The 140,396-nt window shown below is 47.4% G+C and overlaps 6 protein-coding genes and 1 long non-coding RNA gene across 8 annotated transcripts; 4 read left to right on the top strand and 3 right to left on the bottom strand.

Moving 5' to 3' along the window:
• Positions 1-6,175: 6,175 nt before the first annotated feature.
• Acsf2 (acyl-CoA synthetase family member 2) lies at positions 6,176-47,106 on the bottom strand. The gene is made up of 16 exons (XM_034506472.2): positions 46,847-47,106; positions 20,328-20,523; positions 19,907-20,035; positions 19,619-19,672; positions 19,160-19,278; positions 18,871-19,036; positions 18,082-18,177; positions 17,781-17,938; positions 17,424-17,515; positions 16,700-16,776; positions 10,407-10,514; positions 9,058-9,209; positions 7,475-7,616; positions 6,879-6,989; positions 6,664-6,732; positions 6,176-6,451 (listed from the first exon to the last, which is right to left on the bottom strand). The coding sequence occupies exons 1-16, from the start codon at positions 46,972-46,974 to the stop codon at positions 6,401-6,403; spliced, it is 1,848 nt and encodes a 615-aa protein (XP_034362363.1). The 5' UTR covers positions 46,975-47,106; the 3' UTR covers positions 6,176-6,400.
• On the top strand, positions 12,562-16,119 carry Chad (chondroadherin). Its single transcript, XM_034506474.2, has 4 exons — positions 12,562-13,465; positions 15,192-15,355; positions 15,609-15,754; positions 15,977-16,119. The coding sequence occupies exons 1-3, from the start codon at positions 12,695-12,697 to the stop codon at positions 15,748-15,750; spliced, it is 1,077 nt and encodes a 358-aa protein (XP_034362365.1). The 5' UTR covers positions 12,562-12,694; the 3' UTR covers positions 15,751-15,754; positions 15,977-16,119.
• A 24,619-nt stretch (positions 47,107-71,725) lies between the features above and the next one.
• On the top strand, positions 71,726-87,575 carry Lrrc59 (leucine rich repeat containing 59). The gene is made up of 7 exons (XM_034507186.2): positions 71,726-72,083; positions 74,178-74,237; positions 76,629-76,787; positions 77,002-77,106; positions 80,741-80,813; positions 83,827-84,000; positions 85,634-87,575. Exons 1-7 carry the CDS (start codon positions 71,979-71,981, stop codon positions 85,879-85,881), a joined length of 924 nt encoding a protein of 307 aa, XP_034363077.1. The 5' UTR covers positions 71,726-71,978; the 3' UTR covers positions 85,882-87,575.
• On the bottom strand, positions 87,418-98,411 carry Eme1 (essential meiotic structure-specific endonuclease 1). The gene is made up of 9 exons (XM_034507185.2): positions 98,307-98,411; positions 92,823-93,612; positions 92,613-92,740; positions 90,458-90,544; positions 90,259-90,377; positions 89,941-90,058; positions 89,601-89,716; positions 88,192-88,381; positions 87,418-87,972 (listed from the first exon to the last, which is right to left on the bottom strand). The coding sequence occupies exons 2-9, from the start codon at positions 93,589-93,591 to the stop codon at positions 87,796-87,798; spliced, it is 1,704 nt and encodes a 567-aa protein (XP_034363076.1). The 5' UTR covers positions 93,592-93,612; positions 98,307-98,411; the 3' UTR covers positions 87,418-87,795.
• Positions 98,359-104,093, top strand: Mrpl27 (mitochondrial ribosomal protein L27). The gene is made up of 4 exons (XM_034507184.2): positions 98,359-98,449; positions 101,051-101,182; positions 101,566-101,633; positions 103,767-104,093. Exons 1-4 carry the CDS (start codon positions 98,413-98,415, stop codon positions 103,971-103,973), a joined length of 444 nt encoding a protein of 147 aa, XP_034363075.1. The 5' UTR covers positions 98,359-98,412; the 3' UTR covers positions 103,974-104,093.
• Positions 104,094-107,488: 3,395 nt separating this feature from the next.
• Xylt2 (xylosyltransferase 2) lies at positions 107,489-121,542 on the bottom strand. 2 transcript variants are annotated; one of them, XM_034507183.2, is made up of 11 exons: positions 121,327-121,540; positions 114,051-114,543; positions 113,652-113,827; positions 113,118-113,320; positions 112,400-112,480; positions 111,989-112,205; positions 111,725-111,901; positions 111,248-111,510; positions 110,784-110,979; positions 109,880-110,213; positions 107,489-108,549 (listed from the first exon to the last, which is right to left on the bottom strand). In XM_034507183.2, the coding sequence occupies exons 1-11, from the start codon at positions 121,459-121,461 to the stop codon at positions 108,227-108,229; spliced, it is 2,598 nt and encodes an 865-aa protein (XP_034363074.1). In that variant the 5' UTR covers positions 121,462-121,540; the 3' UTR covers positions 107,489-108,226. The 2 variants fall into 2 exon arrangements, with proteins under 2 accessions (XP_034363074.1, XP_076792063.1); XM_076935948.1 differs by lacking the exon at positions 107,489-108,549 and having other exon boundaries at positions 109,893-110,213; positions 110,698-110,979; positions 121,327-121,542.
• On the top strand, positions 115,543-117,317 carry LOC143442695 (uncharacterized). The gene is made up of 2 exons (XR_013111091.1): positions 115,543-115,677; positions 117,102-117,317. It is a non-coding gene; the product is annotated as an uncharacterized LOC143442695 (long non-coding RNA).
• Positions 121,543-140,396: the final 18,854 nt, after the last annotated feature.

Below are 140,396 nucleotides of genomic sequence, written 5' to 3'. Positions count from 1 at the left end.
TCTGCGGCGCCACCTGCTGGACACTGTTGTACTCACAACCTATTCGTTCCCAAGGACACAGCCTGTCTGTCCTTGGCCAAGGACGTGGGGTGGCCGGCCAGCCTCTTGGCTACCTGAGCCAGAGCGACTTTCTTGACCCATTCAAGAATTCTTAGGGTTGGTTTTTTTTTTTTTTTTCAGTCACTTGCTTAGATTGTTGTGTACCTGGCTCAGATCTGAAAGCCAGGCCGACATAGGTGCCTAAAATCAGGTCACAGTCTAACTGGGAGGGGAGACACTAACCAAGTCAAGAGTTACCTCGGTACTGGGTAACTGACTGTGAGGTGGTGGGCCTACAGAAGCGTGCGAGTCAGCGGGAAGGAAGCTCATGGGCTGAGTATTAGAGGAGCAGAAAATTGTTGGAAGCCAGGGGCGGTGGCTCACACCTGTAATACTAGAACTCCGGAAGCTAGACAGGAGGATTGTGGGAGTTCCAAGCCAGCCCGGGCTAAAGTGTGAGAGCCCATCTCAAAGAAACAAAAGCGGGGGAAGACATAATGGCTCAGCAAGTAACGGACAGTTGCCCTGCAAAGCTGAATGGTCACTGGATGCCAAATACGTAGTGGGAGAGAACCTTGCTCCACCTAGTGGTCCTTTTGCCTCCATGGGTGTCTTCTAGCAAATTCATGTATGCACATAATACACACAGACACAATAATAAAACAAACAATTATGACATAAATGTACACAGACATAAAAGCAAGCCAAAATACCCAACTACATTTAAACAAACAAGTGAAAAAAAGTAAATAAAAGAGATGGCCTGGCAGTTTAAGAGCACGGACTGCTCATTCAGAGGTCCCGAGTTCAATTCCCAGAAACTATATGGTGGCTCACAATCAACTATAAAGTGATCTAATGCCCTCTTCTGGTATGCAGGCGTACATACAGACAGAACAACACATGCATTAAAAAAAAATTAAAATGTAAATATAAATCAAACTGTTTTAACAAAGAAAAAAAGGGCGTGTGTGTGGTCGTACTGCCCTATAATCCAGGCCTGACTACATGAGACAATGTTTCAAAAAAGAGGAAGAGGGGCTGGAGAGATGGCTCAGCAGTTAAGATCACTGTCTGCTCTTGCAGAGGACCCAGCACCCACACACACTGTGGCTAACAACCATCTGTAAGTCTGAAGCACCAGACTTCCTCCAGCAGGCACGCGGTGCACAGACATATGCAGGCAAAACACATAAAATAAAATAAATACTTTTTTAAAAGGAAGGGAAGGAGGGAGGGAAAGGAAAGAGAAAAAGAAAAGAATTCCACCTCCACAGGGAATCAGCTGGGCAGGGAGAGTGGGCTGTGGTCTCTGAGTCAGGCCAGTCTCTGGCATTGGATGGAAGAGGTGGGTAGAGAAGAGATGGTGTGTGCGGGAGAGGCAGGACACATGTAAGAGGCTTGGAGGGACTGTCCCCCAGGACGGGAAGATCATAGGCTTTGGAGTCACGCACGAGTCGTCGACTGTAAAGCAGTTCTTACTCGATCTTCCTCAAAAAAAGTGATATATTGGGAGTACAGCATCCAGGAGGAGCCAGTCAGAACAGCCTGTGCTCTCTGTTCTAGTCCCCTCTAGAAACAGATTGTCTTTCAGTGTGTTAGCCCAACAGTATGTGGCCCTAGAGCATGCAATAGAGTTTCCTTGTCCCTTAGCTGCAGTTGGAGTGGGAACCACAGATAAGACTCCATCCACACTAGGCAGCTTGCCTAAGCCTAGGACATCAGCCTCAGGGCATCCTGGCCTTCTTCTCTCCCTTGCTGTAATACACATGCTTCTTGTAACATAACTGAATGCTCTGTCCATGGGGCCCAAGCAAGTTGATGATCAGCACAAATTAAACCTGCTTCAGGCAGCTGGGTCTAAGAGAGTTACATCTCCCGCCAGTGATCTAATGACTCAGGAGACAGTGTTGGGAGAAGAAAACTGGCTTGAGAAATGACTGGTCAAAATACCTTAGCTACCATCTTGCTATTACCGCTACTTGTGGGTTTTTTGCATTTTTTTTTCATTTGTTTATTTGTGTGTGCACGTGTGTAAACGTGTATGGGCACCCGCACTACAGTGCTTATGTGAAGATCAGCAGACAAACCAAGGGGATTCGGTTCCTTGCCTCTACATTGAGGGTCCCAAAGATCAAACTCAGGGCATCAGGCTTGACGACAAGTGTCTTCTCCACTGATCCCTCTCACCGGTCTCCTTTTATGCATCTTTTAAGGCAGAAAGGGGTGCAAACCACAGAGGGGTAGACACTAAGTGTGATGGTTTGTATGTGCTCAGCCCAGGGGGTGGCATTATTAGGTGTGTCCTTGTTGGTGTAGGTGTGTCACTATGGGTGTGGACTATAAGACCCTCGTCCTAGCTGCATGGAAGTCAGTCTCCTCATAGAAGCCTTCAGATGAAGATGTAGAATTCAGCTCCTCCCAAACCATGCCTGCCTGGACGCTGCCATGCTCCCTCTTTGGTAATAATGGACTGAACCTCTGAACCTGTAAGCCAGCCCCAATTAAATGTTGTCCTTATAAGAGTTGCCTTGGTCATGGTGTCTGTTCACGGCAGTAATACCCTAAGACACTAAGATTATCAATCTTACTTTAGCAAAAGTTAGTGCTCACACCACTTTCGTGAGTCTAAAACAAAACTTACACATGATCGCATTCTGCTTGTCTCGTCCCAGGATTGATTTTTGCTATTGTTGTTTTCTAAAACAGGGTCTCACTGTATAGCCCTGGCTGGTCCAGAACTCACTATGTAGACCAAGCTGGCCACAAACTCATAGAGATCTCTAGATAGTGGTGTTAGTTCAACAACAGAAGAAAGACCACAAAACTTGTCAGGAATAGGGACTCACAAGAGTATTGTCAGCATTTGGGGGGTTGGTTGAGGATTACCAAATATTTGAGGTCAGCCTAAGGGTTTCTGTCTTACTAAAAAAGAGGGAGAGGGGAAGAAGTGATAAATGAAATGCAAGTCTGGAAGAATTGAGGCTGTACTGGGGGGATTTTCTTTAACCCATCAGGTAGCTTCAGGTCCTTGGGATAGAAAATAGATCTTCTTGTGTTTCAAGGTCACCTCTGTGAAGTAGATGGATTGATGCTTACTTAATGGGGCTTCTGGGAAGCTTTCCAGAGATGTGTGTGAAGGCATCCAGAATGGTACCTTCTTCTTTGAGGAACACTTTACCTCTTCTCCAGTAAGGAGGTGCTGATGCTGGGGCAGCTCAGGGCTGCAGAGCTCAGGGGCTGCAGAGCTCAGGGGCTGCAGAGCGGACAGCCGGGACAGCCCTGTGTGTTGATGTTGTTTTTGGACTTTTGGTCATTGTTTTGTTTTTCGAGACAAAGTCGTTTTTTTAGGGGTTTACTTCTGTAAACAGACCCTACAATCAAGGCAACTCTTATAAAGAACAATATTTAACTGGGGCTGGCTTACAGGTTCAGAGGTTCAATCCATTATCATCAAGGTGGGAGCATGGCAGCATCCAGGCAGACATGGTGCAGGAGGAGCTGAGAGTTCAACATCTTCATCCAAATACAGACAGGAGAAGATTGGCTCCCATGTGGTTAGGAGGAGGGTCTCATTGCCCACTCCCACAGTGACACACCTATTCCAAGACCACACCTACTCTAACAAGGCCACAATTCCTAATAGTGTCATTCCCTGGTCCAACCATATTCAAGCCACCAGTCATTATGTAGCCTAAGCTAGCCGTGAACCTGCAGCAATCACTTTGCTTCTGTTTTCTTTATTATTGGATATTTTAGTTATTTACATTTCAGATGTTATCCTCTTTCCCCATTCCACCCTCATAACCCCCCTATCCCATCCCTACTCCTCCTTTTTGCTTTTATATCATTTTAATTTCATGCAAGTGTTAAGGTCAGTTCTAGGTTGAGGAACTAGCAATATAATAGATGCAAATAGGCAAGGAACAAGCAAGACAATAAACACAAATAGTCAAAGAACAAGCAAGGCAATAAAGTCTTGTGATCACTCCCATGATCACTGTTTCTAAGGGCTTATCAGGATGACCAAAATATCTGAGCCAACTTCCCTGTCCTAGCCCAAAGTCATTTTCAAGCCTACTTCCTTATTCTAGAGTAAAATTTAGATTCCTGCCTGAAATTACTTCTTTGTTCTAGCCTAAAGTCAGATTCCTGTTGCTTCTGTTTTCAAAGTAGTAAAATTACAAGCCTTTTGCCACCATACCCAGCAAGTCCACAGAGTTGGATTTCTGTTGTTGTTGTTGTTTTGTGGGTTTTTTGTTTAGTTTTTGTTTTATTTGGTTTTTGAAACAGGTTTTCTCTGTGTAGCCCTGGCTGTCCTGGAACTTGCTGTGTAGACAAGGCTGGCCTCAAATTCTGAGATCCACCTGCCTCTGCCTCTCAAGTGCTAGGATTGGAGGTGTGAGTACTGGTTAAGAGTACTTATTGCTCTTGCAAGAGGACTTGAATGCAGTTTCCAGCACCTACATTGTGGTTCCTAACCGTTCCAGGAGAGCTAACATCTTCTTTTAACCTCTGAGGGTTCCTGTCATGCATGAGGTACATGAACATATGTGATTTATCTTATGCCCATGCACATAAGATAAATCAATCTTTTAAAAAATGTTTAATGAAGCTAGGTGATGATGATGCACACCTTGAATCCCAGCGATCAGGAGGCAGAGGCAGGAGGATTTCTGAGTTCGAGGCCTGGTCTGCAGAGTGAGTTCCAGGACAGCCAGTGCTACATAGAGAAACCCTGTCTCAGAAAAACAAAACATTAGAATAGTCTAATGTATACAAGTGTTTTACCTCTGTGTGTGTGTGTGTGTGTGTGTGTGTGTGTGTGTGTGCGCGCGCGCGCGCGCGTGTATTGTGCACACTCCAGGTGGCCCACAGAGGCCAGAAGAGGGTGCAGGATCTCCTGGAACTGGAATTATGGATGGTTGTGAAACACCATGTGGGCTCTGGGAGGCAAGCCCAGGTTTTCTACAAGAGCAGGCTCTTAACACTGATCCATCTCTCCAGCCCCTTCAGCGCCTCTTTAGGAGGTGACAGCAAATTTGGCTGGCTTTTGTTGTTGGTGGTTTTCAAGAAAGGGTTTCTCTGTGTAGCCCTGGCTGTCCTGGAACTCACTCTGTAGACCAGGCTGGTCTCAAACTCAGGGATCCTCCCGTCTCTGCCTCCTGAGTGCTGGAGATTAAGGGCGTGCACCACCACCACCTGGCTGTGACATCAATGACGACCATGATCAAAGTTGGCTTTGGTACTTGTTATACATCTATGCAAATTAAGATGCTGGAGGAAACGTGCTTTAAAATGGGTGCTCTGGAAAGGATGTGAGTTACAGTCCAAAAAGGCTATTATTTTACTGATTTATTTTTATTTATTTGCATATATCTATGTAAGCATATACCACACGTTTGAGAGGAGGGGGCTCGGAGGCCAGAAGAGATCATCAATCCTCTGGAGGTACTCTTAAAGGTAGTGTGAGCTGCCAAATGTGGGTGCTGAGAATCTAACTTGGATCCTCTGGAAGAGCAGCCGGTCCTCTTAACCACCGAGCCCCCTCTCCAGCACTCAAAACTGTTATTTCAAAAATAAAATCAATAATGATTGAGCTGGGAGTGTAAGCCAGTGGAAAGGTCCTTATGTATTCATGAGAGCCTTTAAGATTCCCAGCCTTGGAAAACAAACAAGTAAAATCAAACACTTACTTCAGGACTGATCTGTGGCCACAAATTGAAAAATTATTAAATGAGTAAAACATACAAAAACCAGACATGGTAGGTAGCACAAAAGACTGATCCCAGCACTCCAGAGGCAGAGGCAATGGGAGTTCTGTGAGTTCAAGACCAGCCTGATCTACCCTGTACAGCCGGGGGTACAGAGGGAGATCCAGTCTCAAGGGAAAACAACAAAAGACAAGCAAAACCAAAACAAAAAGGAAGGAAGGAAGGAAGGAAGGAAGGAAGGAAGGAAGGAAGGAAGGAAGGAAGGAGTGGCTTGAAATTTCAAGAGGACAGAGTGGGGCTTAGACTAAGTATCTAATGCATAGCAAAGTGCTGGGCGATTAGGTCTGAAGGCACTGGCTGCCTTCCTGTCTCTTCCCTTCTCCATCCCACAGGGGCTACAGAGAGAGAACACAGCAGCCAGACACTGGCCAAACAGGAAAATCTTTATACCAAGTCACAAAGATGACAAGGGGCATGAGGAGGATTCAGGACTGTCCTCTGCGTGGGAGGACTGAGGGGCCCTGGGAGGGCTGGGAGGACCCTCCTCTGTGTGGGAGGACTGAGGGGCCCTGGGAGGGCTGGGAGGACCCTCCTCTGTGTGGGAGGACTGAGGGGTTCTGGGAGGGCTGGGAGGACCCTCCTTTGCTTCACAGTTTTAGATGCTGTTCCATCTGCTCTCGGAGTTTGAATTTCTGGATCTAGAAGAAAAAAAAAAGAGTGAGAGAGAGAGTCTGCACTGGGGTGCTATGGTAACCAACCATCCTTAGTTTGCCTGGGAAGGAGAGTGGGGAAGGGAGGCAAGTGCTAAAGCCCAGGGCAAATCAGGATGAAGTGACTTCTGGGTCCTCCTATTGCCAGGCTTCACACGACCCCACACTGCCCTGCCCCCTCCAGTCTCCACGTCACACACCTTTCCTGAGATGGTGAGAGGATAGCCTTCAACAAACACGATGTATCGGGGAATCTTAAAGTGGGAAATCTGCAGACCAGAGAGAGAAAGCATGAGGCTAGGCAAGGTCAGAGTGCTCCCCCAGCTGGGGAGTTGGATCCAACAGGGCAGCACAACCCCACCACCACCCAAGATGCAGGAACAGGTGAGTGAGCGGAAGTGCCTGGGGCTCCTACCTTCCCTTTGCAGAAAGCTTTGATCTCCTCCTCTGTGGTGGTCTCTCCGCTCTTCAGCCGAATGCAAGCACAGATTTCCTCCCCCATCCGCTCGTCCTTCACCCCAACCACCTATCCAAGGTCAGAGACAAATACCACATATCAAACCTGGCTAGTTTTTAATGTCAACTCAACACAGGCTAAAGTCATTTGAGACAGAGAGAACCTCAACTGAAAATATACCCCCACCAGGCTGGCCTTTGGGCAAGCCTATGCTACATTTTCTTGATCGATGGTTGCTCTGGGAAGAGACAGCTGTGGGCGGTGCCATCCCTGGGCTAGTGGTCCTGGGTGTTATTTTAAAAAGCAGGCTGAGCAAACTATGGAGAGCAAAGCAGTAAACAGCGCTTCTTCAGGTCCCGCCTCCAGGTTCCTGCCCTAAATTCCAGCCCCAACTTCCTTTTGATGATAGATTCTGATGTGGAAGAATAAGGTGAAACAAACCCTTTCCTCTCCAAGTTGCTTTTCGTCATGGTGTTTTATCAAAACAACAGAGACCTAAGGTGAATCCCTTCTTCAGCTAACCTGGGAGTGTCACTGGATTCCCAGGGCCTCACCTGCGCTTCCTGCACCTGTGGGTGCTTGTGGAAGAAGTCCTCCAGCTCCGCAGGGTAGATATTTTCACCACCCCGGATGATCATGTCCTTCGACCGGCCGACGATCTTACAGAAGCCCTGTTCATCCATCGAAGCAATGTCTCTGTAACAAGAAACCCAGGAGTGGCCTCTCACCTCTGCTTTATTGGGCTAGCCCACTAGTTCGTTCCCTTGTTCACTCAGTCACAGGATCGTTTATTGAGCATCTACTCTGTGTCTCCCCCCCCCCCCCCCCCCACTGCTCTAGACTCTAGGAGTCCCAACAGGAACAAAACCACCTCCAAGCCAGGCTGGGAGAATGAAAAAAAAAAAAAAAAAAATCAGTGTAGCAGCCATCACATCCTCTGTCTTCCATTTATATAGAGATCTCCTTTATGGACGTCTTTTTCTTTGAATCATTTAGGTCTCAGCTCAAACGTTTCCAGAGGCCTTCTCTGACCCTGTCTCTCCACCACAGCCACTTCCCCTCCTGCGACCCCATTTGATTTTTTTTTTTTTTTTTTTTTTTTGATGTCTGAAATTCTCTGTCTCCTTCCGCCAGACACATGTGGGAAGGAGAAGCAAGCCCCCTCTCATCTTATTTCCTACTGGCTCGTCCAGTGGAAAACCTGCAACGGCACACAGCAGGTGTATACGGAGAATGCGCCGGATCTAATAAAGGACACAGGTATGGGTCGGGGTTTGGCTCAGCAGTAGAGCACTTGTCTAGCAGGCACAAGGCCTTGGGTTCAGTCCTCAGCTCTGGGCTGAAAAGGGGAAAAGGAAAAAGGAAAAGAAAAGAAATCTCGGGACCAGAGAACTGACTCAGGGGGTAAGAGCTCTGGGCGCTCTTGTCCTGGTGCGCTCATTAACACACCGAAAACTGGCTGGGATTCTGGAGATGCAAATGTTGTGTGCTACCCTGGTGTCTCATCTCTGAGAGAAGCAGGTTCACCCTAAGACACACATTTTGACTTGGGGAAATTTTGTTGTTGTTGCTTGTTTTGAGACAGAGTCTCAGGAAAGTGACCTTGAATGTCGAAATGATCCTGTGATTACAAACACATGCCCCGCAGACAATGAGGCCCTATAGGGGATAGAACCCAGGGTTGCCTGCATACTAGGCTAGGCAAGCAGCACTCTTCCACACAGCTGCATCTTCAATCTATTTTTTTTCCCATTATTGGACACATGGTCCTACAATTCCTCTCTACATGTTGGGGTTACAGGCACGTTCACCATGCCAGTTTATGTGGTCCTGAAGACTGAATCCAGTACCCCATGCCTAGTAGACAAGGAGACTAGAAACTAAGATACATCACCTTGGAGGTGCCCCCACCCCGCCCCAACACTGGGGATTGAATCTGAGGTTTCCCATATAGCATCCAAGAACTAGATCCATTACTAAGCTACACCCCCAGGCAAATTTTGGAAACCAAGACTCTAGGTCAAGGGGGATTCTGTTAATCCCCATGTCCTCTGTGTGCTAGTTCAGTTTTCCTAGCTCAGCTTTAGCCCCCCAGCCCCATTTGGTAGCCAATGTCCACATCATCTCAATATCTCACCCTGTCCGATACCACTTGTCTTGTCCAACCGTTTCAAAGGTCTTCTGTGGCTCGCCCCAGTAGCCCTGCATGACGCAGTACCCTCGGATGTACAGCTCCCCAGGCATGTTCAGCTTGGTCAGCTCCCCTGTTTCCATGTTCACGATCTGAGCCTGGGACAGGTGAGTTTTCAGCTTGAGCCTCCCGCTCTCTTGCTTTGGGGATAGGCTCCTTGGAGATAGGGGTGAGGAGTGGGGACGGGGGGGGGTTCTTTCTCCCCCTCCCTCTCTCAGAAATGAAGCTGCTGGCTCTACTCATTCCAGTCCAGGGAAAGGAAAGAGAGGATAGAATAGATCCATTGCCATGAAGAGACCCACAGCAGGCCTGAACCATGGGGAGGGTATATGTGTATGGAGGGGTGCCACATGCCTTTTAAATTCCTACCCTGGCTGTACTTTTACATGGGATACTGAGGACAGGGCTAGGTAGTAAGCAGTCTTAATGGAGGCTTGTAGAATGCCATGCCAGATGCTGAATTATAAACCACGTAGAGGGGAAGGCCACTGTCTTCCCTCTTTTCCCTCAAGGCAACAAAGAAGCTGAAGATGAGGGCAAGGCAGTGCCACGTGATCAGGAAAGAGAGAACCCATAATCCCAGCCATAGCCAATGTGCCAAGGGAAGGCGGCTCCGGGTGCTTCCATGTCTGACTTTGAGGGATGGGGAGAAGACTGTCTCCCTGACAAACCTCAGGGTACATCCCAAAGAGGGTGGCAGAGGAGGAGCTCTGGAGAACCAGTGTGTGGGCATCCTCCAGGTTACCCCAGAGAGGCGTGGAAACTCAGTCCTATCTGAATAAAACTACCCGGTTGGAGCCAGAGCAGAGTCACAGCTAGGAGTCTGAGACTGAGGAGGATTCTGGGGCCTTTGAAATGTAAGGGACCTTCAAGGGACACACACCTTGGGCAAAGAAGAGGTCAAGCTCAGACAAGAGAAGAGTGAGAGGCAGGGGCCTGGGGGTGGGGGGGAGGCGGGGAGAAAGCTACATAAGGGAAAAAAATTCCCTGTGTTCTGGCTCCTTTCGGAGACTGGCCTAGCTGCCCAAGACAGACAGTGGGCTTGGCAAAAACACACCTCAGACAGGAAGGGTGGCTAAGGAGAGGTTCGGCTGGCGGCTGCTCAGGGCTGCTGTCCCAGCTCTCCCCTCCAGCTCTTCCCACCTCAGCCCACAGAGCCGGGCCAGGTCCAGCAAGCCCCCACCGATGGGGCCCTCTATATTTGAGTGAGTTGTTTGGGTGTCTGATGGTAAGCTCTAACTAACTGACCTCAAGTGGTAGGAGGTGGGCTCTGAGGGCACCCACCAGGGGCTCACCTCCGTGTGAGGCATAATTCTACCCACGCTTCCAGCCTTCTGCTCCAGGGTGTCCTCGGGAAAGTTCATGAAGGTCACGGGACTGTTCTCTGTGGTTCCATAAACAACCTAGAGAGGCCAAAAAGATGACAGCTTAGAGGGAAGTGAGGGACAGAGGAGGGCTGGGATGACCTACCCTAGGTAGCTGAATGGTGAGAACTGAGGTAATCAAGGGGACTAGAGCCAGAGGTCAGAAGCCAGAAGTGCAGCTCTCTATGTGGGGGCCCCTGGTCTGAAACCAAATTGAGACTAGAAGCCAATCTCTCATGGCCGGGGTTCCGACACTCCCCTATGACGCCTGTGGCTTCTGGCATCGCTCACATCCTTAGCTCTTCTCTCCGTCTCCAGGCTGCCTTGCTCCTACCTTCTGGATTTCAGGCCCCAACAGCCTCTGTCCCTCTCTTCCTAGCCAAAGGCCCCATAAACTTGATGAGAAAGGCAGCCTGGCTTGTGATTGAGCTGGGAGTGGTACAGACACACAGACACCACTCCCCCTTCAACCTGGGACAAGTGCCTGGCCTTAGGGTGGGTGCCCCACAAGCACTGGAGGCTTTCCTGTGCGTTTATTTTCATCAAAACAAAAATATAGCCAGAACATGAATTTTAAAGGCCTGTGGCATGCACGCTCGCACGCGCGCACGCACACACACACACACACACACCACTGCAACCTCCAGTGGTTAGAACATCCTGTGCAATAGAAAAACTAGCAGCCAGACTAAATATCATCAGAGAATATTCTAGGCCAAGAATGATCCCCCCCCCACACACACACCCCTTTCTAGAGGCATGGAGTAAGCAGGAATTAGGGAAGGGCAGGCTTAGAGACCAAACCCCACACCTATGTATTGGGTGTTATGAGAAGGTCTAGATACCTTGTCTTCTACCAGGTCTCTGTTGGTGGCCTCCATTCCTGCACACCATCAGGTGGTGTAGTTCTGGCATAGTTGAGGTATGGTTCCTCTACCACCTCCCAAAAACAGATGGCATCTCTGGCCAAGCAACCCAGAGCTTACCCTGGGCCAAAGCTGTAACCTGCCTGCTCACCCTCCCTTCTCCACAGGACTCCAGACACTGTGGCTGGCAAGTGAACAGAAGCCTGGTCCACTAGGGCGTGGCTGCCCACAACCTAGCATCTGGCTAGCCAGGGTTGGTCGCCTGTAGCCAGCACCCCACCTCTCACTAGCTCACATTGCCCAGCTTTGGTCTCTGCCAAGTACACATTGGCGCCACTAGGCCGCCACTCGGAGACCCCCCCCCCCCCACTTAGGGGTGGGTCCTAACCACCGGTGACGGGATCCGGAGATGAGGATATTTGGGGGGAGATTAAGAAGGAGACTGTGCAACCGTGCTTGTTCAGCGGCCTGTGGTCTCCAGGTGTGTTGCCAACCCCGTGGTTCACTCCCGCCACACACCAGTTCCCGCAGTTCTGTGTAGCCTTCAGCCCTAGAAAAGGGGTTGAGGGTGCAAAGAACGGAATAGGAAGCCCAGAACTAAGAGAGGGGTCGTGGATAAGCCCACAACCCGGAGCTCTTACAGGCCTGGAGCCACGGGCTCCGAGAAAGGGCAGAGGCAAACGCACCACTGTCAGCTAGCATCATCAACCAGTTCCCCCACCTCCTTGGGATGAACTGAGGAAGGTTTACCCCAAAGCGGGAGCCCAACCCACAGCGGCTCTCACGCTCTGCCTGCGCGGCACAACAGCCCCATTAAAGCACCGCCGGCTGGCCGACCGCGGTGAGACGCATCCGGCTGTCGGGCCCCACTTCCTCCCTCCTGGAGTCCAGGGTGACCTGTCTGCCAAGGGTGTATGGGGGAGGGGAACGTAGAGACTCAAACTTGAGCAAATAAATAAGTTCTGGGAACACATCCCTCTGCCCAGTGGAAATTCAGAGGCCCCTCGACACACCTATCTCTGTCTCCCCCACCTCGGGGTGTTGGTCCGGATAGAGGAGGGTAGGTAAAGGTGCAGCATAAGGTTTGCAAACAGGAATGAAGGGGTTGGGGTTCAGGGGAAGGGTCCTCAACCCTACACATGGTCTCCTCCTGTGAAAACAGCCCCTAGCCATCAAGGATAGGGGAGCATCTCTGGGCGGGAGGGGGTTAAATCAGTGGCTTCGATGCTCCACGTAGTTGCTGGCTCCGCTGCCAACTGCGGTCAAGGCTGCCCTATAAATGGGCCCGGAGACCCGAGAGTCGAGGACTTGTCGCTGCCTTAGCCCCCATCCCCGGCTCAAGGCGTCTCGACCATGGCCCGCGTGCTCTTATTCAGTCTCGTCTTTCTGGCCATCCTCCTGCCTGCGCTGGCCGCCTGCCCCCAAAACTGCCACTGCCATGGAGATCTGCAGCATGTCATCTGCGACAAGGTGGGGCTGCAGAAGATCCCCAAGGTATCGGAGACGACCAAACTGCTCAACCTCCAGCGCAACAACTTCCCGGTGCTGGCTGCCAACTCGTTTCGGACCATGCCGAACCTGGTCTCCCTGCACCTGCAGCACTGCAACATCCGCGAGGTGGCGGCTGGTGCCTTCCGAGGCCTGAAGCAGCTCATCTACCTGTACCTGTCCCACAATGACATTAGGGTGTTGCGAGCTGGAGCCTTCGATGACCTGACTGAACTCACGTACCTCTATCTAGACCACAACAAAGTGTCGGAACTGCCCCGGGGGCTGCTCTCCCCTCTGGTCAATCTCTTCATCCTGCAGCTCAACAACAACAAAATCAGAGAGCTGCGTGCTGGAGCCTTCCAGGGTGCCAAGGACCTGCGCTGGCTCTACCTGTCAGAAAATGCTCTCAGTTCCCTGCAGCCTGGTTCCCTGGATGATGTGGAGAACCTAGCCAAGTTCCACCTGGACAAGAACCAGCTGTCTAGTTACCCCTCAGCTGCCCTGAGCAAACTTCGGGTGGTGGAGGAGCTGAAACTGTCCCACAACCCTCTGAAGAGCATCCCAGACAATGCCTTCCAGTCCTTCGGCAGATACCTGGAGACCCTCTGGCTGGACAACACCAACCTGGAGAAGGTGAGTGCCCTGGCTTCTGGGCACATCGGGACAACATTCCCTCCTCCTGGACTACCTTGTCCCTTGGAGTATCCTCCAAAGCAAGGGGCTTTGCCACCTCTCTCTGCTTTGACACACCCCCTCTCCATCCCTCTCACCCTCACCTGGTCACGCTGCTGCTTCTCAGCAGTGCTCTTGGGACTCCTTATAAGAGATGGAACTGTTCTGGTCCCACAAATGGCCTCTGGGGAGGCATCTGCCGCAAACCCCATGGTGAACAGCAGACACTCTTCCTGTTGGGCTTTCCACCCCTCCAGTCTCCAGCAAGCCTACCATCCCACAAAGGAGGGTTTGTCTATTGAGGCACCTTCCAAAAGCTAAGAGAACACAAAGAAACCCTGTTCCCAGTGGGCACTGACCTGTGGTGCTGAGGTAAAGTGAGGAGCTGGAGGATGGGTTGGGGGGCAAGTACCTTAAGGAGAATTCCTCCACACCCTCAGAGACCCTGGTGGCTGTCCCGTTCCCTCCGTGGGTCCAAACATGCTCAATTTTATTGCAACCTCAGGTCCATTTCAAGTAAGTAGGGAAACCAAGACATGGAGAATTGTCTTGGCTTCACCAAGTTCTCTGGCTTGGTGCTCATGCAGCCCGTGAATGAACACATGCAATCCTTGGCACAAGCCCCCAAGTGTCTCTCCAGAGCACAGACTGACTGTCTCACAGTCCCCTAGACAGTTTGTTGACTTTTGCTTTCCCCAGTCACCAGATCCCTGACTCCTCAGTCTTTCCTCCCCAGGGATACTCAGTCTAGCCTGGTGGGGGCTGTATAGGAGAGCAGAATCCTTTTCTGGGAACTAGAAAATCACCCTGGTACACAGTTTCAGCCAGAAGGTTTGGGCAGAAACCAGAGCAAGGTAGAGGCTAGTTTTGTCTGTAGAGAATGTCACATCCCGGTCTGGTCTGTGAGAGGTTACAGATATGGAGCTGAGGGCAGAAGCTAACCTGGGCAGAGGCTAACCTTTGTCTGGGTAAATGGAGCCTTCTGGGTGGATCTTCTTTAGTCTGGCCTCACTCCAGCTGAAAGTAGACCACCCTGGTGCCAAAACTGTGGGCAGTAGAGCAGCATATGAAGGCTGATTTAGAATGAGGAGGCCAGAGAGAAACTGGCACCAGGGCTCAGGTGAGGGCACCAATACATTTCCTCTGGAACCATCCATCCTGGCCAAAGTCCCCACCGAGAAGGCTCCACAAATAGCATCTTGCAGAGGGCAGAAGAGCAATGAGGACACTACTGGGGGGAATCCTGGGACTCTGGGGATGTGGGGAGCCTGGGCCCACTGCCCATCCCATCAAAGACTGACCAGGTTCAGTGTGTGCCTGCCTGGGCACTCAGAGGCAAGCCCTGGCTGCTCCCCAGACCCAGTGTTTGTGCAGGGAGGGTGCTGCCTGGGAGGTGGGGGACAGGGTGTGGTCCTGCAGCTACTGTTTACTAGCTAGGTGACCCTGGCCAAAGGACTGAACTTTTTTCCATTTACACATTGGAAAGGATTCCTTCCCGCTCAAAAAAAAAAAAAAAAAAAAAAAAAAAAAGGTGTTGTGGATTACATCATTCAGACAACTCGGTCATTCTCAACAGGCCAGTGCTTGTTTTCCAGGGAAAGACCCTGGTCCTCTGAGAAGAGAGCCAGGAGAGCCTGGAGACTGGGGTTGAGGGGCTCACTCTGCTTCCACTTCCCTTTCCTCACAGTTCTCAGATGCTGCCTTCACGGGTGTGACCACACTGAAACACGTCCATCTGGAGAACAATCGTCTGAACCAATTGCCCTCCGCCTTCCCCTTTGACAACCTAGAGACCCTCACTCTCACCAACAACCCATGGAAATGCACATGCCAGCTCCGTGGCCTTCGGCGGTGAGAATATTCCTCCATATACCCGCCTCCCCCAGTCTGTCCTCCACATGATGGTCTTGCAGTACAACAGCCTGGCCACACATCCTAGTCAGCTACCTAGCAGGTCAGGCACTGAGTGGCTCTGTCCTCTCATTTGTCAAGTGAAGATGACAACTCCAGCTTTTTCTAGGGCCATAGTCCATCCTGGTCACTATCCCTTTCCCAGGCCTTCCCACCCAGCTTCTCCATGCCCAGCAACTCTTTGTCTCTGTAGGTGGTTGGAAGCCAAGACCTCTCGACCGGATGCTACCTGCTCCTCACCAGCCAAGTTCAAGGGTCAGCGTATTCGTGACACAGATGCCCTCCGCAGCTGCAAATCCCCCACCAAGAGGTCCAAGAAAGCCGGCCGCCATTAAACAGGTGGGGACCGGGTAGGGAGGCCACCACGGTCTACCTTTGGAGATTCCAGATGGGGTGCTGGTATATCCCATGACACCACCCCTGAAGGAGCAATCCTCTGTCTTACAAGAAAAGGAGGAGAGGATTGGGTGTCCTCTCCAAGGGCTTGGCTTAGGACGTTTCTGGTTCCCTTTGATGCCTCTGGGTGACTGGAACCCTGATACCCATCTTCCCTCACTGCAGGTCCTGATCCAGCCAGTCCTGGTGACTGCCTTCCGCTGGAGAGACTACTGATGTCCCTGACCACCATCATCCACACCTTCTCCCACAGCCTCTGTGGATGCACAGAGCTACCCCACACCTAGGTACATCCTGGCAGGGCGCACTGGGCTCTCTATCACCACCCCAGCTCCACCCAGCAGGGTCCTAGGGAGGACACAGACCCCCCTCCCCAGCCACTGTGCCTGGGCTCTGCTATGGCTCCTCTCAGAGAAGATATTGTAGAACCTCCTACCCTCTGTCCATCAGAACTAAAGTCCAGTGGTCACTGGGATGACCACATCATTACCACCTTCCTGAGCTCCCTCCTTCCCTGCCATTTGGAAACAAACAGCAGGCCCTTGAACGACCCAGATTGTCAGAAAGAATTTCAGGCCCATGCCCCAACTCTGCCAGCCCTTGTCTGTCAGGACGTCCTAACAGGATACCAGTAGCGCTTGGCTGCACATCCTTCGATGCCGCGTTTCCGCCTGGATTTCTATAAACATAAATGTATGTGTGTACAACACTCACTTCCTCTCACCTATACCTCAGCATGTAATAGTTAATAACTCACACCGTCTTGCTTTACCTCTGCTTCCTAAGCAGAGAATAAGCTGGGAGTTCAACTTTGGTCCGGCTTGTCAGTCCCTACTCACTGCGGGCCTGGCCAGTCCCCGACATACGGTGGCTCTAATAACCACTCACCACCAACTCCTTCATGTTCATCTTGTTGATGATGGCTCGAATCAGTTCTGGGGGTGCTGGGGACCCAGCAATCACACCTGGATCAGGAAGAAGAGCTGATGGGATCGACGGTAGAAACCTGTAATGCCAACTACTTGGGAGGCTGAGACAGGAGGATTGCAGATTTAAAGTCTGACTAGGATAGAGTGAGTTCTAGGCCAGCTTGGGTAGCTTAGAGAGAGCCTGTCTCAAAAACAGGAAGGCTGGAGACTGTTCTGTCATAGAACACTTGCCTAACATTCAGGAGGCCCTGGGTTCAATCCTCAGTATGAGAGAGAGAGATGGGGCAGCAGAGACAGACAGAGACCAAGAGAAAGAGAGACAAAGAGACAGAGGGATAGAGACAGAGAGACAGAGACAGAGAGGTATAGAAAGAGGGGGCACAGAGGGACAGAGAGAGAGAGAGAGAGAGAGAGAGAGAGAGAGAGAGAGAGAGAGAGAAGCTAACACATTTTCTCCATTTTTAAGGGTTGCTAGACCCCTTTCACTTACTCATGTAAAGGGGAGAGACCCCATGTATGTGTTAAAACACATAAAAGCTGAGGTTGGCTCAGCATTCGGGGACACTTGGGAATTCTCCCCTCCCATCTGTATTTCTACAGTGTCTTCCCTACCTCCTCTATAAAAACCTGGCTTTACTGGGGCCATGGAGAACGACCTTCCCCAAACCTTGACGGCACCTCACCTCCACGAATGGTTGTGAAATCATAACTGGAGAAGTCTGGCTGATTCAGAATATCCACAAACATGGTGGGTGTGCCGTACAGGATGGTGCCTCTGCACAAAGGAAGGACAGAAAATTAGGTTTAGAAGAGAGAGGAACCCCTTTCTCCCCCACCCCTCATGAACTCTCAGTGAGGGCCAAATTTGTGGGGAACAGAAGCTCAAGAGGAGGGGAACCTGGTCCTCTAGCCCCCACTCCCACCCATCCAGGGTCCCCTGGCTGGAGGGAGGAAGCATCTTAGAGAAGGAGGGTGGGTCCAGGAGTGAGGATTTGGAGGGGTCCTATCAGCCCACAGGTGGCTTGTCCACCAATGCCCACTTCTCTCTGCTGATGGCTTCCAGTGCCTTCTTGCCATTGAAGCTTGGAGAAGACAGGAGGAGGGTGGCACCGTGCACCATAGACACCATTGTGCCCCCCACGGAGCCCAGGCAGTGGTACAGGGGACTGGGCAGGACCAAGCGCAACTCCTCTGCAGTCTAGAGATGGAGACAGGGGGCTGGGTCTATCACGGAGCCAGTTCTCCCGGCCAGCAGGGGGAGCCGGCAAGCTGTCTCACTCCTTGCCCAGCTGTTCCCCCAACAGCCTGTATAAACCTCACCAGGGCCCATCCCAGCCTTACCTTTGTAGGCATCTTCAGACGCTGGCCTATCAGGATGGAGTTGTTTACGATGTTGTGGTGGGAAAGAGTGGCCCCCTTGGGGTTTCCAGTTGTCCCCTAAGAAGATAAGCAAGTGACAGCTTGTCCTTTTTCTCCGTTTCCTTCCCATCCTTGGCCACACAGCTCAAGGGGGGCTGGGAGCAGAGTCAGAAGAGTAGGATATGGTTGTCCTGAGTCCACTTCCTCCTTTTGTTCATGCACAATGAGCTGTGCAGGGCCAGATGTTAGCATCCAGAATGCAAAAGAGAACACAATGCCTCCTTCAGCCTGTTTACACGCCATGTAATGTGGTACAGAGGACTCTACCACAGACTGGGTTTAGGATCGATCTCTCTCTCTCTCTCTCTCTCTCTCTCTCTCTCTCTCCCTCTCCCTCTCCCTCTCCCTCTCCCTCTCCCTCTCCCTCTCCCTCTCCCTCTCCCTCTCCCTCTCCCTCTCCCTCTCCCTCTCCCTCTCCCTCTCCCTCTCTCTCTCTGAGCCTGATTCTCCTTAATGAACTCTCTGAGCTCTGTAATTGTGTGAACCTGCTCTGTACTGGAAGCAACAGGACCCAGAAGGGAGATGTGACCACACCAAACAAAACCAAACTAAAAATCCCCAAAACACCAGCTGCTAATTTTTCTGAGGCGAAAGGAAGGCTGGAGGCCAGAGTGAGGAGAGAGGGCTGCACTCATCTTTCAGCCGTCTCCCTTATTTCAGGAAGGGGCCTCCTGGCAGGGCACAAATTGAAACTGGAGACTGTTGTCCTACCGAAGTAAACTGGATGTTGATGGGGTCGTGACAGGACAAGAACCGCTGGTTGTACCGCATCTGGGCTAGGTTCTGCTCCTTGCCACCAGCTGCCACCACGTCATCCAGGAGCAGGGTCCCCGGCAAAGGGGCATCCACTGAGATGACTGTAGTCAGGTCTGGGAGCCTAGGAGACAGAGAAGATAGTGACAAATGGCTAATAGACAGCCCAGGAAGACATCAGCTCCTTGGGTAGGAGGTAAGATTCTGAGATGTCACATGATATTCCCCCAATGCAGGACATACCCACCTCTCACTCTTCAGGGCCCCTGGCTGGGACTTTTCCAGCTCAGGACAGATCTGCTTCAGGATGTTGTAGTATTGCTGGGTCTTGAATTGTTTAGGGAACACAATACCTTTGCAGCCTACCTGTGAGAGAAGAAGTCCCCTACCTGTGGTCAGCAGGAAGCCCCAGACTTAGGAGTCCTCAGTAATCAGTAGTTTTCTTTCTTATATATATGAATAGCTATCCTGACACACCCATGTAGCAACACACACACACACACACTACCCTGATATACATACTCCACCCACGACACCCATATCAGTCAATGACTGACCCTCTCTGTGGGGCTAAGACCTTCCAACCTCGAAGCCTGAGGAAAAACACTTCATCCAATGCTATCCACTGAGCATGCCCTTTCTCATCCAATTAGCCTCTACAAAACAGCATCAGAAATGCTCCCTCTCCTCCAGGAGCAAGTGGTACCTTTCTGAGGACATATTCCAGTTCTGAGGACTGGTAGGCTGGGTTCACAGACACCTGGTGGAACAGAGAGAATATGCTAGCATCTTGTAAAGATGCTCCATGCTCTTACCGCTCCCCTCAGAAGGAGCAAGGCGGCACACCACTCAGCCAGGGCTCTTTGGTGATCCTGGAACAAAAGCACCACCAAGCCTGAAGCCAGACAGAACTTGTTTAGTTCTGTATCTAAGAGGTTCCCCTTGAACGACATCCCTCCACATACCCAGTTGTGCCAGGTAAACCCCTTCTTACCAGGATGATGCCCGCCTGGGCAGTGGCCAGCTGAATAAGCACCCATGCATAGGAGTTGGGTCCCCACATGCCCAGCCGGTCACCCTTGCGGAGGCCAACGCTCAGAAGACCAGAAGCAGCTTTGTCCACCTGGTACAAGCAGAAAGGGACAACGGATAAGTTGAAGACAAGCAGGAGGGACCCCTGATTCCTACTCTCTATCTTAGCCCGAGATTCATCAGGAACAAAGATCGCCAGGCCTTGGTGAACTCAGTGCGGTAAAGGTGGGAACACAGTAAACAAATATTCCAGGAAGAACAGTGGGGTCCTCGGGCATCCCTGTCACACTGCCCCATGGCCACCCGCCCACTCTCCAGCTCTACTCAACTACAGCATCTAGGGACCAGCAGCTGCTCTTTGAAGGTTCTAGGTCAGTACCTACCTCCTCCTTGAGCTGTGCAAAGCTCAGCCTGATGTTTTCATGGAGGACCACCAAGGCCTCTCTGTTGGGGAACCTCTGCGCTGTGGTATCAAGGCATTCACCCACAGTTGTGTTCACAAGATGGGAGTCGGTGTGGCCCTGAATGTAGCTGAGGCCACCAATGGGCAAGGGGTTGGTGCAGTTCACCATTCCAGAGCTGTGGAGAGAGAGGAACCATGGACTGGCCAGCCTAACACCAACACTCTGGCCCACTTAGCTAATTAGGAGTCTAGCTGATTACAATATGTTGGTATGTTGAGGACTGACAGGTTTTCTCTAGAGTGTGTGTGTGTGTGTGTGTGTGTGTGTGTGTGTGTGTGTGTTAGAGAGAGAGAGAGACAGAGACAGAGACAGAGAGACAGAGAGAGAGTCTACTGTATCCCAGGCTGGCCTCAAATTCACTATGATTTAGCAGAGGATGTTCCTGACCCTCTAGGACAACAAGCATGCACCACTACCACATCCAGTTTCATTCTCTGCTGGAGCTCAAACTACATCCTCAGTCCCTCCCCAGATCTTATAAACTTAGACTATCCTCTCTTACACTCCTTTCCTAATCACAAGCTTAACCTCCAAGCAGCAGGTTGGGGACCAGGCTAACCTAAGCTGGGGCCAAAGGGCCTCCTGTACCTTCCTGGAAATGATGAGGTACCCAGGGGTGACTGGAGAAGCTCATGCAGAGACACTGGCCCTGTGCCCCAGCCCCTGCCTCCTGGAGGCTGACAGTTGCTATGGTTCTTCCTAGAGAACCAGTGAAGTCCATGGTTGGACCCAGAGCTGGGGTCCAGGGCTTTGGGTTTCTCGGATCCTCAGTGGGCCAGTTTATCTCTTTTGGGTCAGAAGTCCAAAGACAGAATAGGCAAGAGGTTTAGGGATGGGATGGTGGCACTAGGAGGGACTGATGAAAGGTTGAGTAAGAACTGGGAAAGAAGAGAGTCCACATTTTCCTGGCAGTGCCCTCAGGCTCCCACTTTAAGATGCTGTGGCAAAGCAGAGGCTATTGCATCCAGAAAAGGACCACAGTACTTAGACGGTATGGTGACCTCAAGCACCACAGGACTACAGAAGAGCCACTGGTGCCCAGTAAGGATGTCATATGTCATACACTAGCCAACTCAGACTGTCCCTGCAAAAGAAACTCCACCTCCTTTCCATCACCCTCAGGGAACAGGTTTTTTTTTTTTTTTTTTTTTTTTTTTTTTTTTTTTTTCCACGCACCTGGAACCTCAGCAGCTGGAAAGCTGATGAGAGAAGGCCAGCCTGAGCTACATGTGAGTACCAGGCCAGCTCCAGTTACTATGAAACAAGATCATGCAAAGCAGGTGAGAATTAGGCTCACGGATTCTCAAAGGGAGAAGGCTGATTAGCAAAGATGCCAAGAGTCAGAAACGATAGGGAACACCTAAGTAGGAAATGGAAGCCAGAGCAACTGCCGCATGTTACTGTCAGGCCGGCTCTGCCTGGCCGTCTTCTTTGTATTCATCCGAAAATACCTAACTTCCTTGTCATTTTCTCCGTACTTCTACCAAGTAACACAGGAGGGTAGGGTAGTGTTAAGGAGAGAGCAGTTTCTCCAGAGTTAATAATTCTAGAAACTCAGGGCTGGAGAGATGGCTCAGCACTTAAAAGCATGTGACTGTCCTTTCTGAAGTTCAATTTGCAACTCCCACAAGGCAGCTCATAAGAAATTGTTATTTCCGGTTCCAGGAGGAAGTCAAATGCCCTCTTCTGGCCGCCACAAGAATTGCATGCATATGGTACAAAGATGTATGCACAGACCAAATGATGATGATGATGATGATGATGATGATGATAAAAACCGGCTCATACAAAACATAAAAAACAAAACCATAAAATAATAAATAAATAAAACGTTTTTTAAAAAGAGTTCTAGAAACTCATACCAGTATAATTTGCTCATAAAGAGAGGATCCACCCCAGTCATTTAGGCAAGTCGAAGGCCTGAGCAATTTTCCTTCTCTGCACACACCCTGAACACCTGACCCCAAAGCATAGCTGCTTTTTTCTTTTTATGTTCTTTAAAAGAACTGGGGAAGGGGGGACTTTTAATAGAAATGTGTGTTTCTTCATGAGGATGGGAGACACTGATAGAGCCAGGAGAGCCTGTCACTCTCTCTCTAATAATCAAAGAAAAGTAACGACGCAGCTTCCATTGGGAATTGCAAAACCCAAGGCCTTCTGCGGCCAGGTGGGACTGGAGCCAAGTAGGTGCTGTGAAGGATCAAGAGAAAAAGCACAGCCTCAACTTAGAGAGTCGGGGTGTGGGAAATTCAAGCCCAGAACTGTTTTCCTAAGAGAACAAGGAAGTTAAAGAAAAAACAACATTCTCTTACTCCTCCATGTTAGCAACTCATGTAGTCACACTTCATGTGCAGACTGAGTGTCTGGAACGTAGCGAATACCCCAGCAAACAACTAGCTGCCCACGGACAGACAACGGGGCTTAGGGCGGAGGCTTAGAGGAAACCATTTGCCTGATGTATGTGAAGACCCAGGTTCAGTTCTCATCACTGTAGGGGGGGGGGGGCGGGTGAGGGGTGAGGAGAGGCAAAGCAAAGGATCTGAAGACACATCGAAAGGATCTAAACACACAACAGGCATATAACACACAAATTAAAACTACTATTCTCTCTGAGGGTCTAGGAAGATGGCTGGGTCAGGAACTGGTCACCAAACAAGCATGAAGACTCCAGTCTGAGCCTTAGAACCTATGTAAAAAGTTGGTGCGTACCTTTAATCCAGCACTCAGGAGACAGACGCAGGTGGCTGGCTGACTGTGAGTTCAAGGCCAGCCTGATCTTTAGAGTGAGTTCTAGTACAGCCAAAGATAGACAGAAGAACCCATCTCAAAAACACCAACGCCAACAACAACAGAACAAAACAAAACCAGAAAAAAACCAAACCAAACCAAAACAAAACATAGTCTCCTAGCCGTGGGGAGGTAGAGACAGGGCAACTCCAGGCTCACTGCTAGAGAATAGCAGACCAATGAAAGGTTCTGTCTTAAAAGCCAGAGTAGCTAGAGTTGGAAGGAATGATACTTGAGGTCATCTGGCCTCTACGTGTATGCACATATATGTTCAAGCACACACCTACAGCACAACGTGTATATCTGAGTGTGCATGTACACACACGCACACAATTACGAGGCACTAGCCCATTTGTATTGAACGGGTAGAAGGTAAAACACAGAATCCGAGTAAGCGACCCCGAGTGTCATGAGGCTGTACAGAAACCGGGGTCCTCCTCCACTGCTGGCAAGAGCATAAAGACTTTTGTTCCACCACTGTGGAAAATTGGGCGCGGTTCTTCCAAAGGTGACACATATAGAATCGACATGTGACCTAACAACTCTACTTGTAAAAATATAACCCCCCCACCCCACCCCGCCAAAACCTTCAAAGCGAGTGTTCAAATTGCTCAGTGAAAATATCAGGAGGTTGGGATTTTGGAGACCACTGTCAATAAGGTCCCTACCGTTCAGCCATGAGGACCTGGATTTGGATCCTTGGCGCCCATGGAAAAAGCTGGCACCGTGTGTGTGTGTGTGTGTGTGTGTGTGTGTGTGTGTGTGTGTGTAGCTAATGCCTGCAGCTCTGGGAGAAAGGAGTGAGCCAAGCTAGCCAAGCCCACAAACTTCATATTCCCTGGGAGATCTGTGTCAGAAAGAGGAGTTGGCTCAGGATGTAGAGGTTCTTGCTGCCAAGCCCTGTGACCTGAGTTGGAAGAAGAGATGACTCCCACAAACTTTGTTCTGACACACACACACACACACACAGGTGTAAAGCAATTTAAGACACTTAGGTTGACCTCTGCCCTCCCGCCACAAGCACATACACCAACATTACTCACATCCGCCCTACCCCACCCCCATGAGAAATTACAGGAGATCCTGTCTGAAGCTTTCAATTATCAAATAAAAAGCAACTGTTTACCCGAAAGATTAAAAAGCCAGAAAAATGAGATAATAGCCTTATTTCCTAAACAAGTCTGTTTCAGTCTGAATGATAATGACGCCCCCCTCTGTCTTAATCCTTACACACACACACACACACACACACACACACACACACACACACACATGTGGGCAGTGTAGGAAGCACCGTCGTAGAGTTTGCATGTATAAGGCTTTGAGATTGATTCCTAAGGGTGGGGGTGGAGAGTCACCTCCTGTAACCCAGTGTTAACTAATCAGTGCTCTTTCCATAGTTCCCTTCCGTCCAGCTTTACAAGGAAAGCCACTTTGAAGTGTTCAATGTGCTTTTGTTCTCTGTTCTCCCTTGGTTAGCCCCTCTCTGTTTACACAACCAGCCTCCTCTACACAGCCTGCCACTCAGTTGAGGGAATGTGGCATCCTAGGAATGAAAACAGGTTGCTGAGAAGTTTAATCCATGGGGCTAAGGATGTGGCTCTCTGGGTGGAGTACTTGCTCAACAGGCATGAAGTACTGGATTTGATCACCAGAAGTCACAGGAACAGGACCTGGTGGCTTGACTATAATCCCAGCACTGAGGAGATAGAGGCAGAAAGGTTCAGAAGTCAAGGTTTTCCTGCCTCATTCACTTGAAAGAAAAAGATATTAAAACACATTGCTAGAATGGTTTTGGGTTTTTTTAACTTGTTTAAAAAAAAAAAAAAAGTACATGAGTGTTGCAGGATATCTGATCACACTGTGTTATTTCCTGGAAAAAAAAAATCTGTTTTTAGTTGTAGTGTGGCTTAACCTCAGCACTCGCCTTTAATCCAAGAGCTTTCTGCTTGAATTTTGCAAACAGGATTAAATAAAGTCAACCGTAGGTCAGGAGGAGGAACAAGCAACCAGCTGATAGGAAATGAACATAAGATTATTAAGAAAAAAAAAAAACATAGAGGGTAAGAGGGAGTCAGGAGTATGGATAGAGAGACACACAGGAAGTAGAAGGGAGGAACATTCAGTTTGAAGGAGGTTTATTTTTGTGACAGTGAGAGAGGAGCACTGCTTCTGGGATGTCAGCTGGATGCTTTCTCTAACTCTCTGAGCTAGCAGGCTTACACCCCAGATTCTGCCTCCCAGGTCTTCAGGAGTAAAATTGAACAACTGCTGTGTTCATGTACACCACATGTATGCTCAGTACCCAAGGAGGCCAGAAGAGGATGTCAGATCTCCTGAAACTGGAGTTACCCTGACATGTGGATGCTGGGAGTTGAACCCAGGTCTTCTGCCAGAACCGTACATGATCTAAACCTGTTGGGCCTTCCTTGGTTCTTGGACAAAACAAAAACTTGGCCATGAACAATTTGTGACGGCATTCTCACAAGAGCCAGATAGAATGTTTCTACCAGTTATCCAGCAACAGAGGAACAGCCGAGCAAAACGCGGTGCTCCGTCTATACTCCTGAATGCTATTTGTCCACAAAAGTAAAGAACTACAGGGCTGGGGCTGTAGCTCAGTTGGGAAAGTACTTGCTCAGCACACACAAAACCCTGAGTTCAGTCTCCAGCACCTTATAATCCAGGCACAGTGACACGAACCCAGGAGGTGGAAGCCGAAGAGTCCTCAGCTACTTAGTGAGTTTGAAGCCAGTATTAGCTACATGAGCCCTATTAGGGGGAGGAGGGAAGAGGAGGAAGGAGAGAAGGATGGCTCAGCAGTTAAGAGCACAGGCTGCTCTTCCAGAGGACCTGGTGTGATGTAGGCTGGGGAGGTCTTCCTGGCAAGAAGGAAGGGTGGCGAGAGGCATGGAACGGTAGTTCATTGGCAGAGCGTTTGCCTAGCATGTGCAAGGCCCTAGGTTCAAACCCAAGTACATGAGGGACCGAGGGAGGGAGAGAAGAGAAGGAGCCAAGAGCTTGGAGGAATTTCTCTGCTCCGCGGTGCTGGAGAAATGATCTTGGAGCTTGATCCATACAGAACTGCCACGTCCGGGCAAGATGTGGGTCAACCTGAGTGAGGTGTGAACACAGGACGTGTGTGGCCAGACTACATGATGTGGTGCACGCCTTCAGGGAAGCTCCAGCCAGCTCTTTGTGTCCTTGGCCTCCTCACTGAAGAATCAATCAGCTCAGGTAGAAAACCTTTGAGAAGGCTGGGAATGATGGTGCGTGCCTGGAAGCTGAGGCAGGAGGATTACTGTGAATTCAATGCCAGCCTGGGCTAAAGAGTGAGACACTATCTCAAACAAAAAACTGATTCCTCAAAAAAACATTTAAAGTCTGGTGGTGGTGGTTCCACTCCTATAATTCCAGCAAAGACAGATGGATCTCAAAAAAAAAAAAAAAAAGTATTTGAAAAAAATTCCAGAAACTTCTTTAAAAAGCAAAAACAAGGGGCTGTAGAAATAGCTTAGTGACTAAGTGCACAGACTGCCCTTCCAGAGTCCTAAGGTTCAATTCCCAGCCCCAACAAAGTGGCTGACAACTGTCTGTCTGTAACTCCAGTCCAAAGCATCTGATGCCCTCTTCTGGTACCTGATGGTGCACACATATTTGTGCAGGTAAGATATCTAAACATATAAAGTAAAATTAAATAAAATCTCAAAAAACAGAAAAAGAGAGAAAAACACTGATACATTATTCTAATAATTACAAAAGGGGTGTGGCTTACTGTAGAGTATTTGCCTGACCGTCATGAAGACCAGGGTTAGCTCACTACAACCAGAGAGAAAGGTGAATGCTTACTATGTGATTAATTTGCTATTATTTGCTATGTAGGTGACAGATTTTGGCTGCAGTTAAGAACATGGTCTGTGGCTGGGCAGTGGTGGCGCACGCCTTTAATCCCAGCACTTGGGAGGCAGAGGCAGGCGGATTTCTGAGTTCGAGGCCAGCCTGGTCTACAAGCATGAGTTCCAGGACAGCCTAGAGTTCGAGGTCAGCCTGGTCTACAAGAGTGAGTTCCAGGACAGCCTAGGGCTACACAGAGAAACCCTGTCTCAAAAAAACAAAACAAAAAATGCCCCTCCCCCCCAAAAAAACAAGAACATAGTCTGTACTTCCTTCCCCTCTGGATGCTATGTTTCCTTCAAGTCTTCCTTAGTGACTCATTGGACTTAGTGACTCACTGGCATCAAAATACACCCAAACCTGAGCTGATAGACACCTTGACATTGGAAGTGAGGGCCAAGCTACTAGGCTCTGTCAACCCCTGCACTGAAGATTGATAGCTTAAGTTGAGAGAGGGCCACACAAATTGGCAAGCTAATTTCTGAAGCTGGGTTGGGATATTTGTGCCACCTCTAGCATGCAACTGTCCAAATGCCCATTTCTATAGTAACTTATTGCTGCTGGTAAGTTCACATAGGAAGAACATCGAAGGACTTAATGACCAAACCAGATAATTTGAATAAATGAATCTTATAAAAATAATGATAAATAAAATACATCAGAATCAGGTATGGCGCTGGCGGTGGTGGCCCAAGCCTTTAATCCCAGCACTTGGGAGGCAGAGGCAGGCAGATTTCTGAGTTCCTGAGTTCCAGGATAGCCTGGTCTACAGAGTGAGTTCCAGGACAGCCAGGGCTACAAAGAGAAACCCTGTCTCGAAAAAACAAAACCAAAACCAAAACCAACCAACCAACCAAACAAACAAAAACAGAATCAGGTATGGCGGTGTGCCTTAGTCCCAGAACTCAGGAGGTGGGAAGAGAGGCAGGCTAGGAAGACTGGGAAAGGACGACGGGAAGAAAAAGGAACACGGCATCCAGGAGTGTGGCTGAAATCTTTCCCTTGCTGGAAGATAAAATTTTAAGCACAATTAACAAAACATTACAATCTGGACTACAGAGTCAGTTCCAGGACACCCAGGACTACTGTTGTGCGTGTGTGTGTGTGGGGGGGGGGATATAGTATAGAATGCTCATGTAAAGAAAATATTCATTTTTTGTAGAGATATTTGAAGGAAGAATGGTAAAGCAGCAAAATCCATGCATGAAAGGAAGGGATGTATGACCACTGAATTTAACATTATCTCTTCCCTGGCTGCTGTAGATTGCTCTCAAAGGCTCTCACAAATAAGGATATTGCCTTGTTAACAGTAAAAATGTGTCCATCTCTCTTGTGATCTTGTATAGCAAGAATTCCGTAGACTTTGTGACCTATAGAGCTGCCCTCTGACCACATTTATTGGAAAGGTTTAAGGGAAAAAATTCCTTAGAAACCCTTTGAACAATGGAATGTGGAAGTCACCAAAATCTAGCTGGGTGTGGTGGTGCCTGCACAGGTGGCCTGCCCGTGCAGCCCCAAGGAAGTAGAAGCCAGGGGTTCAAGGTCCTCCTCAGCCACATATCAAATTTGATACAAGAGACTCTGTCACAAAATATCTTTAACAAACATCGCTTACTGCCAAACTAGAGCTTTCGGCCAGCCTGGGTTACATAGTGAATTCAGGGACAGCCTGGGGTTCATAGTCCACCCTGTACTCAAGAAACAAAAACAAGGACTGGCTCTTTAACTCAGTGGTAAAGCACTGGCTTGGTATGTGTGCAAAGCCCTAGGTTTGATCCCCTCATAGATAGATAGATAGATAGATAGATAGATAGATAGATAGATAGATAGATAGATAGATAGATGATGCATGGATGGATGGATAGATAGATAGATAGATAGATAGATAGATAGATAGATAGGATGGATGTTCACTCAGGCATGGTGAGACCGTAATTCCAGTACACTGAAGGCATCAAGAGTTTGAGGCTACCCTGGGCTACACAGCAAGATCCCATCTCAACACAAACAAAATTAAAAATAAAAGCAAGTAAAATTAAATACAAAGCAATGTCTAGCAAGATGTCTCAGGGGTTAAGAGTGTTTCATGTTCCTGCAAAAGACTGGGGTTTAAAAAAAGAGAAGGTTAGTAAAGAAGGAAGGGAGGGGGAGGAGGGAGACAGGGATGGGGACAGCATGGACACCTATAGTCTGGTAAGAGGTATTTAGAAGTTTCTTTTTGCTAAACTCCATTGACTGCAGCCCACAAGAAAGCCGGGCACCTCTGCCTTCCCTTTGCACGTGTCCCCTTCACTTTTCGACACCTGCTCACCTCTGCACCTACTGACTCGATTATCTAAAAAGCAGAGACAAGTATCTCATTTCCCTTTAAGGCTGAAGGCACAAAGGTGCTCACCCTTCTAAATTTGCAGTCACCTAGCAGGACCTGAAGCAGGACAAACCACAGACAAGACACTCATGTCAGTACCCCAAAGATGGCCACATTGACTAGATTTCCTGTGTAGAGTTTTGGGTTGGGTGGGTGAACATAGCCTGTTGGAGTGGCTAGTGTTTTTGTCCTAAAAGTTCTGATTATTTGGGAGCCTGAGGCAGGAGGACTGAAGTTCAAGACCTGCTTCTACATCCCTCCGTCCCTCCCTCTTCCCTCTGTCTCTCCCTCTCTATCCCCCTTCTTCTTTTCTTCCATCTCTCCCTCCCTCCCTTTCTTAGCCTTTCAACATAACTCAGGATGGCCTGAAACTCCTGTGTAGTCCAGATAGATACACCAGAAGTAGGAGGATCAGGGGTTCAAGGCCATCTTCGGCTGCCCAGTGAGTTTGAGGCCAGCCTTGACTGTATGATATCCTGTCTCAAAACAATAACAACAAAATAAAATGGAAGAACAACGTAAGAAAGAAATGACAGTACAGCACTTGCCTAGAGGTGCAAGGCCCAGCTTGGTCTCCAATAAGCACTTAAAATAAACACACTCTGGGCCTACCAAGACAGCTCGGTGGGTAAGACACTCACCCAAAAGCCTGACATCTTGAATTCAATACCCAAAATCCACTTAAAGGTAGGAGAGAACCAGTACCACAAAATTGTCTTCTGACTACTACACATGTCACCTGACACTCAGGTGACCCCCCCTCCACACAGAGAAAAGAATAAATGAATAAAAATGTAAAAGCACACTTTTCTATACGTCAATATAAAGTTCAAAAAAAAGACAAAAAGACAAAAACTCGTAGAAGCCAAGTGGTAGAGGCCCACGAGGTCTTTAATCTCAACATTCAGGAAGCAGAGGCAGGTAGATCTCTGAGTTTGAGGCCAGCCTGGTCTACAGAGAGAGATAGTTCTAGGACAGCCAAGGCTACACAGAGAAACCCTGTCTTGAAAACCTAAACAAACAAACAAAAAAAACTTGTAAGGATTAAGCTTCCGCTGATACAGTCATAACCAAGAAACTAAACAGCGCATTGCTGGATCGATTTGCTATTTTTTTAAGCAGCATGCACTATTTCCGTGTAAAATATGTACACACATCATCAAATAATGCCAAGCAGGCCAAGGAAGTGGCATCTGTTGGAGAGTTTTAGATTAGAAAATCCAAGCCAAAAGGCTGGTATCCCACTCCTTTAGTCCCAGCATTTGGCAGGCAGAGGCAGGCAGAGGCAGGCAGAGGCAGGCAGAGGCAGGCAGAGGCAGGCAGAGGCAGGCAGAGGCAGGCAGAGGCAGGCAGAGGCAGGCAGAGGCAGGCAGAGGCAGGCAGATCTCTACAAATTGGAGGCCAGCTTGGTCTACAAAGGGAGTTCCAAGTCAGCCAGGGTTACACAGAAACCCTGTCTTGAAAAAAATTAGAAATTCCTCTATAAAAGAAGTCCTTTTCTTTTTTCTTTTTTTCAATTATTTTATGTTCTGAGTGCAGCCCCCTTCCCAGTCCCACCCCAACAATCTCTCCCCTCCCTATACCGCTCCCCTTTTCTTCAGAGGCAGGGAAGCCTCTCCTTTGGTACCAACCAACCTTGGGACATTTAGTTCCAGGAGAACTAAGTACATCCTCTCCCACCGAGGCCCAACCAGGCAGTCCAGGTAGGGGAAGGTGATCCAAAGGCAGGCAACAGAGTCAGAGACAGCCTTTGCTTCAATTGTTAAGGAATCCATATGAAGACCAAGCTGCACATCTGCTACAAGTGTGTGTTGGGGGTCTAGCCCATGCATGCTCTTTGGTTGCTGGGCCCATAACTCGGTTTTTAAAGAAACCAAAATTCCCACTGTACCCGTGCCGTGGGCCCACATCACAGGCCTCTCACCGTATGCTCCTCAGTCTTCCTGACGCTGTCCGAGGATTTCCTTCTGCCCTATCTTTCAGTTCACTAATCGTCTCTTCCACTGGATCTAATCTGCGTTCACGCTCATCCAGTGGGTTTGAATTTCATTAACTCCTGTTTTTGGAGTTTTGGTTGGATTCTGAAACATGTCCTACTTCTCTGTGCAAAGTTTCTTGTATTCAAACCCACTTCCTGGGCATATTAAGTCACAGCTACTTTCCAATCTATCTGGTTAAGTCCACACTCACTCCTGTGGGCTTATTTCTCCTGGATATGTTTCCTGGACTCTGGGTCATGTGGTTCTCTTTGTAAACATTAGTTCTGGACACTGTGAAAGAGAACACATTAACATCTTCACACAGTCTCTTTGCCTAGATCTCTCTGCTTTGGGTTGCTGGTGGGAAGCAGGACAGACGAGCTTTGCTCACACTGTAACTGGACAGGATGGTGCTGGGACTGGGAGGGCTGAGCATACAGCTACCCAGCCTCTTTCCTAGTTTCATGCTGCTGTGGCAAAATACCCGGATGAAACCAATTTAGGGAAGGAACGGGTTCTGTTCTCAGTTCCAGGTCCATCCTTGTGGGGAAGCCAAGCATTCTTCCTTTCTTGACTTTTCTTCTCTCAGAGAAAGTCTCCTTGTTGGTTAGCTACTTGGAATCTGCATGGCTCTTCATCCTCCTACATCTCTGCTCTCCCTAGCTCCTCCAAGAAGTCCTTTTCTAAACATATTAGTCTTCTGCTTTCAGAGGCTTCCAATAAGAGATAGAAGTTTGTGTGCTCTCTGCAGAGTTCATTGTGCACTGTGACTCCTGCAGTCTCGAACACAGATATGCATTCTGCAGGAAGAGGGCTGCTCTAACACACTGCTTATTGTTAAGATAAGGTTTCCCAGATACCGAGCTTTGGTCCAGAGGGTAAGTCAAGAACAACACTCCAGAGAGAAGTGAGAATGCACCCAGATGACCAGTTTCATGATGTAATTCTAAGAAAGTCAATAGACTTTACGGCAAATCAAGGAATAAATAATTCTCCTTTATGAAAAGTGATAGGCAGGAGGCTGGGGCTGGAGCTCTGATGGTAGAGCCCTTGCTGCCCTTGCAAAGGATGGGAGTTTGGTTCCCAGCATCCACATCAGGCAGCTCTCAACTCTGCCCTAGGGGTTCTGACACCCTCTTCTGGCCTCTACAGGCAACCATACATATGCATATATGCACACACATACAAGTAAATCCAAAATAAAATACAATAAAATCTTTTGGTAAAATCTTCTTGTGAGGGCTGGAGAGATAGCTCAGTGGTTAAGAGCACTGGTTGCTCTTCCAGAGGACACAGGTTCAATTCCCAACACCCAGATGGCAACTCACAACTGTCTATAACTCCAGTTCCAGGGGATCTGATACCTTCAAGCAGATATAGGTGCAGGCAAAATACCAATGCACATAAAAATAAAAATAAAAAAATCACTTTTAAAAAGCACTTTTCTTGCAGGTTACCTAGGTTCAGTTCCCAGCACCCACATGTTAGTTCACAACCATCCATAATTCCAGTTCCAGGGAATGTGATGTCCTCGTCTGACCTCAGGCACCAGTATTCATATGGTGCACACATACACACGTGGGATCAAAATGCTCATACATGTAGAATAAAATGTCTTTAAAAGCAAAAAAAAAAAGCATTCTTTGTAAAAGAGAGTTCCTCAGCAGTTCGGGCAGCAGCATAAGCAGATGACAGCTTGTTCTGGGACCTAAATCAGTGCATTCCTACTGACCAAGCACAGCCAGTGAGATGTGTGTACATCCTAACATATTAGAGACTGACTACTGTGAATCTTCGTTCAGCCTGTCTGCTCTCCCGGGAGGTCAAACACAAGGACCTTGGCTGTGCTTATCCCACAACACCAGGAGGGTACTGGGCTTCAGGAAGTGCCAAGACACTGCTTTGGGGGTTGTGAAAACATAGTCTAAGATGGGAGAAAGCTGAAGCTGGTATTCCCTGGGTTTCAGACCCTACCCTCCCCTCCCCCCCACCACCACCCCCCCACCCCACCCCCCGTCACTGCTGGAGAATCTCACAGAGAAGTTGAGAATGAAGTGTCAGGGGTCCACAGGCCCTCGAGGAGTGTTGGGGGAGGGGAAGCTGTAGCTTAGCTCATCGATGAAGGTCCTTAGCTTGGCTGTGGGCGGGGCTGGGAGCGCAGAGAGGCCTTCTATGGAGAATTAAGCAGTGGCTCTGTAGGCGAAGGCCTGCTCCTTGCTCCCGATGGCGGTTATCGATGAAAGAGACAGTCCTTGGTTCCAAACTGTTTATTGGTAAATCATCATGGAAAATGGGTACATAGCATACCAGCTTCTCAGGGTGGACCCAGGATTAAATACCTTTTGCAGGAAGGAATGCCTGGGAAGGGAAGCTTATTGGCTAAACCCTCAGGGCCTCCAAGTACCTCATTAGCATGGAGAACTCTATTCTGAGCCAACACGTCCACAGGTGACAGTTCCTTATGTGGGAAGTGTAGCACATGTTCCAGACCAGGAATTTGGCAGAGAGCAGGAAGGCGCCGACCGTCTCAGGTGTGTACCCCGAGTTTCCAGGGTCTCAACCCACTCTACCCACCAAGCTTCCTGGCATGGTTCACCACCCCACGGATTACAGTCAAAATTGCCTTAGAGAGGCTGGGGATATAGCTCAGTTGGTGGTGTGCTTGCCCAGCATGCATGAAGGCCTGTGTTTGACTCCCGAACATTTCCAAACCCAGCACTTGGAAGGTAGAAGCATCAGAAGTTCAAGGTCATCCTTGACTACATATTGAGTTCAAAGCCAACTGGGGGGTTCTGGGACCTTGTTTCAAAAAAAAAAAAAAAAAAAAAAAAAAGACAAACTCCTTTAATCCTAGACCTTGGGAGGCAGAGGATGGTGGATCTCTGAGTTCAAAGCCAGGCTGGTCTATAGAGTGAGTTCCAGAAGGGACGGTTCAGCCGTTAATGGCATTTACTGCTCTAGCACAGAGGACCCAGGTTCAGTTCTCAGCACCCACATTGGCAGCTGACAACCATCTGTAAATCCAGTTTCTGGTGACTTGATTCCCCTTTCTAGCTTCCTCAGGCATGTGAGTGTGTGCTCACATACATACATGTAAGCAAAACACTCACCAAATAAAAATAAAACAGAACAGGAAGCAACAGTAAAAACAGAAGCCTTAGGATAGAGGTCAGAGGTCAGAGGTCAGTGGTGGAGCTCCTGCTTAGCATGTCTAAGGCCTAAGGCCTTGGGTTTGACTCTTAGCACTGTACTAGAGACAAGGGGTGGGGTGTTGTTGTTGTTGTTTTTGCCTAAACAAAGCTCCCCCACTAGAAGATTAATAAAGTTAATTAATAAAAACAACAGTAATGGGGCTGGAGGGACGGCTCAGTTAAGAGCACTGCCTGTTCTTCTCTAGTACCTGGGTTCAATTCCCAGCACCCGCATGGCAGTCACAACTGTCTGTAACTCCTGTTCCAGGGGATCCACCACTCTCACAGATATACACAAGGTCAAAGCAGCAATGCACATAAAATAAGAGTAAATGCATTATGAAAACACAACCAAGAACGCCACAGGTGCAGAGCAGCCGCTAGGTCTCAGATGGAGCAGAGTGCAGGAACCACGCTGACTGGGAAACACCCTTTCAGCACCCCTCACTGAGATACTCTCCTCACCCAGAGCTCCTGGGAATTAGAGAAAGGAAGTGAACTGCTGATCAAGAAGCACTGTTGCAGACCAGTAATTCCAGCATCCAGAAGGCAGAGGCAGGAGGACGAGGGAGTTTGAGGACATGCCTGGGCTACATAAAAGAACACTGTTCACCCCAATACTCTGGGGTGTGTCTTGCTTTTCTTCTGAGCTCCTCTTTCTCTTAACTCTTGTGCTTAAAGTTTGTATTAAATATCCGGGGGGAGGGAGGGGGGAGGCTAGTGAGATGGTTCAGTGGTTAAGAACACTGGCTGCTCTTCCAGAGGTCCTGAGTTCATTTCTCAGCAACCACCTGGTGGCTTACAACCATCTACATCCATCTTATGCCCTCTTCTGGCATGTGAGTGTACATGCAGCAGAGTGCTCATACATTACATAAATAAATAAATTAATTAATTAATTAATTAATACATCATGGGGTTGGGGAGTTGGAAAGACAGCTTTGCATGGCTTGCAACCATATGTAACTCCAGTCACTGGTGATCTGATGCTTTCTTCTGGCCTCCTTGGCACCAGGATATAGACATACATGTACACACACACATGTACGTGTATGTATTCTACTTTATATCTTCCATATATTATATTAGGGGAAAGTGAGATGGCTCAGCAAGGTGTGTGGTGCTTGCTGCTCAGCCTGAGGACCTGTATCAGATCTCGAGGACCCACACAGTAGAAGGAAAGAACTGATTTTCACAAGACGTCCTCTGACCTTCAGACAGGTGCCATGGAACCCATGTGTGAATTTGTAGATAAATGTAATAACAAAATGATATTTAAAACCTCCTTAATGGAAACCCCATTTTAAAAAGCAAAAATAGTAAGAGGTTTGTTTCTGCAAGATTGCTCTCTCTGCTGCAGCTCATCCATCTGCCTGGTGTGTCAGCTTACTCTCCTGCCCTCAGGGTGCCAGCTCACCTTTCTCCTCTCCCAGCACCAATCCTTAATATCTATGGAGTCTGTCTTCATAGCTCCCTGGTAAGGCAAACCCAGAGGGTCTCACACTCCCTGCCTGGACCAGCGTCACAAAACCTGGACAGAAAACAGCTGGCTGATTCCTGGAACTTCAGGTCTGTTGCATGTCATCACATTTTGGAGAGGGCAGCTAAAGGTATGGCTAGCAGCCATCCCCCTCAACACAGAAAATTCCTTGTTTTTTGTTTTTGTTTGTTTTTTAATAAAACCTCTGTAAGAACATAGGCACAGCAGCCATTTTGGGGAGACTTTTTGTTTTATTTTTTTATTACATGTAGATATGTGGATATGTGCATATCAGAGACCAGAGGTGTCAGATATCCTGTGATCTGCTTGGAGATGGGTACTGGGAATTGAACCAGGGTTCTTAGGAAGAGCAGTCAGTGCTTTCTCCCCCTCCCCTGCAGGATTACTCTATTTTATCTAGGTCAGACACAACCACATCACAGCTGGGCTCCAAGGAACCATGAGGGCAGGGATGCTGATAATGCCTGCGCAAACAGGCCCATGAGGAGAAGCCTCTTGTTTCGCTTCCTGAAAACATATCTATTGGCTATGGCTCTTGGAAGTTGAACCAGAGGTCAGTAGATGGACCCTGTTGGGAAGCTTGAAATGCCCCAGACCCCAGGGAAGGCCTCTTAATCTTTCCAGACACCACTAGAGAGGAAAGATGGGCAGAGCTGATGCCAGGTGCCCAAAACCAAAGAGTCGTAGAAGCATCTCCCTAAAAAGTATCGTGCCAGACACCAGCAAAGCTTTTAAAATGAAATTGAAAGCAATTGCCAATTAGACCGAAGTCATGAACTAACACTGACCTTTGTTCTTTCTCTTTGCTGGTATCTGCTGCTAGGCCAGTGAACTAGCTAGCTAACGCCAGAGACCTGAGATGGATCCCTGAACACAGATAAAACCAACTCCCACATGTTGTCTCTGACCTCCACATTCATGACATGGCACATACATCATAAATGTAAGTAACTTTTTTTTTAGTTACTAATTTAATCAATCTTAAAAAAAAAAAAAAAAAAAAAAAAGCAGGGTCACGATACATAGCCCTAGCTACTTTGAATTCTCTATGTATACCAGGCTGGCCTCGAACTCAGAGATCTGCCTGCTTCCGCCTCCCAAGTGCTGGAACTAAAAGGTGCAGACCACCACAACCAGCATAAATATGACCAGGGGGGGCTTTGACAGGGTTTCTCTGTGTAGCCCTGGCTGTCCTGGAACTCGCTCTGTAGACCAGGCTGGCCTCAAACTCAAATTGCTTTCAACTGCATTTTTAAATCTTTGTTGTGAGGCTGGCATGATGTTTTTCAATATTTGACTTAAATTTGGGAGATGTTTCTGCGATTTTTCAGTTTGGGGCATCTGCTTCTGCCTCCCAAGTGCTTGGATTAAAAGGTAAATGTCACCACCGATCACCTGATTTTTGTTGTTGTTGTTGTTGTTTCTTTCTCAAATAAGAAAAACACGGGGCTGTCAGTTCCTAAAATTGCATTAGAGTCCTTACGGAAGACGCTGAGGGTCCCTGCCCCTAATTGCTTCTGATTGGTAAATAAAGCTGCTGGTTGCCAAAGGCTGGGCAGGAAGACAGAGGTGGGACTTTAGGATTCGAGGGCAAGGAGACTGAGGCAGGAGAACCACCATGACTGACTGGAAAGGAGAAGGACCAGGCCTGAGAAGTGCAGGACAGAGAGAAAGCCAACATGTAAGAGTCGGGAATCGTGGCCCAGGAGCGTTGCAGGTCTGGGTTCTAGGTGGCCAGGGTGGAATATAGGTTTTAGTAAGTAATACTTCAAAAATATCAGAGAGGAGCGTGTGCAAGCCACTTGTAGGTTTGGGAGTGGCCCCACCATTGAGCTGCTTAGGGCATATTAAAATAGAAGGCTGAGTATGTGTGTCTTTCATTTGGGCACTCAGAACACTGGGGCAGGGAGCAAGAAAACACATACTTGATTGAGGGGGCAATTTGAGCGGCCTAAGGCAACAACAGGGCTGTGGGAGATGGCTCACTGGTTAAGAGCAAATATGGCTCTAACTGAATTTGGTTCTCAGCACCCAAACAGGCAGCTCATAACTGCCTATAATTGCAGCTCCATCAAATCCAACATCCTCTTCCGGCTGCACACACAAACCTTCCCCCTACTCCTAATTAAAAGTAATTAAGAGCACTGGTTGCGCTGGGCGGTGGTGGCACACACCTTTAATCCCAGCACTTGGGAGGCAGAGGCAGGTGGATTTCTGAGTTAGAGGCCAGCCTGGTCTACAGAGTGAGTTCCAGGATAGCCAGGGCTACACAGAGAAACTCTGTCTCAAAAAAAAACAAAACAAAAAAGTAAAATATCAAAAAGAAGAAGAAGAAGAAGAAGAAGAAGAAGAAGAAGAAGAAGAAGAAGAAGAAGAAGAAGAAGAAGAAGAAGAAGGGAAGGAAGGAAGGAAGGAAGGAAGGAAGGAAGGAAGGAAGGAAGGAAGAAAGGAAGAAAGGAAGAAAGGAAGGAAGAAAGAGGAAAATGTAAACCAGCAATAAAAATAAGGCAAGCGAGTGGGCCAGGCTTGGTGGAAACTCAGCATTTGGGGAGGCAGGAGAGTCAGGTGTTCAAGGTCATCCTTGACTAAAGAGTGAATTTGAGGCCACCTCAGGCTATAGTAGAGCCTGTCTCAATGAAACAAAACCCAAGTCATTACGTGCCTTCTGAATAACCACAGAACGGGGCAGCTATGTCGACAGCTTTGGTCACAGAAGCCTCTTCCTGCCGTGGTCGGCAGAGTGCGGAGATTTATAACTGGTCAGAGCAGGGAAAGTAAGTGACAGCTGATCGTCTGTCCATAGATGGAACACCCACTCAAGGTTCAGGAAACATCTCAGATGAAGAGGTGCAGAGTGTGAGAGTTGGGGAAGATGGAGGAGACACGAAACGCTCAGCTCCCAGAGCTAGCTCGCGGCAGCTGTGATTTCCAGCACACCACCTGGCAAGACTGAAACTGTCAACATCCTGTCGTGGGCAGAGGAGGGGCTCATGAGCACTCCCTCCATCTCCAGAGACTTACACAAAGATAACAGTTAGTGGGGGAAGCATTTGCTTCAGTGGTAAGGTGTCTATGCTCCTGTGATGGTCATGTCTCTGTTCCTACAAACAACCCTAATGTAATTCATCCAAACACATACCCCATGCACCCCATGATAGTAGACGGGGGACCTCTTGGGAGTGGGAGGAGGATAAGAGATACTATGAGACATATATGATTGACATACACATATATGATTGACATACACACTATGCTCTTGTACAGAAACCCCATAATGAAACCTAGAATTATGTATAATTAACATGTGCTATGAAAACATTAAACGTTAAAATGACAACTTGATGCTCTACACTTTAACAAAATAAAAATATTGCAGGGAGAAAACAAAACGAAGCAAAGCTAAGCAAATGGATCTGAATATGTTGCCTTAATACCATGTGCATGTACCACGTGTGCCTGGTGTCCACGAAGGCCACGTGAAGGCATTGGATCCTCCTGCAACTGATTATGGGCTTATGATTGTGCGCTGCCATGTAGGTGCTAGGAACTAAACCTGGGTCCTCTGTAAAAGCAGCAGGTGCTATCAGCTACTGAGTATCCAGTAACTAGCCAGCTTCTTTTTTAAAAAAAAAAAAAAGTATTTATTTTAATCTTAAGTGTGTGTGTAGCCGGGTAGTGGTGGCGCACACCTTTAATCCCAGCACTTGGGAGTCAGAGGCAGGCGGATTTCTGAGTTCGAGGCCAGCCTGGTCTACAGAGTGAGTTCCAGGACAGCCAGGGCTACACAAAGAAACCCTGTCTCGAAAAAAAACAAAAAAACAAACAAATAAACAAAAGTGTGTGTGTGTGTGTGTGTGTGTGTGTGTGTGTGTGTGTGTGTGTAGTGTGATTTATCTTGTGTGCCTGGCCCTTTAAGAATTCTTAGTGGTTAGAACTGCTTGACCTTATGAACTGGGCTTGCAGAGAGAGAGCAAAGGGTGGGATATAATAAACAAAGAAAGAAAGAAACAAAGAAATTAAAAAAAAAAAAAAGTTCTATAGCAAAGTATGGTTGCTCCTGACTGTGATTCCTGCCCTCAGCAGGCTGAGGGAGGAAGATCACTATGAGTTTGAGGCTAACCTGGCCTACATATTAAGTTCTGGGTCTCCTGGGCTAGCCAGACCCTGCCTCAAAAAACAAAACAAAAAGTAATCAAAAGATGTGGAGACTTGTTGACACAGTCAAAGCATTCAAGGTCAGCCTCTTTCCTCCTGTCTCCCCTGCCCCCCTTTTAAAAAAAAGATTTATTTACTTTATGCATGTGAGCACACTGTCGCTTGTCTTCACACACACACCAGAAAAGGGCATTGGATCCCACTACAGATGGTTGTGAGCCATGTGGTTGCTGGGACCTCAGTTGTGGTTAGTCAGTGCTCTTAACTGCAGAGCCACCTCTCCAGCCCCCTCCTATCTCCCTTGCAAACCACCCGAGATTTATTGTCCCTCAGCCTGTCTGCCACCAGTCATCTGCATCCTCAGGGGGCTTGTTGCTCTAAGTTTTAGACACTAGTGATGAACTATATAGTAGCGTTGGTCGGCAGGAAGGAATAACCCTGGACACTGGGTTTGAACCTGCAAACCCAGTGTTACATAAACTCCCTGCCTCCATATTCCAAGTGTTGAAACTGCAGCATGTTCCTCCACGTCCGGCTTTTCTCATACTACTTTGGGAGTGTATGCTTAAGACTGCCTTATCCCAAAGTAAAGTTGCAATCTTAGTTGTGTAATTATGTGTTGGGGACAGAACCCGGGGCCTCAATGCGTTCTTGATGTGTAATTATGTGTTGGGGACAGAACCCGGGGCCTCAATACGTTCTTGATGAGCACTAACCATTGAGCTACACCCCCAACTATAAAGCTCTGGTGTTTTCTACTGCACATGTGGCAATTCACTTGTGCCAGCTACGACCTGCAATTACTATCGCAGAAAGCCAATATGTGACAAACAAAATCTAAAGCAAGAGTATTAATAAGTGGTTATTTTCTTAACCCACAGCCATTTAAACAGTGGTCATTAAGAGCACAAAAATAACATGGTATTTTCATTTTGTTTTGTTTTGTTGGTTGTTTTGTTTTGTTTTGTTTTGTTTTGTTTTGAGACAGGGTTCCTCTGTATAGTCCTGGCTGTCCTGGAACTCACTCTGTAGACCAGGCTAGCCTCGAACTCAGAAATCTGCCTGCCTCTGCCTCCCAAGTGCTGGGATTAAAGGCGTGCGCCTCCACTGCCACAACCACCAGACTAACGTGATGTTTTTAAAATGACCTCAGAGAGCAAGTGTGGTGTACATGTAAAATCCTACTATACTTAATATGTAGCCGAGGTTAGCCTCAAACTCACAGTGAGGCAGTATGAGTGGCATAAGTGTTAGGATAACCTGGTCTTCAGAGTTCCTGACCACCCTTGCTACAGAGTGAGACCTTGACTACCCCTTCACCCCTGTCACCCCCTTCCCTCTCAAAAATTACAGATGTGATAATTCGTATTAAATTCAACATTTGGGAGGCTGAGGCAGGAGAGGTGTTGTAAGTTTGAAGCTATCCTGAACTACAGAAAGAGACCCTGTCTCAGTAAAACTCAAACAAACAAGTCCAACCCCTTCTCCCTAAAGCTAGCCCTCAGTGAGATGACTCAGCAGCTTAAGGTCCTTTTGGCCAAGACTGAGGAGGACCAGAGTTCAATCCCTGGGACCCACATGGTGGAAGGAGATTGCCAGAAGTTGCATGGACAAATGCACACAAGTAAATATTTCTAAAAATGATTAAAGGGAAAAAAAAAAAAAAACCCAACTTAGACCTGAGGGTGTTGAAACCAACTCAATGGCTGAACACTTGTGTGGCATGTGCAAGGCCATGTCTGAAACTCATGCCCATGACACACATACATTCTCTCTCTCTCTCTCTCTCTCTCTCTCTCTCTCTCTCTCTCTCTCTCTCACACACACACACACTCACACTCACACACACTCACACACACACTATCTCTCTCACATACAGACACACACACACCACACACACTGTGGTGGTTAATCATGGTACCCTTTACTGGATTTGGAATCGCAAAGACTTGAGTGTCTCTTTGAGGGTGTTTTCAAAGAGGTTTCACAGAGGGAAGAAAAGCGACCCGCATGTGAGTGACACCACAGGCTGGGGTTCCAGACTGCACAGAAAGGAGAAAACACTGATATTCATCTTTCTCCATATCCTGACTGGGAGCACAATATGACAACTCGTCACATTACACCACTTTACATATGATGCCTTACACCCGGCCATCGAAGCCAGTCATCTTTGCCACCAGGCCTTCCCGGTGGTGACGGACTTTAACCTCAAACCACGAGCCAACATCAATCTGCCTTAAACTGTTCTTGTCAAGCATTTAAGTAAAGAAAAGGAACCCATATAAACAAGAAGGAAGAAATTAAAAGTAAAGCTGGGCGTGGCAGCTCACGCTCATGACGGACGCCAGCATTGGGGGATTGAGACTGGAGGATTGCTGTGTCTGAGGCCTCTCTGGGAAACATAATGAGATCCCATCTCAAAAACTAAAACAGCAAGGAGCCAAAGAGATGATTTAACAATTAAAAGCACTGACTGCTCTTCCAGAAGACTCTGGTTCGGGTTCAGTTTCCAGCACCTGCACGGTGGCTCGAAACCATCTTGAATTCTAATTCCAGAGGATCTGATGCCCTCTTCTAGCCTCTGAGGACACCAGGCAAGCCTGCAGTGAACACACATACATACAGGAAAGACATCCCTGTGCATAAAAATAAGTTTTTAAAAAATTATTCAATAAAAATCAATAAAACCACAAAGGAAGGAAGGAAAAGAAAATGAAGAGAAGGGAGGAAGAAAAAGAGTCTTGAAAAAAAAAAGGGGACTTTGGAAACCAAATAATGAGTGTGAGCATAACATGGTTTAAATGATTCTCGGAATTCATATATATTAATGATTCTTCGAATGCAGCCTTTGGATCACAAGGCCTCTTGCACTTGGCAATGGAGTAATCCGTCCATTTGTGGAGTAATAGGTTATAGAGTGATAGCTTTACTTTGAAATGGCTCTCCCTGGCATGTGTTCTGGATTTTACCACGTGATGCTCTGGGCCATGTCATGACCCAGCAGGATGGCTCTCATCAGTGCCAAGCACATGCTGGCACTGTGCCCTTGGACTCCTATCCCTCAGAACTTTGAGTTAAATGAACTCTGAAGGGAAGCTTACAAATTGCTCTGTTCTCTGGCATTCAGTTATAGCAATCGAAAACAAGCCATTAAAACTCACTAAGCCATACATTTAAGATCTGTGCAATTTCCATATGTAATTATACCATAAAGTCCTATGATCACTCAATATAACCTCCCTGAAGGAACCCACAGCCTATGGAGGAAGCAAACTACAAAGAACTACTTAGGGGCAATAAAGAGCTTGAGCCCAGGACTCCTTGGTGGAGTGCTTGCTCACTTTTGGCATCCAAAGGGAATAGCTGATAGATGCACCTTTGTGAGCACAGAGAGAAAGTGCACACGGGAGGTTTTATTTGCCTTTAACAAACTCTTCCTATAAAACAAGCTAGTAGAGAGTTGCATTTGCATAACAAGATCCTGAGTTTGACTCCTGATATGCTAGAGAGACAGAGGGAGAGAGAGGGGGAGAGAGGGAGAGGAGAGAGAGAAAGAGAGAGAGAGAGAGAAAGAGGGAGAGAGAGAATGAAAGAAAGAAAAGAAAGAGGGAGAGAAGGAAGATAATGAGAAGTTGGTGGGAGACCTTTCTTTTTTTGTTTTTTTGTTATTATGTGGTGGTGATGGTGGGTTTTATTATTTTTTGAGATAGGCTTTCAATGTGTTAACAGCACTGGCTGGCTGTCCTGGAACTTGCTCTGTAGACTAGGCTAGCCTTGAACTCAGAGATCCATCTGCCTCTGCCTCCTGAGTGCTAGACTTAAAGGCACATGCCTCCCCCACCACCCAACTGATGGGAGACATTTCTAAAGTCCGAAATACTTAGGGCTCAGGTACCCATGCTACAGGCTTCTCCACTGAAGCCATTGTTCAGAGACCCAGTTGTCAGTACTTGGGGTTGGAGTCAGGGATAGGGGCTGGTTCAATACACCTGCCCTTTGATGGGGTTGCTAAGGTCCAGATCAAGTCTAAATGTTAGTTAACTAGGGTCAGCCCCACCTCAAAGGAAAGGCTGAAAGCAATAGCTACTAGTTTCTGCCTCACTACCCACAGAAAGCTACCAGGTAAGAATACATTAACAACAAACTAACCATACTCAGAGATTAGGTAACATGCCCCTTGGTCATTAACTCTGTGTAGATTGGCCAGGGTTGTATCTCAAGACACGCTAGCTTTAAATTCTTGTTCTTTCCTGTTCAGCAAAACCAGCAACTTATGCCCGGCATGGTGATACATGCCTGTAATTTCAGGGCTTCAGAGGCTGAGACAGGAAGATTAATAGCTGCAGGTTGCAGGGCAGCCTGAGTTACACACTAAGACCCTGCCTCAAAAACACAAAGAAAACTCAAAAGTGGACGTGGTGTGCTGGGGCAGTGGCAAAGCCTGCTTGTAACCTAATCAGAGAGAGTGGAGGACAACAGCTTCCCACACCACCATGCCTAGAACATCAGACTCCCCCTGATTCCCTTCATCCTCCCACCAGTTCTGGTCTGAGTCCTATGGACCTAGGTGCTTGACCTCTGAAGGCTAGGTCAATGCCCTCAGAAATGTGTGCTGAATATTTGAGATGCCTAAGAAAGAGACCTCTGCAGAGGACAGTAGGGGACGGACCAGATACTTGGTTTGGAAGGATGAATGCAAGGAAGCATGCAAACAGAGGAACGAGAAGAAGTCGGGCCAGATACTCAGAAAATTTATTTTTCTCTTGATAAATGGGTCTCTTCTGGACATAGTTTCTCCGAGGCCTGACACTGAAACCCTCAGAGGTCACAGGCCTGAGGCAAGTAAGTGACCTGCTTTGTTTACACAAGAAAATGTCAAAGATTAGGAATGTTGGGGCAAGGGAAATGGCTCCATCAGTAAAGCAACTGCTGTACAGTCAGAAGGAACTGAGTTCGGATCCCCAGGATTCACACAAAAGCTGGGCACAGTGGCTCAGCCACCCGCACCTTCTCAGTGCTAGGGGCTGGGGGACAGAGAAGAAAGATCTCTAGAACTCACTGGTTAGCCATCCTAGCAGACTCAGTGGGCCCCAGGCTCAGTCAAAGACCCTACCTCAAAATAGTAAGGTAAAGATAGATGAAGGAAAACACACTTACTAGTTGCCTTTACCTGCACTTAGAACACAAAATTCATGGACACCCATCTGTGAGCCCCTAGGTCTCCTAAGAAACACTTCACAGGGGCTGAGCACCTCTCTCTCTCTCTCTCTCTCTCTCTCACACACACACACACACACACACACACACACACACACACCCCAGCTTGTTTCCTAGTTTTCAGAAGGCTGTAATCCGAGAGTTCCAGCCAAAAAGACATCTTCCAACTTGTCTGTCCAACTTCTTCTCAGGGGTGTTTTTTTATTGGCTGCACAGGGTTTCTCTGGGTAGTGCCCCCCCCCCTCCCCCGCAGTCCTGGAATTTATTCCATAAGCCAGGCTGGTCTTGAACTCAAGAGACCCTACCTTAAAGGTACACACAACCACTGTTGGCCTTAGTAATGTCTTTTAAACCTGGTTTTCAGAAATATATTCCTCTTTCTGCTGTGCCTCCATTGTTTCTTTTCCACGCCCACAGCCTGCATAATATGGACAACAGGCTTAGCTTGCCAGACTGTGCAGAAGAGCAGACTATACGCGATGTGCATCCCCACTGGCATCCCCACTGGATGCGGACGATGGATATCACCATTCACCTTGTTGCGCAGCCAGCTCTCCCAGCCTGGGCTTTCCACAGCAAACTCCTGCAGTTTTCTCAGTGTCTGGCCATGTTAGTTTTATTTAGCCAACTCTCTCCTGCCAAGCCCCTCCCCAGATCTTGCACTGAAGACAGATGAAAATGGGCCCAGAAGTGGCAACGACTGAAAACAGAGGGAAGCCGAACAGCGGTAGTGCCGGCCTTAGTCTCAGCACTCAGAAGGCAGAGGCAGGCAGATCTCTGTGATTTCAAGGCCAGCCTGGTGTATAGAGCGAGTTTCAAAACAACCACGGATACACAGAGAGAACCCTGTCTCAAAAAATAGAAGGGGAAGGGGGGAGGAGGAGGAGGGGGAGGAGGAGAAGCAGGAGCATCAGGAGGAGGGGGAAGAAGGAAGGAAACGAAAAGAAAACAAAGGGAGATAAGACCTGCTATACTCAGTGCCCTGAGGACACCCCAAACAGTCCCCAAGTTTTTCACGGAAGTGAATACAGCTGACAGAGTGTCCAGCCGTATTCAACTCTATTCCTTGGGTACTGTTAAAAGCCTCCATTCCTGGCCCTGTGTACCACATGGGACGCATACAGAATTCTGAACTACAATTAGAACTCAGCCTGGGACTCCTGTAGCTACCAGCAGCAGCCCCAGACCCCAGGCAGGCAGCTTTTCCCTTCGCCTAGGTGGTAGGTAGTATGCATGAGGGCCACCCAGAGTGGGGTCAGCCCCTGCCAAGCTGGGCAGAACTCCCAAGTTCCCTTCTCGGGACTGCCCAGCCCCCTCTCTTTTCGGAGAGCTGCTCGGGGTACCTGAGAGTGCGGACACCCTGAAACTTCGAGTTCGGCCGAGGTCGAGAGAGCAGCGTCCGGGGCCCCTGCCCCCTCAGGCTCGCAATACACAGCCTTCCGAGGCGCAGCATCCCGAGGTAGATAGCCATGGTTCGCTTCCGCCGACGGTCCCGGGCCGGGAGTAAACTTTGAAAGTGAACGAGGGGGGGTGAAGAAGAAGCGGGCAGGGAGGCGGGAGGGTCGCTCTGCCTATGGGGTGAGGAGGACTGGGTCCCCGCGGGGCGGGGCGGGGAGGGGCGGGGCGAGGAGAGGCCGGGAAGTGGCGACTCGGTCCTGGCCACCTTTGCGTGGGAACTGCAGCCCTTCCAGCCCGCCCTCGAAGTGCCGCCCCTGTCCCCCTCCCCCTACTGGGGCTCCCAAGACTCGCTCTGCAGCACAATACAGGGCCTTCCTGCAATCATCAAGTTTGGAGGGCCTAGGAGTTTCATAAACAGGAGACCAATCAACAGGCTACATAGAGCCAGATGACAATGCCAGGACTGGTTGGTCCCACGTGCCCAGTAGCGCTTGGGTCACGTGGGAACTTCCCCGGTGGGGAGCTACAGGCCAAAGGAACCGGCCCTGAGCGCCCCTGAGGCCTGCCAGCTGGAGCAGACGGCCTCTGGGGAGAGGCTGTCCGGACCTACAGGTCTGATGGGTGAGCCCCTCTGTGCTCGGGGACCACCGGGGACCACCGGGGACCGAGGTGCTAGTCCGGCCAGAGGCTAAAAGTCAGCTTTAGTTCGACCTTCCATCCTCCCCAAGACCAGATCTCTGGTCACTCCGAGAAGAGTACCAGGCAGACAAGATTAGGTGGTATCAGGGGCGAGTCGGTTGTATCCTACCATCCTTCTTTCTGCCCTACCTTGGGACCTTAAACACAATTTCCTCAGCTGTTCCCCTAGGCTCCAGAGGGCCCAGACTGTGTGACTCGACCCTCTAGCTGTGCCCTTGGGAATGTAGTCTAACATGTAACCCAAGGAGGATGGGAGACAAGATCTAGGCGACAACTGCTCATTTCTGGGTCTGGGCACTGGTAACTATGATTGGCACACTTGTCCTACACCTTCTAGCTCCACGTTGTCCTGAACGATCTGGGAAAGAAGAGAAGAAGCCCCTGGCAGGGTGGCTTCCCTTCTCCTGACTTGGAATGACGAAAGCCAGGCAGGGAGGAACAGTTGCCCGAGGGTGGAGGTTGGCCTACTGAACCTTTGCCTTTATCTGGTTCAGCCCAGGTCATGAGTAATGCAGCTGCTCCCTCTTTGATCCCCAGAGTGACCAGAGACCTCTCTGACAGCTTTTGGAGAAGAATCTGTGTTCCACTGGAGAACAAGTCAAGCTGGGTGGGCTTGCAACAGCATGACACCCTCCAAATCAAGTGTATACAGTGTTTTCAGAAGGCCAGGCCCAGGGAATGAGGGATGCTCACTGGTATCCCAAGTTGAGGATCCAAGCCCTGCCTGGAAGGCTTGGTGGATGACCCTGGACAAATCGTTGATCCCTTCTGGATAAATAATTGCCCTGGCAAAGTGAAGGGTACATTCTGGCCCCTAGGACCCTTTCTCTTCCTGTCTAGTCTCTGACTGAGTCTTGGGGGAAGGGGAAGATGAGTCATTCTGCCTGTACTCTGGGCTAGCCTGGAGAAGCCATTATCCCCTTCCCCTTGTTTCTCTGATTCAGAAATGGACTCATAGACAGGCATGGTGTCAACCACCTGTGATCCCAGGCAGGAGAATCAGGAACTCAAAGTCATCTTCAGCTACACAATGAGTCAGTCTGTGGCCAGCCTGGGGAGAAAAAGAGACAGACAGACAGACAGACAGACAGACAGACAAAGGGGCTCTTAATGGCAACATAAAGTAGCATTTTTTTTTTTTGAGATGGGGTCTCATATAGCTCAGGCTGACCTCATTCTGTATAAATCCTAGGATGACCTTGAACTTTGACCCTCCTGCCTCCTTTTGTCTCTTCTGGAATTACAGACTTGCACCACTGCAGCCAATTTTAAGTGATGTGTACATGCACACAATGGGGATCAGAAGACAACTTGTTGAAGTTGGTCTCTCCTTCCACTATGTGGGTCCCGGGATGAAGCTCAGGTCACCAAGCTTGGCAGGAAGCATCTTCACCCACTGAGCCATCTCTTGGGCTCCTACTGTTGCTATTTTTTTTTTTTTTTTTTTTTTTTTTGAGACAAGGTATCATGAAGCCCAGCCTGGTTTCAAACTTAACTAAGTAACTAATGTTGGTCTTGAATGCCTGATCCTCCTGCCTCCGGCTTCAAAGTGCTGAGATTATAAGTAGGCCAGTATACTCTCCTGTGTCCAAAAATCCTAATCACAGTGAAACCAGTATAATGCTACTAGCCTTGGGAATTGTCTTCGCTGAAATGACAAAGGGGCTGGTGGAGGAGAAGGAAGAAGGTGGAGGCCAATATTCTTACATTATAAACTGTGGGTTGCAGGCCTGGTGGTATAGAGACGTTATAGCAGCTACTCTAGAGACATTGAAGCAGAAAGATTAAAAGGTCAAGGCCTGTTTGGGCAACTTAGAAAGATGCTGTCTCAAAATAAAAAAGTAAGCTGGGCATGGTAGCACATACCTTTAGTTGACAGGCAGATCTCTGAGTTCAAGGCCAACCTGGCCTACATAGAGAAACCCTATTTTGAAAAACAAACAAACAAAAGTGAAAATGATGGAGGACTTGTCTAGCATGTTGAAAGCCCTGTGTTCAATGCCCAGCACCACACACACACACACAAAACAACAACAATAAACAGCAAAAAATACAATAAGTAAATATAACAATAAGTAAAATATAATAATTTAAGATGTCAGGTGCACCTACAGGCAGAATCCCTTGCCAGTTCCAGGCCAACCTGGAGTACATACTGAGACTTGGTTTCAGTAAATAAATAAGGCTGGGGGTGGTGTCGCTACCTTTCATCTTACCACTAGAAACAGAGGCAGGCAGATCTCTGTGTTTCAGGCCAACATGGTCTACATAGTGAGTCTCAGGCCAGCAAGGGCTACACAATGAGACCCAGTCTCTAAATGAAAAACAAACAAACAACAAACAAACAAACAGAGATAGCCTATCTGCAGGCAATAGTGCATAAAGAAAAGGAATATGGTTTTAGATTTTGTTTTTTTTGTTTTTTTTTTTTTTGACACAGGGTTTCTCTGGGTAGCCCTAGCTATCCTGGAACTCAATTTATAAACCAGGCTGGCCTCGAACTCACAGAGATCCTCCTGCCTCTGCCTGCCAGGTGTTGGGATTAAAGGCAAGTGCCACCACCACCCAACTGGAATGTTAAAAAACAAAAAACCCACAACCCCAGTGAAGCTATTGTTAGAGGGTGTTTCAGGGCACAGCCTGCTGAGTAAAGAGCCATCATCTTCATCAGATCAGCTGCTGACGTGAGACTGGTGACTCTGAAGTTTCCCAAAGAGAAGGGATGGGTGGAGAGAGTCATAAGATCCTCATTCAGATTCCAGCCACTCCTCCACTTATACCGAATTTTGCCCAATTGCAGGCACGTGCCTGAGATACTAGACTGTGTAGGTTTGGGGAAGGTTAACTGGTGGGAACTCTGTGCAAGACAAGCAGAGGCTTTCCAGTCAGGTACTTTGAGTGGGGCTGCCACTCACGCTTCTGTGTCCATGCCTGTAAGACAGTTCCATTGGTCCTCCAAGGCAGTCTTTGAAGGAATCCAATCCAGGAAGGGTTGAAACCTTGAAACAAGAGAATAGACATTTATACTTCTCTAGGGATAAACCTATTTATAACAAAAGACCCACTAAGAAATAGAATTTAAAAAATTAAACACAAGTAAAGACAGAAGATAAAATGGAGGTAGTTGAAATAGTTCAAATGGACAGATCATGGAGACTCATGCCTTTAATCTCAGCACTAGAAAGGCAAAGGTGAATCTCTGTGAGTTCGAGGTCAGCCTGGTCTACAAAGAGTCCAGGACAGCCAGGGCTGGTTACACTGAGAAACCCTGTCTCAGAAAAAGAAAATCCAGAAAGGCAGAGGCAGGCAGATCTCTATGAGTTTGAGGCCAGGTTGGTCTACAGAGCAAGTTTTGAGAAAGGGTTCTCTGTGTATGACTTAGCCAGCCTGAAACTTCCCATATTGCAAATAAAATGTCTGATGAGGTCAGCAAGATAACTCTGAACATAAAAACACTTCCTAGGCAAAGCCTGATGTTAGACCAGGGAACATCCAGGAAACCACAGGAAAAAGTAAGATGCAGATCAGGCAGGTGGTGGCGCACGCCTTTAATCCTAGCACTGGGGAGGCAGAGGCAGGCAGATCTCCGAGTTTGAGGCAAGCCTAGTATACTGAGTGAGTTCCAGGACAACCAGGGCTACACAGAGAAACCCTGACTTCAAAAATCAAAGGGGGGGGTTTGGGGGAGAGAGTAAGGTGTAGTGACATGTATCAGTGACCACAGCACTCCTAAGGCAAGAGAGGAGGTGAAGACAGGAGACTTTTCCAGAAGCACAACCAGCTAGTGCTGAGTAAGAATCTCAGTGCCAGAACAAGAGTTCCGACCAGTTAACCTTCCCCAGAGCTATACAGTCTAGAACCTCAGGCACATGCCTGCAATTAGGACAATTAGGAACTGAACAAAGTGGAAGGTAAGAACCAACCAACTCCTGGGAATGGTCCTCTGACTACCATATGAGTGCAAATGGCTGTACTCATATATAAATCAAATTGCACACACAATAAAGAGAAATTAAAAAAAAAAAATCAAGTAGTTCAAATGAAGCCAAGAATAGTGGCTCAGACCTATAATCCTAACACTAAGGTTCCTCACAGAATTATTCGTAATAGTAAAGGCAGGAGCCTACAAAATGTGAAATAATCACATGCTATTTTATTAGTCACATGCAATATTATTCAGCCTTAAAAAGAAAGGACAGGCTGGGTGTGGTGTTGCACACCTTTAATTCCAGCACTCAGAAGACAGAGGCAGGTGATCTGTGAGTTCCAGGCCAGCCTGGTCTACATAGTTCCAGGGCAACCTGGGCTTTGTAGAGAGACCTTGTCTCAAATAACTAAGTAAATAAATACATAAATAATAAAAAAAAAAAAAAAAAAAAAAAAGGAAAGGAAAGGAAAGGAAAAAAGGAAGGAAAGGGCATTCTAACACATTCTCAAGTGCAGGAAAATCTTGAAAAAAATGCTAGCTGAAATAAAGCAGACATAAAAGAAGAAATACTGTATGAAAAGTTGGGGACTAGGGACGGGCCCCCATCACCATTTGAGGTTCCCTGGTTAAAAACACAAAGATCGGGAGCTGGAGAAATGACTCAGCTTTTAAGAGCACTGACTGTTCTTCCAGAGGTCCTAAGTTCAATTCCCAGCAACCACATGGTGGCTCACAACCATTTGTAATGGGATCTGATGCCCTCTTCTGGTGTGTCTGACGATAGTGACAGTGTACTCATATACATATAATAAATAAATAAATCTTAAAAAAAAAAAAAAGAACACAAAGAACAAATTTCTGGAGGAGATCTACCTGTTCTTCCTGCTTATCAAGGACTCTGAGGTTATGGACTTTTTCCAGGTTTTGTCCCTTGAGAATGATCTTCTAGGGGCTGGAGAGATGGCTCAGTGGTGAAGAGCACTGACTGTTCTTCCAGAGGTCCTGAGTTCAATTCCCAGCAACCACATGGTGGCTCACAACCATCTGTAATGGGATCTGATCTCCTCTTCTGGTGTGTCTGAAGACAGCTACAGCGTACTCATATACATAAAATAAATGAATAAAAAAAAAAAAAAAAGGCCAGGCAGTGGTGGCGCACGCCTTTAATCCCAGCACTTGGGAGGCAGAGGCAGGTGGATTTCTGAGTTCGAGGCCAGCCTTGGTCTACAGAGTGAGTTCCAGGACCGTCAGGACTACACAGTGAAACCCTGTCTCAAAAAACCAAAAGAAGAAGAAGGAGAAGGAGAAGAAAAAAGAGTTTCTAAAGATCAATCACATCACTGTAGAAAAAGACTTTGACCATTGGACCAGATTCAAGGCTTTTGTCACCATTGTGGACCACCAAAGTCTTACTGTTCCGGGTATTGAGTGCTCCAAGGAGCTACCCACTGCCCTCCTATGGCCTATTATATTGCCAGCCTTTCCATTGTAGAAAGGCAACATAGGGAACAAGATTGGCAAACGCCATGCTGTTCCATGCAAAGGTGACAGGCTCTGTGCTGGTGTGCCACATCCTTGCTCTCAGAAGTAAGGCATGGATGAACATTGTCGTTGCCTCGTCCCCTCCCCACTCCCATCCTCATAGGCACTATTAGGAGGTGTGGTCTTTTGGACTAAGTGTGTCTCAACTTTCTGCATCTTGTGGATCCAGATGTCAATCCCTCTGCTACTGTTCCAGCGCCATGTGTGCCTGGATGCTGCCATGCTTCCTGCCATGACAACAATGCACTCAGCCTCTGTAGCCAGCCCCAGTTATGAGAATGGGTTTTCCTTTATGAGAATGGGTATCTCTTCACAGCAATAGAAACCCCAACTAAGACACCAACTGAGAAGCTGCTACTGCTGGCTGGTGTCAATGACAGCTACACATCAGCCATCCCCAGCCAGGGATGCAGAGCTACCCTGGGCAACTTCTCCAAGGCCTCCTTTGATGCATTTCCAATAGCTACAGCTGTCTGATCCCTGACCTCTGGGAAAAGACACTTTTCACTAAGTCTCCTTATTAGGAAATAGCCAACCTTGATGTGAAAACCCACACTACAGCCTCCGTGCAGAGGACCCAGGATCCACCTATGGGTACAATATAGGATTTTTTTGTTTGTTTGTTATTTCAAGACAGGGTTTCTCGGTGTAGCCCTGGCTGTCCTGGAACTTGATTTGAGTTCAGGCTGGCCTTGAACTCAAAGAGACCCACCTGCCTCTGCTCCCCAGCTCTGGGATTAAAGACATGTACCATCAGCACCTGGCCTACATCGTGTAACTTTTACTCACCTGATATAATTGTTATCTCTGAGGTTTACTGCCTCAGTCTGCTAATTTAGGCCTAATCCAGGAAGCTTCTAGCCTCCATATAATCATATCTAGGCCTAGAATGCTTTTAGATTCTGAGATGTACTGCTGAATAAGCTTCTTGTTCTTTCTGATCGCTGGCTGGCTGGTTCAACCCAGCTGTTCTGGTTCAAAATTCCTCTCCCCTCTAACTGGGATTCAATCTGCCTTCTCCCTTTTGGCCTCTCTGAATTGCTCTGCTTGGCTTCAAACTAACTCTGACAATATGTTCTAATCATCTGGGTCCTTCTCATTCTTTGACTTGCTCTGTCTTCACCTGTGTCTAGCTTGTTCTTTCTCTGCAACCTGTCTCTTTATAACTGTCCCAGTAAATCTGCCTCCTCCCCCCTCCCCCACTGCCCCTTAAGTAGCTTCCCTTTTCTCTCTCTCCTCCTGAGAGTTGGGCATATCCTATTCTGTCAAATCTTTCCCTGGTTTGTCACTTTGCCACTCAGTTAGATCTCACTTTCAAACATGGCTGCTTCCTTCTACAAACAACTGACTTCATTGTTTGGGATTAAAGGTGTGTACTAAGAGTGTGTCTGTACTCCATCCAGAGGAATTAAAGGTGTGTACTAAAGGCTGAGCCACACCACACCTAGAAACAAGTTGTTTTCAGCAAATAACACAATCTTGGGGTTCACAGAGTGATCAAATATCCTGCAACAACACAGGATTTTTACATGAGGGGAAAAAATAAAGTGAATCAGCCTGTTTTTAAAAAGAACCTGGAATAGTAAAAGTCTTAGAACCCGTTTATATAAAATCTCAGGGGCTGGAGAGAGGACTCAGTGGTTAAGAGCTCTTCATTGACTGCTCTTCCAGAGGTCCTGAGTTCAATTCCCAGCAACCACATGGTGGCTCACAACCATCTGTAACAGGCATTCTATCCTGTTACCAGCGCCACCACCTCCCAGCAAAATAAATCTTTAAAAAAAAAAAAAAAATCTCATGCTGGGCGGTGGTGGCTCAAGCCTTTAATCCCAGAACTTGGGAGGCAGAGGCAGGCAGATTTCTGAGTTCGAGGCCAGCCTGGTCTACAGAGTGAGTTCCAGGACAGCCAGGGCTATACAGAGAAACCCTGTCTTGAAAAACAACAACAACAACAACAACAAAATCTCAGCTCTTACCTCAAGGGGAGTAAGAGAGAGTTTATTCTGAGCCAAATATGAGTTACCATGGCCTGAGAACCTGGATTCAGGGTTGCTGGGAATAATGCTTTGCTGAGGGAGGTGGTGCATACTTTGAGGCAGAGGCAGAAATATCTCTCTGAGTTCAGAGCCAGTCTCAGCCACGTATCAAGTTACATAATATGACAAGCTACATAATACAATCTCAAAAATAGACCAGAGTAATATGCTACCAAACAGACGGTCATAAATTAAGGCTTTAGGCTTTTGCCACATACCTTGATGCAGAAAGCAGATAGGTGGGTTGCAGCAAAGTGCAGACACTGAATAAATGAAAATCATAAGTCAGGGCATCACCACTGACATTGGTGGGAACAGCAGGTTACGGCACAGGACAGGAAACAGCTATGGGTTTCAGAGACGGCATTTCTAACTTCTGAGGTAATGAAAGGTTGTAGTGGTCTGAATTCATTCCAAAGATTTTTCTAGATAGTCAAAAGAATGTTAGGTCAGAATTAGAGATAGGCAACAAAATATGTTTTTAATTGTTTGTTGTGTTGCTTGTTTTTTGTTTTTGTTTTTGTTTTTGTTTTTTAGACAGGGTCTTACTATGTAGCCTTGGCTGACCTGGACCTCACAGACTCACAGAGGCCCACCTGCCTCTGCCTCCCAAATGCTGAGATTACAGGTGGGCACCACCCAGCCTGGTCACAAATGGTTATTAAAAGGACAAAAAATAGCACAAGATAGTTCTGCTCTAAATCTGCAATATTTTGATTCTCCATGATGTTGGGCACTTGGGAGATGAAGGGAAGAGAATCAATTCAAAGACATCCTCAGCTACAATGTTGGAGGGTAGCCTTGGCTACAGAAGATCTGTCTCAAAACAAACAAACCAACAAACAAAAAAACCACACACAATTGCAATAAACCCCACTAATCTCCCCTCCCCAACTCTCCACAACCAGTCAGTCTGCCCAGTACAAGATCAGGTAGAGAATGTTTGTTATTGGTGGAGTGATGTTTATAAGGTTGCTGATTGGAAAGATGAAGGTTTGGTTTGGTTTGATGTGGGGTGTTTTGTTTGGAGGCCTAAAGAGGGCAGATCCCCTGGAACTGGTCAAGAGCCACCATCTGGGTGCTGGAAATATCAAACCCAGGTCCTCTGGAAAAACAACCAGTACTTTTTTTTGTTTGTTTGTTTTGGTTTTTTGTTTTTTGAGACAAGGTTTCTCTGTGTAGCCCTGGAACTCACTCTGTAGACCAGGCTGGCCTTTGAAGTCAGAAATCCGCCTGCCTCTGCCTCCCAAGTTCTGGGATTAAAGGCGTGGGCCACCGCCCAGTGCAACCAGTGCTCTTAAGTACTGAGCCATTGCTCCAGCCCTGGTTTTGTTGCAGGGTCTTTTTGTGAAGCCTCGTTGGCTCGATTTACTATGTAGCCCAAGATAGCCTCAAATTCTCAGCTCGACTCAGCCTTGGGATGCTAGGATTGCATATGTGAGCCACTGGTGTTCATGTGCTCTGCCAGAAAACAGACAAACACATTCACGTCTTTTCACAATCAGAATGCATTTGAATCACAGTGTATTCATAGCAATAAACTCACAGGGAACAGCGTTGGCAGCAGCTTGCGGAAGTCTCCCTTTCTTTGACAGGCTGAAGAGAACGCAAGTTCTTGTATGCTGATGTTTTGGGTTTGTGTGGTGTGTATCTGTTCATATATGTGCACATGCACACAGAAGTGTGGGGGCCAAAGGTCCAGGTCAAGCACCTTGTTTTCTCTCCTTTTCTCTTTCTTAAATTTTTTTCTTTCTTCTTTGATAATTTCACGCATGTATACACTGTATCTTGATCCTTCCTACCCACCCTTGGTTTTCCCTCCCACTCTCCCAGGACATCCCCCTCCCCCATTGTATCCCCTCCCATCTTCCTGTCCTCTCCTTTGTTTTTCCTTTTTCATAATTCACTGAGCCCAGTGTGTGCTGCCTGCTGGAATGTTGACTGGTGTGGTTTGCCTCATCTCATCCAGGTTTCATGCAGGTAACCGCAGCATCAGTGAGTCTGTGAGCTCACTGAAGGCGGCATTCCACCGACCTCCTCCACACTCTCGGGTTTTACAGCCTTTTGTTCCAGTGTTCCCTGACCCTCAGGATTGGGGAGGTACAATTGATATAAATGTCTCGTTTGGAGCTGAACACTCCACAGTTCATTCATTATTCTCAGCACTTTGACCAGTTGTGGTTCCTTGCATTCCACTGGAGAAAGCCTCTCTGGCCAAGGGTGAGAGCGATACTAACCTATGTGTATAAATAGAAATATTTAGAAATCAGTTTGATTATCGGTCCATTTAGCAAAGCAACAATAGTAGGTTTGACTTTAGGGTCACAACCTCCCAAGCCATGGACTTTTAACCAGGTTTACAGTTCCAGGTCTGAATTCCCATCTGTGGAACAGGCCTCAAATTCGAGCCAAAAGCAGTTGGTTACTTCTGTAACCTGCATGTCAGTATTGCACCGGTGGGCGCATCTTGCCTGGTGGGTTGGGGTTATAACGTTCAGAGTTCACTGCAGAATGTCGGGAAGGCTCAGGGATCTTCCCATCTCCAAGCACCATTACATGTGGCTTAGTACCTGTGTGCTGGAGATCTGAATTCAGGTGTTTGTGCTTTCATGACAAACTCTTTATGGGCTAAGTCATCTCTCCATCTCAATCCTAATTCATGTGTGATTTTTTTTTTTCAGATCACACATTACATATCACACAGTAAAAGAAATTAAAGTAGATGCATATAAAAAAGCCTTACATAGTGTTAAGGCTTTAAAGAGCTTAAGAGGCCATAGCAAAACTCAAGGATTTTCAAAAATCTTGAGACAAAAACAAACAAAAAAACAAAAAAAACCCACAAACAAACAAACAAACAAACAAACAACCCTGGAAGCCAATAGAACATAAGGAGAATCTCTGCCTTGGTAAGATAGAGAGCCAGAGCCCAGGCAGAGGGGCAGTTGGGCCTGGTGGAGGTGAGACTCAAACTGCTGCTGAGCCATAGATTTGAGTATGGCTAAGAATTGAGTCCATCTGCAAAGAGGAGGTGTGGGACCATGGAGGCTTAGATGCACAGGGCAAGACCTGGTCCAGGTAGATGGATGGATGCAGGTTAGCATAGGTGAACAGGAGGACCCATAGAGGGAGGTTGAATAGGCTGCCTCAACAGTGAGGACTGAGCAGAGCTGAAGCCCCTGGGACAGTGGGGAGTACTCTGGCCATCAAATTCTTTTTTGGAGTCTGTATTTTTATATGCGTACTTTGCCTGTATGTGTGCACTATGTGCATGCAGTGCCCACAGAGGCCAGAAGAGGGCATCGTATTCCCTGGAACTAGAGTTACATGCAGTTGTGAACCACTGTGTGGTGCTAAGAATTGAGCCTGGTTCCTCTGAACAAGGCAGCCAGTGTTCTTAACTGCTGAGCCATTTCTCCAGCCTCTTGTGAACCTTTTAACATACACTGGGTGGGTCAGGTGACATCAGAGATGCTAGCATCCCAGTTTTAGATAGCTTCCTCTTCATGGGTTCTAAGTAAAGGAGTTGCAACATTTCTCAGTCCAATATTTTTAATAAGTTCTTGGACCTGGTTTTCCTAATATGATTTGATTTTTTTTTTTTTTTGTTTTTTTGTTTTTTTGTTTTTTTCGAGACAGGGTTTCTCTGTATAGCCCTGGCTGTCCTGGAACTCACTCTGTAGACCAGGCTGGCCTCAAACTCAGAAATCCACCTGCCTCTGCCTCCCAAGTGCTGGGATTAAAGGTGTGCGCCACCACTGCCCGGCTCGATTTTTTTATTTTTATATTTTGTGCCTTGAGTTGCCTGTCTGTATGTCTGTGCACCATGGGCATGCAGTGTCCCCAGAGGCCAGAAGAGGGCATCAGAGTCCATGGCACTGGGGTACAGATGCTTGTGAGCCACCTTATTAGTGCTGGGAATCAAACCTGGGTCAGGAAGAGCAACCAGTGCTCTTAACCACTGAGCTATTTCTCCAGCCCCTCTTAATATGATTTTAATATGTTTTATGCCCCTACAATCTCAATTAACCCCAAATAAATCTATAGAACGGCATCCTTCCTATTCCTAGGAATGAGTAATTTATCCATCTATGCCTCCCGAGTGGTGCCAATTTCAGCATCCCCTCAGGTGTGGAGTTGCCTTCTATCTTCCAATGGAGTCAGAAACTGCTGTAAAATGAAATTTTTTTTCAGGGCAAGGTATGGCCTGAAAGACTTCTATTTTATACAACATGGAGTAGTTCAAAGAGCAGTGCAAATGGACAGATGTTGCACAAGGTTTCCACAGTAGAGCACAGATCAGCTTTTTACATTTATTTTTCCCATGAGACAAGAGGCTCATGTACCCTGGGCTGGCTTCAAACCCTTAATCCTTCTGCAAGGACAGAGAGGATCATGAGTTCAAGGCCCACCTGGGCTACAGAACAAGTTAAAGGCTAGCCAGAATAAGAGGGAGACCCTAGCTTTAAAATGAGGGCAGGGCTATAGCTCAGTGGCAGAACATTTGCCTAGTGTGCTGGATGCCCTTGGTTCAGTTCCTAGCACCGTAAAAATGGGAAGGGAGGCTGGGTGGTGGTGGCATATGCCTTTAATCCCAGCATTTGGGAGGCAGAGACGGGAGAATCTCTGAGATCAAGACCAGCTTGGTCTACAGAGGGAGTTTCAGGACAGCTGGACCACACAGAGAAACCCTGTCTGAAAAAACAATAACAAACAAACAAACAAACAAACAAACCAAAAGAGGGAGTGTGCAGGAGGACGAGAGCCAGTGAGAAGACTCAGCAGATAAAAGCAGCTGCTGCCAAACCTGATGATCTGAGTTAGATCCTTGAAATTCACTTGGTAGAAGGAGATCAACTCTTGTAAATTGTCATCTCACCTTCACACGTGCCCTGTGTCTCCAAGTACACACACACACACACACACACACACCACAGAGCCATGACAGTGTGTGTGTGTGTTGTCATAACATTTTTTTAGTGCTTTATGTTCTAACACAGTAAACATGGCTCTGTGGTGTGTGTGTGTGTGTGTGTGTGTGTGTCTGTGCTGGGATGGAATTCAGGGCCACACACTCACTTGGCAAGTGCCCATTACTGAGCTACAAATCTCCAGCTTAATTGTAACCTAATAAGTTTTATTAACAGGCCCAAGGGAGGCTTTCTCCTTAATGCCAGCTATTAGTAATATGGACTGATGTTCAGTAAGGTTGCCACAGTAGAACACACAGAACTGTCTTAGTGATGTAGCCCCAGGACTAAGGGGGCGGAGGCACATAATGAAGAGTTTGAGGCTAGCCTGGGCTACAAACCAAGATCTTGTCAAACAAACAAACACACACCCTGAGAACAAATGTGTTGTTGTTCATAGTCCCCTGGTCCAGCCTTTGTGAACTGGCCTAGCCTGTGTGTACTGGCCACTATGTATAAAGTCTTGACTTGGCATCAGAGAGAATGGGGGAAAGGTAAGAGGAAGGAAGATGCAGGAGGCAGTGTTTTAATCTCCAAAGAGGTTTAGAAAACTTAGAACACAATGCTTTTATTCTGTTAATCAAGCCAAATAGATCCACCTACTCACCAATACCAAAACGTCTCATAAATCACCACCACCAACAAAAAAGCCAAATAAAAGCGTTCTAAAAAAACAAAACAAAACAAAACAAAACAAAAAAAAAAAAAAAAACCACACCAGATGTTTTTGGTTTTCAAACTGAAAGTGAAAATAAGGAACTTGTCTTGTGTTGTTGCTGCCTAGTGTAAAATTAATTTGATCACAATTCACAGGAAACTGCAAGCCCAGGAAGATGGCCTCTGAAGAGATTGCTTTTATTTATTTTATTTTATTTTTGCAGTCCCAAATTGTAAAACAAAATAATGACTGGAGTTCAGGTAAGAACAGTGGCTGCTCTTCCAGAGGACGCCAGTTCAATTCCCAGCCCTCTCCTGGCAGATCACAGCTGTCTGTAACTCCAGTTCTAGGGCATCTAACGCCTTCACTCAGACCCACATGCAGGTAAAACATCAATGCATGTGAAATAAAATACATTAAAAATGGAAAAAAAATAAAGAAAAAGAAAACCCAAAAACACATTCAATCCTCACATGGTGCAAATATTGTGAAAACCTTGGTTTTGTAAAGAAAAAAAAAAGTCTTTGTTTGAATGATGTGATTTTTATCTTTCCTTGCGTCAAAGTTAATCGCTAAATCCAACTGTGAGGTCTTGAGTACAGACTGATGCAAGCAAATTCATCTTCTGCTGTGCACTGCTTCATCAGACATCCAGCAGGGAATTCATGGTGCTGTGTGCTGCTGGGTCCGGGGAATGTGGAGGTAAGAAGACAGGGCGTTTACTTACAAGGAGCTTGATGTTGATGTTAGCAGGGGGCTCACAGCCTAGGGATGGTGTGGGAGCAGGTGCTGAGTGAGAGGGGCAGAGGTACCAGTGACCTCTCGGTGGTCTGAGCTGAATTCTGAGGAATAGGCAGTATATTTATCTCCTGTTGTTACTGTGACAAGTTACACACATGTAATGCCTTAAATGTGGTGTACACACCTGTAGTCCCAGAACTGGGATGTCTGAGGCAGAAGGATCCTGAGTTTGAGTTTTGAAACCAAATGGGCTACATAGCAAGTTAGAGGATCTTTGGCTAATTAACAAGACACACACACACACACACACACACACACTAAATAAATAAATGAACAAACAAACAAGAAAGAGAGCTTTGTGTGTGTGTGTGTGTGTGCACATGTGTGTGTGTGTGCACATGTGTGTGTGTGCACATGTGTGTGTTCTGGAAACCAAAAGTCTAAAGCAAGTTTAATAGCACTAAAATCAAGGTGTTTGCAGTACACTGGCTTCTTAGAAATGTGTCCAACATATGGCGCATGAGCTATATATGCATCCGAAGATAGCTGGGAATGAGGTCCAACATTTGTGTATTACAATATCAAACACAGTGTCAAAGGTTGGGCACAATTGTGTGTGAGATGCTTTGTGGCTGAGCTGTTCCCTGATGGCCCTGGTACTCTGGTCACATGGCTCTAACCGATGCTTTTTTCGTTTCGGTTTTCCATGCCCAATTTCCCTAGGCCTTTCCTAGAAAGACACCTGAGGTTATATGGCAAGGTCCCCTGTATAATTAAAGATATTGTCTGCATCTCAAGATCATTAATTAATTTTATTACTATCATTTTGGTTTTTTTTTTTGAAACAGGGTCTAGCTATGTACTTTTTAAAATTTTAGGGCAGGGCCTCATGTAACCCAGATTGGCTTTGAGTTCACCACGTACGCATCTGCTGGGACTACAGACATGTGTTCTTATGCCCATCTTCCTTTACATTTTTTTAAAATATTAATTCATTTTTGTGTGCTTTGGTGTTTTGCCTGCTTGTGTGCCTGTGTGAGGGGGTCAGATCCCCTGGAACTGGTTGACAGCTGTGAGGTGCCAGAGCCTTAACCACTAAGCAATCTCTCCCACTCTTAATGATTAGTCCTTATGAAATTCAAACCAACAACTCATAAATTCATTTTACAAACAGTTCTAATAAGCTGAGCAGTGGTCATGCTCACCTTTAGTCCTGTCACTTGGGAGGCAGGGACAGGCAAACCTGTGAGTTCCAGGCCAGCCAGGTCTACAGAGAGACTTCCAAAGACAGTCAGCTCTTCACAGAGAAACCCTGTCTTAAAAAAAAAAAAAAAAAAAAAAAAAAAAAAAAAAAAAAAAAAAAAACAAAACCAAAACCAAATAAATTTGAAATAACCGGAAACTGGAAACAACCTAGATGTTCCTCAATCAAAGAATGGATAAAGAAAATGTACATTTACACAGTGGAACACTACTCAGCTTTGAAAACCAAGGACATCAACAAATTTGCAGGCAAATGGATGGAACTAGAAAATGTCACACTGAGTGAAGTCACCCAGACACAGAAAGACCACTCATGGTAGGTCCTCACTTATAAATGGATATTAGTCATAAAATACAAGATAACCATGTTACAATCCACAGACCCAAAGAAGCTAAGTAAGGAGGACCCCAGAGAAGATGCTTGAATCTCACTCAGAAGGGGAAATAAAATAGACATCAGAAGTAGATGGAGGGAGGGAGTTGGGTGGGAAAGGGGGTGGGGAGAATGGGGGTGAGGATCAGGAGTGGGGAGAGTGGGGGTGAGGAGGGAGAAGGCCGGGAGAAAGAATGGAAATTGATGGTGGACATCTCTGGGACAGACAGAGGAAGTTCCTGGGACTCTATGAGGACGATGCTAGCTGAGACTCCTGGCGGCTGGGGATATGGAACCTGAAGTGGTACTCTCCTGTAGTCAGGTAGGACTTCCAGTGGAGGGAGGGGGACACCAACCCACCTACAAAATTTTCAACCCAAAATTTGTCCTACCCACAAGATGTGCAGGGATAAAGATGGAACAGAGATTAAGGGAATGGCCAACCAATGACTAGCCCAACTTGAGACCCATGGGAGAGAGCCAGCTCCCAACATTATCAATGATTCTCTGCTATGCTTATAGACGGGAGCCAGCACAGCTGTCTTCTGAGAGGCTTCATCCAGCAGCTGATGGAAACAGATGCAGAGACCCACAACCAAACAATAGGCAGAGCTCAGGAAGTCTTATGGAAGAGTGTAGAGAGGGAGCATTAGGGGAGCCAGAAGGGTCAAGGACACTACAAGAAGACCTACAGAGTCAACTAACCCGCACCCTTTGGGACTCACAGAAACTGAACCAACAGCCAAAGAGCATGCAGAGACTGTACCTGGGCCCTCTACACATATGTAGCAGATGTGCAGCTTGGTCTTCATGTGGGTCCTCTAAAATTGGAGTGGGTGGGTGCTGTCTCTGACTCTGTTGCCTGCCTTTGGATCCCTTTCCCTCCCCTAGCTGGACTGCCTTTTCTGGCCTCAGTGGGAGAGGATGTTCTTAGTCCTATTTCAACTTGATGTGCTGGGGGTAAGGAGATGGAGGGTGGGAGATGCTGGTGCCCATCTTTGAGATGGGGAGGTGGGTGTGAGGAGGGTACTGGGAGGGGAGGAGGGGAAAGCTGCGATCTGCATGTAAAGTGGATAGATAAATAATTTTTTTAAAGAAAATAAGTAAATAATTCTAACTAATAACATAATCTAAATCAATTCAAATAGATACATGCTGAGGAACGGCTGTTGACAAAAATTAAAATTCTTACTACAGCCACGTTGTAGAAGAATAAACAGAAGCTTTGAGGAGTGCAGTGACTTATCAAGGTGACCTTAGAGCTTAGCACAGTGCTGGCTCGAAGCCCTAGTGTCCTGTCCTATCCTGATCTTTGGCTTCTCCTGTGTGACAGTATTCCTGGGGAGCCATAAGCAAACATCCTTTTACTCCAGATAGGGAACCAGTGACAAAACAAAATATGGACCCCCACCGAAGCCCAACTTGGTGAACCATGAGTTTTATTGGGGTTACTTATAGAATCGTGGGTGAAAGGTTGGTTACAGAAACAGAAGTGACTCACAGATAGCTGTGTCCCAAGAGTGCACCCCAACATGAATGACAGCTCACAAAAGCTGGGAACCTGGAGCGCACCGCACAGCCTGCAGGCTGCACAAGCAGGTATATCTGCTTTTTCCCTGCACATATGCACCTCCTTGTCTGTTAATTATTATTCAATATTCAGGTTGAGTTTTGCTTTAGCTTTCAGAAATAAGATAGGATGCTTAAGTCTTCAGTTTTTTGTGTCTGATCTATTTCAGTTAACATTATGTTTTCTACTAGAGTTTCTTCCAGGTGCTTCCATTGGTCCGAGCTGCTGTCCAGCTGCTGGGCTGGTCTCTCTTTCTTCCTGCTTCTAGGAAGCTCAGCTTGTCTAAGAGCATCTCCCAGCCAGCATTACTGCTTATATCCCCTTGGGGAGGGAAGGGACCTGCAGAATCTGGTCAGTTTTAGAGTCTTCCTGGAGCCATGGACTTGTTTGCTTTCTGAACACAAGGGGCTTCCCTGCAGGATGAGGTGGTCATCTCTCTCACCACAGGCTTTCCTAGGGGATGGAAGGTTCTTATCTGGAAACTGCCACACCACAGCTTCTCAAGGGCTGCTGGGACTTGTATTTTCCTGGCAGTTCCCCAAGCAACCTGGAACACACAGGAGTGTACAAAATGACATTTGGCTGTGGTAGGGAGATTAGCACCAGACCAGTCTTTTGTTCTCAAGGGAAATGCTGCCAACGCATGATAGGCTTACGCTACCTGTTCCACACTTGAAGGATTTAAAGCAGCCTCCCTTGGAGAGAGCACCTGTCCTCTGCTACCTGATTCCCTGGGTCAAACTTCTAAAGTTTTGGGTTTTTGTCTGTTTTTTTTTTTTTTTTTTTTTTTCATACATAGTCCTCCAAACCCAACACATCACCTTACCATGTCCTCTGAGGAGCCTGTCCTGATTTCACCTCTCCCTCAAGCTCTTCCTCCTTACCAAGCTGGTGTGAGCCCCTTGTCTTACAGTGCATTCACTCTCTGGACTGGATCCAAATGGTGGAGACCTCTGAGTCTCAATTTCCTCTCCTGGAACACTCAGATAATATTGAGAAGATGGAGTTAAAAAAAAAAAAAAGATGACCAAGGATGTAGTTCAGTAGTATAGTACTTACCTAAAAAAGGGCTTGGCTTCCATACCTGAAGTGTGTGTGTGTGTGTGTGAGAGAGAGAGAGAGAGAGAGAGAGAGAGAGAGAGAGAGAGAGAGAGAGAACTAGAGATCAGTAGACTTCATGAGGTTCAGTGCAGGTCAGCAGAGGCAATAGAAGCCAGAGATAAGAAAGAGCCAGACAATTAAATTAGAATAAATGGCCAGAGTTAATTTGAGGCCAAGCAGAGCAATTAGGTGAGAAGCTGAGAGAAGCCAGACTGAATTGGTTACCTTGGGGAGGAGTTTGAGCCAGAACATCTGAGTTGAACCAGCCAGCCAGAGTTCAGAAAAAAAACTAGAAAGGGTGAGCTTATTCAGCGGTAAGTCTCAGAAGCCTAGGTTAGCAGATGGAGGCTGGAAGATGAAGCCTTCAAGGTCTGGGCTTGCAGAAGATTAGATTGGAGGCTAGAAGCTTCCAAGCCTGAGCCTAGAGATAACTAGATAGAAATGCTCTGGGTTCAGCCCAAGCCATGTATTTGTAAAGCTTTTGTACAACTCTCATCACTTCATCTGAGGAAATAAAAGCAACTTTTACTTTTACTTGTGTGGGCGTGTACCCATGCCTGTTGTACATGTGTGTGGGGACGTGCCATGGTGTGCTTGTGGATATCAGAGGACATCTTTGTGAAGCCAGTTACTTTCTTTAGTCTTTACATGTAATCCTGGGATCAAACTCAGGCGGTCAGGCTTGTTTAACAAGTGCCTTTACCTGTTGAGTACCTCATCAGCCCCTCTCTCTCTCTCTCTCTCTCTCTCTCTCTCTCTCTCTCTCTGCCTATGGATCAGATGCTGTTCCAGCTCAAGCATGCCACCATGCTCCTGGCCATGACACTAATGGACTAAGCCCCTGAATCTGTAAGCAAGCCCCCAGTGAAATGCTCCCTTTTATAAGGGTTGACTTGGTCATGGTGTCTCTTTATTAGCAATAGAACAGTGACTAAGACAGATTGCCTACACACCTCTTTCCCCAAAAATATATTTAGCAACCTGGGACCCCACCCGCATCTAGCTAACTGTACACTCTTCTCCAAACAAAGCAGTTGGGTTACTCCAATCTATAGCTTCCTAGTAACCCTTAGTACTTCCTATGTGTAGCCAAGCACATTCTAAGGGAAACAGGCTAAACCAGCCTAGACTGATTTTGAGTCTATTCACAGTAAGGCAAACTGCCTGTTCAAATGTGGGGATGATCCCCTGCTTACCATCCTATACCTGCACATAATTAAGCATACATATGACTCAAATCAGATGCATCTTAGTTAAGATTTTATTGCTGGGCTGGAGAGATGGCTCAATGGTTAAGAGCACTGACTGCTCTTCCAGAGGTCTTGAGTTCAATTTCCAGCAACTACACGGTGGCTCACAACCATCTGTAATGAACATCTGATGCCCTCTTCTGGTGTGTGGAGATGGCAACAGTATACTCATATACATATGAGTAAATAAAATTAAAAAAAAAAAAGATTTTATTGCTGTGAAGAGACACAATGGCCACAGCAACTATGATAAAGGAAAACATTGAATTGGGGCTGGCTTACGGTTCAGAGATTTAGTCCCATTTCATGTGGCAGGAAACATGGCGGCATGCAGGCAGAAGCGGTGCTGGAGAAGGAGCTGAGAGCTCCATGTTTTGATCTGCAGGCAGCAGAAGAAGACTGTGCACCACACTGGGAGTAGCTTGAGCATAGGAGACCTTAAAGACTCCCCCAACAGTGACACACTTTCTCCTACAAGGCCACACTTCCTAATAGTGCCACCTCCTATGAGCCAAACATTCAAACACATGAGTCTATGAGGCCATACCTATTCAAGCCACCACATTCCACTCCCTGGCCCCCACAGGCTTATAACCATAAAGTAATGCAAAATGCAGTAAGTCCAACTTCAGAAGTCCCCAAAGTCTGTCACAGCTTTGACAATGTTTAAAAGTCCAAAGTTCAAAGTCTCTTCTAAGATTCATGCAGTCTCTTAACTGTAATTCCCTAGAAACTGAAAATAAAAAACAGAGCACATACTTACAACATACAATGGCACAGGACATACATTATTGTTCTGAAACATAGGGAAGGAACATGGTGATGAAACTCTGGACCAAGGCAAGACTGAAAGCCAGCTGGACAAAGTTCCGAAACATAGGGAGAGAACATAGTGATGAAACTCTGGACCAAAGCAAGACTGAAAGCCAGCTGGACAAACTCCAAACTCTGGATCTTCATGTCAGATTTCAAATGCTCTTCAGCTCTCCAACTCCTTTCAGCTTTGTTGACTGCAACATATTTCCAAAATTCACATTCCTCCCAACAAAAGCACGGTAAGGCCCATCACAGCAACACCCCAGTCACTGTTACCAACTTCTGTCTTAGTTAAGATTTTATTGCTGTGAAGAGACATATGACCATGCCAACTCTGAAAAGGGAAAACACTTACCTGAAGCTGGCTTACAGTTCAGAGGTTTAGTACAGCTGAGAGCTCTACTTCTTGGTCTGCAGGCAGCAGGAGACTGTGGGCCACACTGGACATAGCTTGAGCTTAGGAGACTTCAAAGACTGCCTCTACAATGACACACTTCCTCCAACAAAGCCACACCTTCTAGTAGTGCCAGACCCTATGAGCCAAGCACTCAAACATCTAAGTCTATGAGGGCCATACCCATTCAAACCACCACAGGACATAACACAAGCTTATGTAACCCATTTATAAACACAGAAAACCACCTGCATTCTGCCCCTAAGCAAACCAACTTGTTCTATTCATGGACCCATGAAAGAATCCTCTCTGTTTTGCAATTTGTGTGTGCTTCTTTGGGTCTTTGAACAAGATGCCAAGAACCCACAAGCATAAAAATCTAGAGACCATCAGTAACACACTTGGTGAGCCATCCGGGAGGCAATAGAAATGAATTCTCTCCTGCTTCATGGATACAAATTTCTCTCTCTGGTCTTTTATTTCTGGCCCATGGCGACAGGTAAGAAGACAGAGGTAAAGGTGAGGGGGACAAGAGATGTCACATCCAGTTCTAAGAGGACAGGGGATGGTCACTCTGCCAGGATGGAGAAGGCAGTGACTTGTAAGAAGATGGCTACATGTGTTTTCTCTGCTGGGCTTGCAACAATCTCAACAGCTAATCCAATGATCTCAGCGGACTAAATGGAATGCAACAAAGTAGATTCCTGTAGTGTTCCAATGTTGTTCCTGCTTTATAGTGGGGAAATTTTCTCCCTCTTTTTGCCCTCTTTTTGTGCTCCTCTCCCCCATCTCTCTCACCTTTTCTTTGGTCTGGGTTACAATTTGAGACTGAGACTGACTTATTTCTGTGCTTTCAGATATTGTTGAGTAATTACTATGCTTGACTGCATGGGTAAATAAACAATTAAAAAGATAAAGAGGCAGGCTATGGTGGTGCAATCCTTTAAACTCAGCACTTGGAAGGCAGAAGCAGATGGATCTCTGAGTTCGAGGCCAGCATAGTCTACAGAAGGCTACACAAAGAAACCCTGTCTTGGGGTGGGGAAGATAAACAGATAAATCCACCTAGGTCACTGCACTGCCATCATGAATGATTCCTAGCCTCTGTTTGATAGATTGGCCTTTCACAACTTCTTCAGACATTTTATTGCTCTACTCCAAGGATATGGCTTCCCCAGACTAGTTAGTACATTCCCTACAGATGGTTGTGAGACACCATGTAGGTGCTGGGAATTGAACTGAGGACCTCTGGAAGAGCAGTCAGTGCTCTTAACCACTGAGCCATCTCTCCAGCCCATGTCTCTGTCTCTTTTTGTAACGTAAGTTGATACAACCCTTCTTTAGTTACAGAGACTCTCCTCTAGATTGGATGAACATTTGAAACATTTTATGGATTGTTCCTTTCCCATCTCCTACCCAGAGTCTAAAGAAGGAGCCATTACACTTGCCTTGTCCTCGACTTACTTAACTGGGCAATGCCCGCCAGGACTTTACTCCTACAATGCTTGTGACGAGTCATCACTCATGGCCAGAGCTACTTTTCCCTCAGTTCTCATTCAAGAAGAAAAACAGTGCAGTGTGCTAACGCCTTTCACAGGGAGCTCATTGGAAGGAGGCCCGGTTCTCTAATTAGAGAGTGTCTAAAAGCCACTCTACACCCAGGAAAGGGGACACAGATTATAGAGGGATTCTGTTTAAAGATGAAGGGGGAATAAAATAGACATCATGATGTCTATATCTCAAGCCAAAGTCAGAAGCATGCATCATCCTAAGGAAAGCTTCCCAAGGGGGATATCCTTGGGATCTTCAGCTTCATTCTACTTTTCTCTTCAAGCAGGATGCTCGTTGGAGCAGTGGCAGTTTAACTGTTTTTTTTTTTTTTTTTTTTTTTTTTTTTTTTTAGATTTATTTATTTTATGTGTGTGAGTACATACACTCCCTTCAGACCCACCACAAGAGGGCATCAGATCCCATTACAGATGGTTGTGAGCCACCATGTGGTTGCTGGGAATTGAACTCAGGACCTCTGGAAGAGCAGTCAGTGCTCTTAACCGCTGAGCCATCTCTCCAGCCCAAGTCTAATAGTTTCCCGTTTTATCCTTCCCCCTCCATTGCAGATCATTGTGGAGAGCTCCACTTTCATTCTATGGGACTTCTTTCTCAACTGAATCTTTAATCAATAACAAAAATTGGACCCAGACCTTAGGAAATGGCATATCATAATTCATTGGAATACTTCCTAGCTCTGGTACAAACTGGAGTATGGAGAGAGATGAACCTCTCCATGGCAGGTTCTGTACATGTTAGTTATGTGTGTGGACTGTAAGCTCCTTTTGGGGGTAGGGATAATAGGATGAGATTAAAAAGAAACAGGGCTTTAAGTCAAAATAGTTCATGAGTGTGGCTGAGGATAGATGAGTTTCTTCCCAGAGATGACTCAGCAGAAGGCACTTACCACTCAAGCATGACGGGCCGAAGCTTGGGTTCCCCAGAAACCAACATAAAAGCCAGGAGGGCATACTTTCAACCTCTTCTCCCAGGATGTGGGAAGCAAAAAACAGGACATCTCTGGCACAGCTGTCTAGCCAGACTTGCTGGCCAGAGAACTCTGAGTTCCATGAGAGATCCTCCTTCCCTCCTTCAATATATCAGGTGTGTGATCAAGGAAGACAACCAGTGTCAACCTAGGGCCTCCATACATGTTCACACACACACACATGTGAGCATGCATACATGCACAGAAACCACACACATCTATAGATACCCCACCCCCCCCCCAAAAAAAAAAAGAAGGGCAAAATGAGGTTTGTAGTGGTAACTGCTTCATCCATTTAACAGAAACCTGTTTTTCATTTTTAAATTATATTTATTTATTTATTTAGTATGTGTATGTATACACACAAATGTGCAGGCCAGGGCGTACGAGTTGAGGGAAAAGGGGACAACTTGAGGGAGTCAGTTATCTTTACTCTGTGGGTCCGAGGGATTGGCTTGAGATTGGCAGTCTTGGTGGCAGGCACATTTACCAGCTGAGCCATCTTGCTGGCCCTTCTTTTTCTAAAGATAAGTTCTTGCTATGTAGCCCCGATGGCCTGGAATTTGTTATGTAGACCAGGCTGGCCTCTAATTGGCGGGGGACCCTTCTGCCTCTTTTGCGGGAAGTTGGGGGGGGGGGGCGGGGGAGGCGGGGGGGGGGGAGAGGAAGTTTACAGAAATTAGATTTAGAAGAGAACTAGGAGAAATTTTGGAGGACATCCTTAGAGTTGGCTCCTAATCCAGAGGATAGGGATGATCTCATTCATGATGGATGCAAACCCAGGTCATGTAAAGTATAGTTTCTGTCCTTTGTGTTCCAGATGCCTCCGGACTGCCACGTCTAGCAACTCAACTCCCAGCAGAGGTGGCGCCCACAGTTGCAGTTCGCCAGCCTGGACGGAAGAGGGCGCGCCAGCACACGCTTGGGCCTCTCTGGCCCGGCCTAGCTCAGTGGCCGCGGAAGGTGACGTGGACACGGAAGTGGTCGTCGTCGCGGCGGCACCGGTGGGAGCGGGGCCCTGGGCTGGGAGTGCGGCGGGCGAGCGGACGGGCGGCGGAGGCCTCGCAGCAGCAGCGGCGGCGGCTTAAGGCGCAGGCGTGGTCCGTTGGGTGCGAATCCGCTGAGCCCACGAGCGGCCTCTCAGCCCTCTCTCCTGCCCGTCGGAACCCGGGAGCAGGGACCCGCTTAGCCGGCGTCATCATGACCAAGGCCGGTAGCAAGGGCGGGAACCTCCGCGACAAGCTGGACGGCAATGAGCTGGACCTGAGCCTCAGCGACCTGAATGAGGTCCCCGTCAAGGAGCTGGTCAGTACGACCCCATGAGCCCCGGGAGCCCACCAACTCCTGACGCCGGCCCCAGGCGGGCAGGCCCCTCTCCTAAGCCTCAGTTTCCCGATCTTTAAAAACTAGGTCTCCAGGGACGCTGCGGTCTGTCCCAGTGTTCTTATTGCGATGTACACGTGTCACTTTGGCACAGTTCCAGAAGATAGGGTAGCTTTACCCACCCAATTCTGGGAGTTTTAGGGACCAGTAATGAATTTACCCTGGTTTTGGAAGCTCTCACAACGTCCAGCTTCGTGCTGGGCCTCAAAGTGGAAACCCGCGAGAAAGGTTGCTGGATGTTTTTGAGGATGAATGAATGACCTGGTCCCGGGAAGTAGGCCTCCAGATAGACCTGGGTGTGGCGCCGAACCCAGCTTTTTCAAAGAAGCCAGCAATCCCAGCTGGCTGTCGCAGCTTGGAGGCGGCCCTCCTTGAAGAAAGTGAAATTTCTCTGCAGGACTGGCAAGGTCTCATCCCAGTGGCTCTGAAACTGTCCGGAATTGCGCCCCACCCTTTATTCTCCCCCACCCCCACCCCCAATCCTATTTGGAAGCCTGAGGCCCTAGGGACATTACACACTTCATTTGTTGCCAACATGGAACTCTGGCCTCTATCAGTGCTTACTCGACTCTCTGCTCCCTAGCTCTACCGTGTCCTGTTAGCTTCACTTTGGGTGACCTGCACTTTCTTTATTGTTCTTATGGAATTATATTTGCCCTTGGCATTTGGCCTCATCCTCCCCCTCCTCCCGCCTCCTATGTAGTATGGTGGTTTGAATGTCATGCCCAGTTCATTATCCCAGCTCCATTGCTCAATAACTGAATGCCCTTGGCAAGTTAACTAACCAACCTTTGCCTCTATGCTTCCTCTGGGCAGTGCTGGCGCACGCCTTTAGTCCCAGCACTTGGGAGGCAGAGGCAGGCGGATTTCTGAGTTCAAGGCCAGCAGAGTGGTCTACAGAGTGAGTTCCAGGACAACCAGGACTATACAGAGAAACCCTGTCTTGAAAAACAAAACAAAACAAAAAGATGGTGTTAATGGTTCCAATCTCATACACTTCGGAGTTTTTAAATCATACTGCAAATACTGGAAGTTAGAAATAGACGTAGCTGCTGTTCTCCCCACGGTGGCATCCCAGAACTTCTTTAGGTGGTCAGACTTACCTTTGAGATTTGGGCAGCCTAGGATCCTTGACTGCATGTCCACCGTCTTTCTCCAGAAGACGTCCAAATTTACTTGAGCCTGGCCCGAGGAAAGCTATCTGGAGCCACTTCTTCCAGGCATGTGGTCCTTATGGTGCTGTCCTTAGGGGACAGAAAGGGTCAGTTCTTCAGAGCCTCTCTAGTCCTGGACACCACTGAGAAATAGAGACAGGCCATGAGGGTCTTGTCCTAGTGTTCTCTAGCCAGAGCCCTCCCCAGAGAAGGCACTCAGTCCCCACACGTGTTAGTGGATAGAGCCCTGAACCAATTGAGTTAAACCGCAGTGCTTTATTAGACCCAGTTCCTGCTCTGAAACTAAATAACGGGCACTAGAGAAAACTTCAAGTGCCCCGGGAGCTTTTGAAGGATGGATTTCCTTGGACACTCGATAGTCAAACCCCTCCTTTTGCAGTCTTCCCTAGATCTTAGTTGACTGAGTTTTTCCATATTATCCCCAAGAACATTATACTTCATTATACTTTTCCTCCTCAAGTTTTTTTTTTTTTTTTTTTGGGGGGGGGTGTCGAGACAGGGTTTCTCTGTGTAGCCCTGGCTGTCCTGGAACTCTGTAGACCAGGCTGGCCTCAGAAATCCGCCTGCCTCTGCCTCCCAAGTGCTGGGGTTAAAGGCGTGTGCCACCACTGCCCGGTTCTCAAGGTCTTACTATGAAGCGGAAGTTAGATTTGACTTGACATCCTCTTGCCTTCTGAGTACTGGGGTCACAGGCATGTGCCACCCTGCCTTCCTGCCCCGTATTGTTTTCAAAGGCCTTTGCTAATCATGGGAATATTCTCTGGAAAATGCTTCATTAGCAGATGTCATTCAATCATTCCAGGCATTGGTTTGACATGTTTTTCTCATCTCTTTTTTCTAGGCTGCACTTCCTAAGGCCACCGTGTTGGATCTGTCCTGCAATAAACTGAGTACTCTTCCGGTAAGACTAGCCTATTACACTGGAGCTCTGAATGTCCTCCCTGCGACCGTGGTCAGACAGGGCATAAAGTGTAATTTCAGGATAGGTCTACAGGGTCCAGCTGACTCGGAGGATATCAGTGGGGACAGGTGGAGGAAGGTGGCTTGCCTCAGAAGGACATTCTTTACAATAGCAGGAGAGTCAGGCCATAGAAAAGTAAAGCCAGCATCGTGCTGGCTCAGTCACGTGCTGGGCTCCTCTTTTTTCTGCTTGATTTTAGTCTTTTGACAAAGGTAGTTTACTTCTCTTGCATAAGGGAGATAGAGACCATTGTGTCAGTTTGCTCTACATTCTTTGGTATCCTATCCTATCCCTGGCATGTTTTGTTGTGACCAGGTCTTAGGTAGCCCAGGCTGAAATTTGAAAACCCTGATCTTTCTGCTTCAATCTCTCAAGTGTTGGGACTATAGGTGTGTACTGCCATGGCTGGCATGTGTTTTGGTTTGTTTGTTTTGTTTTGCTTTGAGATTGTATAAACTGTGGCCCAGGCAGTCCTCTAATATTAACTTCTCAGGAGCTGGGAGTTCAGGCCTGAGTCACATGCTGAGTTCCACATACCTTTCAGTAAGGAACAAGAAAGACTGTGGTTTGATGGGACTATCCTGCTTTTATCCCCCTAAACAAGGACTCGAATTACTTGAAATTTTTCTCTTGTTTTGCCGAATTCCCAGTGTATATCAAGTCCTTTTGTTGTTTTGGAATCTTTTCTTTCTTCAGTATAGAAAATAGTGTGTCATTATAACGTATAATGTATCCTGTTCTCATGCTACCTCCCTCCTCCCCTTCGTCCTCTAGCAGAGCTTCTCACAGCTCTGGTTTTCTCTGGGGACTTCGGTTCACTGTGTGCCTGAGGCTGGTCTCCGCCTCCTGAGTGCTGGTTACAGGCATGATAGCACCCAACTGTTAGTTCACCTCTGAGGGCATTGGATTCCTTCAGCCTCTGGTCCTCTCCTGAGCAAAGGCCACTCTTCTCAGTAGCTGTGCTCCTTCCTTATCAGGCCTTTTTGTGCTGTCAGTTTGCCTCTTGCTCTGTACTATGGCCAGCCTTGCCTTGCTGAATTCCAGGGTAGCCTCCTGTTGGGCTCAGTCTCGGGTGGAGTTGAGAAGTTAGTATTTTCTTCATTGGCTCATTAGTCCGTCTCTCTCAGGGTTCTCCTGGGCTTCTCTTATTGTCAACAGCATCGTCTTCCCACAGCTCATTAAAAATGGTTTCTGTTCCAGGAGGTATTCTCTATCTAATTAAAGAAGGGTAGTAGCTCCTTGCAGCTCCACACCTGCTGTCCACTGTGCCCAACAGTCACTCAGCTCCTTAGGGCACTTTTCTGAGTCTGTTCCGTTGTCTGATCTAACAACTTTCCTTTCACTGTGCAACACAGACTCACTGGTGTTTACGAGTCCCCACAGAGCACGAACAGTGCCTCATTAGCTGAGTGGTATTGTCACTGACAGATGGGTGTTAGCAAAGGTTAATGTCGGGGATATTTTGTTTTGTGCCAAGAATGAGCCTGTTTGAGTAGATAGGTCCTGGGTAGTTAGTTACTTATTCTAATACTCATTGAGTACCTGTGGGAAGTACTGTGCCAGGTGTTACAAGAAACAAAAACCAAGACTTATTACTCATGTACTGGCCCTTTTTAAAAAATGGGTATATGTATTTTTCTTTTCTTTGGAGGGATATTGTGGGTAGAAATTGACCCTAGGGGTGTCATGGTTAAGCTTTGCACAGTTTTTGTGTGTATGGAGCTAGGAATTGAGCTTTGGGCTTTGTGCATGCTACACAGTCACTCCACTACTGAGCTATACCTGTCCTGTTGCTGTTTGAGATGAAGTTTTGTTATTCTGCCCAGGGTAGCTTCTAACTGCACCAGCCTCCCAAGTAGGTAGCAGCACAAGTGTATCCTACTATATCCAGTGTGAAATCTTGTAAAGGATGAAGGTAGGGCACTGTGGGAGGACAGGAAGGGCCCTGCATCACTGCAGTAGCAGTGTGGAATGTGAGCTCAAGTTCTAACAAGAGGAAGGTAGCACAATTTTTTTTTTTTTTTAAATGAAACAGCCAACTGTCCTGGAACTCTCTCTGTAGACCAGATTAGCCTAGAACTCACAGAGATCTGCCTACCTCTGCCTCCTGAGTGGGTTATATGCATTTCTAATGATAATTTTCTGCTAAGCTGTTTTACAAGCTTGTCTTAATACCTCCAGGAATAGCAAGTGTCCTCTTCATTGTCATTTGAAGAGAGATAGCTGGCAAGAGGTGCAGTTGGGATTTACACACAGGTACTCTTGACTTGGGGGTTTCTACACCTTTATACCAAAGTCCCTGGGCCTAAGTCTCCTTTCTCTGTGTCCTAGTCGGATTTCTGTGGCCTCACGCACCTGGTAAAGCTGGACCTCAGTAAGAACAAGCTGCAGCAGCTGCCCGCAGACTTTGGCCGCTTGGTTAACCTTCAGCATTTGGATCTCCTCAACAACAGGCTGGTCACCCTGCCTGTCAGCTTTGCTCAGCTCAAGGTAGTATTTGCCTGGGTTGCACAGCTAAGTGTGGTCAAGGGCTCAGGGACTATGGGAGCATAACCTTGAGCAGGGGAGGGGACCAGAAACGCCACCTTGTTGGCCTTGCTTCAGCTGTTCTTAGGTGGAGCAGTTTTCTTCTAGCACCTTCTGTTCTGTCTTGAGGGACTGTGTAAACTCAGGCTTAGCCAGCCTCTTTTTTCCATCCCTGTAGAATCTGAAGTGGCTGGATCTGAAGGACAATCCCCTGGATCCTGTTCTGGCCAAGGTGGCAGGTGATTGCTTGGATGAGAAGCAATGTAAGCAGTGTGCAAACAAGGTAAGTGTGCAACTCCCAGGGGTCTCCCTCACATTCTCCCCTGGGACTTGCCTCTCCCTCTTCTTGTTTATTCTCCCAGGGTACCCATAGCTCCAGGTCTCAGTGAGATGAGCCTGACAGGGAGAGGTCTGTGTTGCTGTGGTTACTTAGTATTTATTATTATTTTAAAAGATTTGTGTATGTGTGTCTGCATGAGTTTATGTGTACCATACACGTTGGTGCTCACATAGCCTATAAGAGGGCATTGGATTCCCCGGACCTAGAATACGAGCAGCTATGAGCTGCCTGATGTGGGTGCTGGGAACTGAACCCAGCTCCTGTAAGAGCAGCAAGTGCTCGTAACTGCTGAGCCATCTCTCCAGCCTCTTTATTAACTAGATTTTAAATTTATGTATGTATGTGGCAGCCAGAGGACAACATTGGTTGCATCCTGAGGAATGCTATTCACATTTTGAGAAAGTATCTGTCATTGACCAGTTGGGCTAGATTGGCTGGCCAGTGAGACCCAGAGATCTTGTTCCCACCTCAGTAGCACTGGGGTTACAAGTGTGTGCCACCATGCCCAGTGATTTTACATAAGTGCTGGGATGGAACTCAGGTCTACATGTTTACAGGCAAGCTCTTTTTACCAATTAAACCTTCCCTCAACCCTGACAGTTTTACTAGGACAAGAGGGTTAAAGGCTATGACCTTTTGATGTAGCAATTTACCCAGTAAAAATGTTGAGATTGAAGGCCAGCAAGGTGGATCAATGGATAAAGGCACTTAGCATCAAGCCTGATGAACTGAATCCCAGAGGGAAAGGACCGACTGCTGACCTCCACATGCACACCAGCTTGGCCCACTCCCAACTCCTCTCCTCACCTCACAAAATAAATAAACCTTTGTAAAATGGGTTAAGAGGCTAGAGAAGGGATTGAGATGCTGAGCAGTTAGGAGCAAATGCTGTTCTCTCGGAACACCCAAGTTTGATTTTCAGCACTCACATTGGCTGCTCAAGGGAGGTTTCTTATGTGTGGCCTCCCCAGGCATGTACACTCACACACATGTACCCACAATTACATCTCTAAAAAGAGGTTAAGGTTTAGACGTTTATAGCTATTGACAGACATGTCCTGACAAGTGAGGCATTTCTGCAAGGCAGACCTTTCTGGTGACAGGTTGCCATGATGCTGCCTCACCTTGCTTGTTAAGAGCAGCACTGGGCCCTCAATAGCTCCCACCCCAGCACTGGTGCTTCAGCTAAGCACCACATGGCTTCCTATACTATGTCTGGGGGCTGTGGGAACCAGACAGACTTAGCTTTACTACAGTTAGTGTAAACTAAATATGTGGGAGGGTCTCCTCTGTGAAGCTCAAAAGCAATGAATGGCCTTCCCCCTTACCTACTCAGAGCTTATATGGTCTCACCATTAGTGCTTTTTGTTATCAGACACCAAGCTCAGAAGTAACATGGCCAACCAGGCAAGGCAACATAGGAAGGCAAGGCTCACATGGCTCGTGAAGTCCTGTGAAAATGTGGCATTGATGAGCAGTCTCAGTTTTGAAGGTTGTAGTGGCTGCTGCTTCCTCTGCCCTACATGCTTCACATGAGTATCTTAGTCTTCATGACCCTGGGAAGAGGGTGTTTTCTTTTCTCCAACCTGTGGAGTGTCAGTGTGCGTGCATTATTCTCTCTCCGTTCAGCAGATGACGGGGGACTGTGGTGCAGTACTTGCCGAGTGTACATGAAGCTTTGGGTTTGAGATCTCTAGGACGCATAAAGCCAAGTTTGGTGGTGCAAGGCCACAATCCTAGCACTGATGATGAGGCAGAAGGATCAGAAATTCAAAGCCACTCTTGGCTACTTTGAACCACAATGTGTTCGAAGCCAGCCTGGTCTCCACTGATACTCATTGATATTTCATAGCTTATGACTACAGAGATAGTTTGTATTTAGTGCAGAGGTCCCTTCTGGTCACGCATTTCCTCCAGACATGTTCCAGGTAGCACCATGCATTGCATCTGTGGTAACTGAAGCCACAGTCCTTGGCACAACTGCCTGGAGTGGCAGCATACCTCCAGGCACTGGAGAGGAGTGGCCTGGGCAAGTCAGAATAAGACCAGAAGTTTCTAAAGCAACAGGCCCCTAGGGGCTTACATTAGCAGTCTGCTGAGCCCAGTTGTGTTTAGTGTCCAGTTTGGAGTGAGACAGGAGCTTTGTGCTGTTTGGGGCTCTCCTTACCATTATGTCCGCCCATCCTCCAGTGCCTGCAGTTCCTTGTTGGGTAGCCATTTTTATAAGTTGGATTCCCTTGAGAGGTACTGGCAGTTTCAAGTCCTGGGTTAGTTTGTGGCTTCAAACCAAGCAGTGGGCGAGGGTTTTGTAGGCTGGCTGTTGAGCCACTCTTATGATGTGCTTGAAGTTTCTAAGAAATGAGTTATACTTGAATACTGTCCTGGGGGTTGGGTCCTTGTGCTGTCTTACTTTAGAACAGTTCAAGCTTTCTCCTTATTCATGTAGTGAAGATGGCATGATTCAGCAGCAGTGTTTATTGAGTACCTGTCATGCTGTGGACTATGCTGATGGCCAGAGCAAGTTACCACAGTAGGCCCAGAAGCATATGTTATCTCTGGCTTCCAGATCAAAAAATTGGCTTGGAGAGTTGAATGGCTTGCAGAGATCACACAGTGTGATAGTTTGGATTGCCAGGGTCTCTGAGTTACATCCATGGAATACCAGCTTCTAAGCATGTGTTTAACATGTAGAAGCTCTGTGAAAACAAACAGAAAAGATAAAAGGATTCTGGCTCCTCTGTGTCCACACTGAGAGTATTTGTGATTTTCAGTTAGAGATCATTCATGAGTTTAGCCTGAGAATTTGGGGTACTGGGTGCTGACTACAAGTGGATAGTGTTTGGGCCTTTCTCTTTGACGTGTCTTCATGTCAAAGGGCCTTAGGGCTTCTGCTCAGGTCTCAGTTGTGCTACTTTCTGCTCTGTGTCCTGGGCACAACAGTCTGTCTTGATTTTCTTCCTTTTGAAGTAAAAATCTGGTCAGTGCCACCAACCAGTCACACCTAGCCACTTACCTATGAACAAAACAGTTCCTGCTTTTGGAGGAACCTATGACAGAAAGATAGCAAGGAATTACAATGGCTTAGCTGTGCTGGCTCATGCCTTTCAGGACTGTCACAGTTGTAAGGCTAGCCTTGGATACTGCTCATGATTTATAAGAAACCCAAACAGACCACAGTGAATTTACAGCATGTGAACAGGAGTGGAAGAAGGGCCTATGCCTGCCAAGGAGAAGGTCAGGAGAGCATGTTGGAAGGAGTCTTGCTGTCTCCCTGGGGATGAGGGTGCCACTGGGTGGATTATGTGATATCATCCCTGTACAGCTGATGTGAGTGACAGAAATTTTCAGATTCTAGTTGCTGGTGTTTGACAGGAAGCTTTTTTCTGATCCATGTGGCTCTCAAGGAAAACTGCCGTTTCAGATACAAAGATGGGATCATCTCCATTGGCTCTGTCCCGCCTTCAGGGCCTGTGGTAGTCTGGAGTCCTGAAATGAACAGTCTCTTTCTTGAGACCTGAACAAACATGAGCTGTGAAGACTGCTACCTGAGTACCTCAGAGCCTCTTTTCTCCTGCAGGTCTTACAGCACATGAAGGCCGTGCAGGCAGATCAGGAACGAGAGCGGCAGCGCCGGCTGGAAGTGGAGCGAGGTGGGTGGCCCTTCTCCTAGTTGTCTTCCCTGTCCTTAATCAGTGAGGAGGAGCAGGATCTATATCAGGGTGCTGGAGAGGCAGGGTTGTGGGGCTAAGGCAGTAGAGTAGTTACCCCTCCCCCCATTATCTGATAGCTTTCTTCATCCAGGCTTCTCCACAGACAAGCAACTGCTTTTCATGCCTCTGCTCTGAGGTGGCCATCTTCTGATAGTGAAAAAGACACCTTTAACATGGCTGGAGCCACATGTGGGCACACACTATAATCCCAGTACTTGGCAGGCTGAGCAGGACGATCACTGAATTTAAGGGTAGCCTGGGCTATAAATATAAAGCAAAACCCTCATCTCAGAAAACAAAAATCAAAATAAACAAAGAACCAATCAAAAACCCAAATAAACCCCCACAAATAAAACAAATCACTAAAGTAGACCCATCCCCCTTTCATCCCCCTCAGTAGGAAACCTTCCCTATGGTAGGAAGCCATCTGGAGTTTTCAGGCCTGAGGTAGAACAGATGTCCATGAATGTTGCTGTTCTCAGTCTGTTTGCTGGTCCTCCGTGTGATTCTTCATCATTCTGTGGAACCACAGTCCCTCTGGCTTGTCTTCACAGTTACACCTTCTTTGTGGAACTGCCTTCCACCTCTCAGCTCGGGATCTTTTTGAAACAGTATGTTTAAAATTCTTTCTTGGCTTTCCATTGACTTTAGAATGGCATCCCAAGGTAATGAGGTGGCCAGCAGGCCTACTGTGTCCAAGGCCAGTCACAGGCAAGCATGACATTAAGTTAGCCTTGTACATACTTTCTTAAGCAGCATATAGACTGCAACTTGGTCGATGATTTGCCGGGACACACTCACTACAGTACCAGAACAGCCACGGCTATATAGAGAAATCCTATCTCAAAAAAAACTAGACCGAACCAAACCAAAACCAAAGAACTCAACTCCAACAGCAATAACAAAAAGGCCATGGGGTTCGGGTGGAGATTAGAAGGTGAAAGCAGACCTGGGAGACACTGAGAGGGATTGGGATGAATATGATCAAAGAATTAATAAAGAATATAATTAAAGAAATAATAAAAATTATGTATTGAAATGTAGCCCTGGCTAGAACTCACTATGTAGGTCATGCTGGCCTCAAACTCACAAAGATCTGCCTGCTTCTGTCTCTGAAATGCTGGGATTAAAGTTATGTGCCACCATGCATGTCCTAAAAATATTATTTTTCCAAAAAAGCAAACATAGACTGGAGAGATGGCTCAGGGTTACGAGCACTGGCTGCCCTTCTGGAGGAGCTGAGTTCCATTCCCAGCACCTTGTGGTGGCTCACAACCATTCAGTTCCAGGGGACCTGACACCTCTCTGGCTTCTATAGGCATTGCATGTATACAGTGCACACACATACATGCAGACAAAACACCTATGTACATAAACTAAAACTAACCTTTAAAACTGTAAGAAAGCAAGCAAACAATGCAGCCATTAGAATTTGCCCTGTCCTCTCCCTTCTGCATCTTGGCACTCAGTAATCTTGAGTTACTGGCTGGCTTCTAAGCTGTGGTAGGAGAAAGGACTTGTCCAGAATTGACTCCAGCCAGTCCCTGAGCTCACCGTGCCTGAGTTACAACTCTCTTTGGTGGTTCATGGCTGCAATGACAGGACAGCCGACTCCTGTTGTGTCCACTCCTTGCCAGTACCAGGTCCCTGGAGACCTTGTTGCCTTTATTTTATATATGTGAGTACACTGTTGCTATCTTCAGTCATACCAGAAGAGGGCATCAGATCCCATTACAGATGGTTGTGAGCCACCATGTGGTTGCTGGGAATTGAACTCAGGACCTCTGGAAGAGCAGTCAGTGCTCTTAACCGCTGAGCCATCTCTGCAGCTCCAAGGGAAGCTACTGTCTTGATGGTGCTACTTTTCAGCTCCATGTGGATTCCCTCGGTTCTCAAGCCCTAAAAGAGCATTCAACCACCATTTTGTGGTATTCTGATTTTGCAAACATGGTTTTCAGACTTATAAATGGCTAATTTGAAAATGCATTTTTAGAACCCAATAATTTAGCAGTTGGATACTTCATGTAAACACACATGCGCTGTAAAGCCAACCGTAGCAAATCTTGTGTTGAGTAAAATCTTTCTGACCTAAGTTGGTATAACTCTTTAGAAAGACACTGCACTGCCTGTAACCTGACATGAGCTCACCTCGCCATCCTCCTCCTGTTCCACGTTCATCCCGTATTATTAATGCCTGTTCTATATCTTCCTTTATGACTAAGTTCTGGAAGATTCTGCCTTCTGTGTACTTTTGATCTTTTTGGGGGGAACAGGAGATGCTCTCCTGTTGCTAACTCCCAGTTTATGTTATGATCCCCCACCCTCAGCCTTCTAATTAGTTACTGTGTGCACCAACAGTACACATGCGGTGGAGGTAAGAGGACAGCTTGTGGGAGGCCGCTCCCTTCTATGTGGGACCTATGCATAAAACAGGTCACCGGGCTTGAGGGCAGGCGCCTTTCCCTACTTAGCCATCTTGCCAGCCTACCCATACCTTTCTTAGGTTCCCTTGAATTACACCCATAGCCAAAAGTCTCTTAATAAGCTTCAGCAAACCCTGAAAGAAACATTGTTTTTAAGGGAAACTTACTTGGCCTAAGCTGGCCAAGTACTCTCTGTGTAGCTGAGGGTGGCCTGAAGCAGGTGGTCCTCTTCCTCAGCTTCCTGAGTGCTGGAAGTATATTTTTCATACAGATTTTCCTTATATAGCCCAAAGTAGCCTATAACTCAATCCTACACACACGATCAGCAACTCTTCCACCCTGAGTGCTCGGATTATAGAGGCGCGCTGCAGTCCTGAATCCTCCTCTAGTTTCTGTGTGATCCACGGCGTAAGGGAGAAGGCAGATGAAGGTATCCCTTAACCACTCAGGCAGACAGGCTGCTGCGGGTGCGTGTGCGTGTGCGTGTGCGTGTGTGTGTGTGTAGTCAAAGTCTGCATGTCATGTTGTAGAGGCAGAGAAGAAGCGGGAGGCCAAGCAGCAAGCTAAGGAAGCAAAGGAGCGCGAGCTGCGGAAGCGGGAGAAGGCGGAGGAGAAGGAGCGCCGGCGAAAGGAGTACGATGCTCAGAAAGCCTCCAAGCGGGAGCAGGAGAAGAAGCCTAAGAAGGAAGCAAATCAGGCCCCAAGTAAGTTTGCCTGCCATTGTCAGGGCGCCGCAGGGCTGGAGTGACAGTCTGTGTCTCTGTGCCTATTGATCCTTGCCTTGAGCAAGTGACTGTTGTCACCTCTGCTTGTCTGTTGAAGGTGGGCTTAGATCCGTTTGGCAGGTGAAGAATAAGTGAGAAAGCCCTCATAGCTCTTACCTAAAGTGGGCGTGGCGGTACTAGCAAGGTAGAGGCGGGAAGACTACTGCATTCAAGGCCAGCTTGGTCTACATGTCAGATTCCAGGACAGCTGGACAGACAGTAAGACCCTGTTTCTAAAACAAACAAAACCCAATTCCCTTTGCCCTTTTCAACCTAAAAATGTCAGGTTTTTGTCATTATAAATGTAATGTAGGAAGCTAGGCGTGTGACATATTTGTAACCTTGAAGTAGAGGCAGGAGGGATAAATTTGAGGTCAGGAGCTGGAGAGATGGCTCAGTGGTTGAGAGCATTAACTGCTCTTTCAGAGGTCCTGAGTACAGTTCCCAGCAACCACATGGTGGTTCACAACCATCTATGATGAAATCTGGTACCCTCTTCTGACATGCAGACATGTAAGCAGAATACTGTGTGCAAAATAAATAAATAAATAAATAAATAAATAAATGTTTAAAAAAATGAGGTCAGGCTCTGGGCTGTAGTGAGAACTGACCTTAGAAAACAGCAGTCACCTATGATTATGCTTATCACTGATTGCATTTATAATGTGTGTGCCTTTGCCTGAATTTGCTTTTTGAAAACTGATCTTGAACTGTAGCCTAGGCTAGCTTTCAGTTTGTGGACCTCTTGCTTGAGCCTCTAGAGTGTTGGGATTATAGGCATGAGATACCACAACTGGCAGGTCTTTTCTTTTTTTAGAGACTTGCATTATTTTGCCAAAGACTTTGTGTATACATCCCCACTCCCAGCCCCCTTTGGAGACAGCTGCACTATAGCCCAGACTGTCCTCAGACTTCCTGTGTTGCTTCAGGCTCCCGAATGTTAGGATTACAGACCTGTGCCACGATGCCTAGTTTATACATATTATATAATAGTGACATTTGTGATATTGGTAATGTGGACCCATCTCCCCAAGTGAGTAGCAATCTATCCCTTTTGGACACCCCTGATGAACACCTCCTGTGATTGTGAAGATCCCAAATCATCTCCCTGTTACCAAAGAGAATGGAAGACCATGAGGACTGAGCTACAGGACAAAAGCAGAATGAACACACCCACTACCCACCCACCCACCCCACCCCACTTTTTTTTTTTTTTTTTTTTTTTTTTTTTTGGTTTATCTAAACAGTTTCTTTATATCTCCCTGCCTGTCCTGGAACTCACTTTGTAGACCAGGCTGGCTTTGAACTCAGACATCTACTTATGTTTGCTTCCCAAGTGCTGAGATTAAAGGTGTGTGACTGTGCCACCCACCACCACCGCCCAGCCAGAATCCCATTTTCAAATGTAGTCCTTGGAGACCGTGGGAAAGACTGTTCTGCTTCTGAATACGAGAGGATTTAGCTCTCATTTAGATGTTCCTAAACTGTCTGCTCAGGGCTTGAGAAGGAAGTGGATCTGCATGGACTGACTGTAGAACTGCTCTCCACAAATTGACTTATTCTGTCCCTCCAGAATCGAAGTCTGGCTCTCGCCCTCGCAAGCCACCACCCCGAAAACATACTCGCTCCTGGGCTGTGCTGAAAGTGTTGCTGCTGCTGCTGCTGCTGTGTGTAGCAGGAGGGCTGGTTGTATGTCGGGTGACAGGGTTGCAGCAGCAGCCCCTCTGCACCAGCGTGAACACCATCTACGACAATGCCGTCCAGGGCCTGCGTCATCATGAGATCCTCCAGTGGGTCCTCCAGACCGACTCCCAGCAGTGAGCTCGTCCTCAGCACCCGCTGCCTCCCAGCCTTGGAGCTTGGATTCCTATGGAATTGGGTTCTGCTGGACACAACCTCTTTTTAGCATCAGACCTACCTGCCATCATCAAATGGCTGCTGATTGGTACTTGAGATCTCCCCTTTGTAGGACTTCTCTGTTCCTTAGTCAGGGTTCCCTGGTGGAATGAGGAGAAATGGAGAGGGGGGAGGAAGAGTTACCTGCATGCCTAAAGGAATAGGCTTAGGGGTGGGGAGAGAGAAGGCATAGGCTTTTCTAGTTATGCAAAGCTGTGTAAGGCAAGGCTCCTTTCTACTAAATGGTCAGCTGTCACTACATTTATACTTTTGTATGTCACAGACCCTTTCTTTCATTCTTCCCTGGGTAACCAGGACAGATCAGGGCAGTGTGTTACTGGGGACTAGGGGACTAGGATACTTAGGTAAATCCAGCCTAAGCTGAGAGCGTGAAGTAATGCATTTCCTTAAAGATCGCAGTCGTCAAACATTTTAGCAGTGTCCAAAATGTCTGGCTGTGAACTACGTTCACTGCCATTGGTCCAGTGTAACACTTTGAGGCAGGAGGTGCCTTCCATGATTTACTTGCCGACAGTGTTCAAGCTAGTCTAAGGCACAACCCAGTTCTCACTCCAGTTTTCTTCCTTTCCTTTATGTCATTTGGCCTCTTTCATAATACCCAAGAGGATAAACTCACACTAGAGTTTCTCAGCTGAAGTGAATCTCTCATAATCGACAGTCATACCACCCACAAATAGATCTCAGACCATCAGGGTCCTGGGAAACTAACTTCTGTGGAATTTTGCCTCAACTTTAGTGGCTTCCACAAAATGGCAGCAGGCTGGGCTCCTTGCCTCAATTTTAGAGCATTAACTCTGTGGTGGCCTGGAAGCAGAGCAGATCTCTGCACAGCCTTACCGTGACTGTTCTACTAGCACTTGGTGTGATGAAATACCTCAAAGGCAGCCTAGAAACCTGACTTCACAGACACAGGTTTAGAGTTGATTCTGGACCTGTAACAAAAGGGAAGGAAGGAATAGAACAGTGGGAGCCAAAGGGAAACAGTCACACGGTGGCGGTGGCAGTGGCGCTGCAGAGTGATACATAACTAAACATTAGCACAAACCAGGGCAGCAGCGCCCACCCCCCTGCTGCTACAGGAAAGCATTCTCCCCTTTCCCTGTCTCTTCACAACAGCTGCATGAAGGGATCAGAAACAACTATGTCGGTGCTTATTTGCTAAAATCTCCCAGTTGCAAGCTCTTCCCTCGAGGAGCATGGACCTGTCTCAGTTCAGACAGTGTAGCCCTAGTGGCCCATCTGGATAGGTCTGCCACTCAAAACTGTCCTGACACTGGAAGAAAGGCCTTTGTTTTTTTCCTCCCCAGATAGTTCTGCCATGTAGGTCTACACCCTATTCAGCATCACTACACATTCCTTTTGTCTTCCTCCAAGCTCCAGAGCCATTGGTACAAATGCTTTATTGAGACAAAATACATACTACATATGGTGACATCATGAAAACAGAAGTCAGCCTCGTCATAGTTCCCTGGCTGGTTGAGGCAGCTCAGTGGCTGGGCATAGTCGAGCCAACCCGCAGGCAAGAGTTCACTCTGACTTCGAGATTTGATGCTTATTTCTTGGATTTCTACAATTATTAAATCCGTGTCTGAGTGGTCTGCGTTTCTCCTGTGTGCTGAGGATCAACTGGGCCGGGGTGGGATGGCTGTCAATGGCATCTTGCTTGCTGGGAGAGGAACAGTAAATGCTGGTGGAGGTAGATTCAAGTGTCTCAGCCTTCTGTTCCCAGAGATGGAAGACTTGATCCCTAGCTGTACCTAGGAGGTACTTCCGGCCCCTCTGCTGTCAGGTGCCATGCTGTCCTGCCAAGGTGGGATATCAGTCAACACTGTCTAAGATGAGATCTGGTTGTACTGTAGTCATTTGAAGGTAGATCCGCCTGGATAATTCTGGCCCAACACGGCGGGAGGTGGCTGTCACACCTTCCCCACGTCGTACCTGTATGTCAGCCAGCAGATTCTGGCGTTCTTGCTCAGAAAAACACCGTTGATAAGCCTGGAAATGATAAATGGCCTCTTAATACCATACCACCCATGGCCATCCCTTGGTTAGGATGGTAGATATAGGATAGGAGGGTAGAAAGGTCAAGTTCAGGCAGGAGAACCTGGCCTTTCGCAGGCTAGCCAACCCACACTGCTGCTTATATATTCTTGGCCCCTCAATAAAACTATCCTCAAGGATGTCTGGAGGGCAAGGCCACCCATAGCAGCTTACCTGCACCAGAAGCTGTGGTGAGGGATAGGCATCCACAATAGCACTGGCCATTTCTGAGCTGACTCGGTTCAACTGCTGAATCTGCCTCCTCCAGATCAGTGCAAGTCCCCTACCAGACCCATCCACTTTCAGCCCTCCAGCCCAGTCTTTCTCCAGGAAGAAGGAAAAGTTGCCTTGATCCCGGAGCTTCCTAAAAAGCATTGGGCCAGTTTGAGTCTCTTTGTTCTCAAGCATAGTTTTGGTTGCAGGTTCCTTTACACATTGCATTTAGTGGAGCTGGAGAGATGATGGCCCAGCAGTTAAGAGCCCTGACTGCTTTTCTAAGAGTACCATATTTGGTTCCAGCACTCACTACCACCTTGCTCCATTTTCAGAGGATCTGATGCCCTCTTTTGCCCCCAGGCACTGCATACACATTGTGTACAAACACATGCAGGTAAAATACCCAAACACACAAAAAGAAGAAAATAAAATTGCATGGGGCCTGAGGGCATAATTGAGTAGGTAAAGTGCTTGGTGCATCTATAACCGGAGCCTACGGTGAGATGGGATGTGGAGACAGAATCTCTGAAAGCACAGGCTAATTATTCCTACGTAAGCAGTGGCAGAGAAGCCTGCATCCTCCAGTAAGGACCTGCACCCAGGGTTACTGTCTATACTGTCTATACTCTCACAGGAGTGCATACACACACAAAAAGGTTAGAAAACAACCCCTTCATCTAGTCCTTTTTATTAGAGAAGGTATTGATGTCATCGTGTGTGTGTGTGTGTGTGTGTTTAGGTAATTTGGATTTCAGGTTCTCACTTGCTGGGAGCTTAAAACAACTCAATCTCAGGTCTTAGTTCCTTTAATATAAAATAAAACAGGTTTCCTCTGAGGTCCCTTAGTTTTTAATTCTGACTAGGTTCACTGAAGATTTGATCTGAGTGAATTCTGGTAACACAGCATCAACTTATAGAATATACTTGCATCTGCATTAAAAAAAATATTTTTATAAAGGGTTGTATTAGAGGCCTTTTTTAAAAAAAGATTTATTTTCATTTTAATGCTATGTATATGAATGTTTGCCTTCTTGTATATATGTGCATCGCTTCTGACCTCACAGGCCAGCAGAGGGTGTTAAAGCCCTTAAAAATGGAGTTACGAACAGTTGTGAACTACCGTGTGGGTGCTAGGAACAATCTGAGTCCTGTGCAAGAGCAGCACGTATTCTTAACCACTGACCATCTCTCCAGCCCCCTAGACTTGAGGCTCTTGCTCTGAATCTCCAACATAAGATTGGCTTCTGCCTCAAAAGACACACTGGGCTACTGGCAGAGTTTAGGAGAAAGGCATATTTTTTTTCTGGCAGCAAGAACCAAGGGAAAGGTAAGACCTGGTATGAAGGGAGACTTGGCAGGTCACTCACTTGAAGGGTGCTTCAGCCACAGACTTTGTAAATGCACACGTAAAGTCAGCCAGCTCTTTCCAGCTCTGCACGATCCGAGCCTGGGCTTCTGTATATAGCTGCAGATCCACCAGTGCCTAGAAACCCAAAAGCAACAATGGGCTGGAAGAGTGAATGGACTGATTGGAAGTCATCTCCATGTTTACTGAACCTCCATACTCAGCCTCTTGACTCCATTTATCCAGTTTTCTTACGCAGTCTAAGGCAGACAGCAGTGCTAGTGAGCCTTTTATTCCGTCTCGGAGACCTACCTAGATAACCAGTGAGCACTCACCTGAGCAGGGCTACAGGAAGTCCTTACCTCTTCCATGTCTACCCTGGACACCATGAGCCTTGTGCTAGACTCTTGTCTCTGCTGATGCTTCTCTTTGGCCTTTTTATTTGCCGTTCCTGATTTCCTTCTCAGGGGATTCTGAGCCCTGGAGCAGAGGGGAAAATCAGAAGAATAGCCCCAAACTGAGCCCAGGCAGAAGTGTCGCAGGACAACTAACCAGCATATCCCACTGCTTCTCAGGGACACCATCTTGCAGAATGCCTTGTAGCCAGGGTGAATAAGCTTCCCCCTTGATAACCTATGAGCTGTCCCTTTAAGGCCTCGATCTTTGGGGCACATCCATACCTGAAGCATTTCTCCTGGTCCACAATCACCAGTGACAGTGCTTTGCCTGTCCTTGCTGTGACATCAGTTACAAAGCCCCGAAGTGTCTCCTTTCCTCTCTCAGTGCTGCCAGGACTTCCCTACATGAAGTGGCAGAAAGGGCATTAACACTGGCTCCTCAGGTAGAGGCTGGCACCGTTCCATGCATGACCCCACACACCTGCTTTAAGTTGTAGACCATGGACATGAAGACCTCTGCCAGGACCAACACCAGGATTGTTGGCTCTTCCACCCAGTCATCTCCATCCTGCCAAGACCAGAACACAGCACAGGAAGGTCAGCAGGCGTTATTCCTGTGGGTGAGCTGTATCTTCTGGGTGAATGGCTCTATGTACTATCCTTAAATGAAGTCATGGTGGCAAGAAAAACCATCTGTGATCCTAGCTAGCCTTCCCCCTCAACTGGCTCGCTCATCTCAAAGTCAAACTAGGAACAGGATGGGCCAGATAATCAGTGGCTAAAAGTACTTGCCACATAAAACTGGTGACCGGAGTTCAACACCTGGATCAATACCACATAAAGGTAGAAGGAGAAATGTGGTATCACAAACTTGTTCACTGATCTATATACAACTGTGATCCATTTTTTTTTTAAAAGCCAGGAGTCATGGCACACACCTTTAATCCCAGCTTTTAGGAGGTTTAGGTAGGTAGATCTCTGTAAGGTCAAGGCCAGCCTGGCCTAAATAAGAGAGTTCCAGGGAAGCCAGAGCCACACAGTGAGCCCCTGTCTCAAAAAATAAGTAAATAAAGTTAAAAACAACAAGAAGAAAAGATTGCCAGGCACTTGGGAGGCAGAGGCAGATGGTTCTGAGTTTGAGGCCAGTCAGGGCTACATAGAGAGATCCTGTCTAAGAAGAAGAAAAAAAAAAAAAAACAGGAAAAAAGAAAAAAAAAGAACAAAAGATAAGAAGAGAAAGAAAGAAAGAAGGAAAGAAAGAAAGAAAAGAGAGAAGGGGGGAAAAAAAGAAAGGAAATGGTGCTGGGTGTGGGTTTGCCTAGCATACATGAGGCCCTGAGATCTGTCCCAAACAAGGGAAAAAAGGTAAAAAGAAAATTGTCAGAGTGAGGGTTCAGTCAAAGCCAGGATGCTTCAGGGCCAAGCACCCCACAGCAAGAGTTGTGAGGAGTGACTGGGAGCAGACTTGTGCAGTTTTCTTATGGTCCCTACAACCCTACACAAGACTCCTAACACAACAGGGTGCAGGTGGAGGAGCTCTGGGGTCAAGTTCCAGCTGTGACCTGAACCAAGTGGCCAACTTTTCTGATCTCCTTTCTCTACCTGTGAAGTGTGGAGATTTCAGCCTTCAGGACAACTGTGACACAAACATGACAGAACGTGTGATGTCTTCACAGACAAACCTCTCTATGAATATAAGGGGTTTGTTGCTTGTTTTTGAGACAGGGTCTGACTATGTAGTGAGATCACTAGTCTAGTCACTATATAAACCACACTGGTCTATACAGACTCACAGAGACCCACTTGCCTCTGCCTGCCAAGTGCTGGGATTAAAGGCGTGTGCCACTATGCCCAACTACGGACACAGTGTTGCTAATAACACAGGTTAAATGTATAGGTGACTGTCCTGTTATTGAGAAAGTTATGAGGGCCAGAAACAAACATCTCAATGTTTCATTTCTAAACTCTTGAGTGGTAGAGTGGCTGGATTCAAAGAGGAGGAATGGTATGAACAGTTAGTATAGTAATGTGGGGAGCTCAGGCTGGAGGCTGATTATGTGCTGTGAGCCTACTAGATGCTGGTGCCAGATTACCTCATTTAGCCCCTCTAGTAGGGGAAAGGGATGTTACCAGTTACCTCACACTGCAACAGGCAACTGAAGCACAAAGGCACGTGATAAACTGCGGAGTCCAGCAGTCAAGCCTCGGGACCAGGACATCCCAAAGCCCAGTCAAGGGAACTAGGGACTTCACGTACATTCTCTTCCTGTCCCATTCCGCTTAGGCTATGTCTAGACATTACTTGATCCCCAGACCCTTGGGCTCTCAACTAGGAACCTGCGTGGTAAACTGGAGGGAAAGAAAATGAACTCCGAGTGCTTATATTTCCCAGGGTTCCTCATAACAGTGCCGCCGGTTGTTCACTATACCTACACCACAGGGCGGCCCACAGCATCTCTGAAGTTGACCCTCCTCTCTACTCTTCTGGATTCTGCTAACCACTTCCTCTCCATGTGCCTCCAGACTTGGGGAGAGTGACAGCCATGCCACTGAGTCTTCGCCAGGGGCAATGCAGCGGCTTATGCTGAGTGCTACCGGGTGAAGGGGAAGAAGACCTTTCAGCCGGAAGCTCGTACCTCTACCAGCTCTGTCCTCCTCCTCCAAGTGATACTTTGAGGTACGGCCTGAGCTTCAATCACGCAGCTGCACTCCATGGCCTGCAGTGCTCCCAGGAGCTGGCCCCCACCTTCCATCTGTAAAAGCACTGCAATAGATAGGAAAGGAGTGGTCATGGAGGAGTCCGGGACAGACATCTGGGCTCAGGGGACGCTGGAGTCTGGGAGGACCTGGATCCAGCACCACCACGATGTGCTTCAGGCATTCCTCCGGCCTCTGGGCTTTGAGCCTCTTGACCATCTCTGCCTTCTTTTTTCTTTCATGCTGTCTTGGGGTGTTTTCCTTCCTGCTTGCCTGTCCCGGCCGCCAGCCTCCCTGAGAGTCTCTGCTCTGGGCTGTCTGAATGTGCTTGGTTCTCTTCTTGGGTAGAGGGAGGTCAGGATTTGTTCTGGTGACCGCCAGCTTCCTGCAGGTAGCCTGGTAGGCTGGAAGCTGATGGCACTGATTGTCTGAGAGAGGGTCCTTGTCATCTGCTGGACTCTTCTCTAAGGCACCGCGGAGAGAAACATCAGGAATCTTTGGCCATGGTTGCTTTTTCCAGTCACACGATGCACTTGCATTATTCTGGCGAGCCAATCCTGTTTTAAGTGGGGAGCTGGAGTGCTCAGGGCTCAGCTGCTTGGTCGTCAGAAGCCTACATGTGATCCTCTCAGCCAGGGGGACAAATCCATCCTCATCCTCACTGCTGCTTAGCACTCTGACTGGCCGTGCTCGTGGGGGAGCTTCAGCTGCACTGGGGGCACGTGGTGGATCATTCAAGCCTGGTGATGGAGGACAGGAGGCCTCAGAATCTGAGGTGATAACCACTATGTCCTTCTCTCTCTGAGGTGGATTCCTGTCAGTTGAAGATGGTTCCTTCTTCAGAAAGGCAAATGTGGGCAGTTCCTCAGATTCACTCTCCGTGGAAAGCAGAGAGAGGGATAACCTTCTTAGAGCCATTAGAGCTATCAGCTTAATTGCCTAAAAGGAAAGATGAGACACACATGAGACTATTGAAGCTGGTCCACTAGACATGTTCATGAGGCCAAGCCTTATGAAGATAAATGTGTTCAGGGAATCAGAGAAATAGGAACATGCTCCAACACATTCAATCTGGAACTCAAGCTGGCCACACTGATACACTTCCAGGTTATCTGCTTCAAAACCTTTAGAGGTCATGAAGAGTTATAATAGTTACTGTTGGAAAACTTTAATGGGAATACTAACAAAAACTCAATGCTCTCCCCTTGCTGATCCTGCATTTGACAGAGCTTTCTGTTTTGTCTTTCTGAGACAGTCTGATGTAGATCAGGCTACCTCTGAACTCACACAGCTGAGAAGGAGTGTGAGTTCCAGATCCCTCTGCCTTGCACCAACACCGGCTGGGATCACACGTGTGCACAATAATTCTTGATTTAACATGGTGATCATTTAGAAAAAAACATTAAAAATTTTCTGTGTGTGTGTGTGTGTGGGGGGGACATATACATGCCCATATGTGGCAATCGGAGGATTACTTCCAGGGAGTTGGTTCTTTCCTTCCACAGTGTGAGTCCTGGGGATTGAACCCAGGTCATAAGGTTTGGCAGCAGGCACCTTTACCAGTTGAGTCTGATCTCACTGGACCCCCTAACATGGAGATCAAAAACAAAAATAAGAAACAAAAACCATGCTGGTGCTGGAGAGCCAGCTCAGCAGTTGAGTTTATACTGCTCTTGGAGAGACCCAAGTGCAGTTCCCGGCATCCATCCACACTGGACACTTCTCACAACTGCCTGTAAGCCCAGCTCCAGGAGACCCAATGCCCTCTTCTGGCCTCCAAATCCATATAAAATAAAAATAAATGAATTTTTAAAATAAATAAATAAAAAACATAGGTAAATAAGATGCCACAGTGAGCAGACACATGTCACCTAGTCGGATTTCAATTCTTAAAATCTACACAGTGGAATGCATGCCTGTGCACACACGCATGTGCACTCATAGGCACACACCAAAAAAAAAAAAAAAAAAAAAAAAAAAAAACTTACAATTCACATAAATAGTGTATATAAATAGTGTATACTACCTTTTTTTTTTTTTTTGGTTTTTCGAGACAGGGTTTCTCTGTGTAGCCCTGGGACTCACTCTGTAGATCAGGCTGGCCTCGAGCTCAGAAATCCGCCTGCCTCTGCCTCCCAAGTGCTGGGATTAAAGGCGTGCGCCACCACCGCCCAGCGTGTATATATAGTTTAGGCATTGGAGTAACAGTGGTAGAGTGCTTGCTTAGCATGTACAGAGCCATGTTGGGAGCCGACTTTAGTAGAAAGCGGCTAGATCAACTTTGCAGCCATCTGGAACCATATACCCTGATAAAAGACTTGGTTTTCAAAAGCCTATAACAGCTGAAGCACACTCTGATAAATATATTGTTTATCCCACATAGCTTGTTTTACTGTTTAGTGACCTCAGCTGTATGGTGCACGTGATAAAGTGTTTTCACCTGTGTTCTCCTGCTTGCATATATAAATACCTCAGAATTCCCTTCAATGAGAGAGACTTGAGAAAATAGAAGAGACTGAATCACACCCTGTCTTGTCTCCATTCTTCACATCTCTTGCCCCAAGAGCCCCTTTCTCTCTCTTGACCAGAACACTTAGCTCCAAAAGCGTTGAGACAAAAGTGTTGAGGCAAAATGTGGGCCTCAACATTAGTGGCGCCCGAACAGGGACTCCAGTAAGCGGGATACAGTGGAAGACACCCTGCGCTGGAAAACCAGTCCGACTGACAGAGCCTCAGCCTTTGAACTCCAGTAAGCGGTCATCCTCACTCCTGCGCTAGAGAACCAGTCGACTGACTGAGCTGGCTGAATTCAGAAGTGAAACAAAGGTGATTACATAGTAACAAAAACGGGACAAGAAATAAGTAAATAAAAACAGATGAAAAAAAATTTAAAGATACAAGGAATAAATTACAGGCTGCTCTGAGTCAAGAGAGCCAAACAGATAGATAAAGGTTATAATAACAAAAACGGGACAAGAAAAAAATAAACAGAAACAGATGAAAAAAGTTTTAAAGATACAAAGAATAAATTACAGGCTACTCTGAGTCAAGAGAGCCAAACAGATAAATAAATAAAGGTTATAATAACGAAAATGAGACAAGAAATAAGTAAATAAAAACAAATGAAAAAGACTTTAAAGACGCGAAAAATAAATAAAAGGCTGCTCTAGACAGAGCTAAACAGAATGATAATGTTAATTGATTTAACTTTCAAAATGGGTGTGATTCTGAGTTATATAGTTATATTTTTCTAGATAAAAACTCAATGTAAAGGTTTTTCTGGTTACTGGCTTAAGGAAAGACTAATTTAAAAAAAAAGGTTTTTCTATGAGTTTTCTGATGAGGTCATTAAGATAATAGTTATGTCTTCCAAAATTATATAGATCAGACATGACAGAGATAGGCCTCCAGAACACTAGATTTCAGAAAATCAAAATAATTATCTTGATACTAAAACTTGTTTTGAGATTTATATATTACAAAATACACAGCCTTGGTGAATGAATCTTCTTATCACCTACATGTTCACTGATGCCCTGGACTTCCAGCTAGATACAGTTAAGACAGACTTCAGATGCTTATCAATTTACCCTTCCCCTCATCCCTCTTCTAATATCTCAACGCCCATGTTCAGCTTAAAGAAGTTAATGAAGAATCAGCGCCCCAATTCCCTGGACTTGGGGACTGAGGTGGTTAATATTAGGCTGTCTTAATCTATATAATTGTTACTAAGCTGATACAAAATTCAAAGATTTCATTGATATAATTTTTTCTATTCAAAATTTGTGGGTACAAGGCTTAGACCTTTTACTTCTCCAACAGGGGAAGTTGTGTGTTGCCTTAAAGAGTGTTGCTTTTATACCAACTATTTAGACATTAAGTCTCTTGTCTCTTGGGTTGATGTGGTTCAACTAACTGATGGCTTTTATACGACAACAGATAGATGCTATTCAAATGAAACCCATACAGGTCCAATATTACAGGCTAGAAACAGGGGACTCTTAAACCTCTGTCATCAAGACAGACGAGGATTAACCCCTAACTTACGGGCTAAGCCAGATAGCCAATGACGGATAAGAGAGCATATCGAGACCCTTGCCCCTAAAATAAGGGAGGCCTCACCATCTTAAGTGAAGCTGGGGTCCTTTGTTCCAACCTAGGACAGACACGGTTTCCATAAATTTTCCCAACCTTCCCTTTTGAAAAAAAATTAAAAAGAGGGACCTGTTGGGAGCCGACTTTAGTAGAAAGCGGCTAGATCAACTTTGCAGCCATCTGGAACCATATACCCTGATAAAAGACTTGGTTTTCAAAAGCCTATAACAACTAAAGCACACTCTGATAAATATATTGTTTATCCCACATAGCTTGTTTTACTGTTTAGTGACCTCAGCTATATGGTGCACGTGATAAAGTGTTTTCACCTGTGTTCTCCTGCTTACATATATAAATACCTCAGAATTCCCTTCAATGAGAGAGACTTGAAAAAATAGAAGAAACTGAATCACACCCTGTCTTGTCTCCATTCTTCACATCTCTTGCCCCAAGAGCCCCTTTCTCTCTCTTGACCAGAACACTTAGCTCCAAAAGCGTTGAGACAAAAGTGTTGAGACAAAATGTGGGCCTCAACAGAGCCATACATGGGTTTTAACCCCCAGCATTACAATTAACAGACACACAAATAAATCATTCATTCAGACTAATGGGATTTAGTATATTTGTGTTGTGTAATCGTTACCATCATCTTATTCCAGGATGTCTCTGTCACCACAAAAAGAAATCCTATATAAATTGGGCATGCTGGTGCACAACTGCAATCCCACCTCTTAAGAGGCTATAGAGGGGGAATATTTTGAGTTCAAGACCTGCCTATATGATATAGTAAGACTTCTCAAAAGCAAGAGTAATGCTATAACCATTTTAAAACACATTTTAAATTTTAAAAATTAAAAAAAATATTCTTTCCCTCTACCAGCACCTAAAAACAAATTAAGATCCATTGTCTCTATATTTCATAAAAGCACACAGTATGTGCCTTTGGTGACCGGTGTCTTTCATGGTCATCCTTTCAGGGTCCTTCTGTGGCTATACTATGCACCAGTACTGTCTCGTTTTTATAGCTGAATAATATTCTATTGTGTGGCTATGCCACATTTTGTTTAAGCATCAATTGCTTGATGAACAGCCTGCTTCCCTTTCTTGGCTATTATGGATATTGCTGCTACAAACATTCACGTACAAGTATTTTGAATGGGTATGTTTTCATGGTTCTCTTGTGTGTACACTGAAGTCGGCCTGGAATTGCTGGGTTATACGACAAAAGTCATTCTTTCATCAAATAATTAGTGACTGTAGGTTGTAGCCCAGCATCATCACTGCAGTCTTCTTGGATCTCGGTTTAACATAATACCAATAACTCAGGTTTGTAAGGAATTAAATGAAATTGTGCATTTATAACCAAATGAGCATAGAATCTGGCTGAGCCTCACCCTAGTCCCTCCCTAGGGACCTTGGTGTGGCTCCTGGAGTGGGACAAACGTCCGTGCCGGCCACACTCCTCTCCTCTGAGGCCCACGGTCCATTGCAGAAGCCCTGGGGATCCCAGCCACAAACCCCAAGAGATCTGCGCTCACCTGCTATCGCTCCCGCCACTCTTTGAATTGTACGCAGGACCCGGAAGTAGATCTATCCCGGTAGCGGAAGCAGACTTCCCAGCCTGGAAGTGAATGTGAAGCAAAGATGGCGGCGGCACTTACGCTGAGGACGCGGGTAGCAGGTAGCTCAGCACTGTGGCTGTTTTGGGGTGAAACATTAGGGAGGCTGGGAGATGGAAACTGGAGCCCATGGTGAACCCTAGATACCGGGAAGGAGTGTGAGGCTTGGGACCTTTGGTGGTCCCGTGATCACGTGACACGTGGTGGGCGGTGCTTGCGAGGGTGGCAGTGCGGGATAAAAGCTTGTTGGTGGGTAGTTACTCCAAACGCCTTGTCCCTTCTAGTCTTATGTGGCTCCCTTTGTATATGAAGACTAAGTTCAAAAAATTGAATCGAGTCATTCAGGATTTAGCTTTTTTCCTTTTCTCACTTTTGAGGTAGGTTCTCACTGTGTAGGTTGCTGTCTTAGTGCTAGTATTTCAGGTGTCTGTGACCGCGACCAACGCTTGGGTCTGATGAGATACTGTTCAGAGTGTCAGCATACACTTGATTTCTAACGCCTCGTAAGTTCAGCCAATAAACACGCGAGTAACTTAGTTGTCATCATGAATAGTGTTGTCAAGGGTCTTAGATTAGGGGATCAAGGAAGTCTCTTGAAGAGATAACAATTAAGACCTAAAAGAGACAGACCCAACCAACCCTGTGTAGACAGAAGGCAAGAAAGTGACTTGATCCAGTTTTACATTTTGAGGAGCCAATTAAGAGGAGGCAGGCTGGGTGTAAATAAATAAATGAGAATGAAGCCAGGTGGGACAAGGAATGGTGGTACCTGTAATCCCAGCACTTAAGAGCCTGAGGCAGGAGTGTGTGATCCAAGGCCAGTCTGGGTCACAGTCTCAAAAGCTATAAATAAATAAATAAATATAATTAATTAATTAATTAATTAACCTATACAGAAAACCATCTGAAAAACTCGATATAGGATAATTTGGCCAAGATATTAGCGGTGATGGTAGAGAACCTGGAGGGTAGTGGGTTAATGTGACATCTGTTTGTTCTGAAGATAGATTCCATAAATCTTACTGCTCTGTACAATGAGGGAAGAGAAGTAATCTGTAGATTCTTGTTTTTCACAAGAGCAGACATTTATGAATGAAATAATGTAGGCAAAGCAAAATGTCAGTCACCGGTAAGTCAGAGAATGAAACCAGGAAGTGCATGCCTGTAACCTCAGGTTATAAGTGAGGTATAGACCTGAGGATTGCAAGTTCAAGGCCTGTGTGGGATACAGGAGAGGGGGGAGGGGATTAAAGTTAGGAAGATCTCCTTCCATTGCTGGACATTGAACATTTCTCCTAAGTTCTTTTTTGTGATGTTTGTTTTGAGACACTGTATCACTATGTAGCCCTGGCTGTCTGAGAACTCACTCTGTAGACCAGACTGGCCTTGATGTCACAGAGATCTGCCTGCCTCTGCCTCCCAAGTGCTAGGATCAAAGGCTGGTGTGTGCTACCATACCCTGCCTGCTCTGTGAGTTCTTATCTCTAGTCTTATATCCCAGAAACTTTCTGTTGTCATGGGAATTTGAGAAGCCTAAGTAACCGGTACTATGAACTTATGCTCCAAATACCCATAAAGCATCTCTAAATGTGCTGATACTAGATCCTAAGATCCTATAACTATGTCTAGAGACCTAAAACAGACAGCCAACCCCCCATGTTAACCTGAATTTCATTTTATGTGTATGAATGTTTTTTCTGTGTGTATATATGCATACCATGAGTTATACTGGGTACCAGCAGAGGTAAGAAAAGGCCATTGGATCCCCTGGAAGTGGAGTTGCAGATGGCTGTGAACCACTACAAAAGCGCTAGAAACTGAACCATGGCCCTCTGCAAGAGCCACTGCTGCTAACCTCTGGGCCATCTCTCCGGCCCCATTAGCATACACTTTAGATAATGCTCTTTTAAAAGTATTTGCATTTAATTTTTGAGAATTCCATTTATGTATTCAGTGTATTTTGATCATCTCTACCCCCTTCAACGCCCACCCCCACCCCACATCATTAATCCTTTTAAAATAAATGTTGAGCCCTTTGGGATGATGAGTGGAGAGGTCAGATTACAGCTAATCTTAGTTGGGCATCTGCTTATGGGCTCTGAGAAGAAAAGTCCTCTCTGAAATGGCTAGTTTCCTGAGGGAGCCACCCTCTGATGGGCTGCCCTTTTGGTGTTCACTGGGTCAGTGAATAGCTAAGACACTGGTAACTGAGGCTGAAGCAGAAGGCCTGCATGTCTCGTAGTCTTGGGCAGGAAACTGAATCTTTGAAGCAGGCTGCTGTCTGGTGTCCACTTCATCTGGTTCTGTGCTGTTTGTTTCTGCTCAGCTGGACTGAATGTGTCAGGAGCCAGAACACAGACTGTTTTCTCTTATTTATGCTCACTGCCTGCTCTCCCTGATATACACACCACCGTCACTACCACCACCACCACCCACCCCACCTCCCCATACCATGCTTACCTCTGGGCCAATTCCACGGATGAATTGCTCCCTACCAGGCATTCCCTGAACACCACATACTTAGCATTTCTGTTCCTTTCACACATCTTTCATTTTTCCTCATCTCCCTTGCTGCTTCTCAGCTTAGCAAATGGTCCATAGAGACAAAGAGAGCGCATCGTATTTGGGAGCCTCTCTGAGCAGCGCTTCTGCTTTCTCTGCAGTGACAGCCCTCCTGAGTCCCACAGCACCGACGGCACTTGCTGTCAGACACGCATCCAAGAAGACAGGTGGCAGCTCTAAGAACCTTGGTGGGAAGTCACGAGGCAAACACTATGGCATCAAGAAAATGGAAGGTGAGGGTGTGCCTTCGTTTCTGCTTTCCACCCGCATCCTACAGTGCTGCCTTGCCCTTTCTTAGAAGAGCTGAAATGCCACTCAGGTGCCTCACTCACCTGTGTCTCTGCAGTTCACTGTAGCACTTGTCCCCACATTAAAGGGGTAGTGAGACCGAGGGAGGAGCAGGAGCCCCAGTGAGTTGCAGTTTCTTAGCCATGCAACCAAAAAAGAATCTGCTGGATGGGGTCAGGCGCTATTTATGTAGGACCATCTTGGAGGTCCATCCAGAAGCAGGCTTGGGAGTTCGTGGGAACCCTTGGGCTGTCATGACTTCTCAGCATTTTTCTGGGCTTCTGTGAATACTGGCACAGAGTTGGCTCACTGTGGACTTCTCTTTTAGGTCACTATGTTCACGCTGGCAACATCCTTGGCACCCAGCGTCAGTTTAGATGGCACCCAGGCGCCCACGTGAGTTGTTCTATGCCCTCTCCCCTTTTCTTGTCTTTCCTAGGGCAGCCCTTTCATGCACATGTCTTGTGTCTTCACCCTCTCCCTATGAGGTAGATGTCACCTCTGTTTTATAGTTGAAATGCCAGAGGCTCAGAGAGTAGTGCAACACTAGTTAAAGCTGAGATTGCCTACCATCAGGTCATAGCATGCCCTGGGTCTCATTTTTCTCCTCTATAGAAAATGAAAGAAAGTTAAATAAAATGATGTATGAGCACTTGCAGCTGCCTGAGGACGTAGAAATGATATGGTTTAAATACAGTTATCTTCTGAAAGTGCTGTACTTCTTACAGATACATGTATATTTTGGGTTTTGTTTTTTTATCCATTTATAATTTTAATAGACATTTCCCCTTTTATGACTCCAAAGGAAGAAATATTTTTATTCAGCCAGAATTAGATTCAGTGAATATTTTTCCTTCCCTTAAAAACAACATCAAATGGGCATGGTGGGGTACACTTTTATTCCCAGCACTTGGGGAGGCAGAGGCAGGCAGAGCTCTGGACAACATGGTCTACAGAGCAAGTTTCAGGACAGCCAGGGCTATACAGAGAGACCCTGTCTCAAAAAAGAAAGAAAGAAAAAAAATTAGAGGGGCGCAGAGAAAGCTCAGCAGTTAAAAGCACCTGGGTTCAATTCCTAGCACCCATGTACTGATTTACAGCCACCAGTAACTCCAGTTCTAGGGCTCTGACACCCTCTTCTGTCTTTGATGGTAGCAGACATGCAAGCAGTACACAGACATGCATTCAGGCAAAACACCTATGAACATAAAATTAAGATTGTAAACATCAAAGACAAGTATAGTGGTGCATGCCTTTCAACTCAGCACTCAGAAGTCAGAGACGGGCAGGCATTCCCAGCCAACATATTGAGGTCCGGGCCAGCCAGAACTACATAGTAAGACAATAGGCCCCCAGGGGGGAAGGGGGAAGATATTGGATGTGAATTCTTTACTAAAATAATGACAGTGGAGGCTGATTTGGGCTAAGTATGTTCCACGTTCTCCATGATGCTGAAGATGGCCCTATGAGGTACTGAGTTTATCCTCAGTTTGCAGACATAGGAAAGTAACTGCCTAAATCACTGGGTATTTAGCAGTGCTGGGATCTGAGCCATGTTCCTGTTTTGTTGTTGATTTAGAAAGGGTTTCATCATGTTGCCCTTGAAGGCCTTGAATGCTCCATCCTCCTGCCACAGACTCGTGAGTGCTGGGGGACAGTGGTGTGCCACCACTGCTGGCTTCAGACTCATGCTTTTCATCAGAGAGACACAAACAGTAAGGGACTAGTTGTGTAAGAGTGACATATATCTATTTGTTTGTTTTTGAGACAAGGTCTTGCTAAGTATCTCCGGCTGGTTTGGAACTTTCCATGTATCTCATGGTTTCCATGGTTTTAATATTGCAGCGATCCCCTTTATAAGCTTGGCGAACATTGCAGCCATGTGCCATGATGCATAGCTTGCTTTTTCTCCTTTTTTTTTTTTTTTTTTTTTTTTTTTTTTCCTTTAAGAAAAGAGTGTTGGATTGTTTGGAGCTGGAGTTACAGGCAGTTGTGAGCTGCTGTGTGGGTGCTGGGAACCCACTTGGGTCCTCTGGAAGAGCAGCAAGTTTTCTAGCCATGGAGTCATCTCTCTGGGCCCTCAAGTTTTTACCATACATCTAATTTCAAGTTGTAAAAGAAAAAAAGTATAGGCAAAAAATTTAAAATCTGTATTAAATATACGATTTATTATAATGCTTAACTATATTATTAGTTTGTAAGTGTAAGCAAAGCATGCTGTCAGGAGTAGCGATTTGTGGCACCTTTGTGTGAGCCTGGCTTGGGGATCTGTCCACTGTAGCTTCTGAGCAGCTGTGCTGATGTTATTGCTGTTAGCAGTCTAGGATGGTTTTCTTTTCCTTCCTCTCTTACTGAGTTGGTGAAGGAACAGAGGCAAGGAAGTGCCACGCAGTGGGAAAGAGAAACCTGAGAGGGGCCTCTCAGAGCCTGCCCCTCTGCTCTAAGCTTCATTCTGAAGGAGAAATGTGGCAGAAGGCCTAGGGACAGACCAGCTGTCTTCCTCCAGCTGACCAGGTCTGTGTGTTGCAGGTGGGACTTGGGAAGAACAAGTGCCTGTATGCCCTGGAGGAGGGGGTGGTCCGCTACACGAAGGAAGTCTACGTGCCCAATCCCAAAAACTCGGAGGCTGTGAGTCTGGTCACTAGTCTGCCTAAGGGTGCTGTGCTCTACAAGACTTTTGTCCACGTGGTTCCTGCCAAACCTGAGGGAACCTTCAAACTAGTAGACATGCTTTGAAGTCCTGTTGAGACCACTGGATGGAGACTGGAGCCCAGGTCACAGGAGCAAGTGATGGTGGAAGTCAAGGGTCAGGGTGAGGACAAGATCTCCACAGAAGAGGCTGAAGAGATGGCTCAGCGGTTAAGAGCACTGACTGATCTTCCAGAGGTCCTGAGTTCAATTCCTAACAACCACATGGTGGCTCACAACCATCTGTAATGGGATCTGATGCCCACTTCTTGTGTGTCTGAAGACAGTGACAGTGTACTTATCTACATAAAATAAATACTTTTTAAAAAAAGAGATGGAAAGGGACAGGACAGGTGGCTGCTTCCTGAGGGGCGAGCAAGCCATGGTGGGGTAAAAGTGCAGCATTGTCCTTGAGGGCTCATAGCTTGGTGGCAGTTGAAAGAATTAGAGGGCAAAGGTTTTAGCCCTTTCCTCTCCCCCACCCCCATGTACACACACACCCTTTGCACTGCTCTTCAGGGCCACCCATTGCCTGTCCCTTTTCGGCTTTCCTGGCCTGGGGTCTACCCACAGAGGCAAAGTGGGGCTTTCAAGTATCTAGGGGCTTTGTAGCCTTCTCCTGCCCAAGGGCACTGAGCAGACACCACATAAGAGTTATATGGAAAAAGCTGAGTTCTGCAGGGCACCCAAGGCTTAGAGGACTGGATAGTTGAGGGGCCCAAGCACTATGCAGTCAGCTGGGGAATTCTGCCCCAGTTGTTTTGACCAACAGTTGAGCACACAAGCCCAACAAGGGTTTCCTGGTGGGTCCTGGGCAGTCTCATACAGGCTACTTTCTGGGGACACCATTATGACAAAGAAAAGCAGAGAGAGCAAGGAAGTCATACACTACTGCTACCCAGCTTCCCTTGCTCTTACTGAAGGGTCTATAGCACAGGGTTCCATGCTCCTGTTTCTACAAGCTTCTGACATCTTCCCCTCCACTGCGTTCTAGCTACATCAGACCCCTTGCCTGGCTGCAGGATGCTAGCACATACTTCATCCCCCACTTAGAGGAGGTAGTACAAGGATTCTCATTTACATGTCTGCTCCTTTCCCTGGATGAACCTGTAGGTGGCCCATGGTACAGAGGTAGGGAGGAGCCAAGCCTTAGGATCCAAGGCAAGCCTGGGATACAGGGTTAGCCTACAAGGAAGTAGTCCTAACACTTCATCCCAGTATCCATCTGCCCACTCCTGTTCTAACAGGCCCTCAGCATGTCTGGGAAGCACTTAGGTGAGGAAGAGAGTGTGTTCCTTTCTGGCCACTGGCTCCATCTGCCCGACAGCTCTAATGGCCTTTGGAGGGTCAGTCTGAACAGCATTTTCTGTCCTCACCCCTCCATCTCCTGTCTGGTGCCAAGTTGGGAGTTGAGAGCCTAGGGCTGCAGCTCAAGTTTGTTTCGCTTCCTACACAGCTGCTGTGTGGTGCCTGTCCCTGAGGAGAGGTCTGGCAGTGCAGGAGTTGCCCCCTCCTGTCCACAGAAACCTGCTCTGGCTTTCCTCTCTGGAGCTGGAGAACTAGGAAGAGACCTTTGTCTTCAGTGAGGGAGGGGCCTGGCCAGGATGCTGCAGACACTTCCCATTGCTGCTCTGAGCTAAGGGAACCTGGGCTCAGCAGATCTCAAAGGCTCCTGCCCTAAGGAACAGTTGTCTCTGTTTGGCCAGAAGATGGGGTGTTTGGTCAGCACCTGTGCACAAAAAATTGAGAGCAGCTGTAGCCCCAGTGCTGGGAGACAGAGACAGAGACTCCCTGAGGTTTTCAGGCTAGTCAGCCCAGCTGACTTTCAAGATTCCAAGCTCTAGGTTCAGTAAGAGATCTCAGCTCAAAGGATAAGGCAGAAGTTGATAGACTAGGATCCTGACATTGTCCTCTGGCCTCTGCATGTGTGCACATTGTGTGCACTCCCCCAACACATACATTAGATACGCACACTAAGAAACAAAATCCAGTACTCAAGAACTCCTGTGCTATGGGCTGGGTAACTGTCCTGGGTATGGCCTCTATGCAGTCTCCTTGATAGCTTGATTTACTGCCTGTAGCTCCTCTGCTGAGACCAGTTGGTAGTCTTTTGTACCTAACATAAAAGTTGATATTGGTAAATTAAAACAAAATGCTGGTGGTGGGCAGACCTTTAATCCCAGCACTTGGGAGGCAGAGGCAGGCAGATCTCTAAGTTCGAGATCAACCTGGTCTACAGAGTGAGTTCCAGGACAGACAGGGCTACCCAGAGAAACAGTCTCAAATAAACAAATAAACAAAAAACCCACCCTCACCACCTGGAGAGCTAGCATCAAATATTCTTTGGAGTGGGGGTCAGAGAAAGCAAGCATCCTCTCTGGAAAAAACACCACTTTGTGTGTGCTCCTTCCCTTAGCACTTCCTGACTGGCCAGCCACACCCTGTGAGAACAGCAGAGCTCAGTCACAGAACAGCCCTGGAAGCCTCCTCCCCTTCTGAAGAGCGCCACCATCAGGAGCTCTGACCCTAGGGCTCATTTCCCAGCTCTCAGTCTCAGCCTCCAAGGCTGCATACCACCCACCCTAGTGCTGTGTGTTGGTCAGGAGCTCTCTCCCGGCAGCTGGGAAAACAGTGCAGCTTGGGCAGCAGTCAGCCAACTTACTCCCTGAGCTAAACTGAGCTTTGCCCGGTGTGGCAGCTGATGACGTGATGTTAGAGATCCAGAACCTTCATTCCTACTCCCACATTATGTGGCATGAAGAACTAGTACTGAGTCCTTACAACAGGAGGAGAATCAGACGGGAAGGCAGAGAGCTTGAGAAAGGTAGGGCAGGCAAGTAACTTAGACACCGTTCACTCGGGTCCTAGGGCACTGATTCAGTCCCTGCCTCTGGCCATAAAGAGAAGGCTACAGAACTAAACAGTAGGCTATAACCACAACATCTATTTCTGAGCAGGCTACAAAGGCAAGGTTTAGGTACCAAGAAAGATGTATGTAGCCTTGGGGATGGGCCTCGGTAATGCCGAGGGCCCCTAAGCTATCATTACTGCAGTCACCGCTAATGCTGGCCTGCTGGGTAGCAGCGAGGAGGATTTCAGGTCCCATTTTCCACCCCGCAGAAAGAAGGCTGCACTGCAAAGCTGCCTGGCTTCTGGTTGAAATTTCAACAGTTCCTGATACAGGGACTGTTACTATTTCAAGCCTATCAAAACCGACTGACTTCTAGAATTCCAAGGGTCAGCCACAGCTCCCTCACATACAATAGAAAATATGAGACCAAAATTTGCTGCCTAGCTTGTCAACTTGATACAAGTCGGGATCATCTGGGAAGGTACCTCAGTTGAGAAGATTCCTCCATTAGTGGTTGTTGTGGGAGGGTCCCACGTGAGCCCGTGGAGCAAGCCAAAAAGCATTAACCATGACTTGTGTTTAGTGCCTGCCTCCCAAGTCCCTGCCCTGGCTTCCCATTATGATGGCTGTAAGATGAAGTGAACCCTTTCCTGCGTGTGCTTTTAGTCATGGTCTTTTTCATAGCAGTAGAAAGCAAACAAGGACACTCAGCTTGGAGAGATAGAGATCTATTTCCTCTGTTGCATATTTCAGACTTCACACTGAGCTTCAGGCACAATGCGACTCTTCTGAGCGCTCGGACAGTCTTCCTGTGCTGCCAGTGGGGAGACTTCACGGATCTCAGCAGGCCCTGATGCCGTGCGTTTCCTAGTAAATCCTGAGAGCCAGCCCCACCACTGCTCTAGGGCTCCTTGGCTACCAGAGAGGCTGCCTCACTAAAGTCCAGCTCCACAGTAGCCCCCCAAATCACCTGTCCTCCGGGCCTCACAGCCTGGGAGGCACCTGGGCCTCTTAAGAACCTCAGCAGCGAGCAACTCAGGCCCAGGCTGGGGGTGGAGGCTCTGGAGGGGGAGACAGACCATGCCTCCCCAGAGCAGATGCAGATCTTCTCTGTGGTGCTCCCCATGGCCATGGCCCATATTTTGGGGCTGCTCTGAGCCCTATTGCACATCTTCCTCCCTCTGCCACTCATTTTAATTATTAAAAAAGTATAAACTAGCGAGGAGCAGAGGAAGAGCCTCCTCATGGTTTGGGTGGACTGCTGGTCTCTTGCAGAGCCATTAGCAGTAGGGAGTACTGCACCCACCTTCCCTGCCCTCAGTGTAGGTTCCTGATGGCTCAATGGGCATACTGCCTGGGCCTCTGGTTCTTGTCTGTGGGAGAGATGTCCCTCCATTGTCTGTAAGGTGCAATTCCCCGGCTCCTCCGGGTTGTGCTGGCTGGGGTCCTGCTACCTGAGTCGCCCGTCAGCTTTGACAGGCCCCAGCTCTGACTTGGGGTCAGGAGACAGAGAGCTCCAGCTGGTCAGTCTGCAGAGCTCCAGGGAGGGACAAGCAGAAGGCCCTATGGCACACAATCCTGCAACAGACCAGAAACTGCTCAGTTCTCCATCTGTCCAGGCCTCAAGTGCAGGACCCGTGAGCTCTGTGTGCCTCCGGGCAGCCTCCTCCAGGGCCTCTGGCTGAGGCAAGTTCAGTATGCCACTTAGGCCCTGGAAACTCTGCTCCATGTATTCGTTGTGAGGTGGTCCCGCATGCAGCCAGCTGGCATCATCTGGGGGCACAGAACAAGCAGTTAAGCATGGCCCGCAGTCCCACGGGAACCAGCCCATACCCTAACCTTACCATGGGGTCTCGTCTTACAGAGTGGACTATGGCCAATCCAAGGAATTTTCTGGGCCTATAAAATCACCATTGTATAAAACCCAAGTGGTCGCTGGCATGGTGACTCACACCTGTAACTCTAACAAACAGGAGATGGTGGCAAGAGGATTGCCAAGAGTTCAAAGCCAGAATGGGCTATACAGTGAGTTCCAGGTGGGTAGCCTGGGCTCCACTGTAAGACAGAGTCTCAGTAAATAAGTAAGCAAAATTAGAAAGTATAATTCCTAAATTCCCAACTTTAGGATTTTTTTTTTTAGGCTGAGGTCAGAACCCAGGCTAAATCTCCAGCCCCCAACCTTTGAATTATGGCAAATAAGGTACTTTAGAAAGTAAAGTATGTCTGGCTATGTCATCTGTATCCTTTGACCTCTTGACAGCTCCCAGACCTTCTGGCAGCCTGTTCTCTACATTGGGTTGGCCAGCTCCACCCGATCCTTGTAGAAATGTGCCAACTTTGTCCCTTGGCTTAGAATATATTCTACCTCTGCCCTCTGTGGTCTAGTCCCAGGCCTGCCTGCAGAGCTGACTGCTCAGACTGCTGTCTCCATCATCCGATAGGGAAGTGGCTTGCCCGCCCTGCACCTGCCCAGCTCCTCATCCTTACCTTTGTGGGCTACTCCTGCTCTTCCCTACCTTCTTCCCCTACCGCGATAGGTGCATGGGGAAGGTGGACAACTGTCCATGGAACACCTCATCGCCGCTCTTAGCCAGTACACATCCCAGCGAGGTAACCCCTGCAGGAGTCTACCCATGGCCAGTTGGTCCCCTTAGCCTCAGCCAGATCACCAGAGGGCCATGTGAATCTAGCAGTCCCAAGCCACATGGGACTTGAGGGTCTCAAGACCCCAATCTGACTCTGTGGCACTGAGAGCATATGTATGGAGACAGGACAGGTTAGGGGACAAGATACTTTAGAAGAATACAGCACCTCTGGTCCCTGGTAAGACCTGTGGCCTTTTCCGGTTTTGCTGACTCTAGCTTGAGTGACTTTTGTCCCAGTCACCCGGAGGTCTCCCATAGTTATGCTGTCCTAACTTGACAAGTGCAAAGGCTGAGTAATCCCCCAAGTTCGAGGCCCAGTTATAAGGGCAGAGCCACATTTCAAACTGTAGTCTGACTCACTCCCAGGCTTCCCGCTCCCTACTCAGCCCTGGGGTCAGCACCCTGGACAACTCTGCTCTATCCAAGTCCCGGGCATGGTTGGGGCACTTCTTCCTCACCTTTCCTGAGAGGTAGTTTGCGGTTGAAGGTCAGTGGCAGCACGAGGAAGCGGGTCTCACCCAGGGGTTCCCAGAACTGAAGCAATCGAACAGTCCAGGCTCCTGGCCGCAGCGGCAGGCTCAGTGGGGGCTTGTACTGCGTGACTTCAGTATCCGCATCTACCGTGATGTCATATGATGTGGCCACAATGTAGGTGGGGTCAATCCAGACCACAGTGGCCGTGAGGTTGGGGCCCCGGGCCCAGCGCTGTATGGCCACAGGCTCATCCAGTGGTCCCAGCAGGCCCCCAAAGTTCCGGAAGAGACGTTCTTTGGGGTCCCACTCAGTGCTAACCTGTAGGGAGGGACGCAGCTGGGCAGAAGCCTGGGAGAAGTCCTTCTATCTGCTCTGATGCCACCTCTCATGGTGTAACCTCAGGTCAGTCACTGCTTCTCTTGGGGCCTCAGTTTCCCTCTTTTTAAATTGAAGGGGTAAGTCTAGAACTGAAACACCTCTCCCAGCTTCGAAGTTTATTCCAGGCTGCCACCTGAACTGTTCTGTAACGGTGGGGCCCATCATGGCAGACCACCCTCCACAATACCATAGCCTCTAGGAAAGGACACCCAAAGCTCAACTGGACTAGCCAGGGCCCAGGAATCTTTGCACTTCAGATTAGAACTGACAGCTCCATCCCTACTCCCTGTATTGTCTGAAAGGGCCCCTCAGCGTGTGCCCACAAGCTAGCAAAGGCATATGTGTGCGGCGTCGCCAAAGTTGCTGTTATTGGCAAAGCAGAGCCCAGAGAGCCCAGCCCATAAAGGTCTGATGGAGTCCTTACCCCTCCCTTGGTGTCTGTCCCTCTCTTCCCACTCCCTGCGTCTTGCTGGGGGTCAGGAGAAAGCAAGGGGGGAGGACCTGTCCCACCTCCAGACTCTGGAGCCGGCTGGCCTGGTCACTGTGCCCCAACAGCTTCAGCGACCTCTGGGGCATCAGCCACATCTCAAGCGTCTCTGCTGGCCCCTGGGCTGAGGGCTGCACCGCCTGCGTCACCAGGTAGCCCTGGAAATGGTCGTCATAGAAATACAGGTGCACGCTGGACGGCAACCCCCTGGGCTCAAACCTAGGAAGGTTTCGGCAGGGAGAAAGGGAGATGCCATCAGCGTACCCGCTACCACCTGGAGTCCCAGGGAGGGGCACTGGGGAGCCCCAGGCATTTTGGGGGGCCCAAATCTCATACCCCACATGGTCCTGGCTCTGGCCTTCTTTACCCCCCTTAATTTTTTCTTCCTGGCTTAGACTGGGGACCGGCTCTGGGCAGGGGCTGTCTCTGATTTGCTCCCCCTCATGAATGCACCATACTCTCAGTCAGAAGAGGTGGGGCGTCTTACCTGCAGACTGCAGTGGCCAGTGGGGATACAGCGGTGGCAGCATGACGCAGGCTGAGACGGGCAAAGGCCGTGTAAGCTGTGAGCAGGACATCGCTGAGCCCACTAGGGCCATCGGCCACATCGTAGATGTTCTCCCAGTAGGCCTTGAGGGCTGGTGTGCTGGGTGGGTAGCTGCCATACAGGTGGAAGTCCAAAATTTCCAGGACTTCCTGGTTCACAGTCGACTCAAACTTCCGGGCAAAGAAGGTGGGTCTGGAGACTTGCTGGGGCGGAAGAGGCAAAGAAGATAAAGGGCGCTGTAGACCCCAGAACACAGCAGGAGCTGCCCCTCTCAGACTGGTTGGTCTGGCCCTTTCCACCCACTGCTGCCCAGACCCAAGGGGCTGCTCCAGAGGTAGAAACCCACCCTGCCTCTCTGACCCTGAAAGTTTGTGGGGAACAGCTGGGGGCAGGTTTCTTGGGGCCAAGGGAGAGCACCTGAAGCCGCAGGAAGTCCTGAGGCTTGAAGTCATTGGGGGAGCAGCCACACCAGTCCACGATGTGCTTGTACTGACATTTGCAGCCCAGCTTACGGTTCCAGTTAGTAACCCGCAAGTTGTTGTCCACCAGGGTCTCACAGGCCGGGCTGTTCTCCAGCACTGTGTGGAAGAAGGACTGCAGGTGGCAGGAGAGGGTGAAGGGTGAACCATGGGCTAGTCAACCAGTGCCCTCCCTGACCTCTGTGCCTACCTGGTCACCTACCTCGGCTGGAAGCAATGTGTATGTATAGAACTGGCGAAGCTGGGCCACAAGGGGGTCGTCCGTATACACCACATATTCCACAAAGCTGCGTGTCAGCACAAACCAGTCAGAGCCACCATCCACCACGATGCCTGCTGGGATCTGCCGTTCACCCAGGCGCCACATGTGGGAATCACACTCATGGAAAAGCCGGTCCAGGCCTTGCTTCTTGATGAACCTGAGGGAGGCAGAAAGGCCGTGACCGAAGATCCCACAGAATCCCACAGAGCCCAGGCCTTCTTTCCACCTGCAACCAGCATGCCTTCACCTATAATTGGTTTAAGGGCTTCACAACCCGGGGCTGGGGCTACCAGGGGCCCTTGTGCAGGAGGCGCTGTGCAAGACACCAGGGGCTCGTTCCCCACCTCTCACCTGGAATTGTCTCGTCCATGTGACTTGAGGAAATTCTTGTCCCGGTTCTTGGATAAGAATGCTACCAGCTCCTCATTCGTCCTGGTGAGGGAAGGGAGTGTGTACAGCAGGTGCCCACTCCCTGTCCCAGAGCAGATGCCCCCTAGCATGAATGACCTTTACTTCTTAGACCTTCCTTTCTTACAGAAATGATTAGACCATGTGCCTGGCCCTTGTCTGATGCTCTTGGGTGATGGCACCTGAGGGGCCCAAAGAAGACGCATCCTTCCTCCACCTTTGTTATCTGACCCAGTAGCCCAGGTGTAGGCCTCTGGCTCGTCCTCCTCATTTCTTTCTTTTTGTTGTTGTTTTTAATTATTTATTTTTATGTGCATTGGTATTTGGCCTACATGTCTGTCTGTGTGAGGGTGTCAGACCCCCTGGAAGTGGAGTTACAGACAGTTGTGAAATATGTGGGTGCTGGGAATTGAACCTAGGTCCTCTGGAAGAGCAGTCGGTGCTCTTAACCACTGAGCCATCTTTCCAGCCCCGCCCCCCCACCCCCACATTTCTTATTCCCAGTCATAAGACCACCTTTTACCAGCCTCACAGCCCAACTCATGCCTGAGGCCAAGGGACCATATCTGGGCTATGGAGACTTAGAATGACGCTTGGCAGGCAGAATGGACCCACCAACCCTGACATTACAGATGGGACTCCGTTCCGCCCATCCTCACACCTGGTTGGATAGTCAGTGGCACTCAGGTTGATGAAGAAGTCCCAGGTCCAGCCAGGAATTTCCAGAAGGTCCTTCATGCTCCGCAGGTACATCCTCAGAAGGCTAGCCCCGCCCCAGATGGTGACCATGCGCCAAGGTGTCACCCGCACATTATCATAGTGCTGGGCCAGCTCCACCACCTCCTGGTACAGGTAGTTGGAACGCTAAGAGAAAAGGGATGCTCTGTAGATGAAGCCAGGTACCGCAGTTATAGCTCCCCTCCCCCACCCCCACCCCCACCCCCACCATGTGAGGACAGAACACCAGACCCTCCCCACCCCCACCACGTGAGGACAGAACACCAGAGACACAGAAGGGAAAGAGTAAGTGGCAGGACTCAAGTTCCCAATAGGCCATGCCACTGTATGCTTGACCATGCTGGACCTCAGCCTGCCTTGCTCTAGGTATCTGGCCAACATTCTAGGCTACCTGTCTGCAACCTTTAGTCTCTGCTCTGTTCAACCAGAGCCTCTGAGTCTTTCTAGCTCTTAGTACCTTGTCCACGTGGATATAAAAGAAGTGTTGTTCATGGTAGACAGCCTTCAGAAGACGCTTCAGCTGGCGGATAGCACGGCCGTGAACCACCAGCATATAGGCGATGCGTACTGCAGGGCCACCCACAGGCTGCTGGGCCCGGATCTCTTCCCATTGGACGCCAGGGCTCATCTTGCCTGAGTGGAGTGGACAGGGACATTAGTGAGACGAAGAGAAGGCTGCCTGCCTGTCTCCTTATAGAAGCCTAGACTCAGCCCCAGTCCCAGCGCCTCCTCTGCCAGTCAGTACATATAACACAACTCTGGACAAGGAGGGCATGCTGAGAAATGAGCATGGAGATCTGGGCCACGTCACCACCCGTCCATTTCTGGAAAGGGCCAGAGTACCCTAGTCCCTTACCAGCCAGCTGACAGTGCCGGGGCACAGACTTGGGCATTAGGTTCCCAGCTTGGTGCAAGCATACTACATTAGCGATCTCCTGTTGACACTGCTTGGTGCTGGCCCGGGCCAGTGCTGACAGTGCGTCCTTGCCTACAATCTCACACTTTGGAGTGAAGGTGTTGTCCGTGGGCTGGGGGGCACCCTCCACACTGCCTGTGTCTCCATGTTGTGGGAAGCCAGGGGCCCCTATAAGTGCTTCCCCGGCTGCTGCTCCACTCAGGTTCTGGCGGCCTGGTGCCTCCGGCGGTGGAGCAGGGGGCACCCGTCGGCTGGCTCTCTGCCGACTGGTTACCGCCCGCACCACCTTGGCCACAGGCACACCTGGGCTCTCAGCACGGCCCCGCCATCGTCCATGCCTTCTCCCAGCGCTGCCCCTACGCCCTGCAGAGCTGTCTGTGTCCTTAGATCCCTCCCCAGGGTCTAGGGGCCGTGGCTTCCTCTGCCTTCCTTTCTGTAAAAGACAAGGAGATCATGGTTAGTCAGTCACCTTTCCCTCCCTCAAGTTCCATCTTGGCCAAGGTTACCTTGAACTCTGTTAGCTCCTCTCTGCCCTTTACCTAGAGAAGTCTGGCTCACTCAATAACTGCACAGTGACATGCCAGGACCAGCTGAATGAGGTAGTTTCTACCCCTCTCCAGCTCACCCCATGGCGCCTCATGTGCCCCTCCAGATTTCAGACCACATGACATGGTACTTCCTTTTCCTGCTCTGGGCTCATACCACTTTCTCTTTCAGCATATCTTAAAATACAGGGCTGTGCTTTCACTAAGAGAATAGTGGACAGATCCTGCAGAGGACCTGGGAGAGCACCCAATGAGACCCATGCCTTCTACAAGGGGCTGGCTGGGAAGACACAGCATTAACCTCTACCTGCATCCAAAGCATGGTTTGCACTAAAGCCTTTCATGTAAGAATACTGAGGCTACAACAGGGGAGTGGCTCAGGAGGAAGGAGTAGAAATGAAGCTTGAGACCCTAATATTGGATAGGTCTCCCAGGAAGCAAGGTGCTTTGCTGAAGGGACCCTGTCAATAGTAAGGGGACCAGGGCAGAAGCTGGCAGAGGAAGGCTTCAGGCAGAAAGAAAATCTGACAGGCAAGCTCAAAGAGGGGCAAGACGCTCCATAATTCCCTGAAAGCAGCTCTGAGGTGTGGTCAGCTCAAAGGGCTCTCCTACATCAGGGCTGCCTGTGGCCAGCAGTCACCATTGCAATAGATCCCCGGCTAGAAACCTGGAGTCTAGGTGTAGGTCCACAGCTGGAGGCTGCTGACCTCTGCACATGTGACAGGATCTCTCAAGGGAACCTAGAAACCCTCCATGCTGCCTGCTGTCCCAAATGGCCTGTCTAGCTCCTTACCCTCCTCCGTGTTCCTTACTTCTCTTCCTCACTTAGCCCACCTATCCTTCAAGATCAGCTCGAGTTCCCAGGTAGTCAGCCATTTTGTTTGCCCCAGAGCAGGTACACTGAGCGCCGAGACTCTGGATGTTCCTGTAGAAGGCAATGAACTGAGAAGCCATGTCAGACTGTCTCTTCGGGATCTGATGGCACGAATAGCTGGCACCTGACAGACATGTGGTTGATGCCTGTGAGTGTGAAGGGACAGAGGCAAGGGTTGTTCTGTGAGGGATCTGACCAGCCCTGCTACCTCACCAGTAGCCACTCACTGAGCGTGGTCCCTCAGCTGTCAGAGAGAGCTTCAATGGGACATTGACTGTGAGACTGTACTGGAGGCCATCTCCCTGGCGGCCCCTTTTCTTCCCCATTCTGTCAGCCCCCTGCCTCTCTGCTAGCACTCTGTGCTCGTGTTTTTCCTGCCAGCACCAACACACACAGGCCTTGCTCGAGCGAGCGCTACCTCTCTATAGCCACCCTTCCTGCACGGCCTGCAGAAGGTACCTGGGTCCTCCCCATGTGCTAACACAGCCTTCTGCCTCTGGAGGCAGATGCTGGGGCCTGGCCTTAGACTCCAGCCTTTGCTTCCTAGGAAGCTCATCCAGTCTCTCGATTTCTGCATACTATCCTTCTACGATAAGTATCCCAGATTTACATGGCTGGTCTGGAAAGCTTCCTTGAGCCTTCAGGCATGGAACAAGCAGCCTGCTTGTCATTTCCCTTGGGATCTTAAAGACCTCAGAACCCCAAGTGCAAATGTCTACCACTACCCTCCCCTACCACTCCATCAGCTTCACATCTCAGTAAATGGTAACTCAACCCAAATATACTGGGATTTTGATTTTTCCTTAGGAGCTGACAGGTGGCACTGAGAATGAGTGCCACCATCTCGCAGAACCCCACGACGCTAAGGAAGCGCTCCACCACTGAGCCCCAGCCTCCGTTACACCCCTCATCCAAGCCATGATAAATGCACAAACATACAGAGTTCCACTGTCCCCCTGATGCCCTGGCTTATGCTCTTGTCCCTTCCCGTCTCTTCTCAGCACAACCACCAGAGTTCCTTTCAGAACTTTTTAACATCTTGTTTACTGTTATTTTTATGTGCATGGGTGTTTTGCCTGCATGTATGGCTGTACACCACACATGTACAATGCACAGTGGGGACCAGAAGAAAACATCGATTTCCCAGGACTGGAGATACACACAGTTGTGAGCTGCCATTGTGGATGATGGGAATTGAACCCCAGACCTCTGGAAGAGCAGCCAGGTGTTCTTAACTGCTGAGCCATCTCTCCAACCCCTCCTTTTAGAACTTACATCCCCATGACCAGACACTAGCCAGTGGCCTCCTCTCTTAGGCCCCCTTGTCCACACCTCATGGATCCGTTTGCCTCATCCTCACCATGTCCCCATGGCCTATGTGGTGTCTTTCCGCTCCATCTAGCATGCCTGGCTCAAGTTCTGTACTGGCTGTGCTTCCAGTCTGGGTGCCCTCCTGGGACACCTCACAGCTCATCCCTTGACTCTTCAGTTCTTTGCTCAGGTAGTATTTCTCAGCAAGGCCTGCCCTGAAAACTCTGCCCCTCCCCCTCCTCTGTTTTACTCTTTCCACAGAATATGATACTCTTGGACCAACAAGAAGGCTCAACTAAATCCACCTACAGCCAAGTCTGACAACCTGCGTTTGATCTCTGGGGCTCCCGTGGAAGGAGAGAAATAACTCCCACAAACTACCCTCTGACCTCCATATGCATGCCAAGGCACAAGTGCACTCACACACATACATGTTTATATATAATAGAAAATAATAAATTCTCTTAAGAAATGTGATGGTCTCTTCCACCATCCTGACATTATTTATTTCATGCCCTTTTGTCTGTCCTTGACATGGCTGTAAACACTACCGGGGGCGGGGGCGGGAGGAGCTTAGCTTGTTTGTTCACAGGAATATTCCTGGAGTCCAGAAGAAGAATGTGTCACAAATAAACACTCAGTTAACGTTCAAATGAATGACCATGGAGGTCTTGGTGTAGGTATGGTGTTCACAAAGGTTGCCATCCTTTTCATTATTCCAAGGATCTGAGACAGAAAATAGTTAATGTGGAGCCAGGACTCTTCCTGTCAAACATGGTAGCCTCTAGGTGAGGTCCAGTGTCAGGATCCCCCTGCCCTTTTCCATAGGAACATGGGAGGAATCCGGGAGCCACCTTCAGGCAACTGTCCTATCTTACTCCACCGTACCCAAGCTCCTTGTTCAGCATGGCTCTCTGATGTCTTCAGAGGGTACCCAATAAGTGTAGGGGGTGACGGCGCCTGGTACGGCTTGTTCCCGGGAAGCCACCATGTTCCCGCTGCTCCTCGGCTGACTGGGGCTCAGGCTAGCTAGATGTGCAGGCCCTGGCACCCACGAGACGCCAGCGTTGGGGGTGGCTCTGCCAATCCACCACACTGCATCCACAAAGCTCGGCTGAACCCTAGACAGTATCTGCCATCCTTGCAGTACGTGGTAAAAATGAGACTCTTAAAGCTTAATGATTATCTAAAGGATTTATATATTTAGAAATGCTCAATCAACAAGATGCCCACACAGTTAGAGTTGTTACCCAATATCTAACCTTTTAATAGAAGTTGCTACCCAGGAGAGCTTTTGACCCATCCATCTTCCTCCATGGCTGATAGCCTCCTTCTTCCTTCTCCTCTTCCTCTCCTCACTCCGCCTACCTCTCATACAGCCCAATCGCTGAGCTTTATACAAATGTAGTGGGATGGGATCCTGCTACAAATAAGTATCTTATCTGAGACACTGGAGAGTAGTCAGGAGACTGTCCCACGTCCACGTTGGGGAGGGTAGCCTGGGCTGGCCAACCTACAGAGCAGTGGCATCTGACCCAGTCACACAAAATGACATTGCTAAGACTGGGAGGGTAGCGATGGCAAAGAGGTCTGAGTTCTAGGTCAAAGCCTGTACCCATGCGCCAGGAAGCTGGTCAGGGTGTAGGGCAAGAGGGCGCAGAGCCAGGCTGGCTGTGGTGGGGCACAGGATGTGGGAGGAGATAGCCACGTTGGTGCCCTGCACTGCAGCAGGGAGCTGGCTGACCCTGAGAAGGACAATCCCAGAGGAGGCTAGGGACCAGAAGGCAGCAATGAGGAAACTGAAAGGCCCTGCTGGGCAGCCAGCCCCCTCCCCCTAACCCCTCTCAAGAAGGTCCCAGAGCCTCAGGCTATGCCTCTTGACAGGCTGCCCTCAATGGCCTCTGAGATAAGGGTGGTCCTCTGGCTAGATATAGTCTAGCCTCAGAGGTCCCCTCCTCCCTGGCAAGGAGGCATATAAGTCCTCTGCCACTTTTTGACTCTGAGAATCCTTGAGTCCTCACTGAGCCATGAAGACAGAGAACACAAGAAACGCTTGCACACACACCCCGCCCCACCACCCCCACCTCCAGGACTTTTTAGATTGCATTTAAAACAAGCGGTGAAAGGCTGTTCGAGAAAAGCTTTGAATACCATCAAGTGGCTCTTTGGGGGGGTTAGTGATCATCCCAGGTATCCACTCTCACCCCTCCACAGGCCACAGAGTGCTTTTCTTAAATGCTCATTGGTTCCTGCTGGGGGGGGGGGAGCTTTCCTACCACACTTACAATAAAACCCACTCAAAGTCCCTTACTGTGGTCTCTTGGCCATACAGGATGGAGCCATCGCGGGGGAAAGTGCCTCACCCTCTATCCATTCCCCGAGGATCCCCAGCTCAGCCCACTCTCCTGAGAACCTTCTGCTCAAACTCTCCTGCCCACCTCTTCCTGAAGGAAGCCTTTCCCAGCCGCCTGCTCTAAGCCAGCCCCCTTGTTATCCTCGCTTCCCTTCTGTCTGTCTCTCCCTGTAGACTGTCTGCCCTGTAGGCCAGGACCTCATCTATTCTTTATTTCTGTATTCCCAATCTGAGCTCAGAGAACTTAGCCGTGTGCTGCCTGATTGACTGACTGAATGTATGTCCCAGGGTGCATAGCCGAGACAATGTGTTATGTCCTGACAGCTCAGTGGGTATGGAGAATTCCTTCAAGTGTTCACAGGTACTATTTCACCCGACAAAATCGCTGCTACTACTACCCCAAAAGGGAGAGTGACTGGAGGTGATCAACTTGATAGCAGAGCCAGGACAAGGCCTCGAAAGGAGTAGGCTCACTTGCCTGCTAACCTTCACAAGCACCACACTATGCTGCTTCACAATTCCAATCTGTTGAGGTGGCTGCCAGAACTCCACAACATTTTGGCCACTAGGGACCTATCTCCAGTCAGGTCTAGGATTCCTTTCTCAGCTTCAGCCAGGTATGGGGTGTGTGTGTGTGTGTGTGTGTGTGTGTGTGTGTGTCTGTCTGTCTGTCTGTCTGTCTGTCTGTCTGTCTACGTGCTGGGGAAGACCCTAAATTCCCTCACCTCTCTCCGGTTCTCCATCCCTGACTGTGGGCAGAGCAGCAGGGGCTTAGCTCAGTCACTGACTCAAACCACCAGCCTCTGGGCCATGTACTTAGAAGACTCAGACTCTCTGACAAGCTCTTTCCCAGAGTCCTCACCAGCCTGACCCCTCACATAGCTCTTCTGCGGCCCATTCCATCCGAGATGTCCCAGTTACCCAAAGAACAAGCTCACTTCCTACACAAGTCACAGAGCCAGCTTCTCCATGATGATGCTCAGCTCCTTTTGGAGTCCCAAGTTCCTTCTCTCCTCACCCCCTCAGCATCCTGATTCTCCCTGAAACTGGAAGAGTAGCTCTTCTCCCGGTCTCCACACCAGGTCTTTAGGACTGACCAGGTGCAGGAAGGGAAGGCTTCTAGGCTCCATGCCTTCATCACCCTACCAGGTAAAGCCCTAAAAGGATGTGACAAAGCCTCTCTCCCAAAGCCTTGGAGGCACAGGGATAAGGGGACCAAAAGCAAGAACCCCTGATCTCTGGCCACAGTTTAGAGCTTTGATTTGACTAATCCTCCCCACCTTTCCAGAACGGACCTAGACCCCACTGGACCCCTCCTAACCACACTACCAGGAGGGTGTGTCTGAGCCTGCAACTTAAAGCACCAGTGAAGAGAAAGAAAATCCCTGGGGTCAGGGTCTGGAGCTCACAGCTGCTCGTCCATTACCCCAGAGCCAGAGATGGCTCCCTCCTTCTTTGATGTCCTGAGGCCAACTCAACAGTTCACCTTCCATTCCCATCCCCTCCTGAAGATCCACCGGGTTCTTCCCTGGCTGAGAAAGCCACGCCTTGAGAACACTTCAGTTTTTTTTCCCTTGGGGTCACTCCTGTTCACTCTATTCCCGTGTATACACTTTGTCACAGGCCATAATTCCACCCCCTAAGCTCCACTTCACCACCAATCGCTGCTTCTCAGGCGCAGCTCAACAGGGATGCCCGGGGGTCCCTCGGTCCCCACTCCTCCGCCCACAGCACGTACACCACCGCCCCCTCCCAACTTCGGAAAGTTTGGCCTGAGGCTCCCCACCTCCGAGCAGGCTGGGGCCCAGTCGCTCCTCCCAGCTCTGATCCCCGAGCCTGACCTTCATCGTTCCCCGGGACGGAGACCACCTCACCATGTCCCGCTCTTCCCTTTGCGCCCCCCAGTTCGCCGGCCGCCTCGACCTCCGGGTCACGCACCGCTCCCTCACGCAGCCAGCCAGGCCCTCCAGTGAAGGGAGCGTTGGGGACCGGAGGCTGGGCTCCAGGAGGCTGCCTGCGCCTTGCACGCACGCGGCCCGTGCCCCACTTGCCTGGCCGGGGCCGCCCGCAGCCCCGCCAGGACCCCGCGCGCCCCCGCGCCCGGCCTGCCCGCCCGCACGGCCGTCGGAGCACCTCGCCCGGCTCGTCCTCCTCCAGGCCGCTGAAGCTCCACACCACCAGGCCCTGCAGCAGCAGGATGGCCAGCGCGGTGGCGATCGCCAGCTTGTAGCGCCGCACCAGCTTCTGCACCCGCGCGCTCGCCACCATCTTCCTGCCCGGGACGCGGGGCGCGCGTCCGGCCCTGCAAACCGGCCGCGGGCGTGCGCACGAGCGCGGGGCCGAGAGCCCCTCCACACTCCGCCCAAATGGGCGGGCAAAGGGCGGGGCCCGAGGCACCACCCTCTCGTGGGCTGGGCGTGGGGCAGAGGGCGGTCCGCTCTTTTTGGTCTTCTAGGTTTGGGTCTTGGTGCTCTGGGTCTCTTCCAAGTCTCCACGCGTGTCTGCGTGTAGGAGAACCACCCCCTAGCCTCAAAAGTATTGTCTCGGGGTGCAGAGGATCTGCGGCCTGACCGCTCTGGTGTCGCAGGACATGGGGGGAGGGGGACTCAGCTGGCCCCCACCCCTGGGAATGCTGACACTCTCAGGCCTGTGAGTACTATCCGCCCTGCCAAAAATCTGAAGGCCTCATCCCTGAAGACAAAGCATAGGCCCTTGACTGACTTCCGAGGCTCTTTACAAAATTGACCTGCCACTTTGCCCCTCTCATCCAAAGCATCCTCCGGCCTCTGCTGGGGTTGTGGTTCTCAACTTCTAGCTTCCGTCAGAATCTCCTGGAAGATGAATTAAAAAAAAAAAAAAAAAAAAAAAAAAAAAACAGTGCCAGTTCCCACTCCTGGAGTTTAGAATACCCGAGAATTACATTTTTCAACAAGTTCCGCTGCTGCTGTTGCTGCTGTTGCTGCTCTGGGACCACGCTTGGAGACCCTTAGCATATGCTGTTCTCTCTCCTGGCAGCCATGCCTTTCTCCACCCCATCAATGACATCTTTGCTTGTGCCTCTCCAGCACAAGTTAAGCATCTGGTGGTATTTTCTCCACGGACGTGCCTTATTCGCCTTTGAAGCCTCGCCTCACCCCAACCCCCCACCCCCCAGCTTTAAAGCTCAGGAAATGTTAGAGGGGTGGAGAGCTGAGAAAACCCACCCAATTGACCATACTGCTTTCTGGCATGTTCAAGAGCGGTGTCCAGTAAGGCCTACACACACCCCGGCCTCACCTGAACCCAGCAGACCACGGTGGGCAGCGGAAGCGAAGGTAAAGAGGCACCTGCCAGAGCAAGGTGACTAGAGGCAACAAAACCCACGAAGGAAATGCTTCAGTAAGTAAACAAACAAGTGAGATATTTGATCCAGTTGTCTTTCTGTGCAACCGGGCCTGATCTGCTTTACAGTAGGACTTTCACCAAAGGAAGCGAAGGTAAAGAGGCACCTGCCAGAGCAAGGTGACTAGAGGCAACAAAACCCACGAAGGAAATGCTTCAGTTAAGTAAACAAACAAGTGAGATATTTGATCCAGTTGTCTTTCTGTGCAACCGGGCCTGATCTGCTTTACAGTAGGACTTTCACCAACTTGGTAAAGTATGTATTGTCTACAGTAGCTTTTAATTCTTGACTCTCCCACCATTACCTCCCAAGTGCAAAACAGAAGTTTGTCTTCGTTTCTTTGAGAGAGTGTCTCGTATATCCCAGGCTAGCATTGCTGAGAATGACCTTGAACTTGTGATCTACCTGCCTCCACTTCCAGAGTGCTAGGATTACAGGCCCAAGGCATCATAAGGGATTTATACAACCGTGGACTGGAAGGATAATAGGGTTATAAAGAAGATCTTTGGAACCACTGTAAGAGATGACACAGTGAGGACCCGTGTTCAATCCCCAGCACCTGCATAAAAAGCCTAGAGTCTTGGTGGTATTTCATTGTAAACCCAACACTGGGGAGATAGACGGGTGTATCTGTGGGGCTGGCTGGCCAGCTAGCCTGGTGTTCATCTTAAAAATCACAAAGTGGGGCTGGAGAGATGGCTCAGTGGTTAAGAGCACTGACTGCTCTTCCAGAGGTCCTGAGTTCAATTCCCAGCAACCACATGGCTCACAACCATCTGTAATGGGATCTGATGCCCTCTACTGGTGTGTCTGAAGACAGACACAGTATACTCATATACATAAAATAAATAAATTAAAAAAAAAAAAATCACGAAGTGGCAGGCCCCTGAGAAACAGGCCTCTGGTCTACATGCACAGCTGCACGTACAACCCCACTTCCACACACACATACATTAAAAAAAAAAAAAAAATCATACACATTAAATTGAATTTAAAAAAAAAAAAAAAAAAAAAAAAAAACCACAATCAACAGGTCTAGAAAAAGAGATTATATCAAAAGAAAAAAAAGTCCAAAAAATTTATAGACCAACCCAGGCATGGTGGCAAATGCCTTTAATATAAACCAGCACTTGGGAGGCAGAGGCAGGTGAATTGAATGTTTTGAGTTTGAGCCAAGCCTGGTCTGCAAAGTGAGTTTCAGCCAGCCAGGAATACACAGAGAAAACTCTATCTCAAAAACAACGAACAAACAAACAAACAAATTAGTGACAAAGAGCAATGTGGTTCCAGGGACAGCCAGAGATGGTGGTGTAGCAGCTCAGTCATTTGATGGACCTCTGTAAACTTTCTTTAACCCTCTCCCAGTTTGGGCATTGCTTAAAGGGGAAATTGTAAACAATGTTTCAGATGACACTTTGGGTACTTAGGAGAATTTAAGGCTTCAAGGATTTGGAAAAACATCAGTTGACATGCCAACAATTGATATGTTAATTAAATATCGACCTGTGTGTTCATTAAATCAGATCCTAGAGACTGCTACCTGCCGATACTTTTCCCCAGCGAGGCAAACAGCTTTTTTCCCCTTGATCATAGAAACAGGTAGTCACAGGAGCTTTTACTGTCAAAAGTAGGAATCTCTTGCAACCCCCAAGTAATTACCATTCAAATTATGCCATGCTGACTCTCTGTGAGCCTGCACAGGCGGCTTTGTTTTGTTGTATCTTTTCTGAAACAAGGTTTCATGAAGCCCAGGATGACCTGCAACTATGTAGCCTTGAACATGATTCTTCTGATGCCACTTCCCAAGTGCCAGAATTACAAATGTACCATATCACAGACACGTTTTTGTTTTTAAAAGGAATCATTATCTTTATTGGGGGGGGAGGAGTTAAGTTATCATAAATATTTTTCTGTATTTTGCTTTCTTTTTAAAAGATTTATTTGCTTTATGTATGTGAGCATACTGTTGAGGGCATCAAATCCCATTATAGACAGTTGTGAGCCACCATGTGGTTGCTTGGAATTGAACTCAGGACCTCTGAAAGAACAGTCAGTGCTCTTAACCACTGAGCCATCTCTCCAGCCCTACATTTTGCTTTCTTTCTTTAACATAAATACATAGAGATTCCCCTTAGTTGTGTAGAACAGGTTAACTAATTCATCTTTTTTTTCCCCTTTGACTTATTCTTAGAGTTCTGAGACTCTAATTCAGGGCCTTATACCCAATATGTGCTAGGGAAGGGCTGTACATCTGAGCTAGAGCTAGCCCTGCTTCATTCTTTTTTAATAGCCTCATAATTGCCTAGCTCCTAGGTTATTATCTAGGTTCCCAGGTCTTGTCGGTGCCACAAGGCTGTAATAAGCGCGTTTCCAGGTCTGTCCCTATGACGGACACTTTTATTTCTATGGTAGTTTCCTGGGAATGAGATTACTAGAGAAACCAGGGGGGGGGGGGGAAAGTCCTAAATATTTCTATTAATGAGCTTGGGATGTAGCTTAGTACTTGCCTAGGATACTTAAGGCTCTGGGTTCTATCTCCCAGGACTGAAAAAAATAGCCTTTATATTTTGAAGGGCTGGAGAGATGGTTTAGCAGTTAAGGGTACTTGCTACTCTTGCAGAGGGCTGGTATTCAGTTTCCAGAACTCACAGGATGACTTAAGATCATCTGTCACTCCAGCTCCAAGAGGTCTGGTGTCCTCTTCTGGCCTCCTTGGGCACTCCACACATGGGGTGTACACACATACAGGCAAAACCACTCATACACAAAAAATAAAAATAGAATTAAAAAAAGCAAAACCAACCAAAGGACAGTAAAAACACTTGTTGACCTATAGTTATACATGTAGAAGTTTATACAAACCATGAACATACAGCTTGATAAATATTATAAAGTGAACTCATCCACAGCCATGTAACAGTTCTTAGGTTATAAAACAGAACTTACCAGCACTATAGAGGCTCCTGCCAGTCTCACCCAAAGCCAAAGAAGCCTGGGGAAAATGCATAAACTAGGGATCCACTTATAGAAAGCTCAGAACCAGACAGGCCTGGCTAATGACAAAGTCAAGTTGTGATAGTTCTTACTTTGGGGAAGAGAGAGAGTGGATGAAAGTGGGTGATTTGTGACAACACGTGCATGTGTGTCTTAGTCTGTGCTCCGCTGCAGTGAAGAGACACCGCAACCAAGGTGGTCCTTATAAAAGAAAGAAAGCATTGAATTTGGGGGTCACAATTCCAGGGTGTCATGGCATGAAACAGACAGGCATGGTGTGGAACAGTAGCTGAAGGCTTTACATCCTGGTGAGCAGGCAGCAGAGAGAGGGGTGGGGGAGAGAGAGAGAGAGAGAGAGAGAGAGAGAGAGAGAGAGAGAGAGAGAGAGAGAGAGAGAGAGAGAGAGAGAGAGAGAACCGTTCTTACTCAAACTACCAAAGTAGTTTGTGTATTTTGAACCTCATCTGAATGGCATTAGCTATGTGCTTGTTTGTATCTGGGGGATACATGGCTACCTCTATATTATATCCACTGTGACTTCATTAAGGAAAGAGAGATTTGAAGTTTTGATACATTGTTGCCAGATTGCTTGCCTAAAATTAAGTGACATTCACATTTTAACAGTTTCTGAGAGTATTAGTTTCCTGCGCCCCTCCAGTCATTCTGTTTTTAATTTCAGCTCATCTGGTAGGTGAGAAGTGAGCTCATTGTTTTGTTTTTTAATTTACAGTTCTCTTCTGGACACTGGTTAATTGGCTCTGCCCCTCTTGGAACCGGTTATTTTTGGAATTACTTCATTCCTGTTGTATTGTCTTCTCGTATTAACTTTTTTTGAGACAGGATGTCATGTGTTCCACGCTGACTTCAAACCTTGAACTTTAGATTTTCCTGCCTCTGTCTCTCAACTTATGGAGTCAAAGGTGTGCATCGCTGTCGCAGATAATATTTTAAAACGGCAGCACCCGATCTGTCTTGTGGTACAGGGCCGCCATCTACCCAACTAGGCAAGGCCTGCGGCCATGAGCGGAGGCGGCTCAGGGCGCTGGCTCAGGAGGGCCAGAAGCACCAGCCCTTGCCACCCATGAGACACCAGCGTGGGAGATGGCTCTGCCAATCTTCCATGCTGTCTCCCCATGGTTGGGGCGAGCCCAGACCATTCCTCTATCCACTTGGTATCCAGCTGAAATGAGACTCTAATGTTTAAAGATTAAACAAAGGCTTTGTAGGTTTGATAAGGTTCAATTAACAAGATGCTCACACAATTAGAGGTGTTTCCCAACTAACTAATCTAGATAGAAGTTGTTACCCAGGACTGCTCCTGATACATGCGTGGTTCTCCAACCTCCTCCATCTCTGCCTCCCTTTGCTCCTCCTCCTTCTCCTCTTCCTCTCCTTACTCCTCCTCTTCCTCTCCTTACTCCTCCCACCTCAGCTCCTCCCAACTTGTGGGGAAATTTTCCCCCTATGCATTGCCATGCCCGGTTCGATTCAGTACTGGGATGGAGCCCAGGACTTTGGGCATGCTAAGCAAGTGTTCTGACCACTGAGCTACATTGCCAGCCCTTTTTCTTATCACTTTTAAGAGTTTGACTGTTGGGTTGTAGTGTGTGTGGATCCATTGTGTTGATGTGTGGGTCCCGCATATGACACGCCCCCCCCCCCCCCAGGAGGCTAGAGCTGCAGCTCAGAGGGGCAGAGGCTCAGGAATTTGACTGTGTTCACTCTACACCTACGGAGTCTCCAGCCATCTCCAGCCTGTGCTCAACCAGAAACCATGCTGTCCTTTCACGGTCCTACATTTGACCATTTCAATTTTATTTTCCCTTAACTCAACCATTGCACTTTGATTTTCAAGTCCAGTCCAAAAGCTGCAGACAGTATTCTTCTGGCTGCCCTGCTGTCTGCTACTTGTGGTAATGGGGGAGGGGAACAGCATATATGCAGATGCCATGTTGAAACCTATTACTTTTGTATTCTGGATGATGATGATGATGACGATGATATAATGAATCGTTATTTTTGATGCTGAGGATTGAACTCAAGCCTCAAGTGTGCTAAGCACATGGTCTGCCACAAAGCTGGTTTCCCAGCCCCGATTTCTTTTTCTAACAGGGCCTAAATATCTGGCCTGTCACTCACAATCTTGCTGCCTCAGCTTCGCTTCTGGCTGTTGGGATTACAGGCACGTGCTCCTGCCCCTTTTGATTGTAGTATAAATTAAAATGGATTTGAGCATTTTTAAAGCATTTTGATTATTTTTTTTTATTATTTTTAGTGCATGCATGTGAAGGTCAACCCTCAGGAGTGGACTCTCTCCTTTTACTATACATGTTCCGGGGCTTGAATAGGCCGTCAGCTTGGTGGCAAATGCCTTCACCTGCTAAGTCATCCCACTGGCCCTGGCTTATGCTTATTTTAACTAGGGTTGTATCATCCATGTTTATACTGGAGCTGTTCCAGAGTCTCCAGATTGGGAGACTTGATTGTGTGACAAGGTTTAGAGCATTGAGATTCAATTCCTACTCTCCAGTCCCTTCATATACACACTCATCTCAGAAAGACCCATATGTCACTTGCTGGCCTTTAATTTTAATGACACTTGACTTTATTCCTCTGTTCTATGGAGTTTTCATTCTTCTTCTTCTTCTTCTTCTTCTTCTTCTCCTTCTCCTTCTCCTTCTCCTTCTCCTTCTCCTTCTCCTTCTTCTTCTTCTCCTTCTCCTTCTCCTTCTCCTTCTCCTTCTCCTTCTCCTTCTCCTTCTCCTTCTCCTTCTCCTTCTCCTTCTCCTTCTCCTTCTTCTTCTTCCTTAGGCAGAAGGTCTTGAGATAATTTTACACTATAAGGCAGGTCGGCCCGGAGCTCACTATGTAATCCAGGTTATCCTTGAACTTGCCACAATCCTCCTGCCTCAAAGTTCTTGGATTACAATTGCCATGCCTGACTACCTCACTGTCTGAATTTAAAAAAACAAACAAACAAACAAAAAAACCATGCTGGGGATTTATGCATGCTAGGTAAGTACTCTACCTTAGCTATACCCCAGGCCTTCTGTTTTTAATCCTCAGTAGATGCAAAGATGGAGTTAAACCCATTTACAATACAAGTCCAGGAATATTCTTTGTTTCTTTTCTGGGTTGTTACCTTTTTTAAAAATTAATTTTGTATTGCATTTTTTGTTTCATTTTGTAGGTGTGCATGCACATGTCCCACGCACAAGTGGAGGTCTGTTGCATGTGTTGTGTCTGTTGATTCTTTCCTTCTACCACATGGGTCTCAGGGATAGAACTCAGGTCATCAGGCTTGGTGGCAGGTTAATTCAGTGGTTCTCAAGCTTCCTAATGCTGTGACCCTTTAATACAGCTCCTTATATTGTGGTGACCCCCAACCATAAAATTATTTTTGTTACTGCTTCATAGCTGTAACTTTGCTACTGTTATAAATCATAATGTAAATATCCAATATGAAGGATATCTGATATTTGACCCCTAAGGAGTTCTACCCCACAGGTTGAGAACCACTGCTGTACCCACTGAGCTACCCCACCATTCCTGCTTAATTGGTTTTAAAGACAGGATCTGATATAGACCAGGCTGGCCTACAACTCACCACGTAGCCAAAGATGATCTTGAGCTGATCCTCCTGCCTCCACTTCCTGAATGCTGGGATCACGGATAGGTGCTACTGCCCCCAGATCATGGGATGCTGGGAACTGAGCCGGGAGTTTCTTCATGCATGGCAGGCAGACATCCAAACAAACTGAGCTACATCTCCAGGCCTTTGTCCTGATGCTGAACCCAGGGCACCACACACTCTAACTCTCTAGTTTCTGTCGCTGGGCTATCTCCGACCCTCACCCCATTCCTTTCTATTCTTTTTGAAATAACTATTTGACAATGGACACTGCTATTCCTTAAGTAGATGGAAACCCTTGCCAGTAAAAACACCTAGTGTGGGCACCCCGTGGGGATCTAATCTTTCCACTATTCTATCTCCCGATCCTGGTTATTGTCAGTTCAGGATTTTGTGCCTTCTCTTTTGGGATAAACTGTAACTGATGAGTGTTTTTGCAGAAGATACAAACACTCTGCTGCATTTCCGGTTTTTATTCTGCCGTTAGTTTGCACTGTTCTAAAAAAAATGAAAGGATGGCATTCCTTCCGGTCTGTCATTTAGCAGCCGAGAGCCTAGCCTGTGTGGGCATTTTAGCCTTCAGAGAGTTAGGCTCTCTCTGTCTCTGTCTGTCTCTGTCTCTGTCTCTCTGTCTCTCTGTCTCTCTGTCTCTCTGTCTCTCTGTCTCTGTCTCTGTCTCTCTCTCTCTCTCTCTCTCTCTCTCTCTCTCTCTCTGTGTGTGTGTGTATTTTAAAGGAAGCTTTAAAAAATAGGTTTCCAAAGGGCTTTCCCAAACATCCTGAGTGTTAGTTCTCTCTCTCTCTCTCTCTCTCTCTCTCTCTCTCTCTCTCTCTCTGTGTGTGTGTGTGTGTGTGTGTGTGTGTCTGTATGTCTGTGTGTCTGTGTGTATCTTTCCCTGCCTCTGTCCCTCCTCCATCCCTTCTCTGAATTGTCTAGCCAGGTATAGTGTTTCATGCCCTTAATAACAGAACTCAGAAGCTGAAGCAGGAGGATCTCTGTGAGTTTAAGGCTAGCTTTGGCTATATAGTAAGTTCCAAACTAGCTTGCACTGCAGAGTGAGACTCTGTCTAGAAAGAAAGAAAGAAAGAAAGAAAGAACAAAATTTTAAAAATACAAAATAAATAAAAAACAAAAATAAAAACAAAATAAATAAATAATACAAAACAAACACAAAAATAATAAATAAACAAATAATAAATGAATGAATGAATGAATAAATAAATAAATAAATAAATAAATACTAGACATGCCTTTGGTGGTTAGATGCAGTTGACAAGAGGCTGTAAACAGGACACTGGAGTGAAATATTCTGTGCCTGTAAGCCATTTTATTGCCATTAAGTCAGTATAAGAAGCTGATCTGTAATAACAAGTTCTCCCATGGGCATTTCCTTCATTGAGCAGCCTGCCAAGCCCATACATGTCCATTACTAGGACTGGCAGAGCTGAAGTCTCAGGGCTTAGATGTTTCAAACCTGAGCTCCCTCCCGCTAGTATGTTTCCTTGTGAAAAACCGAAACTTTGTCTCAAAATGACTCAAATATTCAAGAGGGAAAAGTTGGGGATCTACAACTCTGACACCAGCTCAGTATCAGCGTTTTTCCCGACTCTTCCTGTTGCAGTGATAAACCACCTGACAAGAAGCAAGTACAGGGAAGGGTGCTTTCTGCTTACAGTTCCTGGGGACATTGTCTTACAGTCAGAGATGGGGGGAGGAGATGAGATAGCTGGTGTCATTACGTCCAGTCAGGAAGCAGAGAGCAGGTAATGCTGGTAGCTGGCTCCATTTCATTCAGTCTGGAACCCCAGCCTCTGACATGGTGCCATCCACATTTGGGATGGATCTTTCCTGCTTTGTTAAACCTTTCATAGACACATGCAGAGCCATGTTTACCTTAAGATTCTAAATAACTTCACAGTGACAAGGAAGATTAACACTCTTAATGCTACATTGGGAGATAAAGTTTCCAAGGTATGAATGCCAACAGAAAAAAAAAAAAAATGAAACAAACCACTGGATAAACACCTGGTCGACAGACATAAAGAACTAGAGAGAAAAGCCAGCCTGTGGGCTGATGGGAGCTAAAATGTCACCGGGAGAATGGAGTGAAGCGATTGGTAATATGGCCATTCATTGTGGGGGAAGGCTAACCACAGAATAAAAGGAAAAACTTCTGGCTGCTAAGCAGACTGCAGACTGCAGGAGATATGGCAGAGGGATTTTGGAGGGCAGAAACATCTTAGCTGTAGTGCTTGGAATGAGAATGGCTCTCATGGGTTCATATATCTGAAGACAGTTTGTGAACTGTTTGGGAAGGTTAATGAGGTGTGGCTTCATTAGAGGTGTGTCACTGGGGGTGGATTTTGAGGTTTCAAAAATAGACCCATTTCCAGTTAGTTCTCTCTCTCTCTCTCTGCCTCCTTCTCCCTCTCCCCTCCCCTCTCCTCCCCTCCCCGCCTTCCCCCACTCCCCACCACCCAGCCTGGTGCTTGTGGCTAAGGATGCGAGCTCTCAGCTACTGATCCAGCACCATGCCTGCCTGCCTGCCATGCTCCCTACAATGGTGCCTTACTTAGGGTTTTATTGTTGAAGAGACACCATTACCAAGGCAGCTTTTACAAAGGACAACATTTAATTGGGGGTGGCTTACATTTTCAGAGGTTTAGTCCATTATCATCATGCTGGGAAGCATGAGAGCATGCAGGAAGACATGATGCTGGAGGACTCGAGTTCTGCATCTTGATTCAAAGGCAGCCAGGAAAGAACTGTCTCTTCTGTACTGGGTGGAGCCTGAGCATAGAAGGAGGCCTCCAAAATCCACCCCACGGTGACACACCTCCAGCAAGGCTACACCACACCTCCTAACAGTGCCACTCTCTATGAGCCAAGCATATTCAAACCACCACACATGGTCGTGAACTCTAATTCTATAAAAAAATATTTTTTTTTCTTTAAGTTGTCTTGGTCATGGTGTCTCTTCACAACAATAGAAAAGTAACTAAGACACTAACCAAGAATGGCCCAAGCCTTTCTCCAGCTATGTCACTGGGTCTACAATCCTCCAGTGTCAGTAAAGAGCATGAGGCAAGTTTTATGCTAGGATATAGCTGCAGCAAGCAGAAAACTAAAGCCACCAGACAAAAAGGAAAGGAAACAGAAAAAAAGCACAATGCAAAGCCCAAAATGCCCAGCCCAGAACCCAGATTCCAGGATGTAAAGAAACCAAATACTAGAAAACCGAAAAACAAACAGAAACACAGCCAACCTACTAACAGTGTGTGGACTCGTCTCCCAAAGACTTGAAAATAAGGATGTTTGACGAAGTAAATGAAGAAACACCTATGGTGGATTTTTGTTTTAATTGATTTTTGTCTTGTCTGATGGTCCTGAGGATAGAGTGCAAGAGTCTGTGCAAACAAAACAAATGCTGTGTACTGAGCTACATCCCCAGCCCCAAAGAAATTATGTCGTATATATATGAAAATGGCTTGAACTTAGAGATATAAAATATAAACAGCTATAAGTTGCATGAATATGTGATAGATAGATATAGATATGGATATAGATATAGATATCAATAAGTTAGCCCACTGGATAAAGATGCTTGCTACCAAGCCCGACAACTTGAATTTGATGCCCCAATCCACTGCCACATACATAATACACTGAATAAGTAAATATATAAATAGCTGATAAATATATGTTTAAAGATATTTACCTGTCTTTAAAACCCCCCAAAAAAGATACTTAAAAGATTTGATAAGTGTAGATCTAGTTAAAGAAAATTTTGTAGGTTAAAAGATAGTTCTGAAGAGTCCCCATAGAATGTAATGTAGGATTCCCTGGGAACCCACAGACCGCTGCAGCCAGACAAACAGATAGGTTAACTATAGATCTTTGCCTCTCCCCCCTCCTTCAAACCCATTCCTCCAGTCTCATCCGCAGCTCTGTAGTAGGCTACCTGTTGTGGCCTCTCCTCACTCTTGGCTCTCAATCCCAGAGGACTAAGCAGATCCTGGCTGAACATCCTGCTTTCCTCCCTCCTGTGGGCCCACCCCCTCAGCCCCTACTATCCTAGACCATACTCATTCCTAAGAGTCAGTTCCTAATATATATAGAAACATATTTTACCCAGGACCCCCAGTGAACACACCCAGCAAGATTCCAGAATTCTCCATCAGGCCACATGTGATTTGAATGGATATGCCTCCCATAGACTCATGTGTGAATGCTTGGCCATAGGGAGTGGCACTATGAGGAGGTATGGCCTTGTTGGAGGAAGTGTGTCACTCTGGGGGTGGGCTTTGAGATTATATATGCTGAAGCTATCCCCAGTGTGACACACACACACAGTCTCCTTCTGCTGCCTTTCTGATCAAGATGTAGAACTGTCAACTCCTTCTCCAGCATCATGCCTGCCTGCATGCCACCATGATTCTTGCCATGATGATAAACCACTGAAACTGTAAGCCTGCCCCAGTGAAATATTTCCCTTTATGAGAGTTTCTGTAGTCATGGTGTCTCTTCACAGCAATAAAACCCTACCTAAGACACCCTCCTAAGAATCAGAGAGGGCAACAGAAACCAAGGAACAAAACACCCACCCAACAAAGACAAGACCAGACATCAGCACTTGGAATTACAACCATCCCAAATCCAGGTACCCAGTCTCCAGTGTAAAAACACAATCAATAACAGCCAGGACAATATGTCTTCATTAGAGGTCAGCAACCCTATTGCAACAGAGCTGAATCACAAGACAAAGACCTTAAAATAGCCTTCATGAATATGATAGAGGTCCTTAAAGAGGAAATGAATAAATCCCTTAAAGAAATCCACAAAAACACAAGCAGTGGAAGGAAATGAATAAAACTGTTCAAGACCTAAAAGTGGAAGTATAGTCAATAAAGAAAACTCAAACTGGGGGAAATCTAGAAATGAAAAATTTAGGGCCAGGCAGTGGTGGTGCACGCCTTTAATCCCAGCACTTGGGAGGCAGAGGCAGGCAGATTTCTGAGTTCGAGGCCAGCCTGGTCTACAGAGTGAGTTCCAGGACAGCCAGGCCTACACAGAGAAACCCTGTCTTGAAAAACAACAACAACAACAACAACAAAAAAAAAAAAAAAAGAAAGAAAGAAAAAAAGAAAAATTTAGGAACTTAAATAGGACCCTCAGAGGTAAGTCTCACCAACAGAATACAAGAGAGTGAAGAGAATATCTCAGACACTGAAGGCATGAGAGAAGAAATAATTACCTACAGTCAAATTAAATGTTAAATCTTATCAAATTCTGGCACAAAACATCCAAGAAATCTGGAACACCATAAAAAGACCAAATCTAAGAATAACAGGAATAGAGGAAAGAGAAGAGACTCAAGTCAAAGGCACAGAAAATATTTTCAACAAAAAAAATCACAGAAGAAAAGTTTCCTAATCTAAAGGAAGAGATGCCTATCAAAGTACAAGAAGCATACAGAATACCAAATAGACTAGGCCAGAAAGAGAAATTCCCCTTGGCACAAAATAATCAGAACACTAGACGTACAGAACAAAGGGAGAGTATTAAAAGCTTAAAGGAACAAAACAAAACCAGGCAACATATACAAGCCTATTAGAATAACACCTGAGTTTTCAAGGGAGATTCTAAAAGCTAGAAGGACCTGGACTGGACACATGTGCTACAGATTCTAAGAGAACACAGATGATGACCCAGACTGCCACACCCAGCAAAACTTTCAGTCACAAATAAGGTATTCCATAATAACACCAAACTTATGCTCTATCTGTCTACAAATCCAGCCCTACAGAAGACATTAGAAGGAAAATTCCAACCTAAAGAGGTTAACCACACCCAAGAAAACACAAGCACAAAAACAAGGGGGGGGGGGGAGGAGGAGGAGGAGGAGGAGGAGGAGGAGGAAGAGGAGGAGGAGGAAGAAGAGAATGAAGAGAAGGAGGAAGAAGAGGAGGAGGTGGAGGTGGTTTTGCATTGCTGAGAGTGGAACCCACTACTTTGTGTGATAGGCATTGTACCACAGAGCTACACCCAGACCCCCTCATTTCACCTGGGATGTGTGTGTGTGTGTGTGTGTGTGTGTGTGTGTATTCATTCTAGCTAATTTAGTTTAAAAGCCAGTTAGTAGAGTGCTCACATGAAGGAGTCCCTGGATTCAATCCCCCAGCACCAAATAAACTGAGTGTCGTTGTGCACACCTGTAATCCCAGCACTTCGGAGTGGAGACTGAAGGATCGTAAGTCCAGGGTCATCCTTGGTTACATAGAGAGTTTGAGGCTGGGCTACATGATACCTTTCTCAAAAGGAAAAAGAAAACATTTCCAAGCAGGGCATGGTGACACTCACCTTTACCTGCAGCACTCAGAAGGATCTGTATGAGTTCAAGGTCAGCCTGGTCTACATAGCAAGAACCAAGCCAGCCGCAGCTAGCTATATAGTGAGACCCTGTTTCAAAAAGTAATTATAATACTTTTCCCCCTAGAAAGTAAGGTAATCATCAAGTGTAGTAAGAATTTTGGTTTCTTTTAAAACCCAGTTATGTTGTGTGAATATGTTTTTGTTTTAATTCCAGGTGTGGGATATGGGTCTGCTTCAGACTGTCCTCAGCACCTATGATTTGTCTCGTGTTCTAGGAGGGACATGATTTTGCCAGCTGTAGATAGTTTACTTTTGGAATTCTGGAAACTCTTGAGAGGGTATAAATGTGAAAGCCCCGAGAGGGCCTGTGGTGGCTGCTGCTCGTCCTGTGCTGCTTTTGCTTTTGCTAGATTGCTGGGTAACTGGATTGCTGAGTAACTGGGTAACTGGATTACTGGATTGCTGGGTAACTGGATTGCTGGGTAACTGGATTACTGGATTGCTGGGTTACTGGTCGGAGATGTTCTAATGACAAAGATTGGACTTGCCCCAAGGAACTCAATACCCCCAATCAGTAGGAAGTAGGGTAAGAGGTCTACACCTTCTTTCTCCTCTAGCCTTCTCTCTCCTCTACCTAGTGTTGGGGGGTTGGAAAGGTGGTAGATATAAGAACCCAATAAAGTAACCAAAACATATCCCTATAGTCAAGTCTCTCCTTTACTTTTTTTTCCAAGATAGGGCTTCTCTGTGTAGCCCTGGCTATCCTGGAACAAGGTTTGTAGACCAGGCTGGCTTTGAAGTCATACATCCTCCTGCTTCTACCTCCTGTGTGCTGGGCTCAAAGGTGTGCACCACCACTGCCAAGTCAAGTCTCTCCCTTTCTACTCTGCCTCCTCACTTAGACGAAAGCCTGTGCTACTCACTGTGTTCCTTGCCCACTGATTCGCTCATATTACAGTATTCGGGCATAGGGAGAGGCATCAGCTTGCTTAGGAAAGTGCTGCCTGCAAAAGTGTCAGGGCCTGAGTTTGAACCCCGAGAACCCACATTAAAACAAAACAAGCAAACAGTGGGGGCTGGAGAGATACCTCAGTAGCTTAAGAGCACTGGATGCTCTTCCAGAAGACCTGAGATTAGTCCCAGAATCCCTGGGGGGGTGGGGGTGGGGAAGGAGGGATTCACAACCACCTGTCACTCTAGCTCCAGGGTGATCCAGTGCCCTCTTTAAGCTTCCGAGAGCATCTGAGTACACATGGTGTGCTCGCACAAACATACGCACATATAAATAAATTTTTAAAAATCTTACAAATGGTGGCTGGCCTTTGTAATCCTGGCACTGGGGAGATCCCTGAAGCTTATTGATTAGCTAGCCGTGCCTGTTTCTCTACAGGGGTCTCTGTGACCATCATGGCCAGCAGAGTAGCAATCCAGAGGGAAGCAAGAAAGAAATTCGATCCAACCCTGTTGCCTGTGCCCTGGATAGCTCTCTGCCCAACCCTACCTGCCCTTGGAGGTTGGGGGTGAGGAGTCGTAGAGTCAATGACACAGACTCTGGGAGCAGGTGAGATATGCAGCAAGCTCATCTGAGCACTGCTGCAAGCTCCTTAGTACCCTCCACCTGCACCCCATTGGTCCCAAGAAAGCATCTCTTCTAAACAGCAGTTCCCGATTGGCTGGCATTGTTTGCACCAGCAATTCTTGCTCTCTCAGGCAGTCCTCAATTAGGTCCTCCTGCAGGAATGCTGGTGTCACAGGCAGTCCTCAATTAGGTCCTCCTGCAGGAGATGCTTTTGTGACCGCACGACCCCCAGCATTTGCACAGAGGCAGCCCGGCTGTTCCTGCTACACAACAACACGACTCAGTAGCTCGTGTTGGTTCCAACTTCTGGACCCTGAGTAGTTTATTTTAGATGTATTTAAACATAGCACAATTTGGTGAAATTTTTTTTTCTGGTGATAATTAACTCAATCCTGTGTGCACAATAAAGCTTAAGACATGGTTACATCAGAACTCTTTGTAAAGTATGTGGGACATCTCCCATGAAGATAGGTTCTATAGATTGACAAGCCCACAGTGATGGTCTTGAGGGACGATCCAGTGTGGTCTCAACTACATAGGTAGTGCAAAGGTCACCAGGCTATTTACCACATCTGCTCCCAGCCTTCTAGGCAGACAGTAGGTTATATATCCCAACTTTTGAAGAGACAGCCCTGGGTCTTTAACATTCCTGGGTCCCTTAGTACTTACTGACCTGTGAGCACAAGCTCTGTGCCTCCCACATTTCTCAAGTTCCAGGGCAATGAGAGACCTGTCTTGAAAACTAAGGTGAATGACACCTGATAGCCAACAGCTTAGGTTGACCTCTGACCTCCACACATGCCTGCGTCTACATGTGCACTGGCACATACACAAACATGCACACAGGAAACATATGCACACACATACAAATGTAAATGCATGGGGTGAGTTTTCTTTTATTTATTTATTTATTTATTTATTTATTTATTTATTGTGACAAGGACTCACTATGTAGCCTTTGTATACACCAGGCTGGCCTTTCACCACAGAGATCTGCCTACCTCTATCTTCCTAGGGCTGGGATTAAAGCATGGGCCACTATAGCTGGTTTGTATTTTGAAGGTCCGGAACTATACAGAAATTCTCTAGCTACTTACTGGTTTGGTTTTGTTTCAAGACAAAAGTCTCATTTGTAACCCACACTGGCCTGGGATTTACTTTTATAGCCCAGGCTGGCCTCAAACTTGTGGCAGTCCTCCTGCCTCAGCTTCCTAAGTGCCAGAATTATAGTTGGTGCCACCTTGCCTGGCCCTGTGTTTGCATCTGATTTCTCCCTACATCTCTGGGTGATTTGTTCAGGAGTACTCTGAAGGGATTATTTTTTAAACAGCTCTGCCCCTGGAGTTTCATTTTGTCTCCATACACAAAAGACAAACTTGTTTTTTTTTAACTTAGATTTTTCTAGACTTTTCTTTTTAACTTAGATTTTTCAATATTTTTCTAAATATTGAACATATTTCAATCTGTAGACATCAACTTCCTTGGTTTCATGACCCGAGCAAGAACAGGAAGTATCAGTGTGCACTGAGGAGAGTAAGACCACGCACGGGTTGCCATCAGGAGTGTCTGAAGAGGGAAGCAGAGTTCAAGCTGCTTTTTATAGTTTTCATCCTGTTTCAGAAAACACACAAATAGGTCACAAAGTAAAATGTGCTTCTAAGCATGAGCAGGTAAAAATAAATCAACATTTACTTCTTTGAATGCTCTGAAAAGTCTGAGATCATTTTAATTTGGGTTTGTTTGTCATTTTTCCCTCTTTGTCTGTAAGGTCCTTATTTACCATTCTGTTCCCTAATTTAAATCTGCTTTGCAATTGTAAAAGAAGGGGCTCAGCAGGTGGAGGGCTTGCTGTGCCAGCATGGCAACCCAAGATCAATATTCCAGGAAACACAGAAAGGTAGGAGGAAAAAACCTCTACAGGTTCCATCAAATACACACTCATACACACACACACACACAAACACAAACATACATACACACAAACATACACATATACACATAATACACATATACACACAAACACACATATATATACAAACACACAAACACACACATATACACATAATACACATACATACAAACATACATATACACACATACACACACAAACACACATATATACACATAATACACATATACACACAAACATACACATATACAAACACACAAACACACACATACACACACACAAACACACACATATATACACATATACATACATATACACACAATACACACGTACACACAAACACATACACATGTATAAACACACAGACACACACTCATACACATACACACAAACACACATACACACACAAACACACACTATATACATATACACATATACACACAATCACATACACATATATAAATACATATACACACATATACACAAACACACACATATACACATACACAAACACATGCATACACATATACACATACAAACACACACATACACGCACATACACACACATACACACATACACACATACACAAACACATGCATACACATATACACATACAAACACACATACACACACATATACACATAATACACACATATACATACATACACACATATACACACATACATACACACATATACACATACACACACATATATACACACATACACATATTTATACATTTGCTCATGATGACAACAATAATAAACAAAAAGAGAAAAAAACATAAGTGTTTTTTTAAATACCCAAAGGGACAAAGATTTATAGAAGGAATAAAAATCTCTTCTTCCTCTAATGTCTTGCTCTAAGTGTGTGTTTGTGCTTGTGTGTGAGTGTGTATGTGTGTATGCACATGTGTGTATGTATGTGTATATGGGTGCTGGAAATTGAAACCAAAGTTTTACCTTTTGTGTTTGTTTGAGACAGTTTCTCTGTGAGCTCTGGCTGTCCTGGAACTCACTCTGTAGACCAGGCTGGCCTCCAACTCATAGATCCACCTGCCTCTGCCTCCCAAGTGCTGGGATTAAAGGCGTGCGCCACCACCGCCCGGCTACATCTTTCTTTAAACTGTTTGTTCTGACATTTTGTGTGCTCCAGCGCACATGTGGTTGGCAACTTTCCAGAGTCATCTCTTTCCTTCTGTTATGTGGGTCCTGGGGTCTGAACTCAAGTCGTTGGGGTTGGCAACAAGTACCTTTATTTACCCTATGAGTAATCTCATCGGCCCCTAGGTTAGGGGTTTTGTTTAATTATATATGTATGGGTGTTTTGTCTGCA

Source organism: Arvicanthis niloticus, chromosome 6, assembly GCF_011762505.2.
Source record: "Arvicanthis niloticus isolate mArvNil1 chromosome 6, mArvNil1.pat.X, whole genome shotgun sequence".
NCBI classification, from domain to species: domain Eukaryota; kingdom Metazoa; phylum Chordata; class Mammalia; order Rodentia; family Muridae; genus Arvicanthis; species Arvicanthis niloticus.
The sequence above is the reverse complement of the archived record's forward strand: the minus strand, read 5'-3'. Positions and strand labels throughout refer to the sequence as shown.

Coding starts and splice junctions, on each gene's coding strand:
- Chad (XM_034506474.2), top strand. CDS start 12,695: ATGGCCCGCGTGCTCTTATTCAGTCTCGTCTTTCTGGCCATCCTCCTG. Junction 13,466..15,191: donor ACAACACCAACCTGGAGAAG/GTGAGTGCCCTG, acceptor CTTTCCTCACAG/TTCTCAGATGCTGCCTTCAC. Junction 15,356..15,608: donor CAGCTCCGTGGCCTTCGGCG/GTGAGAATATTC, acceptor TTGTCTCTGTAG/GTGGTTGGAAGCCAAGACCT.
- Acsf2 (XM_034506472.2), bottom strand. CDS start 46,974: ATGGCTATCTACCTCGGGATGCTGCGCCTCGGAAGGCTGTGTATTGCG. Junction 19,037..19,159: donor GGGGCCCTGAAGAGTGAGAG/GTGGGTATGTCC, acceptor TCTGTCTCCTAG/GCTCCCAGACCTGACTACAG. Junction 10,515..16,699: donor TGAACATGAAGGAGTTGGTG/GTGAGTGGTTAT, acceptor TGGCCTCTCTAG/GTTGTTTATGGAACCACAGA.
- Xylt2 (XM_034507183.2), bottom strand. CDS start 121,461: ATGGTGGCGAGCGCGCGGGTGCAGAAGCTGGTGCGGCGCTACAAGCTG. Junction 112,206..112,399: donor CATGGACGAGACAATTCCAG/GTGAGAGGTGGG, acceptor TGCCTCCCTCAG/GTTCATCAAGAAGCAAGGCC. Junction 108,550..109,879: donor CAAACTACCTCTCAGGAAAG/GTGAGGAAGAAG, acceptor CTGTGCCCCCAG/ATGATGCCAGCTGGCTGCAT.
- Eme1 (XM_034507185.2), bottom strand. CDS start 93,591: ATGGCTCTAAGAAGGTTATCCCTCTCTCTGCTTTCCACGGAGAGTGAA. Junction 90,545..92,612: donor GGAGGACAGAGCTGGTAGAG/GTACGAGCTTCC, acceptor TGGTCTTGGCAG/GATGGAGATGACTGGGTGGA. Junction 89,717..89,940: donor CCAGGGTAGACATGGAAGAG/GTAAGGACTTCC, acceptor TTGGGTTTCTAG/GCACTGGTGGATCTGCAGCT.
- Mrpl27 (XM_034507184.2), top strand. CDS start 98,413: ATGGCGGCGGCACTTACGCTGAGGACGCGGGTAGCAG. Junction 98,450..101,050: donor GCTGAGGACGCGGGTAGCAG/GTAGCTCAGCAC, acceptor CTTTCTCTGCAG/TGACAGCCCTCCTGAGTCCC. Junction 101,634..103,766: donor GATGGCACCCAGGCGCCCAC/GTGAGTTGTTCT, acceptor TGTGTGTTGCAG/GTGGGACTTGGGAAGAACAA.
- Lrrc59 (XM_034507186.2), top strand. CDS start 71,979: ATGACCAAGGCCGGTAGCAAGGGCGGGAACCTCCGCGACAAGCTGGAC. Junction 76,788..77,001: donor TCAGCTTTGCTCAGCTCAAG/GTAGTATTTGCC, acceptor CCATCCCTGTAG/AATCTGAAGTGGCTGGATCT. Junction 84,001..85,633: donor GGAAGCAAATCAGGCCCCAA/GTAAGTTTGCCT, acceptor CTGTCCCTCCAG/AATCGAAGTCTGGCTCTCGC.